The sequence below is a fragment of the Rhodamnia argentea genome, chromosome 9, assembly GCF_020921035.1.
Source record: "Rhodamnia argentea isolate NSW1041297 chromosome 9, ASM2092103v1, whole genome shotgun sequence".
Taxonomy (NCBI): Eukaryota; Viridiplantae; Streptophyta; class Magnoliopsida; order Myrtales; family Myrtaceae; genus Rhodamnia; species Rhodamnia argentea.
The window spans coordinates 25,257,140-25,397,547 of record NC_063158.1 but is presented as its reverse complement, the minus strand read 5'-3'; the positions used below and the strand labels follow the sequence as shown (position 1 = coordinate 25,397,547).

At 39.3% G+C, this 140,408-nt stretch overlaps 7 protein-coding genes, 2 long non-coding RNA genes and 1 pseudogene across 20 annotated transcripts; 6 read left to right on the top strand and 4 right to left on the bottom strand.

Annotated features, from left to right (window-relative positions):
• Positions 1–15,408: 15,408 nt before the first annotated feature.
• Positions 15,409–16,011, bottom strand: LOC115734050 (tubulin beta-1 chain-like). Its single transcript, XM_030664637.2, has one exon. The coding sequence runs from the start codon at positions 15,991–15,993 to the stop codon at positions 15,409–15,411; it is 585 nt and encodes a 194-aa protein (XP_030520497.1). The 5' UTR covers positions 15,994–16,011.
• Positions 16,012–20,380: 4,369 nt separating this feature from the next.
• Positions 20,381–27,857, top strand: LOC115742853 (homeobox protein SBH1). Its single transcript, XM_030677359.2, has 4 exons — positions 20,381–21,770; positions 22,354–22,612; positions 26,484–26,725; positions 27,394–27,857. The coding sequence occupies exons 1-4, from the start codon at positions 21,345–21,347 to the stop codon at positions 27,595–27,597; spliced, it is 1,131 nt and encodes a 376-aa protein (XP_030533219.1). The 5' UTR covers positions 20,381–21,344; the 3' UTR covers positions 27,598–27,857.
• A 7,190-nt stretch (positions 27,858–35,047) lies between these two features.
• On the top strand, positions 35,048–40,871 carry LOC115742854 (chromatin remodeling protein EBS). 3 transcript variants are annotated; one of them, XR_004015613.2, is made up of 6 exons: positions 35,049–35,393; positions 35,550–35,892; positions 36,027–36,095; positions 36,518–36,653; positions 39,087–39,172; positions 40,504–40,871. XR_004015613.2 is itself a non-coding variant. In XM_048285327.1 (5 exons), the coding sequence occupies exons 1-5, from the start codon at positions 35,297–35,299 to the stop codon at positions 40,269–40,271; spliced, it is 759 nt and encodes a 252-aa protein (XP_048141284.1). In that variant the 5' UTR covers positions 35,048–35,296; the 3' UTR covers positions 40,272–40,471. The 3 variants fall into 3 exon arrangements, 2 of the variants coding, with proteins under 2 accessions (XP_048141284.1, XP_030533221.1); XM_048285327.1 differs by lacking the exons at positions 39,087–39,172; positions 40,504–40,871 and adding an exon at positions 40,158–40,471 and having other exon boundaries at positions 35,048–35,393; XM_030677361.2 differs by lacking the exon at positions 39,087–39,172 and having other exon boundaries at positions 35,050–35,393.
• Positions 40,872–42,019: 1,148 nt separating this feature from the next.
• Positions 42,020–46,660, top strand: LOC115742894 (subtilisin-like protease SBT2.4). 3 transcript variants are annotated; one of them, XM_048285151.1, is made up of 10 exons: positions 42,020–42,345; positions 42,538–42,682; positions 42,960–43,357; positions 43,494–43,586; positions 43,954–44,023; positions 44,460–44,742; positions 44,815–45,498; positions 45,575–45,847; positions 45,978–46,449; positions 46,546–46,660. In XM_048285151.1, the coding sequence occupies exons 1-9, from the start codon at positions 42,074–42,076 to the stop codon at positions 46,415–46,417; spliced, it is 2,658 nt and encodes an 885-aa protein (XP_048141108.1). In that variant the 5' UTR covers positions 42,020–42,073; the 3' UTR covers positions 46,418–46,449; positions 46,546–46,660. The 3 variants fall into 3 exon arrangements, with proteins under 3 accessions (XP_048141108.1, XP_048141107.1, XP_030533277.2); XM_030677417.2 differs by having other exon boundaries at positions 42,023–42,345; positions 44,815–45,155; positions 45,231–45,498; positions 45,978–46,660; XM_048285150.1 differs by having other exon boundaries at positions 42,021–42,345; positions 45,978–46,660.
• LOC115742928 (protein STRUBBELIG-RECEPTOR FAMILY 8) lies at positions 46,511–52,543 on the bottom strand. 3 transcript variants are annotated; one of them, XM_030677474.2, is made up of 16 exons: positions 52,030–52,541; positions 51,342–51,474; positions 51,180–51,251; positions 51,013–51,078; positions 50,836–50,907; positions 50,655–50,726; positions 50,237–50,308; positions 50,062–50,127; positions 49,923–49,988; positions 49,509–49,819; positions 48,987–49,243; positions 48,528–48,799; positions 48,204–48,339; positions 47,911–48,053; positions 47,664–47,820; positions 46,511–46,934 (listed from the first exon to the last, which is right to left on the bottom strand). In XM_030677474.2, the coding sequence occupies exons 1-16, from the start codon at positions 52,145–52,147 to the stop codon at positions 46,782–46,784; spliced, it is 2,166 nt and encodes a 721-aa protein (XP_030533334.1). In that variant the 5' UTR covers positions 52,148–52,541; the 3' UTR covers positions 46,511–46,781. The 3 variants fall into 3 exon arrangements, with proteins under 3 accessions (XP_030533334.1, XP_030533335.1, XP_030533336.1); XM_030677475.2 differs by having other exon boundaries at positions 47,911–48,050; positions 52,030–52,538; XM_030677476.2 differs by lacking the exon at positions 50,655–50,726 and having other exon boundaries at positions 52,030–52,543.
• Positions 52,544–63,180: 10,637 nt separating this feature from the next.
• LOC115742860 (calcium permeable stress-gated cation channel 1-like) lies at positions 63,181–72,915 on the top strand. Of its 4 annotated transcripts, XM_030677374.2 has the most exons (13): positions 63,181–63,502; positions 63,794–63,875; positions 64,440–64,793; positions 65,882–66,037; positions 66,900–67,035; positions 67,200–67,301; positions 67,923–68,042; positions 68,161–68,241; positions 68,332–68,672; positions 68,788–69,033; positions 69,531–69,855; positions 71,733–71,966; positions 72,409–72,915. In XM_030677374.2, the coding sequence occupies exons 3-13, from the start codon at positions 64,480–64,482 to the stop codon at positions 72,673–72,675; spliced, it is 2,322 nt and encodes a 773-aa protein (XP_030533234.1). In that variant the 5' UTR covers positions 63,181–63,502; positions 63,794–63,875; positions 64,440–64,479; the 3' UTR covers positions 72,676–72,915. The 4 variants fall into 4 exon arrangements, with proteins under 4 accessions (XP_030533234.1, XP_030533231.1, XP_030533232.1 ...); XM_030677371.2 differs by lacking the exon at positions 63,794–63,875; XM_030677372.2 differs by lacking the exon at positions 63,794–63,875 and having other exon boundaries at positions 63,181–63,506; positions 64,446–64,793.
• LOC115742863 lies at positions 70,347–70,830 on the bottom strand. The gene is made up of 2 exons (XR_004015616.2): positions 70,603–70,830; positions 70,347–70,561 (listed from the first exon to the last, which is right to left on the bottom strand). It is a non-coding gene; the product is annotated as an uncharacterized LOC115742863 (long non-coding RNA).
• Positions 72,916–76,532: 3,617 nt separating the features above from the next.
• On the top strand, positions 76,533–117,072 carry LOC115742861 (annotated as a pseudogene).
• A 2,085-nt stretch (positions 117,073–119,157) lies between these two features.
• Positions 119,158–125,477, top strand: LOC115742929 (lysine-specific demethylase JMJ25). Of its 2 annotated transcripts, XM_048285000.1 has the most exons (14): positions 119,158–119,401; positions 120,401–120,802; positions 120,833–121,110; positions 121,190–121,305; positions 121,397–121,496; positions 122,030–122,162; positions 122,234–122,297; positions 122,392–123,106; positions 123,474–123,803; positions 124,132–124,497; positions 124,589–124,661; positions 124,742–124,827; positions 124,921–125,040; positions 125,139–125,477. In XM_048285000.1, exons 2-14 carry the CDS (start codon positions 120,406–120,408, stop codon positions 125,229–125,231), a joined length of 2,871 nt encoding a protein of 956 aa, XP_048140957.1. In that variant the 5' UTR covers positions 119,158–119,401; positions 120,401–120,405; the 3' UTR covers positions 125,232–125,477. The 2 variants fall into 2 exon arrangements, with proteins under 2 accessions (XP_048140957.1, XP_030533337.1); XM_030677477.2 differs by having other exon boundaries at positions 120,401–121,110.
• On the bottom strand, positions 123,815–125,418 carry LOC115742930. 2 transcript variants are annotated; one of them, XR_007199665.1, is made up of 3 exons: positions 125,278–125,418; positions 124,858–125,127; positions 123,815–124,196 (listed from the first exon to the last, which is right to left on the bottom strand). It is a non-coding gene; the product is annotated as an uncharacterized LOC115742930 (long non-coding RNA). The 2 variants fall into 2 exon arrangements; XR_004015619.2 differs by having other exon boundaries at positions 123,815–124,140.
• Positions 125,478–140,408: the final 14,931 nt, after the last annotated feature.

Here is a 140,408-nt window from a genome sequence, read left to right as displayed (position 1 = left end):
CGCTTCTACTGGAAAACATGGCCTAACAACTGCTGTGGTCCAATTTGTGAACGGGGGTGATCTTGATCCCTTCAGGACACTTGAGCCAAAATTGGGGTCGAGGAGCGAATCAAGTCCAACCCTAGTTTTTAAGAAAAATGTCTGTTTTCATCAGCAAGTTACTTCAGTTTGAAGTTACACAGGCCGTTCGAGTCGAACAATTATATCATACTTACTGGGGACTAATGACGATTATCATTGGGTAATCATTGGCTTCTTTAAAGCAATTAAAGAAAAAGCGAAGAGCTCAATGGCATGAAGGCCAAAAAGAGAATCAACCGGGTCTCACTCCTCCAAATATTTCTTTTCTGGGAAAATTCTCTTGTATGTTCTATAGTTTTCCAACAGATCCCAGAAAATGGCATCAAGCTTAAGGATAGAGAAAAATGATAACTGAATATACATACTAGGGCCAACGGTTTCAAGTTTCTTTCAGGTTCCAACTGGAATCTAAAATCTACCCGTCGCATCCGATTCTTCAGTTTTTAGAACATAAAACCTTCCTCGGATATCTTGGAATCTGAAACCTATTCAGTTTCTACTAGTTCAGTTCTCCGATTATTGATTTTACTTTGGAATCATGCTCACCCCTAATTCATAGAGTAAATTGTCCAAACAACCATGTGCAATGGGTAGTGAGAGTTATAATCAAATCAAGATGGTAAGGGATTATGTCATGCAACGGCATTGCTTCTTCCTTGCCTTTCTCAAGCGCATGAAAAGCTCAGCATTGAAACATCTCTTGCCTGAAATATCAGGCTCTACAACCATCACGAGTCATATACTACGAAAGATCAACAAGCTTCTACGACTGAACGCATGTTCATCTCATGCAAAACGACGAGGATAACATCACACAAACACACACACACACACACACACACACAGAAACCCTAGAGAGGAGAGAGAGAGAGAGAGAGAACCTCGAACATGTCGAGAGATAAATTCTAGCGACAAGTCGCGCCTTGCAACAGTAGATCTCCATTTGTGGCGGCATGGATTGGGCAATACAAAGCGAGATATTGTCGGCCAAAAAAAGCATCATAAATTCGACAAATTGGAACCCCCCAAAAGACTATCCATGTGCATGCCACAAACCCCCTTTGCGTATTTACCCTCAAGTAAAAGATATCCTATAAATATAAATGTAAGCGTGTGTTCTTCTTGTTTGATCAAGATGTGTCTAAATTAGGGTTTCATGTTTTGGCTTTGTGATCAGTTAACAATTTGCAAGCGTAAACTCCTGTTCAGTATGTTGTTCTGCAAGTTATCTTGTTAGTTTACAGCATCTTCCTGTGGCTAAACGCCAAATAAGGTTTATCTGACCACCCAATTAAGAAAAATCTATCCTTATCGCGCCACATCTTGCCTCTCATCTTCGTTCCACATATTGATCCGTCTCTGAAATAATCTTGCTCTAAATAATAAAGTTTTGGTTTTCCCACTAGGTTGATTCGTTTTGCTCAGTGAACAATCGACCATGTCAATGAGGGAATCGTGTGGAGAGAACAGTGCAAATTGCCACCAATGGCATAGAAGATAAAGCTCTCTGATCCCATGCAAGAAAAGCAAAACCCTCCTTTTATTTGTCCCAAAAAAAAAAGAGAGAGAATTGTGATCAAAGCGGATCGACAAACATCAATTCTTGTCTATGGCTAAGTGATAGTGGTGTCATGTTTTGGTGAAAGAATTCGAGGGGGCAGAAATTCTATAATTTGAAAGAGGAATATATGAGGAGTTTTCAGCTTTGATTTGATGGAATATATATATTTAGATGTTGCTTGCCTTCGTTTATGTGGTGCAAAGACGACCCAAGGGGGGAAAAGAGTATATACCCTAAGCCCCACCATCTTGAAATATTCGTTGCTAGGGGACAATGAAGTGGTGTAAAGTTTGCCAAGTTGGGGTCACTCTTAGAAATAGGATCATTAGCATTATTATTGATGGAAGAGATAAACATGGTGACAAGTCGAATGAGGGATAACATCGATACATAGATTATGAGCACACAGATTGACAAGCGCCATCTCAAGCTTATTGACAAGCGTCATCTCAAGATTGGGCTAAATTTATATTCGTGTTTTCTCTTTAGTATGTATCGTGAGAATGTTCCTACATAAGTTTGCCCTAGGTAATAGGGTAAGATCAGTATAAAACTGGTAAACAAGTTATGTGAGATGTAAATAGAGGAAGAACTACGAGAAATACGAGAGGGAAGAGACGTGCAAATGGGAAGATGTAAATAGAGGAAGGGCTTGAATCCATTCACTTTTTCATCAATCATATCTTTTTGATAAGTAATTAAAATATCATAATGAAGTCGATTAAAGCATATAAGGTTCAATATATTAGATATATCCCAGTCATATGTTTATTTGAAAGATGAGTAATTACGTGACATCGATAATTCAACCTTGATAATTAAAATTTACAAACATCAATAGGAATGTGCTGGGATGTCAATTCTCCGATAATCTCCATCAATTGACATCAATGAAATGGAGACGAAAAATCGGGTTAAGATGTCAATTTGAAGCCTGAGGCCCGAAAATGAGCTGAAAATTTTGGTTATGCATGCTCTTTTTTGTGAAGACTACCTTAATTTTGCTTTTGACGAAGCTAGAGAGAGAGAGGATTGTGTGCCCTCTGAAGATGATGAAGACAAGTGGGGATCATCAAACAAAAGAGGTAACGGGAGAGGGGAGAGGGAGAGAGAGAGAGAGGAAGGAGGGGACTTTGAAATCTCTTGAAAAGTGGCCCCCATCGGCCACGTGGCGAGAAAAGAGTGGAACGGCCATTCGCTGATGGGAGTGTCGGGCCTACCCAAAATGGGCCACGTGCCGAGGTCCGCAAGTTCCAGCCTAAACGAGCCTGTGTAGTGTGCACTACCACTAAAGATTTGTGCCCGAGCATGTCCAGACTTACCTATTTAATAGGTCTAATGCTAATTTTAAAAAGATTAAACTTGACGAAAAATCAAGGTGCTTAATTTTGTGAACATTACTTTCATGTTTGGCATAATTTTATTGTCCCATTTGAATTATATGATTGAAGTCACTTGTTTCTTTCTTCTACTGGCCGTTCAATCACTTTAACTCGAGTTTGATAATTATAATTTGCTCAAAACGACATTGCTTCTTCAAGAAAGACACAAGGAGAGAGGTTCGCATTTGTCTCTCAATATCTCTAAATCGCTAATGGAACCTGTTAAAGAGTGCCATCGATACATTTACTTAATTTGGAATAATCTAATCTAAAAGCATTATCGTGAATAATACGAGGACAATCGGCACTTAAAAACTACAAAATCTTCTTTGTCGGTTGCTCATAAATTGTCTTCAGAGCACTCGTTAACTTGCAAGAAAAAATTTACATTACGTAAACGTGAGATGCTATAATTAGCCAGTATAGGGATAGAGGTACGTGTTCCAATTTTGGTAACTATTTCATTCACACACGACAATCCACCCACTTGTTGGGGTGTGATTCATACTTCCCTATGATAGGAAAGCACGTGGATCTTGCTTAGCGAGCGGGGATCCGGGAGAGTAGCCCCGGCGAGGGTCTTGAGGGGGCGGCGCCTCTTGACCCTAAAAGATTTTTACAATTTAAGCCCCGTAATTTTTCATTAGTAGTTTAGGTTTGGTCTCATGAATAACTACTGTTATATATATTATTTTTTAAAGAGGTTTCGGAATTGTCAAAACGCAACAGAATATATTTATAAATCGAAACCCTAAACAGGGTCCATGCGTATATTGAAATCAATAAGAGTTGAAGACGTACATTTTGTGGATCGAAAATAAATTGACAATCGGTTGTGTCTGGATTAGCACCCCAAGTGTTGCGCCTCTATCGGTATCCACACACACGAACCGAAGTCTCCAACTATCCAAGTGTTAGCTTGCGGATCTTGGAGCTCATCCGGCTTGAATGCCTTTGACCTTTGAAACTCTCTCAAAAATCTAAAAATAGAGAACGATTCTCTATTTTTTTTCTCCTTCAGAATAAAACCTTCTTAATACTATGAGGCGTCTCCGGGGTTTTTTCCACTGTATCAAAGGGTTATAATTGGCTATATATACCCTTAATATTTACATGTAACAAAAGAAGCAGGGCGGGCGATTCGAGCCTCGCCAAATCGTCTATCTCCAATTGTGCGTTTAATCGTTATCTCATAACATGCACAATCGCGTAAATATTTAGAATATGAGAATAAATTAAAATCTAATTCTTAAGTAGATCAAGGCGTAGAGAAAATATGAATTCAGTTCGCTATTGTATACGACCACGTAGGTTTACTAAATATTAGCAGTGTGCTCAAAATCCTTTTTGACTCACAAGTCATAAGCGGTCTCTAGTAACACATTATGACTACCAAAATATAGTGAATATCGTTTTTCGACACAACTTAAATCACAACTAATGTTATAGTTCCTAGGGCAGATCGCTTACATTTTTCGCTTGTAATTGAATGATGCGACGAAAAGTGCGAGATACTAATTATAATAGGATTTTTTGTTGGACGTAACCCTAATTTAAGGGTGAATCAAGATAACATTTCGTGTCTTGATTTCTTTTTTTCGCTATATTTTTCTACGTTGCGATCGTACGCTGAATCCTAACACCACTTGACTGATTAACTATTTACTTTATGGGAAACCTCTTATTATAATTAAGGATTTTAGATCAGCCAAATAGAACTACCGTCAAAAGGGAGTGGCCCCTCTTTCAGAGAACAAGAAGTTGCATGTCGTTATGATCACCATCACGTTTCCAACCCCACTAATAAAGAAGTAATTGCCTCCTTGAACCCCAAAGAAAGCACAAATGAACAGTTCCCCCCATATTGCTTTTCCAACTGTCAATGACATCATATGGCTTCCAGTAGTTTATCATCATCATCATAATGTAATGATAATCAAACCCAAGATTCGTCTGACAAAAGCTACATAGTCTTATCTGACTCTTAATCTCACTGTCACTTTCAATTAAGTGATGTTATGCAGAACTACTAAAGCATTTTTATAATTTATATTTATATTTTATTGACACTTTAAATTTGGATTCATGAACAATATTATCATATATTATCTCTTTTACCGGTAATTGGAATGAGTAACGGAGAGGCGTGAGGTGTTAATCATAGTAAAATCATCTACTGAATGTAACTCAAATTTAAAGATGAATCAGAATAAGCCTTATGTCTCGATTTGTCTTTCTCGATTTTAAGCTCTATTTTATTATAGTTGTCCGCCAAATCCTAACAATTCATTCTCCCAATCATTCGTCATTTTTCATAAAACTTACATTCTATATGGATGGCCATTCCCTACCCAACGCATTTGAATAATGGAGCATTAATGAAGAGGGGTTGTTCCAAATAGATCTTTTACTTTTAGTGATTAGCTTGCTATTATTAGTGATCTCAATCGAATGTTTTTCCTTATCAGGTAATCTTTTTTGCCACGCTTCGATTAATCATGATTGACCATCTTCCTAACATGATGGCTGTCTTCCACGTTCTTAGGAACGCTAAAAAAGGGTTCTTGATCAGTTGATTCTCTAATCTCTGTGATAAACAAAGCAATCTCAGCTGAGGGCTCAAGGCAGGTCTCCGTGACTCAGAGGTGACTCATCTTCTCTATGCAGGCGACATCGTTCTATTTGACAAAGCTCCGCATTTGGCGTGCACTGCCTAATGCAACCATGTATGGAGGGGTTTTGTAACCAGTCTGAGCAGTGCGGCAACTCAACCAAGTCGGTGACTTCTGCTCGAGTAATGTTGACCAAGTGGGTCGGGGGCTTTCTTATTAAACTTGATGTGGAAGTGGACTTGCTACCGTTCTCCGATGCTCATGGATTCCTATCAAGTGTTGAGAGAGATGAGTTTCATTCGACAACAAACACCGTATGTTGCAGACTTGGGGAGTATCGCAACAGTTTGGCGTACGATCCAGCCGCACCCTATCTTGAACAAGTTCAGAACAAAGCTCCGACCATTTTGTATTTCCTTTTGGCCTTCGATTTCATATGTTCATTTTGTGGACCAACGTTAATACACTTTCCTTACAACAGACTATGATTACGTCCTAGTGTTTCTCGTGTAAGGCTCAACCTACGCACAAGCAAGCGAGCTTAGGTATATTGAATAGGACTCAATTTGTCTGATAGTATTGTTAGTTATTTCTGATCACACGATTTTTCAATCAATGATGATGATGCGTGGATCTATGGTTGATATTGCAACTTTCCCGACAGATCTGTTAGGAAAGCATTTTTGTATTACATATACACGTTATTGCAAGTTTAAATTTGGCAACCATTGTCTTTTTTTTACAAGGCAAAGGAGAGACGAGATAAATCAAGGGTCGAGAAAGACTAATGTCTATGGATATGTTTAAGGATGATCGATTTTGATTATTAACCCCTCCCTACCAGATTCGTCCTTTGCCACCACCAGCCTCTTTCTTTCTGTCAGTCATTTTTTGGACAAAGAACAATGCCAGACACGTTAGGTTCCACAAATTACTTATACGCAGATCACATCCCTATATATACCCGTGTTTGTAAGTCTTTCCTGTTTGCAGTGTCCTCCTTCTTTGTCCCCAGTCCAGTTGGACACTTGGAGCGTTGTAATCACTAAAGTTGCTAATGCCAACCCCGTTTAATTATGCCACGCACTCACGATTATGTTTTTTTTTTTTTTTGCATAGAACCACTCGTGATTATGCTAATTATTACTTAGTGATCACCTTTTTGATGGACCCTTATCCGCCTAAGTTTTTTTACTTTTTGTGATAAACAGGGCAAACCCACAACTGCATACATCACATATTCAAACAAGAACTAACTAACAAGCCATTGAAAAAGTGGATTAACTTTACAAATTGACAATAGATGAACTGAAGATTTGAAAATAATCCAGTTTAACCATGCAAAAGTACCACCAAAGAGTGGGATTGACATGATGGGGGGTCATAGTTATTATTATTATTATTATTGTTCTTGTAAATTTCTTTTTGGAGCTTCAACTTTATTGGATTTCATGAAAAACTGTTGATGGAAATGACGTAAAGTTAGGTCAGAGAAGAAAAAAAGCCTCTAGCTTCTTGATAGAAGAGTTGCAGTAGCCGTAGCTCCCTGTCCCTCTACAATTATACCCGTTTCCCAGCATATCAGTGACGTCTCTCTCTCTTGCTTTTCTCTGTGCTTTTGTTCTTGATGGATTCGCGTACTATCTTCCACAAAGACGAACCCTAGCAGCTAACCCTAGCGCGAAAAGAGGTCTGAAAAAGAGGAGGGGAAACCCTAACCTGGAACCCTGCATGTATCAGCGGTTCCTTAATGAAACAGATCGTTTTTCTTTCATAGATCAGTGCGATTTTCAGTCGGATGCGGTGTTGATTACGTGTGGATCTTTTTATCGTGCGCCGTGACGTTGATCATTTTATCAGGGTCCAGGAATGTGACGCGGAAGTAAAGTATGGGCGAGGAAGGAAAGAAAAAGGAAAAGGTAAAGTCATCATTTGCCAAGACTTTTCTAAATAAAAAATATTAATCTTACGTAAGATGATTGACATTAATATAAGTAATTTTTCATCAAAAGCAATCAAATAAACTCAATTGACATAAATACAAAAAATTTAGAATTAAATTAACATGATTAAAATATTTATGACTTTTTGGACATTTTTTCCTAAACCAAATACTTACCCATACCTTACAAGTACACATTTGCTTTGATAATTGCAAATATTTTCATTACAATGATAAGGTTACTGTAGGTAATATCAACTTGGAATTAATTCCTGATTATTGAAAAAGTTATGCATGGTGCTGATAAATGAATTCTAAATAAACGAATGCAGTATTCAAAAGTACATATTATAAAGAGAACAAAATCTGAATTAGCAAAGGCAACTTTCTTACAGAGTAATCTATTTACGCAATATTATTCTGAAATATGTTCAAAGGGGAGTCATTCGTAACTTTTAAAACTTAAAATGTTATCTCCATTTCCAACTGCTTTTGAAAAAAAAATTGCCTTTTCCAAACAGGTGTAGTCCTAGGGCAATCTATAGAGCTGTATGAAAATGAGTATTTTACTCTTAAGATAAAATGAAAAAAACACTAAGACGATCCATAAACACTGATGACATTATGCGAGACATTCAACATGCCAATAGTAAACGTTTAAGAGCCAAGGCTACATTTTGTGGTTGGGATAAAATTCAGAAATTCTGTGTTTGGTTCCCACCCAAGATATGATAAAGTAGGATAAAAGGGTAATATAGTATAGATAAAATTATCCCATGCGAGAAGGTGGGATAAAGGTGGGATAAAGGTGGATAAGATTTCTTTTATTTATGATTTAAATATTATTTTTTAAATAGTAAAATTCGTAAATAATAAAATTCTAGAATAATAACTTTAAAATTAAATTAAATTATATTGGTATTCAAATGCTAAAAAGAAAACTCAAAATAAAAAAAAAACATTAATAATTTTCGTTTTATTTAATTATATATATTTAATTTCTTTCTACTTTATAACATATAGTTTATATATACGACTAGTATCTATATCATTACATAGTTTTAGTATGATAATACAGTGGATTATAATAAAATATTTACTACGAAATGATGGAACAGCCTAAAAGTAATGTCAAAAGGTGATTCGACATTAAAAAATAAGTAAAAAAATGAAATGGAAGAAACCGGATTTTAAGTGACTGTATTCAAACTTGAAAATAATCTTTCTAATTCTTGAAAAATGAGGGACAACGAAATTTAAAAAAAATAACTAGCATCTCTATCTCCTTCTCCTTTATATCTATAGTTCATGTTGAAATTTAATGACTCGTGTATAGTTTTTTAGTTCACGATAAAATTATACGAAAACTACGAGAGAGTCGAAACTTCTTCTCCTTCTTAGCTTTTTGGTTCATATCAAAAGTTATGAAAGCAGAAAGTGAATCAAAAATTATTTTCCTCAATGACTTTGTGATTTATGTTGAAGTTTAACGAAAGTAAAACATTTCACGGTTGCAAAGATAAATGACTATATTTTCTCAATATTATTAGATTTGGCAGTGAGTCGTGAGAGATTTTTATAGTCTCCATTTGTACATTTCAGAGTCATTTACATCGATGTCTTAAATACAAAATAGCGAACATGATAGGATATGAACATATCATGCTTTAATGTTATGATTTATCAAACAGTGGATAAAATATGACAAAATCTCTAAATTTCATTTCCTATTCTATCCGATTTTATCCTATCTAAATGTAGCCTAAAAATTATCTCAGTTGCCAAAAACTTTATTGATGCTTTTCGGGTACTTTTCTTTCTTCAAATATATAATAACTAAGATAAGGTGAGATAAATACTCACGATAATTTTTCAAGTGTCACACAACTTCCATTCTTGAAAAATTAGGGTTCACAGCATTTTCTGAATCTGTCCCCTGACGAAGCGGCAAATTGTTTTAGACTGGACAGAAGCCTGTTAGAAGAAGATAAGTGCCAAAAATAAACTCTCTCCCTCTCTATATGTGTGTGTGTATATATATATATGTATATATAAAGAAAAAGAAAAATCTGCGACAGAACCAATGACAGTAGTTTCCTTTTAACTTGCGGAATTTCAGGGTCTTATACATACTGCCATAATTGTTTGCATGCAATGATGATCAGTATGTGTACGTGTAGAGCTGTACAGATGATTGCGCACACCCCCACCACATAAATATTTTAATAGGAAATAAAATATCAAAAAAACCAAAAACAAAATCAGAAAAAATTATTCAGGAGTAACTGGAGTCTGTCAGATTGATATAAAACCCTCGTCAACCTCTTGGTGACAACTGATCCAAAATGTCCAGTCCTAGCTCTACTTTTCTGAGCAAAAATTAATTACTCCATGTTGTTACCGCAGGTTCTAGCTGCATATTCTCTTTGTCTATCTACTCTCTTAAACGATACAGACTAAGGACCGAACCCTACAAGGAAAAAAGAAAAAATTTCACAATATATACACCACTCAGTAATTCCCCAAAATGAGACTATACTAATAACCCTATGTTTAGATTAAAATTTGAGGATTAGGCTCTATCCCCGTTAAGTTTATTGAAAGCTTTATTCGGCCGAAAATTAATAAACGTTCATCAATATATAAAATCTATCAACGTTTTGAAAAAATTAATGACGCTACATATCGGTGACGCATCACTTTCATATTGTTGAGTACAAACACATGAATATGATACACTCTTATCCAAAAGATTAAAGATAATGTCATATATTGAAAAATAATGTTTCACTTTCAAAAAAGACTTATTTTTCTGAGTTTAAACATAAATTTTTCCTTCATGTCTAAGCAAAATTTTAAACTGCTTCATTCGAGACATCGTCCGGACCTTAAAATTTCTCGGACATAAAATACTAAGAGACTATTCCCTGCCATTAAGAAAGAAAAAGATATGATTGGCAATTGAGGATGCAGATCGTGCATGTATTGACACGTTAAAATTAGGAACACATCTATGGAGCCCGTTATCCCTGTATAATAAATGGATAGAGAGGCTTGTAGGAGAGAAATCTTGCCTATTTATAAAAAATTTCCGTCAATTCATTGTGAGTGATCCAAATATAAAAAAAATCCCGAAAATGTTTTGAGGACCGTAAACTTTCCGTGAAATAAACGACCCTTGATTCTGCAAAGATTTTTTGTTTTTATTTTTGGTTGGTGAACAAATGACATAGAGATCGTGGAAGCAATAAATATCAACAACAAATACATAGGGGGAAAGAATCCGACATAAAATGAGAACGTGGCTAGTCGTAGGCGTGACATAGGGTCTTTGGCATAGGGACAGCGTGGGGATGGTTTTATTATGCTGCTTCCCATAGTGGACTTTCCATCTTCCCAATTTCACCAAATCCTCAATTATCGAATCAATTAAGAATGAGTACAACGCAACAGAAATTTTTTACTTTTTACTTATGATTTATCATGCGTTTTCCGAATTTATCGTTTAACTTGAAAGAGCTTAAGAAGGTTTCACAACATTTGTAATCACATAAAATTTTAAATAGCGTGAACTCGCATTAAGATTTGAAGAAAAAGTGATGAGTAAAAGTATAATATAATTAATCTGAACTTGTCGGAAACTAGCACTTGGGCCTGCTTGATGCGCGAAAATAGTTTAGAAGTACTGGCATAGATGATATAGGAGATAATCTCCAGAATTACTTTAGTTAATGTCCTTATTCCTTCGAAGGTGCATTCTCTTTTCTTTTTTTTCCTTTTTGCAGCATCATCCTCTATATTCACTCCAATATTAGTAGATCACCTCAAAATTGGGGATGAAGTCAAATATAGAAGAAAAGGTCATTGTTATGTATGTTAAAAAAGAGACAATTTTAATGAGGGAAATGCTTACATGACCGTCCATTGTCCAATGACAGTGTGATGCTGCTATGCAAATATAAAAATCACAAAGAAAAAAGAATTGGGAAAATAGCATTGTCCCATTGTCGTTGGGCAGCAGATGATTATGCTAGCAGCTTTCTTTTAATGATGGTTCAAAACCTTGATGTTTCTCGTTTGCAGATAAAGAAATAAGTGGAACTCATTATGACTCTTTAGTTCAATTTGTAGACCACTTTCATTAGATAATCTATTGCGTTCTTATATATTGTTTTTCATATTTGCTTATGCCATGCCCTTGTTTATAATAGAAGAAATTTTTTAAAGAGAAATAAAAAATAAATAACTTAAAGCTACCCAAATAACTGCTCTACTCTACCAACAAAAAAAAAATGAATAAGAAAGATAACGAAAGGAATTTTTGTTGTTTGTCACAAAAAATTAGCAACACAAATTTTTTAACGTTAGATATAGTTAGTACTGAGGATATGACTTTTTCTACATGACCCATTAAGAAAAAGTATAATGTAGCCCGTGAACTATTAATAAATATTCAATCTAGCCTTAAACGTCCATATGTTAATCCAAAGTTAACGAAATCTGCTAAGATGACTTTCAATATCTTAAATTTGAACGATGGACAAAAAAAAAAAAAAATACACTTGACTTATCCAAATAAGATATTAATCTCAAATCAATATGTAATGATCCACATTACTATTACGTTAATGTCCTAATTTTCTTTTTACTTTGATAAAGTAAATTGAGACAATGATAGACGTATTGATTTGTCATTTCAAAATTTCAACTCAACGTATAATAATCAATGTCATCAAATACGGAAAGATTACATGAACATTTGCTAATATTTTAGGACCACGTTGAACATATTAAAAATTCAATGACGACAGTGCACATTGAGTCAAAATGCAGAAATTATTTGTGTCATTTTCTCATATTTATAAAACTGAAGGGTTATAATATTTGTCTCCTGGGAATCGGAACCCTAGAGTGAGAAACAGCATATATCCAGGGACATTATTGTAATCGCAAATTTTAGAATTCGTAGAACTCGAGGATTTACTTAGTTGGGACGCATGATTACTTTAACTTGTAAGTACGAATATTTTCTCATTCTTGTAGAGTTGATTTTACTACTCATCACTTGAAACGTTATTATATAAATGTGATATTTATCACTATATTAATATTTTAATATGGTTCTCTGGAAGTTCTCGTCCATCTATTTGATTGTCGCAAAAGGCCAAATGAATTGGGATTTCCCTGTTAGGGCATATCCTTTTTAGGGTAAATGGATCGTTAATGATGAAAACGACGAGCTTCAAAAGAATAACTTGGAGCTCTTGTCGAGTAGTAGAAAAGAAAAACACTTCTCTATTAATTAGCATTCACGTTGCATGCGCTTGTGCAAAAACGAGCTTTACTAGTAGTATAAATGTGAGAGGACTTCGCATAATAACATGATTTAAGGCAGGATCAATTTCGATGACACTCTGGATTATTCTCTTTTTACTTTGATCAGTCACGGATTATCCATCACGATCAATTTAGATGTTTGTAATCAATTTTTGCAAAAATAACATTCTATATACAGAAAAGAAAGAGGACATATTAGTTACACTCAACGAGCAAAAGTCAGTTTTACTATATGTGTTACAGATTATATTCAAATCCAAAAACAGCATTAGACGATTTCTATTAAAACATCCCACAACACTTGCATATGTAATTTGGTTGAAGTTTATACAAATGTAGTCCCTCTCTATCAATAATTCAATTTTTCACGTACTCGGCATTATTCCCATTAATTTCTAAAGGATCCTAAGTACAGGTGAAATATCAGCTTACGTATAACAAAAAGTGTCGCATGTTTAAACATTAAACCACACCATGAAAACTTTTTGAACTAGTTTGTAGGGATCCTATAAGATCTTTTATTTCTAATTTATGTGTCACTCTTAGTTTGATTTGCACGTGATGTCGTCTATGAAATTCAGAGATGATAAAACCTGATATTTACTCTGTCACGGTTCTAGGATCAATTTTAGGATATACCTGGATTCCACATGTATTCTTAATTGAACGATTGCGGTGTGACCACGGTTTACTGTTATAATCCACTTACCACAGCTCATATTTAACTCATGAATAATACGAAACATTAAAAAATTAAAAGTTTTAGTGATGGATATCGCCTAAAATGGAAGCTTAGACTAATCGTTTCAAATTATACACTCATAATTGGATGTCATGGTATATTGTAGGATCGTCCAAAAACATTAGACAAGAAAAACACAAAGATAGGTTCCGGGCTGCCCGTCGGATTTAGTTCCTCAAATTTTTAAACCTAAAACATACCATGCACATTCTAAAACCTGGAATCGGACGTATTCCCACCGATGATATTCTTCAGCTCTCGATTTTACTCTGAAATCATGCCAAGCCCTAAATTTTATTAATATGTAGTCTCTCTTCTCGTTGAGCAATCTTCTTCAGTTACTATTTTCCATCAAGCTGGATGACATTTTTTCGGGTAGTTGCATCAAGAACTTTCCCAACTTACCAAATGACCATTTCGTCATACAAGACAGAAAAATGAATTAATAATAAAAAAGAAATGGGGAAAAGGAGGGACAGGCTATAACTAGAAGGAGTGTGGAAGGATAGGTAGATTGAAGAGACATTCGGAGTGTCCCACTTGCTTTACCAGCTTTTTACCTTTAGCTGAAACCCCACCCTTTTCTTTTCCCTTGGTAAATAATTGCAAAGATTGGATGCCATGGGAAGAGACGACTAATAATGAGTGTGATCCATCTCTTTTCAAATCTCAGGTGAAGATGGTGTCAGTAATCTTGTATTTTTATTTTATTTTTTGGTAGCACGTGAAATTTTGTTTTGTTTTTTTATTGGACGCCTATAATTAAATATCCAGGTAGATCTCAGAAGCTTTGAAAGAAGCTGCAAGTAATAAAAGTTTTTTTTTTTTTTGAAAGACGTTGCAAACTTGTCAGTGCAGTGCAATGTTTAACATGCGATTCTTCTTATTCAAAAACTGATTAGCCATTGCATTTGTCCCTCCGTAAATCTTCTTTCCGAATACGAGGTTATTTAAGGCACATGGAAAAGCACCCTTACAAATAGGAGTATATTTCTTTATGGACCAGAAGTCATATCTGCCATGATACCACGGTAGAGTTTAGGATTTAACACCAAACATGGCACGTTTGAGATATTTTTACTCCTATATAAACATGTAAATGTACTTATGATTCGACCTAAAAAAAATTCGTACTTGCACAAGTAAAAATATATCCAAACGTATCTAAATGTGTCTGGTTATATATATTATTATCGATTAGCTAGGTTTGGCGTCCGTCGGCTAATCCAATCTTTAAGTCTCGGGCAGTTTAAGTGTGTCATGTAAATAAGTTGGAAGGATCAAGTTGCGTATAGCACATTTATTCAGCTGGAATCTTCTTCTTCCTCCCTCCCTTTCTTTACCCCTAAAAGACTTGAGTTCAGATTCTGGATAAGAGACCTAATTCTAATGCCACCAGTCTCGAACGCATTGCAGAAAGGGCGAGAACGAGGGAGCCTAACGAAAGGGGACAACGGATATTCTCTTTACACAGCGCCTAGATAAAGAAACGATCTTTAATGATGGTGATTACTGGTTGTGTATTGTCTAATTGGACAAGAGATCGCCCAGAAGTTTCTCCCACTACTTCGTGATTATCACGAAATCATGGCTCGTGGCCACTTTTCTATGTTTGAAGATAAAGGCGTGCATACCATTTGTGGCCTCCCAATATTAATCAATGATCTAAGTTGGACAGTGGCTGGTGGTCTCCAACTTTTTTTCTAATTAGAACACCAATCCCTTTTCCCCACTTTCCACCTTACAATTGGTCAAAGCAACTGCTGGTACTCCGACACCAGGTCGTTCATGTTGCTCTCGGCCTCCGTGAACTCCATCTCATCCATCCCCTCTCCCGTGTACCAGTGGAGGAAGGCCTTGCGCCGGAACATCACCGTGAACTGCTCCGACACGCGCCGGAACATCTCCTGGATCGACGTCGAGTTCCCCATGAACGTCGACGACATGCGCAGCCCCGTCGGCGGGATGTCGCACACGCTCGACTTCACGTTGTTCGGGATCCACTCCACGAAGTAGGACGAGTTCTTGTTCTGGACATTGAGCATCTGCTCGTCCACTTCTTTGGTGCTCATCTTGCCCCGGAACATGGCGGAGGCAGTCAGGTACCGGCCGTGCCTTGGGTCGGCAGCGCACATCATGTTCTTGGAATCCCACATCTGCTGCGTGAGCTCGGGGATCGTGAGGGCGCGGTACTGCTGCGACCCCCGGGAGGTCAGCGGGGCGAAACCCACCATGAAGAAGTGGAGGCGCGGGAATGGGATCAGGTTCACGGCGAGCTTGCGGAGGTCAGAGTTGAGCTGGCCGGGGAACCGGAGGCAGCAAGTGACTCCACTCATGGTGGTTGAGATCAAATGGTTCAAAACCTTGATGTTTCTCGTTTGCAGATAAAGAAATAAGTGGAACTCATTATGACTCTTTAGTTCAATTTGTAGACCACTTTCATTAGATAATCTATTGCGTTCTTATATATTGTTTTTCATATTTGCTTATGCCATGCCCTTGTTTATAATAGAAGAAATTTTTTAAAGAGAAATAAAAAATAAATAACTTAAAGCTACCCAAATAACTGCTCTACTCTACCAACAAAAAAAAAATGAATAAGAAAGATAACGAAAGGAATTTTTGTTGTTTGTCACAAAAAATTAGCAACACAAATTTTTTAACGTTAGATATAGTTAGTACTGAGGATATGACTTTTTCTACATGACCCATTAAGAAAAAGTATAATGTAGCCCGTGAACTATTAATAAATATTCAATCTAGCCTTAAACGTCCATATGTTAATCCAAAGTTAACGAAATCTGCTAAGATGACTTTCAATATCTTAAATTTGAACGATGGACAAAAAAAAAAAAAAAACACTTGACTTATCCAAATAAGATATTAATCTCAAATCAATATGTAATGATCCACATTACTATTACGTTAATGTCCTAATTTTCTTTTTACTTTGATAAAGTAAATTGAGACAATGATAGACGTATTGATTTGTCATTTCAAAATTTCAACTCAACGTATAATAATCAATGTCATCAAATACGGAAAGATTACATGAACATTTGCTAATATTTTAGGACCACGTTGAACATATTAAAAATTCAATGACGACAAGTGCACATTGAGTCAAAATGCAGAAATTATTTGTGTCATTTTCTCATATTTATAAAACTGAAGGGTTATAATATTTGTCTCCTGGGAATCGGAACCCTAGAGTGAGAAACAGCATATATCCAGGGACATTATTGTAATCGCAAATTTTAGAATTCGTAGAACTCGAGGATTTACTTAGTTGGGACGCATGATTACTTTAACTTGTAAGTACGAATATTTTCTCATTCTTGTAGAGTTGATTTTACTACTCATCACTTGAAACGTTATTATATAAATGTGATATTTATCACTATATTAATATTTTAATATGGTTCTCTGGAAGTTCTCGTCCATCTATTTGATTGTCGCAAAAGGCCAAATGAATTGGGATTTCCCTGTTAGGGCATATCCTTTTTAGGGTAAATGGATCGTTAATGATGAAAACGACGAGCTTCAAAAGAATAACTTGGAGCTCTTGTCGAGTAGTAGAAAAGAAAAACACTTCTCTATTAATTAGCATTCACGTTGCATGCGCTTGTGCAAAAACGAGCTTTACTAGTAGTATAAATGTGAGAGGACTTCGCATAATAACATGATTTAAGGCAGGATCAATTTCGATGACACTCTGGATTATTCTCTTTTTACTTTGATCAGTCACGGATTATCCATCACGATCAATTTAGATGTTTGTAATCAATTTTTGCAAAAATAACATTCTATATACAGAAAAGAAAGAGGACATATTAGTTACACTCAACGAGCAAAAGTCAGTTTTACTATATGTGTTACAGATTATATTCAAATCCAAAAACAGCATTAGACGATTTCTATTAAAACATCCCACAACACTTGCATATGTAATTTGGTTGAAGTTTATACAAATGTAGTCCCTCTCTATCAATAATTCAATTTTTCACGTACTCGGCATTATTCCCATTAATTTCTAAAGGATCCTAAGTACAGGTGAAATATCAGCTTACGTATAACAAAAAGTGTCGCATGTTTAAACATTAAACCACACCATGAAAACTTTTTGAACTAGTTTGTAGGGATCCTATAAGATCTTTTATTTCTAATTTATGTGTCACTCTTAGTTTGATTTGCACGTGATGTCGTCTATGAAATTCAGAGATGATAAAACCTGATATTTACTCTGTCACGGTTCTAGGATCAATTTTAGGATATACCTGGATTCCACATGTATTCTTAATTGAACGATTGCAAGTGTGACCACGGTTTACTGTTATAATCCACTTACCACAGCTCATATTTAACTCATGAATAATACGAAACATTAAAAAATTAAAAGTTTTAGTGATGGATATCGCCTAAAATGGAAGCTTAGACTAATCGTTTCAAATTATACACTCATAATTGGATGTCATGGTATATTGTAGGATCGTCCAAAAACATTAGACAAGAAAAACACAAAGATAGGTTCCGGGCTGCCCGTCGGATTTAGTTCCTCAAATTTTTAAACCTAAAACATACCATGCACATTCTAAAACCTGGAATCGACGTATTCCCACCGATGATATTCTTCAGCTCTCGATTTTACTCTGAAATCATGCCAAGCCCTAAATTTTATTAATATGTAGTCTCTCTTCTCGTTGAGCAATCTTCTTCAGTTACTATTTTCCATCAAGCTGGATGACATTTTTTCGGGTAGTTGCATCAAGAACTTTCCCAACTTACCAAATGACCATTTCGTCATACAAGACAGAAAAATGAATTAATAATAAAAAGAAATGGGGAAAAGGAGGGACAGGCTATAACTAGAAGGAGTGTGGAAGGATAGGTAGATTGAAGAGACATTCGGAGTGTCCCACTTGCTTTACCAGCTTTTTACCTTTAGCTGAAACCCCACCCTTTTCTTTTCCCTTGGTAAATAATTGCAAAGATTGGATGCCATGGGAAGAGACGACTAATAATGAGTGTGATCCATCTCTTTTCAAATCTCAGGTGAAGATGGTGTCAGTAATCTTGTATTTTTATTTTATTTTTTGGTAGCACGTGAAATTTTGTTTTGTTTTTTTATTGGACGCCTATAATTAAATATCCAGGTAGATCTCAGAAGCTTTGAAAGAAGCTGCAAGTAATAAAAGTTTTTTTTTTTTTGTGAAAGACGTTGCAAACTTGTCAGTGCAGTGCAATGTTTAACATGCGATTCTTCTTATTCAAAAACTGATTAGCCATTGCATTTGTCCCTCCGTAAATCTTCTTTCCGAATACGAGGTTATTTAAGGCACATGGAAAAGCACCCTTACAAATAGGAGTATATTTCTTTATGGACCAGAAGTCATATCTGCCATGATACCACGGTAGAGTTTAGGATTTAACACCAAACATGGCACGTTTGAGATATTTTTACTCCTATATAAACATGTAAATGTACTTATGATTCGACCTAAAAAAAATTCGTACTTGCACAAGTAAAAATATATCCAAACGTATCTAAATGTGTCTGGTTATATATATTATTATCGATTAGCTAGGTTTGGCGTCCGTCGGCTAATCCAATCTTTAAGTCTCGAGCAGTTTAAGTGTGTCATGTAAATAAGTTGGAAGGATCAAGTTGCGTATAGCACATTTATTCTTCGTATATGAACGGCTTGACTTTGAATAACAACTACGATTAGGCTTGACAAATATACATTTAATTGTTACGAATATTATATATTTCTTAAGATTGCTTAAAGTTAGAAATATGCAATAGGAAAGGAATTGTATGTCTTCGATGTCACAACTTGTCATAGGCCCATATGAAATCAGAAAAGAATGTACATACGACAACCGATAGTATTATACGAAACCCACCAAGAACCCTAGACTATGAGCTAACACCACTCTTCAAACTCAAAATAGCTTTAAGGTGTTGGAGTTTGGACAAGAAACTGAAAAGTGTACAAACGGAGGAGCCATCGTAGTACCGTCCACGGTTTTGATTAGGATCAGTAAAGGAGACGTGAACATGATCAATTGTTTCTCCAATATAAGTGGAGTCAAAAGAAGCGGCAGTCATTCTATCACATTTGTTATTTAACTCGAGATTTTTAATGGAAAATACTTTTTAGACAATACTGTCAAAAATATTACAATCTTAACTGTATCATATATTATCACTGCGCATTTTACATAAATCACTTATTGATTGGGATATCGTACGGTCAGAAATAACTAATACTACTATTCGATTGTCAGGCCAATAGATTTCATTTTCAAATAGCCATAAGGCCATAACAAAGACTCCTCTAAAATTCCATAGGAGACTACTGGTAAGATAACCAGTTCAAACTTTATCTATCACATTGTATCAAGATTTTATTCGACAGCCCTCAAAACCTTTCAAACAATGGGTTGCATCCTTAACCAAAAAACCAGGTTGCTGGATGTGGAGAGAAACCCCCCAAGTACACAGCTGCTGCTACAACTCAGGAGATATTCACATGACAAGAGGAAGGGCCATCTCAAAAGGAAAAGAAAGACGAAGAGGATGCAAATCTCGTGGGGATAGAAGAAGACAACATCTATCAGTGACAAGGAATATTGAAAGAGTGGACAGCAGATTGCAAAAATCAAAACCCCAGGTTGTAAGAAACACCACTGGGACAAACAAGAACAGAGTGAGAGAGAGAGAGTTTCGGTGTGTGATTCTTCCGTGCCCAAGGCAAGAACCTTTCCCCTCCATCATCCATGAATAGTTAATTCCTGTTTCTTCTTTGGCTCTTCCCTCGATTTGATCGTTCCTTTCTCTCTCTCTCTCTCTCTCTCTCCCTGGCGCAATTTGCTTTTATTTATGTCCAGAAAGAAAAGAATTCTCTCTCTCGCTCTCGCTCGCCCTCTTTTCTTGCACTGCCACTGATACACTGCCATTTTCAACTGGCAAACATAGAGAGAGAGAAGGAGAGAGTTTTCATCGGGAAGGTAATAAAAAGCCCCTCAAGATAAGTAACCTTCCTCCTTCCGCTTATTACCCAAGACGCGTGCATTTTCATCTCTATACTTCTCTCTCTCTCTCTCTCTCTGTGTCTGTATCAAGAACTACCCACGCAGAGATAGAGAGAGAAAGAAAGCAAAAGACAGATATGAGACAGAGGGAGAGAGATTGATGCTGTGAACGAGCAGAGAGAGAGAGAGAGAGAGACGATGATACAGTGAAAGAAAGGATAAAGAACACTTTCCCCCCATTCTCGAAAGACAAATGTTTTGAGCAGGCTATGCCCTCAGAGAGAGAGAGAGAGAGAGAGAGAGAGAGAGGTGTTTATGGTGATATTAGTGCCTGTTATAAAACTGACGACCCACTTCAAAGGAAAGGAGGGCCACTGTTTCATGGAATTTTGTTTCTTTTTTCGCCCTTCTCTCTTTCTTCTGCGAAAAGGCCTGAACTTTGTGTAAGCACAAAACTCGGGAGACCAAACTGGGTGTTGTTTGTTCGTTTCACTCCCCACTTGCAGTCTTTTTAAAGGGGCTGAAACTCACCCACATAAAGGATCTCGTCATCACTCTTTACTTCTCTAGAGTTTAGAGAGAGAAGACAAGGGTTTCTGCGTTTGGCCATACACTATTGAACAAGGTTAGGAACAAGATAGACAGAGCAATGGAGGGTGGTTCAAACAGCACTAACTCGTCTTCCTGTATGATGGCTTTTGGAGAAAACAGTCACCACAGTGGTGGTGGTGATGGGCTATGCCCGATGATGATGATGATGATGCCCATCAACACCATCACCTCTTCATCCCATCCCCATCTCCATCATCACCATCACCATCATCAAAACCTAAACACCAGCACCCACCAGTACTTTCTCGACCAAACAGCTCGTAACAGCAGCAGCGGTTCTTCTCCGATTCTCGACGACCGCAACAACAACAACAACAACAACAGCAACAACAACAACAACGCAGGGGGCTCAGGTTCAGGCTCAGGCTCAGGCTGTTTCTTCATGGACAACGATGTCAAGGCCAAGATCATGGCTCATCCTCACTACCACCGCCTTCTCTCAGCTTATGTCAATTGTCAAAAGGTGAAAGAACCGCCAAAAAAAAAACCCTACTTTCTCTCGCTCGCTCTCTGGCTATGCTCCTTTGTTCAGATGTTCATACCAGTGAGAAAAGAAGCTAATTGTCTCCTCAAAAACGAAGTAGAAGAGAAAAGATAAAGACCCGAGGAGGGGAAAAAAAGAGTTCTTTCTGTCACACTCAAGCTTGGCTTTTCCTTTTCTTATTTCTTTTATGGGTGTTAATTTAGTCAAACTGGGACGACCATGACTTGATAGGGTTAGTAGTTGTTGTTTCTTTCGCATTTTTTCCCTTCTTTGAAGAATTTATTTGTGAAAGCAGACGGACGGCAGTCATATCTCGAAGAACGGAGTTCATTATTTTCCCTGATAAACAATTTCTTTCCCTTCTCTTTCTGGTATAATATATGGTCGTAGTAACAATACCTGCGGGTTGGTTGTTCAGCAAAATGAAAGAAAACCCTTTTAAGTTCGAAGTTGAATTTGCCTTTTCCCTTGGACCCTTTTGGGTGATCTTGCCAAGAAAATCTCCACAGTTCCTATCGGAGGTGTTTTACTAGTATGTCGTTAAATTATAACCTACATATAGGTGGGAGCTCCGCCTGGGGTGGTGGCGAAGCTAGAGGAAGCCTGTGCATCGGCGGCGATAATGGCCGGGAACACCGGCATGAGCAACACAGGATGCATCGGTGAAGACCCAGCTCTTGACCAGTTCATGGAAGCCTACTGCGAGATGCTGACCAAGTATGAGCAGGAACTCTCCAAACCCTTCAAGGAGGCCATGCTCTTCCTCCAGAGGATCGAGTGCCAATTCAAAGCGCTCACTCTAGGCGTTCCTTCTGATTCTGGTGCGAATTTTACCTATCTTCTTCTCTGCAAATTGTCGCTCTAACTCGTACTTTAAAGGGGTTTGGGACATAATCCTAACTCAAGCTTTCACTTTGGAAACAGTCGCGAGCTCGATATGGGGATGTCAATCTTTTTTTCTTTCCCCATTTTGATTTGGTTTTCATGTTTAACCCCCATGCACGTCAACTGTGAAGAGCTCGGATTTCAAAAATGGTGGTTTCTTTGTTCTTCTTCTTACAATGTGCTTTTGCTCTCTGGTTAATATGCTTCTCTGAATTGGCCTTTTGTTCTCGGTTATATAACTTTGCTTTTGTGCGTGTGCTAGGCTTTTTCCAGTTTAATGTACGATGTTTCTCTTCATGGAATGAAGAGGAATGGCACAACAACTGTTAACTGCTGTTTCTCTCTTCTTGGAATTTGTGTGTATAATGTGGTTTTTTTCTTTGTTCTCGTGCATTCTCCTATATACTATTATTTGACTATTTAGTAGTTCTATGTTGGCCTTTCGTATTGCACTTTTGTAGTTGTCTTGGGAATAGGAAATATTTTGCTCGTCCTCTAGTTTCACATGAGCGATAAATCATTGGTTAATTCAAAATGGCGAAAACTTAGGGGATATTTCCATGTCAACGTTGTCAAGTTTCTAGAAATAACACTTGGTTCGCTGACGTGCAAGAATAAAATATGTGAACTAAACAAAGATTCTTTGTATGCGTTCATTGATATTGCAGTTAGTAGATATGAGTTGGCACTAGTTGATTTGATCTAGGGTTTCCGTCTATTTAGGGTTTGGATCAATTGAGAGTGAATGTTTTCCCTGACTTTATTTGACAGATTCCGTTTAAATTGCTTCCTGTTATTCTACTCTTGAATGCCTTCATATGCGTAGCTTTTGCTTATTTTTTGAGCCCTGGTGTGGACCTTTTTCTCTTCTCACACTCTTAGGAACTGTTCAATTATACCTATGGCATCTCATTCATAGTTTGATATATGTAGATACGCATGTATATGTGAGTAGAAAAAGGATTGTTCAAATGTTTCTTCTACATGTACGTTGCGCATCCAATAGCTTCCAGTACATACAAATTAGGATGATGTGCGACATCTGAATATTGGATGATCTACAGCCAGGGATTCTCCCAATTGCCAGCACAATTGTTAAATTTCAAAATGCGCTATTTTGGTTCATCATCAATGGTCTACCATTGTGTGCTCGGGAGAATCTTTTGAATGTTTGGCTTGTGCTTTGTTGGGCATGTGTGTCAACCGTGAGACAGCCTAGAGGTCCATTTATAAGTCAGCAGCTTCATATAGGCCATCTGTTTATATCCGATTTTATACTCAGTTTCAAGATCGGTTCAGTTGATGAATTTACATGTGCCGGGACAATTTTTGCACTTTTGCTGACTCACTCATTGCCGCGTCAATTGACATATTAATCTTTGGCACAAAGATATGCTTCGTTTACTTAGTTTATTTCGCATTTGATGCAAATGGCATAGAAGATTCTATAGAGGATCATTGGTTATTGTCCTGCCCTTTGGTGTGTCCTTCCCATACTCTCTTCAATGCGATTGATGCAAATCTGTAATCTCATCGAGTTCATTCTTCAGATAAGTGAGATTTTTTTGAATTTTTAACTTTTTCTTAATGCAGGGTCTTCTCAGTGTTTGTATGTACCGTGGAGTTTTTCGACTTAGTTTCTGTCAAATATTGCAACCTCATTGATGGCTTGTTTTATTCTATGCTACTTACGGTTTTATTTCACAAGTCTCATCTTTGCAGGTTGAGCCTTGAAACGAAGATGTGTCTGAAAGCTGAATATAAAATTATTAAACATTGTTGAGCATACACAATAACAGATTCGATCTTGATGACAAGGTCTTTCTGCATGGTTGTCGTAATTTTCTAATAGAGTAATTCTAGACAGGCAAAATGTAAGTAAAACTGGTACATACTCCTAACAGGTCACACGATTATTTGTCATTTCTACACTAACGACCACAAAAAGTCATTATCTAGCACATAAGATTTGTATTATGTTGTCCAAGGGTTGTGCAAATAGAAGCATGATTTTTTGACTCAAAAACCAAAAGCTAAAGCTGACACCGGTAACCACCCTCTTACTGGGTTTTGAGCGTTGCTTTTGCTTTTAAGTATTTACTTTTATTCAATGTTGAACGTCCTGAATACTAAAAAAGGATACATATATGTAATTCGCCTAAAAAATCTTTCATAGTTCTTGACAATCTATTTTAATTATGATGGAAAATCATAAGGACCTTTTTGTTTAGCTTAACTCCAAACCAAACATGCTGTAGCTTTGGCTTTAGCATTAGATTTTGATTTTCAAAACCAAGACACTTTTTAATTCTTGTATGTGGTGCAAAGGACATTTGAGTAGGGTCTCTAAGCCACTCGAGCAGACTTTAATAAGGGTTTAAGCACAACTAGCAGGAAAGTATTTGCACCACAACAGTTTTGGACTTTCACTTTGTTTCCAACGGTGGAAAAAGGATTTCCGTAAGCATTTTTAAGGTTTTAGATGGAGACACATACCTTTTAGTTTTATTACTTGCATTCTTCCCCCTTCATAGAAGAATTATTCCTTTGTGGTCTGGTTGTGGGACAAATTTATTGCAAAGCCGGTGTTTTAGATTAGATCCTAAGATACAGTAGCTTGCAGATTAAACATCCAAAGGAAAATAAGGCAAGTTCGATAGCAACAATGTCACTTAGGTAATTTACATTCCTGGGAACAGCCTTCCAGCTACGGATATGCATTGTGTAACCTTTTTTGACAATAAAAATTTATAAGTGTAACAACCATTTGGCCAACCCTTGTACTAGAAATCACTTGCTTGATGCTAAAAGCAAAATGAATATATGATGTTGGATTTTTGTCGTGCATAATGATTGCCTTACTTTCTGTGAAGGACTCTCTCTCTCTCTCTCTCTCTCTCTCTCTCGTGACATTAATTACCCATGGCATAATCGCTGAACACGTGATCGATGATAATTGATAACCGAATTAGCATTTCTCATTGTCATATCCAAAGGGAAATATCTGACTGCATAGGGTTAGAAGCCTTGTATTGGACTATGACGCATTTGATTGTAGTTATTTAGAGAGGAAGTTACTTCCTATTTCCTTTTTATATAAGTATTTGTGTAATACTTTTGCATCACTTGCTCGGGCTTGCCACTATGTTGCGTGAGGCATACCATCACTATCTATATAACGTTTACATTATGTACTGTAATTTGATCTTATATGCATATGATGATTAATATGGTTTCCTGAGCTGTTGGTAGCAATGGAACTTTTTGTATGATTTAGCGGGATCTTTTATTCATATCTTAATTGGTGGCAGAGTTCAATCTTGTAAGCTTGTACTACCTGATGCATGACAAAATAAAATGCTTGGAAGATCCTAGTTCCTAGAAATGGAAATAAAAAATTATTAATGTTTGCCTGTATATGATACTGACATGAATTTTCTTATAGAAGGAAAAGCGTAACTAATGATGAAATGGAGTTTTGAACTCCAGAAGATTTTCCCATTCGGTTGCTAAATAACTTTATTGGACATTTCATTTGACAAGTCGATTTAAATCTAAACCTTAGTAACCAATTTGGACTAATTTTGTTGGCCCATTGAAGATCTTTTTCCAGAGAAACCCTATGAAAGGTCAAGATACCGAATAAACACCGAGTGCGATGCGATGTATTCTTGACCTTGTGCAATGTGCTATTATATTTTAGTTACCCAGTGACAAATCTATTGTTACCAATGGATGTCTGTGATTTGATTCATTTCGCAACGTAGACTTCACAAAATGCTTACTGCACTCATTCATGTTTGCCAGTGGCTTTGAGTGAGGCTTTTGATAGGAATGGCTCTTCTGAAGAAGATGATGTGAACAACTTCATTGACCCCCAAGCAGAGGATAGAGAGCTCAAGACTCAGCTCTTGCGGAAGTACAGCGGATATCTGGGTAGCCTCAAGCAGGAGTTCATGAAAAAGAGGAAGAAGGGGAAGCTCCCAAAAGAGGCCCGGCAACAATTGCTTGATTGGTGGAGTCGACACTACAAGTGGCCTTACCCATCGGTATTCATCTATAATCTTCAACTCCACCATTCTTTTTCATGACCCAGATCGAAAGAAAGTTCTCCCAAATGGATTTTTATATGATAAAACAGGCATAATGGTTGTCATATTGACTAATTTATGTATGGTTTGGGATGAACTGTGCTGCTTTGATTAATCAGTTGCTTATGGCTCTCAGAAAATATTGTTTTCCTTGTCCATGTGACATCCTTACTAGTAATTCTTTGTACTTGCTGTGTACTTTACAATAGTTCTTTGAATATATTCTTTAGTAATGTTCTAATGTTTCAATTTGTGTGACTGCACTACTTTGGTGCAAATACCCTGATAATGTAGTCCTTAAATGTAGACTGGAGATGTTGCCTTCGATGAAAACTGTCACCTTGAATTATTGAGATAACGCTGCCACTTAGTGTAATTTATAAGTTAAAGCTATGGATTGTAAACGATCTCATTTCACCGGAAGAATTTTTGCCCTGCTGCTATATGACTAATAAAAGATACCCTGCTTGACATGTGTGAATCACATGTCCTGCCTCACTCTGATATTGTGTCTATGCATAATTTGCTTGCCAATGCCAATGGCTCTAGACTCTGAGCACCTAAGTTACCTCATTTTGCATCACTAGGTATTTGAAATTTTTCTTGGGTCTTGTTCGAAATGGCAGGAATCACAGAAACTAGCTCTAGCGGAATCAACGGGTCTAGATCAGAAGCAAATCAACAACTGGTTCATCAACCAAAGGAAGAGGCACTGGAAGCCATCGGAGGACATGCAATTCGTGGTGATGGATGCCGCTCACCCTCATTACTACATGGACAACGTGTTCGGCAATCCCTTCCCCATGGACATCTCTCCGACCTCACTTTGAAGTTGATGGTTAATATGTGCTAATATTATTCGACCCTAATGTCCTTATGAGCTCTAAATGCGCTCTTTCCTGAGTGTTGTAGACCGCCTAATGATTTGATGGCGAGTGTTGAAGCTTATAACTATACTATGGAATGTGCCGGTTTGTGGCACATGGAAATACTTGATAACATCGGATAAGATTATATAACCTGTTAGCTATATTTGGTGTTTATGCATGAGTATGGTTGGTTTCGCGGCTTTGGCAAGGATGAATTTTTTGGAAACCAAAACACGGCTTGCTTCTTTGACACAAGTCAATCGCAAGTGTCACAGTAATACCATTTGATCCCTGACTTGCGGAGGATGGGACGATGATTAATGATCCTGATCCGAGGAGGCGTGTTCCTTTTAGGCTCAGTTTACCAGTGCTCTGCGTGCTTCACCGATCGATATGCAGATGATTCGGGACTCCATTGGGAGCACTTTATCCGTTGAGCATGTTGATCTTCTCTCCACCCCGGTTACTGTGGAGTAGGTGAAATCAGTGATGTTCGATCTGGTTAGCCATAAGGCGCTGGGACCTGATGGCCATTGTGTAAGACAGACCGAAGGAGAATCCAAGTAAGCTTTACTGATATTCTGTCCCATCTCTTGTTGCAATACTACTTATAAGTGCGGATCTAAGATTATGGCTTCTCCTGTATTCCCCGGTTTCGTTGGCCATGAGCAGTCCGCTTTTTTTCCTGGGAGGAGAATTGGAGACAACACATTTTACTTGCTCGTGAGTTGCTTCAGTGTATTCACATTGATTAGAGGGCGCAGGCGGCATTCGATGAAGGTGGACATCGTGAAGGCTTGTGATATCGATCGAGCCGGGTCTCCTAAGGGCTGCCTCGGATGTTGCGGTTTGCCCCGAGAAGAATGGTTCACCTCATCACGCAGCGCTTTGCTTACAGCCGAGTTTCTCAGTGTTTCTCAATGGGGGAGCTCGTGGGTTTCTTCCCCAAAGCTCTTGGGGACTCGTCAGGGAGATCCATCGTCTCTCTGGAATTACCCTGCAAGACTTGTTTGTGAGAGCTCGTCTGCTGTTCTTGTTCTAGTTACAGATTGAAAACTCAGCAGCACTTGTTAGGGTCGTCTCCTCGTGAGGGTTGACAGTTTGCTAGCTTTCGACTTTCATGGAAAGATTATCTCAAGGTCAATGCAGCCACGTGATATGTCATATTCCGGGATGGAAGCTGCTAATCCAATAGTCCGACAATAGCGTTAATTATTTCTTATCATACGATTTTCTAATCAATAAGTGTTTTATACAAGATACGTGATGATGGTGTGTGAATCTATATTGAGATTGTACCATCTTTGATAGTATTGTCGAGACAGCATTTCACTTGCGGAACATTGACATTGTACAAAATGTTAATGCATACATGGTCAAAACATGTGGAAAAATTACTAAAAAAGTCCTAAACCGATTGCAATTGTGCCAATTCAGTTCTAAAGATTTTACAATTGTGCTAATTTAGTTCTTCCAACCAATTTTGATTGGCCGGCGTTGACATTGATGCTGGTCGGCACCAGCTATCCGGTGACATAATAATTTAATATTTATTTACAAATATTTATTTCTTTTTTTTAAAACATTTTTTCCTTCTTTTTTTTTTCCTTCCATCTTCTTCTCCGGTCGGTCACCGGCGACCAGCCAGAGTTGACGCTCGGCCAAGTGAGGGCGGCCTCGCCTTGAGATGGCAAGGCACGACCTCGCTAGATTTGGGCGGTAGAGGCGAGCCTCGCTCGGCGATGGCAAGGTTATGCCTCGCCTTGGCCGGGCGAGGTTGGCCTCTCCAGGCTAAGCGTCCGATTCCGGCCATTTGTCGGCTAGAGAAAGGAGATGAAAGAAAAAAAATATATATTAAAATATTATGTTGCCGGACGGCAAGTGTATACGTTAGCGTCTAATGGTCAAAATTGACCGGATTGACCGAATTGGCACAATCGCAAAAATTTTAGGACTGAAACGGAAAAAAAAAAGATTTAGGATTAAATTGATACAATTATAATATGTTTAGGACTTTTTCGATAATTCGCGAGAACTTGTTGTTGATATATCTTGGATGCTTGGTGGTTTACTTGGCAATATGAATTCGTGACGTCTGACGGGCGGCGCCTCGCTTACGCTGATCTCTCAATGCATCGCGCGTGATGGGATTTATACACTTCTCCTCCTCGATCTCCTACAATGCATGTTCGAAAGCATCATGGTGCCGAGGAGAAAGTAAAGAAGAGGCTCCCTTTTTGTAAAAATCATCCCTCTTTCCTTGCTCACGAAATTTCTCCGAATATCACTACAAAATTTCTCCAATTTACCCGGAAAATGTCACGGTCGAATGTCCTCCTATAAGTGACAGATCGATTGAGGCGAAAGATATAAATCTAAAGTCGAACTTATTGCGAAGAGGTCGAGCTACTCGGGGAAGGAGAGTTGTTATTGAACTTACAGAGCCCGGCATGCCAATTCCAAGATGACATCCCCATCTCTTAGTGTTGTGATCTCGTTGAGTCTCTACCGGATGATTTTTTTTTATCAAAATAATCTATTACAGTTGTGCCAATTCAATCTATTTCGCTGGCTAATGTTGACGAGGCAAAATGTTAATATTTTTTTATTTTTTGATTTTTTTTTAACTTTGACCAAAAAAATTTATTTTTTGAAAATTTTTTATGTCTTTTTTCTTTTATTTTCTTTTTGTGTTTAGGGTTTAGGGCCAGCAAGAGGCCACCGGCCACTGGGAGAAGGCTCGCGGCCTGCTACCGGCCCTAAACCCTAAACCAAAAAAAAAAAAAAAATAAAGAAAAGAAAAGACAAAAAATTAATAAAAATAAAATAAAAAATAATTTAAATTTTGCCACATCAGCGTCGGCTGGCCGAATGAAGTGAATTGGTACAGTTGCAAAAGATTTAGGACTTAATTGAAAAAAAAAGGTTTAGAAAGAATTGAAATAATTGTAATAGATTTAGAATTTTCTTCGATAATTTTTTCATTGAACTAGAATATATATGAATTGATGTGAACGAGCCTGCACGTGAAGCTGGTGAGGTCTCATTTGGTGTTTTTTGGTTGGGCTGTGTTCTGTGGAGTTATGTTAATGGGTTTTTGTACGAGTGCTTTTGGATCTGAGCCCACTACGACCATGAATCACTCTGCATATCCAGTCCACTCATGCATTGCTCTAACCACTTCTTCTTCTTCTTCTTCTTCTTCTTCTGATGAATTGATGTAATTCTATGATCAAGAATGCCTCCATTAGAATTCTTTTATGGAGTTCAAAGACAGTAGTCTGGACTCTGGAGCATCTTTCATCCTTTAATTTCGGTATGAAAGGTGGAATATACAAATCCCGAAATCGCACAAGCTATTTTGCATTTCCTTCGGTCGAAAAACTATTTTATGTTTACCTCAACAAAATTTCACTTTTTCTCGCGGAACAGCATGTTTAAACAAGTGAAATGGCACCAATTTTCGTGTGGTCTTGATATCAGCATATCTTCTTCGAAATTATTCAACTTTCAAGGCGCTGATTGTGCGTGACGCGAGGACAATCAATGCATTGGAAGCTATAAAGTTTACTTAATTGGTTGCTCAACGAGTGCCACTGGGCGTTTATTTGCAAGAATAAGCTTTTCATTCGGCATTACTATATATTCATTCCACATATACGCAGATTTTTCCTCGGATTACACGTATTATTTCATCAAAGTACAAAAAGCAATGCTAAACTTACTAAGTCTAGTTTATGAATTCGGTTTTTACGAAGTAATGTGTCCGTGATTGGTTCATTGAATATGACCCACTTGTTTAAAAGGCCACTTGCAATTTGACACATGACTTAATAGATCAATTTCATAAACCAATCCTAGTAAGTCCAACATGATGAGACATGCGAAAATCGAGAGATACATGAACGTCGATTAAGATCCTAGCTAGTCCCCGATGTGTTCTCTTCAAGCCGCATAGACTCATAGCATTCATGACATGTATAGTCTATGTTCCAATTCAATATGACCGCATTAACATATAATAAAAAGGGAAAGAGACATTAGAAGTGTCAAAATTTTCGTATGACACTCGCTTTAGTACCAAGACTTTGCACCGGAGTGTCACATTGAAGAAAAATGATCATTTAAGTGCATTCTGCGACAAATTTCGGCAAAAAATCCTATTTAGCTTTTTCTCATAAAATGTTAATTTGTACATGACTTTGCATTTTAAATAAAAACCAAGTCTAGCGTGGACAATGAGGTGGATTTTCAGCATCTTTAGGATCTCGACTCCTTCATCTTCATCTTCATCTTCCGCACCTGGATTCTCGATTTTCCTTTAATGTTGATAGCCAGCAACTCTATCCAGATTCTCATTCTTCCTCCGTCAACCGAGCTCATCTTTGACAATTGGAACTTGAGTGATATTTTGCTTTTTAAAATATTGCCACGTTTGATTTTCGACATCCCAAATTCCAAATTGGAGATATAACTCAAGTGATATATATATAACCCAAGTGGCACTTAAGTTATCGGTTGAAAAGTTTTGGCACTAAAGTTTTTGTTGTTGGAGTTTTGACACTAGTGTGAATGTCATATCAATGTCACTTTAATGTCTTTCTCATATAATAAAAATGTCTTCCATAAGAGTTGCCTCTAAATTGTTAGGATAAGGCTCATAAACACAAGGAAATAAAGAGTATATGCGAGAAAGAGTGATCGAGATATAAACTTTATCTTGGTTTGCCCTTAAACTAAGACTACATTCAGTATATGACTCCACTATAATTAGCACGTCCCATTTATTTACTACAACTCTCAATTACAAAAGAAATCGATTACATGTAGATGTCACAAGAAAATCCTAAGAGCTAAAAAAGACATAGGCCATTCCGTAGCTGTTTATAGGTCTAAATCCAAACTACCAATAAAATATGAACCAAAATTGTAAAAGCTCTCTAGTGGGTGCTGCCCCTTGCATCCCTTGCTAGAGTGCCCCCCTATCCTCGACCCTTGCCGAAGTGCCCCCCTTGGATCCTCGCCCGCTCACCTAGGAGCGAGCCTCCCGTGCTTTTTCGTCGTTAAGGAGTATGAACCACACCCCAATATAAAGTTGACAAATAAGACTTTACTTTCAAGAGACTGATTTTCCCCTTGCAATGACTATTATTCTTGCACTCTCAAGTGATTTTTGCTATCCACTAAGATTTGTGCTTGCTTCATTCATTACCATGAGTTTTGTTAAAAAAATATAAGCTTTGATGAACTCTAAAGTTGCAAATTAGCAATTTGAAAATGCATAATTTTGTCCTTTCATATTTATGAAAAACCAATATAAAACATCCTAAATGGACACGAATAGCTTAGTTTAAAGTATACTACAAGTGCCAAAACTTGTGTGCGGCGTTTACTTTAGTGCCAAAACTTTCAAAACGATCATTTAAGCGTCAAATTTTTTTATAAAAAAAATACTCACGTCAATGCCAAATCTGATTTGAACTCGTCGAAGTTGGCACTGCACTTAAGTGATTGTTTTAAAAGTTTTGACATTAAAATGAGCGTCGCACATAAATTTTGATACTTATAATCTACTTAAGCCGAATAACTTAGGATCTTATCATCCATCCCAATTCATTCTTGCCTTGGTGCACTTGGAGCAGGGGCTGTTAGGAATGGCACGGCCTATTCCCTAACCATTTTAGTAGGCTTAACGACAGATCGTGTCCTCTCAACATGCAATAATCTATGGTTAGCCCTTGTCCTCTTAATACGTGATAGCCAACTTACCGCCGGTTCACTACAATAACCAATTCACACCATCTTGGTTGATTGCGCCTAATCCTTTATATCCTTAACTACTTATGCAATCAAATCGTTGGTTGTCATTGGTGAACAATGTCAAAAATTGCTTACGTAACATTGCTGATGCGGCAAAACACGAGCATCGACTCCGTGTCGTGCTCAGGCAAGGATTATCGAAACCGCTTGCCTGCCCCCCCTTCGACAAGTGGCGAGGCTTGCTTGGCCCTCGCCGGTGGCAGGCAAGTGTCACGAGAAGCTCGTAATTTCTAGTGTGTAGCGGCGAGGGTTTTTCGATACTAGCTAGAGCGTCTCTCGTCCCTAGTCGGGGTCACGGCACTTTCGCCGGTGCTTGAAGAGTGCACCTTCCCCTCGCGTCTCCTTGTAAAGTTGGGTTCGGCAATCCTCGCTTAAGCATGATGAATGTTGTGAAGCCCCCGTCTATCTACGGACAATGCGGGTCATTGAACCCTCGTAAGCTTCGGAGTGGACTTGATTACACAAAAATTGTGCTAAACAAAAAATGATTAAATGGTCAAAACTGTACTTAATCCTCAAAATTGGTGATTTTTTATAAAACCAAAAAGAGTTCAGGGCAAAATTCGAGTTGGACCAAAAGTTGATTTCTTTACTAAACAACAAGAGATTATAGTAGAATTCAAACCGCAGCTAAAATTGGGATTTTTTAGAGTACTAGGCCGAAAAGGTAATCATTTTTTATGTGATTCTTTTATCTGTCCCCGCTAACCCTCTATTCAAAATTGCCCTTAGTGACATCATTTCCCCATCATTGCTGTAGTTTTTTTTTTCCTCAAAATTCCATATATAAAAATATGTCGTAAGAGTAAGACCCATGAGCATATTGGAAGAAAGACTCTCTTAAGAGTAAGAGCAACCGAAGAAAATCAACCCTAATAAAAAGTCTTCTATCTCTTGCGATCGAAGGGCTCGCGCTCAGAAAACTTCACTTGGGATGCTCGCATAGCTCACACTCGGGAGTTTTTCATCTCTCGTTGTCAAGAGGGCTTAATTGGGCAGATTAGGACCTCAAGTAAAATTTGATTTTTTTTAAATAAAAAAGAGAGTTTATGATAGTTTAGGACCGCTGTTAAAATTAAGTGTTTTTTTTAGGGGATTAAAAAAGTTTAGAATAGAATTGAGGAGTCGCATAGTATTTTTGAACCGGGAGTACGTCGCCGACAAGTCGGTTCAAAAATACCGTGCGAAGCACAGGTCGACGATGCGAGAGCCGAAGCTCTGATAATCACTTTAGGCGCGGGACGCTACTATACGACCCTACCCTGAAGCAACCATTCGAAAATGACATGGAATCTACTTTTCCTACCATCATCCCTCCTAAGTTGAGAAGAAATATTTTTATTCCATTCATCCAAGAGAATACTCCCGAATTTTACGTTTCAAAGTTCGGACGAAGCGGTTTAAGGACTTTGCTTAGGTCCAAAAAATTTTAGAATAGAATTGAGGAGTTTTTTAAGGTGTTTTTTTTTTGGTCGGGGTTGTTTAAGGCATTAGGCCATACTTTTTCAGGTGCAATGTTTGCATATTAGAAGAAATAAAATAGCAATATTAGGGAAAGATAATATGATTTAATTAAACTAATCGCCGGACTGACTTTGCACAGTGACTCGGTTGATGAGTCTCTTTCTCTCTCTCTCTTCTCCGATTTCCATGAATACCAGCGAGCACCAACGCTGGTCTCTTCTCCTTCTCCCTCTCCCTCTCCCCAAAATCTAGGGTTCCTGGATCATCGCCGAGCTCACTCACATTCCCCCCCTTCAATCCATCTCCGCCACCCCAAACCCTTCCAATCCCTCGGCGAACGCTCCGGCGAGCCATTTGAGCCCTACCCCCTCGACTCATGGCGAAGACCCGACCGGGCCTCATGGCCAAGCCTAAGCCGGCGAAGAAGGACCTCGACTCCTACACCATCAGAGGCACCACCAAGGTGGTTCGCGGTGCGTTTCCCCCAACTCGCTTGCGTTAATTGCAGCACAGCATGTAGCTTCGTGCCTCGGAAAATGTGGGGGTGTTGTTCCTGTTTTCCTCCGTGTGCGCGTGTGGGTTCGGTTTTAAAAGCTAATGCGGCGGGTCCTTTTGGTTGTTTTGTGAAGCTGGCGATTGCGTGCTGATGCGTCCGTCGGACACCGGGAAGCCCCCGTACGTGGCCCGAATCGAGAAGATCGAGTCCGATGCCCGTAACAACGTGAAAGTGAGGGTGCGATGGTATTACAGGCCGGAGGAGTCGATTGGAGGAAGGAGGCAGTTTCATGGTGCTAAAGAATTGTTCTTGTCTGATCACTTTGATGTGCAAAGCGCGCATACTATTGAAGGCAAATGCATTGTGCACTCGTTTAAGAACTATACGAAGCTTGAGAATGTTGGAGCGGAGGATTACTACTGTAGATTTGAGTATAAGGCAGCTACTGGGGCGTTTATACCTGACCGTGTTGCTGTGTGAGTATTTTCATTTGCTTTCTTTTTGTATCATTATGGGGTTTGCGTATCAAGGTGGAGTATCTTTTTTGTGTAGTGTTTGAGATTTTTATGATTAGCTGATGGGTTTTGTTGGATATGTCTTTATTTGATAGGTACTGCAAGTGTGAGATGCCGTATAACCCGGATGACCTTATGGTGCAGTGTGAAGGATGCAAGGACTGGTATACATTTAGTCTTTGCCTCCCATCAATGATATTAATTGGTTGTTCAAGTATATTTTGACAATGTTGAGAAACTTGCATCTGATGTTGCTTTGATTTTTTTTGTTGAAGATTATGGAAAGATCAGGTCTTGGGAGGTAATAAGAAAGTTCAATGGCATGATAATTAGTGGAGCTTATTCTAGAAGAGTTAGGAACTGGGTCTAAGGTTGTTCATCTACAGGCAAATCAGCTACTAATTTTAGATAGAATTACTCGAAGATAAAAAAGTTTTAAGCTTGGCATGAGTATGTAGGGCAGGTTTGAAGAATTTCCTCGTACTTGTCTGCCATGGATTGTGCAACATATTGATTGTTAATGGAAGAGTTGGCGGTACCCTCATGTAATTCAGAGTGCATTGTGCTCCCTCTTCATTTTTCTCAGGTACCATCCAGCATGCGTTGGTATGACTATTGAAGAAGCCAAAAAGCTTGAGCACTTTGTCTGCTCCGAATGTTCGGATGATGAGGTCAAGCGAGCAGAAAATGGATTTTCTTCATCACCAGCAGCGGAAGTAAAGGTAATAGTCCTTGATGCTAAAATCTGATGATTATGTTTTCCCTCTGTTTTCCCATTTCATTGGCTGGCAGTGACCTTGAAATCTGCTTGGATAGTTGTGATGTAAGATCTGTGTGTGGTGAGGATCAAAAGTTCTTACATCCGATTATTTAGTTTACACGTCAAAGCTAACCAAAATTCGTGGAGAAGTCAATGACACACATTTTTTGATTTAGTTTACTGCTTGTAGCTTTGGATGGAAGATTAGTTAAATTGGCTCTATTTAGAAAGAAAAAAGGATTGACATTGTTTATTTGCTAGTTAAAGAAAACAGATTTTAATTGCATTATAGAATGCTATAGAAGTAGTGAAATTTTAATTGAGGCAACAAGATTTAATGTATTGATTATTGAGAAAAAGGGAAATCAAGACTAGTAGTGTACCTGGAAAATTTCCAATCTTTTTCTAGTTCAAAGTCTTTTATTTTAAAATGTGAGGGTAATCTGTTGATCTTTGTGGCACCTAATGGGTACTAAATGTTTCATTCAGGATGTATGGCTTCCTATTTTTTTGAAGATTGATTGTCCATCTGTTGTCCAGAAGACTCTAATGTCTTTACCTCTATAGTACATGCTTAATTTTTGTATACTTTTTACATTGTTCGAATAATAGGGAACTGAAGAATATATTGCTTTTGCAATTAATTAGATCATGGTGGTCAAGATCAGGAAATATGAGACACGATTATTCGTGAGATCTCTTTATTTTGTTTCCTACTCCTGTATTACACGATTCTTTCTAGTGAAGATATCTAGGAAGGTGTTTGGGTTACTTATAGTATCATCAGTTGTATTTTCATTGTACTTGTTTTTTACCAAAAGGCAGGTGTTTCTAAATAACTGACTATTATCTTGTCCAGTTAGACCAGGAGATGCTTCATCATAACCTTAACATAAGAAAGTCAGCTCCTCAGTTTTTAAGATGATTCCTTTCCTTGTTTTTTTTTGCTCATTTGGACTGAGAGGAAGAAATGGGCATTTTTCGAGGTGCTGAATCCTCTTGGGAACTTTTTAGAGATAATTGGTTCTACAGTCTTCACTTTTGGTTTTGTAGGATCAATCTCATATTAGAAATGTTAGAAACAGTTATTGTGTCTTTTACCTGATGCCATTTTGTATAGGGGCGGTATCTTCTTAATGAAATCTTGTTTAACATTCCATTGAAAAAAAAGTCAGAAAAGCTTCAGCGAGCTTTTCTCTTCAACAAGTCTTAGATAATAGTTTTGGCATCTTGTCCTTTTTGTTTCCCCTTCTCTCTTTTTGTTGTCTTTGAATGGTCAGGCTCACGTGAAGGATATTCCAGCATAATTAACCAGGTTGAGTATTGTTTAGGACTGTGTGATGTTGCTAGAACATGGGAAACTGATGATTGGTACATTGGTACTGTTTCTCTTTCATCCTGATTTTCAAATATTGTTTTTGTGAAGGTAACTTTTTGGCACATAATGTGCATCATTTTTGAGTTGATTGAACTCAAGAACTACTTTTGATTTTGAAGAAGAATGAGGAGGACTAGTGTAACTACCATTTATGATCTCAGTGTTTGAGGGTGATCATTCTTTTACCCCTCCATCCATGAAGACGCCCTCAAATGGGGGATCATTGCGTAAATTCAGATATTTTATAGCAAATGTTAATTCCAAAAGCAATTTCTCTTGCTTCCACCTCCTTTTTGCTTTCCTTCTCAAGATTCCCAAGCATAACTTTAACTTGACAGAAATCTGCACCTGATGTTTCTGAATTGGTGTTTAATGAGATATTGAAGACAATATGAGCCCCTACGTACAGCATCTCTCTTGGCATGTTTATGGCAGCATTGGCTTATGATTCTTTGCCAAGTAATCTATCTGCTTTCGCTTATCAATCCCTTTCCCCTCTGCTTCTTAAGGTTCCCAATCATAACTTTAACATCTTACATTGCACCTGATGCTTCTGAAAATATGTTTGCTGAGATATTGACGACATTGAGAGCCCTTGTTTATTGGACCTATCTTGTCCACATAATCTTAATTAAGAACTTAAGAGAGACTTTTTTGTGGCAGAATTTGCCTATGATTCATTACAAGTAATGCTTTCTGTAATGCTTAATTTGTCAGGTTGGGTTGTATACATGTCTTAGTTGGAACAGTTTCTTTGATAAAGTAGTACCCCCGAAAATGGCCAGTCATGTTTTGGATAGTTTTTGGGACAGTAAGTGAAGGGAGGGAAACCGTGATTGCAAAACATATTTACTTCTTATCAAAATTCAGAGTGTGATTATGCCCCTTTGAACTATAAGACATTTGTGTAACCTATCACTTACGTTGCATAATTCCTTCCATCATTCATGATAATTATATGCTGTTTTTCAATACTGTCGACTTTTGTTTATTTGCTGCATATATATCATAATGCAGAACATGGATTCTCCAAGTTAAAGAAGCAGGTGTACTTATTGTAAACTGACTACAAGGATGGATATCTTGGAAAGATTCAGGAAATGGCAAGAGTAATATTATAGCTAACATAGCACTAGCATTTAGTTCATTTTATCCCTTCATCTCTTTCTTTCCCCTTTTGAGTTGATCTTTTCTAAATAGTAGGGGGGATGACAGAGTTGATCATCTGAATATATGGTGAAGATACTTTTGCTATCCCCTTGTAGGGCTCATTCTGTTCTGGCCATTCTTAAAGAAATGACATGTAAATTCAGATTGGCAAGGGAGTTTGGGTGCTAGTTTGCCTTCAAAACCATCTTCCAGGCTGTGTGTTGCCCTGATTCGTATGCATTTCGCCTGAATTTAAGTCTGTGTGCCTTGACTCTTCTCTAATTTGACAACCAACCTTTAAATGCTTTTCCGTGATCTATAGCAGAATAATTCGAGATCAAAGTTCGCTTATTGGTCCTAGGCCTAACTGTATAGGCTTATGCAGATGGCTCAAGAGTGAAGATTCATGCACTGTTGGATGGGGGACAATTAATTAGATGCGTAGTTTGTAATACACAGCTCTAAACGCTTTAATGTCGATTGTGTAAAAACTTGCGAGTGTGACTTTGTCTGGATTTGAATTGAACAAGTGCGCTTCCTGCAAAATTTAAAGAATGTTTTTCCCGGTGCAGTTCAATATGATCCTTGATCCAGCTTTTGTAATAACAGAAAATATCTGCCCCATATTTTCATTTTTTTGATTTTACTTAGGGATTTCTTTACAACTTAAGGGCTACATACATGGTCTCACAAAATTCTCTCATGATATTGCGATGAGATAGCATAAGTGTTATGGTAAATGTAATTATGGAACTATGAAGTTGTGAGATAGAAGAGTAGAATTGTGTTCATGCTTATGCATATTTTCTTTTTTTTTTCTTTTTGGTCGAATGCATATTGCTGTTTCATATTTGATATTCCATAGCTACTTGATTAAGTCAATGTACAAGTACTGTGTTTTGCTGGACAGCCATTAAATCATTCTACTCCATATTGTAGACAGGAAGCTACTTGTGTTTAACCCATCATGAACCATTGTACACTGTATGCATAATTTCATCGAGATCCCCTACACCCCATTTCTGTTTGCTCCCCCGTGTATTTACTCATTGATTCCACATATCTTTTATCAGCATGAATGGTGGTCGTGGACCCTAATTCCTAGATATGAGGCTGGAAGATTTGCTTTGATGCATCATATAGATACAAGTAGTGTAGTTAGCATGTAATGTATTCTTGTATGCAAAAGGAATTATATACTCTTGCCAGCAGATCCTTACATAAAAATAACTTTTAGTTTATCTCAAAGATGGGTTGATTTATGAATGGGGCTAACTGTATACAGGTTGACTCCAAGCGTCGGAAGAGATGAAGGTGAGATTTCACCTGGATGTCGCAGTTGCTGCTGGATGACTGAGCCATCACTGTTATTATTTGCGGAATCAGTATCTAGTTGTTGTATGATGTGTACAGTGCTCCGTACGATGGTCTGACGGGACGATGTTAGTGACTTGCGTGTGTGTCGTAGGATACATGTATCTGCGCTAGTTTTAGGAGTCGTGATGTAATCCGTAGTGTGTCCAGGGAAAAAAAAAATTGGTTTTGGAGTTAACTCTACTTCGTTTGGAGTTGAACCGTGTGGAGTGGTAAAAACTCTGAATACCCGGTTTTCCTCAAAATGTTTATTAAGGTTATGTGAGACTCATGTCTTAATCATCTGGTCAGTTATTGCATGCTTTTGTGCTAACATTTACTCGGCCAACAAAGTGAAACAAATCGAGAAATTCTGTTGCTAATTTAGCACCATTCATGATCATCCAGATCACCAAGAAACTGTCATTCGATCAGTTTATGCAGTAGTAGTTGATTAGCATTAGTCCTCACTTCACATTTTTAATGTAATTGGTTTAAGCATCTTGTATTGTTCTCCTTATCTAGGACAGAGTTCTCGATGTCCAGTTCTTGGATTTTGGCAGAAGTTGGGTGTTTGATAGGTCGGAAAAACCAGAAATTATTAGGAAATACAGCTTTGTTTTTCTTTTTCCATTTTTAGTAAATATGGTTTTTTTTTTTTTTGCTGGTCAGATAGCAAATATGGTTGAGTCGATGATCATTCCTCCGGATATTGAATTCCACTAATTATTTTTGTTGTTGGGCCCTAACGCGCACATCTATTTAGTAGAATACGAGCGGTTTCATCCGAACATAGTTCTTATGTATGCGCAAATATAAATTATACCAATCTTCAAATAGATCGGACTCGATGGTGATGTATGGTCCACAGCGACAAAATGTAGGATTAGTGCCAAAAGTGAGAATTATGTGTAATGTGCCTTGCATACATCAATCTCTAGGAAAAGACCAATTTCTTGTTGCCACCTTTATTTTTTATTTTTTTAAGCTACGTACAGCCGTAATGAAATGTAAACGACGCTCTAACCGTAGCTCCATCACGTAGAATATAATCCATTGTAAGCACCATAGTGAGATCCCCCAGGCAAATATTAAAATACATGAATTTTCATCCACAGTGAATATAATCAAAAGTCACAGTCCATTTTTGGCTTAAATGTTTGGTGGTTAGAGATTGCCACGTCATCTGCAGACATGGCATGCATGTTTTAGTCCCGACCACTCATAAATTGACATATGTCTATTGAGGTGGAATTATTTCAAAAAAATGAAAATTTTCTAAGGAGAGAGAGAGAGAGAGAGAGAATGTTTTAGCAAATGCAGATGAGAACACATGAAAAAGACATGAATTCTACTTCGAACCTAGCAATCTGCGTACGTTAAACTGAAGTTTTCGAACCGTAACTGCCCTAACTTGTGTTATGCAGTTCACCAACTTTCTTCACATTGAGCTTGTGACTAAGCATTTAGTTTCCTACCTTATAATTTCTCTCCATATATGCATGGGTTCGTGTGTCCGTTTTTGCAATAATCAGTACCACCATTGTCACAAGCCTCACAATTCTCCTCTTTCCGCAAAACTATCAAACATGACTCTTCTGGGGTTCAATCCTGCTACCCGGATAGATGTCGCGCTTCTCGCTCTTGCGATTTTGGGGACTTGCTTCGCGGAAAAGCGAGAGATTTACTTAGCTCTGATGGAAGGAGACCCTGTTGCCTTCGCCGGCGTTTCTTCCTCGCATGAGCACGGGTTTAGCCGGCAGAATTTGAATAGGTAAGCAGGATAATCGAACTTTCTCGAGTTTCGCTCGGCCTAAAATGAACGGCAAAGGATCCAGGTTCATTAGATTTATATGCGTTTGCTTGCCTTTTAACCATAAGTCCTAACCCTAGATCAGTGAAATGATTTTCTTGTTTTTTTTTTTTTTGGATAAAGTATGTCGTTTGTTTCGTGAATGATCCTCAGGGAAGCGTCGAGGGCTCACGCAAAGCGCCTAGTGGATTCTCATGACCAGCTTCTGCAAAGCGTTTTGGAGACTGGAAGCTACAAGAAGCTGTACAGCTTCAATCATGTCATCAATGGCTTCTCCGTCCACATCACAGAATCTCAGGTCACGATGGGTTCCTTCATCTTTACCATCTGATAATTCTTCTTCATCATATGACTCCCGACATGAAAGTCGGTTAATCTAGAAAATTTTAGTCGATCTGGTCGAAGAAGACCATTGTTCGATTCCGTTACACGTGATTTGGCGAAAAAGACTGAATCCCATTTCCAAGATAATTTTTCTCCACATGCGGCTACTTTTCGGAGAAAGAAGAAGAAGAAACGAGAAAAGAATGAAACAGTACCGATTTCTGACTCTGTTCGGGATGATATCTCATCAGGCCAAGAGGCTCAAAGAAACTCCAGGAGTGAGGCTCGTGGAGAGAGACCGAGGAGCCAAGCTGATGACCACCTACACCCCTCAATTCCTGGGGTTGCGCCAAGGAGTCTGGAGGCAGCAAGGTGGGCCGAGGGACGCCGGCGAGGGCATCGTCCTCGGCTTCGTTGACACCGGGATCAACCCGGCGCACCCGAGCTTCGCGAACGTCGGTCTCCCGCCCTTGAATGGCACTTCTCGATTCTCTGGCGGCGCGTGCGAGACGGGTCCGCTGTTCCCTGCGATCTCGTGTAACGGGAAGATAATCTCCGCAAGGTTCTTCTCCGCCGGGGCTCAAGCCGCCGCTGCTCTCAACCCTTTGGTGGATATTCTGTCACCTTTTGATGCTGTTGGGCATGGAAGGTTCGTGGCTCTGTGATCTACTATTGACGTAGAACGATCATTTCATTGCATGAACTTTAACGTGCGGAACTCAGTTAGGGTTTTACTCTCGCTCACTCTCTCTCACTCTCTCTCTCTCTCTCTCACTACCACGAAGCCACGTGGCGTCAATAGCGGCCGGAAATCCAGATGTGGCGGTCGTCGCTAATGGATTGTACGGATGGGCCAGCGGGGTGGCGCCTGGGGCAAGGTACACCTCCATATGATGAGCTGTGATTAATGCGACCTATGTAGAAGTTTATTATTTAATTACCAAATCAACAGTTAAGGTAGAATTCAGATCCGGAGTCCGATTGGCCTGCCCATCGTTTCGACGAGCTTACAGAAACCGCATTTTGGACTCTGTGAAGCCCAATGCAATCGGATTCGTTTAAATGCATGACCTAACTTATATGAGTAATAAATTTTTATTAGTCGTTGAATATGCCTCATTTGTATTTCAAATATTGATTTGAAGATCGCGATCACTTTGTTAATCGATTTGATAGATTAAATCTAAGCATACCTAGCATTATTTCAAAATTAAGTTTTCCTTTTTCAATGGCGTGTTATTACGTAATAGCTGTCTATAAAGTCGTATACCCGACCGTGGGAACGTTGACGGACGTAGTTGCAGCAATCGACCAAGTAAGCTCATTTTTTTTTTTTTGAATTTCATATGACTCTTGGTGATATGCTCTTAATGTGAACCAGTTCTCTTTTGCACAAGGTATACTTATTAAAGGGTATTCACATAATTAGCAATTTGTATGGAAAATTTGATATGGTTTATCTCTGAGATTTGATCTGAGAATGCATTGGTATACTGAATGCAATCAAATTTACTGGTAACAAGGTTATCATCAAGAATTAAGCTAGCGTAAGACGTGAATCATAATCAACCTTAGTCGATAATTCGAAAGCGAGATCGTTCGAACCGATTAGTTGCACGAAAAATCAAATGTACGTTAAATTACTATACCACACATTTAGGATTCGTTTGTTTCATGAAAAATGAATGATTTGGAAAATATTTTTATTTTTTAGACTCATGGATTGGGCAAAACCAAAATGGATTGAACAGGCGGTGCATGATGGAGTGGATGCACTGGCGCTGTCGGTAGGGCCAGATGAAGCGCCGGAGGACACACCCACGTTGCTGAGCGTGTTCGACATGGCGATGTTGTCCGCGAGAAGAGCAGGCGTGTTCGTGGCACAGGCAGTGGGCAACAAGGGGCCTTCCCCCTCCACCGTGCTGTCCTACAGCCCCTGGGCCGTGGGCGTCGCCGCCGCCTCCACTGACCGGACTTACCCTGCCTCTCTCCTCCTCGGCAGCGGCCAAAGAATCGCAGGGGTCGGCTTGTCAGGTCTCCCCTCCCTCTCTCAACATTGCCTGGAAGATATCCTAGTTCTTGACATTGAGTTGTTTCGTGAATTAGGACCAACTCTAGGAAACGGCATGGTTCATTACAAGCTTGTATTAGCCAAGGATGCGATCTTCCCCTATGGGGCTTTCCCCAGAACGCCGCCGTACACGGAGGAGTGTCAATACCCACAAGCCTTGGACCCTGCTCTAGTGCTGGGCAGCATAGTCATCTGCACTTTCTCTGCTGGCTTCTTCAACCAGACCTCCTCCCTCACCGCGATCCTCAACACTGCAAGATCTCGCGGATTTGCGGGTTTCGTCCTTGTCGCGAACCCGGCGTACGGCGACTTCATTGCTGAACCGATTCCCTTTTATGTTCCTGGGATAATGATCCCGAGAGTCGCCGATGCACAGGTCATATTATTGTCTATCTCTTCGCTTTACATTCGGTTCTTTTTGCTGACGAAACTGCCGAATGCTTTTGTGCAGATCCTGTCACAGTACTATGAGCAAGAGACAGGAAGAGATCAAGGAGGAGCGTCGACCAGGTTTGGCGCGAGAGCCGCCATTGGGGAAGGAAGAGTGGCTTCATTTGGTGGGAGGGCACCTACTGTGAGCAGATTCTCTTCCAGAGGACCAGATTATATTGATGTCGACAGGACTCCCGTTGATGTGTTGAAGCCGGATATTCTCGCCCCTGGACACCAAGTGTGGGCGGCATGGAGCCCGATGAGCGCCTCGGAACCTATTCTCGTCGGTGAGTAACATGATACTGCCGTTTCGTGTTCGCATATCAAGTTCCGAGTTAAAAATTTCGTTTCTTTCAACTGCAGGACAGAGTTTCGCATTGCTGTCAGGGACGAGCATGGCGACGCCCCATGTCATCGGAGCAGCAGCACTCATCAAGCAAATCAATCCATCATGGACACCTTCTATGATCGCATCGGCAATGTTGACGACCGCCACCAAGCACGACAACTATGGAGACCTGATAATGGCCGAAGGTTCGGATATCAGCAGCCTTAGTCCCGCGACTCCTTTCGATATCGGCTCTGGTCTTCTCAATCCAACATCTGCCCTTAATCCTGGCCTTGTCTTCCCTTCAGGTAATCTTAAATTCCACTGGTAGCATTTTATCTTGTGATTCGAATCCAAATTATTGTATCCATGGTAAACTTTCTAGTTTCTACATTTGCTTCCGTGTTTCGATGCGTAACCATTTTGGTCATGAAACAGATCATGAAGACGACATCAGCTTCCTGTGCTCTTTACCTAAAATGGACCCGTTGATGGTGAAAGCAGCCACCGGAGAATCTTGCACTCGCTCGCTCACCTACCCATCTGATTTGAACCTTCCCTCTGTGACAATATCCGCACTTACTGGAGTTCGAACAGTGCGCAGGAGGGTGAAGAATGTGAGCGCCAGGCAGCTGACGTTTACGGTCTCGATGCGACCACCGAATGGAACGGCAATAAGCGTGAACCCACCTTGGTTCACAATAGATCCCCAAGGAGTTCAAGACCTCGATATGGAAATTAGCGTTACACAAGCATCGAATGAGCTTAGCGGGTTCCGCCACGGCGAAGTTGTCCTGACAGGACCCGAGGATCCAAGCAGCCAGATCCAGTTGGTGGTGCCCATTACTTTTTCAGTAAGAGTTCAGCCAGACGGCTGATTTCGTGTCGAGTAGAGCATGATCCGAAAGATGTAAAGTCAGATAAATGCACACTAAACGTGAGTATAAATAAACGAGAACTTTCAGTAGGCGATTTGAACCGAACAACGCTTATTTTTTGCCAGGAGACCGGGCATGAAGATGTACAGCGATGCAATACTTGGGCTATAAGCAAAGTGGCAATACTGAACTTTTAGCTTTGTACCGTCCTAAATGTGAAGTGATAATACAGGTTCATAATTACACCATCTCTCCAGTAAAGGTCTCGTGCTTATCTGTGGATCTTAGTCATCAACTGACGGTTGCAAAGTCCATACAAAACGGCGAACATCAGAAGAAACTTTGGGGGGCTGACCGAGACCGCTCAAAAAGACATGTCGATTGCCTCGTGATCTGGTGTCCTGTATGCAAAACCCATTTCATCGCTGGAACGCCTTTTGGAAACGCCCGCCCTTTGCACCAACCGAACCAGCTGTTGCACGACTTCAGACATTGGAGGGCGAAACTCAGGCTCGGGCTGCACGATAGAGAATACTTGTGATTATACAAAATTGATACGGTCAAACAACACGAGTATCATTTATTAAGTCAAGATACGGGTTATAAGGCAATATACCACCAGCTTTCCAAAATAATCAAAAGGGTTGGTTCATCTTCACAACATAAACAATGTTTTAAAACCCAAAATGTTATAGATCAGAGGGATGATAAGACACGGAAAATTCGATTATACTGGTACCATGATGTTGATGAAAACTTCTGCCCTACAAGCCAGTTGGCAGTCTAACTAATACTTATATGAACATCAAATGTCAAGTAAATGAGCAGGTAGAGCTAATATATAAATGAAAAACAGGATACATCCACAAACACCTGGACAAATGGAAAAAATCTGATAGACAGTCATCTGGCAAAGATGCAGGGTAGTTTTTGCTAGGTGAACTTCTTAGTATACTCCAATTGATATTTTGATGGGGCTGGTGCTACCATTATTCTCTCTCGGCATTAATTATGAAAGTTGTTTCTGAATCTACTAAATCAAGAAACTATGTAGCCTGAGCAAGCTCTAAGCAGGGAATGTGCTGAAAAGGCTCGGATCACCAGCTTTAAGTTCTTTAGATGGTCTCAAGACGTAAATTCCAATCAAATCGACAGAAGGAACAAAGTCAAGCTGCTTTCCCACTTGCAGACTGATGGTGAACCCAAAAGCAAATACTGGCATGGTTACCGGTGGAATGAAACTTACCTGAACACAGAGTGCAATAATGTCGGCAAAACGTGAAAGGGACTTTGCAGGATACATGCCATTTAAAGCAGGATCAACCATTTTGGCCAACGCATCTATATCATGCAACTGAGGGGTAGCCCATCTAACAAGTGATTGCTCTGATCTGACCCTTGAGCTGAAGATGCAAAAGCAAACAGATATTTCATCAGGAGACATAGATAACAAGTGTTGGCTAAATATTACGAGATCATTTTAGTAGGCATGCCTATCGAGTGGCTTCCGACCAGTCAAGAGCTCCAACATCACAACTCCAAAACTGTAAACATCACTTTGGACAGTGTATACTCCAGACAAAGCAAATTCAGGAGCGCTGTAACCAAATTGACCAACCATCTGAGAAGAGACCTGCTAAGTGTATGAAAAAGACGACATTACAAGCCAATACATAAGCTGCTACTGGGCCACGGGCTAATTCATCATGCTGCTAAATTGGAGAGACGAACAATAAAAGAAACGAGTCATTCATTAACCAGCAAAACTTAGTTCAAACTAGTTTACCTGTCTCTCAGTGTTTGGTGTCAAAGCAGCTAAACCACAATCTGACAAATGGGGATTAAGCTCTTCATCGAGTAAAATATTAGCTGATTTGAAGTTTCTATGGACAACTGAAGGCAGGCACACTTCATGCAAGTACCTGATAGGACAGAAAAAAAGAAAAAGAAAAAAAAAAGGGTTTCATAAGGAATTTCAAGCGCTGGCATACCAAGGTTGTAGGCTTGCTCGACTGAGCACACTTGTCATGTAGGAAGTGATACATAGGATCACATTCAAGCAATGGCCAAAACAAGCACAGGGTTGAGACATCGTAAGCATATAACATACTCAAGGGCTCGAGCAGTCCCCAAGGCTACTCGAACACGTGCGTTCCAATTCAGTGTTTTGCTCCTATCTTCAGCAAAATGCAGCAGATCATGCAAATTCCCACTCCCAACATACTCATAAACTAGAAGACGTTGCCCATGCTCAGCACAGTATCCAACCATTGTAACAATGTTCGGATGCCTTAAGCGTGACATATTAGAGACAGCTTCAAGAAAGTTATCTTCTTCCTGTAATGACAGTGCTGCGTTGTCGATCTTTTTCACTGCCATTATCTACAGATAGAGGGGGAAAGAAGAGTATAATGAGTTTGCCATGTAATAGGCCAGATATTTAGCCAGATCAACTTGTGTCGATCAACACTGAAGAACAACCCTTTGACAAAGAAAGAGCATTGAAGTGTCAACTAGCTTTTAACTGCCAAAGATGACATGAAGACAGTTCATATAAACATAGGCTTACCTTCCCAATGGGAAAGTCTGCCCTGTAAACCCGACCAAGGGAACCTTCACCTATTAGATTTTCTTGACCGAAGCTATTTGTTGCAGTTTGAAGCGAAGCAACGGTATATGATGTAGCAGTTATAGGTGATTTAATCCTCCTTATGGAACCATTCTTCGAGGGAACCCTTTCAGCCACAGATACATCCGCAGGAGGAGGTTTCAGGTCTATAACAGCAGCAGTGGTTATAACCCTCTGCTCTCGCATCTCAGGATTTACTGCAACCAGAATGCAATTAAATGATCAAAGTGGTCCGAACACAATCTCACCATATTTCAGCACCAAAGTTAAAGCGGTTATGCTTCCATCTGAAATAAAAGATTGATGGTTATTTACTTGCTATTAGTTAATAAGCACAGGTCTAAATCAATTACCCTAGGAAGTAATTACATTGTTTGATTAGATATACTTAATGCAAGGGACATTTGATGACATATCTAAAGTAAACAAAGACAATTAAAAAAGAACAAAAATGAAACACACCATTACTCTTGACAGATTGACTTCCCCTGGTGGATGCTCTTGCAACACTCTCTTTTCTGTTGCTTTTCCGACAGCAGCAATAAATAGCAAGTAGGAGAACCAACAGCAACAGAACAGATCCCGCAATAATGCCGACAATAGCTGCAGTTGATAGTCCATTATTTGAACCTGATGTCTGGCCAATAGCCCCATCTGGTGTGCTTGTGCCTGATGCAGAATGAGTTCGATTGTTTCTTGACCTCGCAGGGGGAGGTGCGGTAAAGGGGGGCGGAGGAGGTGCAGGACCGTTAGCAAAAGAGTTTCCATCATATCTGTTTCATTTTGAAGAGCAAAATCAAATTTTCGGCAGAAGTAGAATCACAAATATGCAGCTTTGGAATATCAGAGACGATGCAAACATATGAATTAGCTTACATAAACGTCTGTAGTGAACTAAGCTCTTTGGGTATCCATCCACTAAAATGATTGTTGGCAACATTTCTGCCATAAATAGAGAACTCTTAGTACATGGTAACAGATGATAGGACATTGCTGCATAAGTAACGGGACTCACAGGGTAGTCAATGGTAATCCCACAAGAACAATAAGTGAGCCGGTCAATTGATTATTTTGCACGTAACTGCAGCACATTGTTTGTATGAGGACGTAATTCAGTTGAATAAAGAATATCAACCATTGAAAATTTAAAAACAAAAATAAAAAATAATTGCCAATATTTAAGCACTCACAGAAAAGAAAGATTTGTCAATGAGCTGAAGGAAGTAGGAAGATCCCCAGAGAAGTTGTTGTAAGAGAGATCCCTAGAAGGAATATGGCAATGCATTGTTTTGGGAAACATGAAAGACAATCCATAAACAAGGAGCAATATCAGTTAGCTTAATGTAAAACTTTTGGCATTAAAGAGGACTAAAACCAACAACTTTAAATGACGATGGAATATCGAAGATTGCTTCAACATGGTTGGACCACCGTTTACATAACTGCCTAAGGATCATGAGCCAATGTCAAATAGCAGCAAGACTTTCTATATCGATGTTTCCCTGAAATTGAAATTATCGACAAAAACGATGCTGTACGCAAAAAAAAAAAATGGAAAAAGAAAAAAAAGGAGAATAACAGCAATCCATGCTTCTAAAATATACTTACGCTGTAGTGAGGTTGGTAAGATTGGAAAAAATGTCTCCAATTGACAGGGATAGAGAATTGCGGCTAAAGTTCCTAGAAGCATCAATTTTACATTATGAATTAGAAGGCACAGATGCTCCAAATGAACTCTACATTAAGAGAACAATCCGACGCCATGAAGCAACTCCAGCAAGCTACTCACATATAATTGAGATTAACCATGCTGCTGATGGAATAGGGAAGATTCCCACTAAGGTTGTTGCCAGCAAGATTTCTGCAATGTGGTTAATCCAATAATTACATTAGCCACCAGTAGAATACATGATAACTGCAATTCTGTGACACAGGAGAAACCAATAAGGCGATGCTCAATTCTTACAAGCTTGTGAGATTTGGTGGTAGTTGATAAGGGATTCCATCATGAATGTTGTTGTTACTCAAATCACTGACGAGTGCAAGATCAACAGAGAGGTCAGCGCGGTTTCAAGAAAGCTAAATTACTATAACAGGGGATGAAGGAAAGAGAGATCATCAGAGGCATCTCACAATTTCTTCAATGACATAAGATTTGTGAGCAAGTATCCCAATGTTCCACTGAGTCCCAAACCAGACACCTCACTGGTCAACACAAAATAAAAGACCTATCAGCTGAATTTCAAACTTAAGCAATCAAACATCCCAAGATTTAACTGTGCAAGACATACATACATGGAGACTACAGCAGAGCCCTCACAAGTTACCCCTTTCCATGACTCTGCGCAGGGATCGCCACCACTGCTCTTCCAGTTGGTTAACTGGGAAGGACTATTCAATGAAGTGTACAAGACCTGAAGACCTTGAACTGCCATCGAACAAGAACATTAGAAAATTCAGAATCAACCTTCTTCCACTCATTGGAGATGTGCTTCATTCAGATAATGCACCAATCCCCCATGGAAGAGGTACATTACAACACTTTCGTGCCCAACATACGCACAACTCATGTACTTCATTATCAACAGGTTTAGCTCAATTTGTTTTTGTGTGTGTGTGTGTGTGTGTTGGGGGGGTGGGGGGGGAAGAGGGGGGTTGGGGGTGTGTGGCGGTTGTTTTAGAATGAAACGTTTTAGCTAAGTTTCTCCAAACAAAGGAATTATGAAGGGTCGGCTCAGCTAGGTAAATCGTCAGTCCACAGAGTCAAAAGCCCATTCTCGGACTGAATCTCACTTAAACCAGGATCCCCAACCCAAAAGTTAGTAGCTTTAAAGGTCATTAATCCGATCAAACTCAAAAAAAAAAAAACAACCATAAAGAAAACTCAGAGAAAGAGAAAAAAAAGTTTGATCAGAAGCTAAAGATCAAAGACCAACACAACGACAGAATGAACACATTCAAGAAAAGAGTCAACATATCTTACCATCATTGGGATCAGTCGTCCCCTGAGCCCCGCGTAGAGCAGAGATCACAGCAAGAACCAAAAACCCAGTTCGGAAATGAATAGCAAACAAGGAAAAACCCGCACTTGGGTCAGCCATTTCGAGGTTCTCGCTATTGACACATCACAAGACGTACGTAAGAGGCCAAAGCTTCAAACTTTCACGAAGCAGAGAAACAAAAAGATGGAGCAGGAGGAGGAGCTGGTGGGGCTGAAGTGGAGATCATAAGGAGTGGCCAGACACATCGCCATTAAGGAAAATGACAGAGAGAGAGAGAGAGATGGAGAGATTCGAAGCTTATTAGAGTAATGAGAAGAGAGAGAGAGATTTGAGAGGAAGAGTGTGTATGTGACTGTGTGTCGGCGAGAAAGGAAAACCGAGAAATAGAAACAAAATTCGAAGGGAAGAAAAGTTGAAAATAATGTAAACAGAGAAAGGGTAGGTTTTGGATTGTAGTTGGCAAGCAAAGTATGAAGCTTTTCCGGTGGGTGGGTTCCTTGCTCTCTTCTTTTCCTTTCCTTTTTGGCCTCGAGAAACTTGGTTTCTTGCACAAAAGCACATGCTGTCTTTTCTCGTTCACCTTGGTACACGCTTTTGCTCTGTTTTGCACTGTTTCTTCGTGAAGCTTTAGGTGTCTAGATCTCCCCAGCGGATCCGATTAACCTCGGAGGGCTGCCCAACCACGCTTTTGCGATCAAGTAATTATCAGGACAACAATGCCTTCCTATGATCTTAAGAAAGGTATTTTCGATGGGATCTCAGAACGTACGATCGTGTTTCGTGCTGTTCAATGCATTTAGCTTCTCTCACTTCGATCTTTTTCCAGTACTCTATGAATGCTTAATTTTTCGGCCAATGACCGCGCACACCGAGCTCCTCGGTCACTGGACTAATCCCAATGCGGTGTGCATGCTAAGTAATTATTCAAGCTTAAACAAATTTTGCTCTCTTAGGATGATTGTTTATTTTCTTAGGCAATGATCCTTAATGTCGGCGATGGAATTATTATTCGTTACGACAATTAATCTCTTAGAACAATGGAAAATCCGCCAACAATAAATAACATTTCTCATTTCAACAATTATACTAGTATATTATTTTGACAAATAAAGAAACATGATTACCCAGATAAATCAATTAATCCGGAAGCATCTGAAATCATAAAACTCAACGGCTCTCGTGAGAGCTTTGACCGCACCCACATACCTGCCCCGTTGACTCTGTCGGCGTTACGGTGAAACTGACCGTGGAAAAGCGGGCGCACAGGAACTGCGGTGGCAAGTCGCGCGCAGGGGATCCGGATCCATTCCCCAGCGCGAGGGCTAAAAAGGAGGGAAAGGACAGGGGAAATGACTCTTTTACCCTCCGAGATGAGCCCTTAATTGCAAGTGATGCCACTGGCGAACGACACCCATTAAAAGGGGCCTCTGACCCGGTCAGGCGAGATTTGGCAGACAATCTGGAGCTACCGCTTTTATGGTGGATCTGATTGAAAATGACTAAAGTGTCCCTTTGTGCCGACGCGGCATGCCGGCCTCCACGTGTGCGTTCTTCGCTCTTCTGTGGGGGCGCTGACGTGGAATTTGGAAGTCAAATTCTGCTTTTTCTTTTGTCCTTTTCGATTTTGTGGTGGGTAAGAGTAAGGGCCTGTTTGGTTCAGCATTGCAAATGAGCATTGGGGCTCTAAAGTCCCTTGGCCAAATGCAAATGGTGTTTGGTTCATTTTTTGACTCACTTTGGGAATATGCAATTGCATCTCAAATGCTTCCTAAAAAGTCCTTAGCCCAAAGTACTATCGAGGTACTTTGGGCTAAGGGACTTTAACGAAATGCAACTAATTTTTTTATTATTTTAATTTTTTCACCTTTGCTTGCCGCCATCGCCGCCGCCGTCGCCGCCGGTTCTGGCGGCCGGCCGCCGCCAGCCGCCGGTCGTCGCCGCCGCCCGGTCGTCGTCGCCATCGGCACGCCACCGCCGCCGCCGCCGCCGCCGCCGTCGCCCGCCGCCGGCATAGCCGGGCCGCCGCTGGCCCGCCGCCGGCCGCCGCCGCCGCCGCCGCCGGCCGCCGCCGCCGCCCGGCCGCGCCGCCGCCGCCCGGTCGCCGCCGGCCGCCGCCGCCCGCCGGTCGCCGCTGGCCGCCGCCGGTCGCCGCCGGGCGCCGCCGGTCGCCGCCGGCCGCCAGCCGCCGCCGCGCCGCTGCCGCCGCCGATCGCCGCCCGGCCGCCGCCGCCGTCCCGCCGGCCCGCCGCCTTGTCGCCGCCCGGCCGCCGCGCCGCCAGCCGGTCGCCGCCCGGCCGCCGCCGGTCGCCGCCGGCCGCCGCCGGCCCGCCGCCGCCGCCGGTCGCCGCCGGCCGCCGCCGCCGCCGGTCGCCCGGTCGCCGCCGGCCGCGCCCGCCGCCCGGTCGCCGCCGGCCGCCGCCGCCGCCAGTCGCCGCCCGGCCCCGCCGCCGCCGCCGGTCGCCGCCGGCCGCCGCCGCCCCCGCCGCCGCCGGTCGCCGCCCGGTCGCCGCCGGCCGCCGCCGCCGCCGCCGGTCGCCGCCGGTCGCCGCCCGGCCGCCCGCCGCCGCCGCCGGTCGCCGCCGGTCGCCGCCAGTCGCCGCCGGCCGCCGCCGCCGCCGGTCGCCGCCGGCGCCGCCGCCCGGTCGCCGCCGGTCGCCGCCGGTCGCCGCCGGTCGCCGCGCCGCCGCCCGCCAGCCGCCGCCGCCGCCGCCGCCGCTGCCGGCCGGGCTCGCCGGCTGGCCGCCGCTGCCGGCCGCCGCCGCTGGCTGCCGCCGCTGCCGCTGCCGCCGCTGCCCGCTGCCGGTCGCCGCCGCTGCCGGCCGCCGCTGCCGCCGCCGGCCATCGCCGCTGCAGCATGTGGTCGCCGCCGCCGCCGGCCGCCGCGGTCGCCGCCGCCGCTTTTTTTTCAAAAAGAAAAAATATTTTACAAAGTTCATTTTTCACCAAACAACATTTTCATCAAAGTTGCTTTTTAAATGTGTTTTTAAAATACAATTTACCAAACACTACTTGCATTTTGAAAAAGGCCTTTAGCCCAAAGGTATTTGCATTTTCTCAAAGTCCCTTGGCCAAATGCTGAACCAAACAGGGCCTAAGACGATCTTTCGCTTGAACTTAAAATAAAGATGGGAAATGAGATAAAAGGAAGAGGCGCGCTTTTCAACGGTAACCATCTTTTGCCCACTAAAATTGAAACGTTAATTTGGTCAATTCCATTGTTAAATTTTCTCTTTTGGCTTTTTGATCCTAACGTTCGGATTTGAGGTTTTATTTACAAATCGAACATGTCAAATGTTTTTAAGCATATAATTCATCAGAAAAGACGGGGTAGGTACAGAGTCGGGATCGAATGCCTTAGGCTATTCTAATTTACACAACCAAGTGGTTGGCTCGATGATAAAGAGGTCGCATATGTTTCACGAAATCGCAAATTTCAAGTCACGCCGTGAATAAACATTTGAACGGCTTGTGTTACGTTGCCTAGCTATGATATAACTCGTGAAGAAAGGACTTTCATACTGCTAACATTTTGATGCGGGTTGTCGTCGCGGGTTCGCCAATCTCGAACCCTCGAATTACGAGTAGTTATGAATTAAATCAAACATGCCACATCAGGTTGATGGCTGCCGCTTCAGGCCAAATTATTAATGGTGACACGTAGGATGACTGGCGATAACTATACCACCACATCATTAATATACATGCAATCTTTTTCGTCATATATCTTATAGTTTCAAAAGCTCTTCAATAGACATGGCAAGGATGGAAATATTATTTGATGTCAACATATGTACGCTTGTATTAATACCTCTTAGGACTGCATTGCCAATGGGGACTCAGAAGGTTCCACTCCTGCGATGCCCATCGTTGACTATTAACTTTCCAAGTCAAAATAAAGTCGGTACTAATCTTGCATTTTTTTTTAATTAAGAAAAAATTGTCCGGTAGACAAGGGAGTAGTTGGTACTCAAAATTCCTTAAATTAACGGTTTGAATTTGTAATTTAATCCTTCCTCAAGCTAATTTTGAAAAGACGGTGTAATTCTGATTTTAGTCCCCGTTTGTTTTCATAAAATAAATGATTTGAAAAATATTTTTTTTTAAAATAACCTTTTGAATCACTTACAAAAATAAATTTATAGAAATAAATTTTTATCATTAGTATAAATTGTTATTTATAAATTACTATCGATGAAAAAAGTATTTTAAACAAGGAAAAATTCACATTCTTTTTCCTGAAAATTCCATATGAGGTCATGAAATACCATACTTTTCTCAAATAAGGGCTTGAAGTGGACATTATTTTAAAGAAGAGCCATCATTATTGTAAAAAAGAGCTTGACCAAGGGTTTCGTCATTTACATTTTCTTACTTTTTTTATTTTCTTTCTTTTTTTTCCATTTTTTCCCTTCAAGAAAGGAAACAACCATCGGTGAGGGCCGGGCGAGGTCGCCCTCAATGGTCATAGGTGAGGAACGGCCTTGCCTGTGGCCGATGAGGGCGGCCCTCTGCAGATCGAGCGAGAGCTCGCCTCGCCCGGGTGATCATTGAGGGCGGCCTTACCCGACCCGGTGAGGTCGTCCAACACTCGCTCGTAGCCGGCCATCGCTTGAGACCGGCCACCAAAGAAAATGAAGGAGGAAAAAGAGAAAAAAAGAAAATAAACAAAAATAAAAATAAAACTCAAAAAATGTAAATGAAGAAAATACTATTGGTTAGACCATTCTTTGAAATAATGAGGGCACTTTAGGCCTTTAATTAAAATTTTTCCTTTTTTTTTTCTCTCACAAATGTCTAGTAAACGTGGGTATCCTTCGTACGTATTAAATTACATGTGCCGACGTAAAAAAAAAAATCCATAGCCAAACACAATCCTATTTATATTTTTATTTATGTACTTATTCTTTTTTAGTATCTGTTAGTAAGGAAAAAGACAGGCTGATGCTTGTGATCTGCCTTAGATTCCTTGATACCTAACTATTTGTCAATGCGATGGTGAACGATCGTATTCATTGCGCATTCACGGAAAGTATCTTACCTAACGAATAAGTGTATACGATAAATGTAACAATAAATAGGCTCATGACCTAACTTTTAATTTGGGAAACCATGTACGGTTCAGGTGTTTCTCTAGCTAAACGATAAAAATGAGAATTAAGCCAACGCCACAAGCTCAAATCAAGAGGATGAGTTTGGCGAAACAAGTGAAAAGGAACAAAAACTTGGATAAAATAGGTAAGATCTTGAGGTTAGGTTGAGTGTCCACGTGATCACCTAGTTCGGAGCTTGCATTTATGCCTTTTCAATCCTTGCTCGTCTCGCGGGAGGTGATTACTACGGTCATTAGTCCTTGCCAAACGAGCTTGATCGTCTTCCTTCTTCCTTAATCATCGGAGTTGTCATTGGCCCTTTTCGTGATTATGGAGCCGGCATCGGATCGACTAAGACCCGCATCGTCCTTCTTCCGCCTTAATATTAAAGTCACGAAGCCTTCTAAGGCTTGTTTTCACGCGTTCTACATGTCGGGGGTGTCAAAAAAGCCCGCATTAGATGGGCCGGCACGGCGCGGCCCGAAAATTCACTTAATTTTCGGGTCTTTTCGGGTTAGATTTGGTACTTAGGCCGGGTCGGGCCAAGCCGGCCCGCCACCTAAATTTTTTTACAACCAATATTTTCTTTTTTAATTTAATTTAATTTTATATTCTTTCATTTGATAGGTTTGTTAATTGATTTTGATTCCAAAAAAAGAAGAAAAAAAGGAACCGGACTAGAATCCGGCGTGACCCAACCAGGCCCTATCCGAGTCGGGCCGGGTTGAGCTCGATCGTTGTACATTTCGGGCCGGCTCGGGCCGGGTCTCAAGTTTTGGAAATGTTCACCGTGCTGCGAAAGTGTTTCATGAAGTAGAAAGTGGCTTGCATCGATTTCTAGTAGTAGGGGCGGTACCATGCCAATTGCTTCTCCACGCATGCAAATCGCCTCTGCCACGTCTGGCTATGATCTTTACCATTTCTATATTTAAACAATGACGTCAAACCAAACAAGCGAGTGTTCCTACACTTTTCTCGGACATTTAACCTATTTGTCGGTCTATATAAGAAAATCGACTGACACACATTGTCATTCAAATAGACATGTCAAAATGGATCATAGACTCTTTCTCATGGGCCGAGTTGTTATATGAGTTAGTTATATTCACTATTTAGGTCGTAAATGAATTAGAATTGTTAAATAGGTTTACAGCTTACATACACTTAAATCACATTTATGATTCTCTCTTTACTCTTTCGATCTCGTGCTTACTCACTTAATACTCTCATATTACTTTGGGTTCGATTTTTCCTAAATTGAATTATGTACGCATGTGTTTTAGCAATATGAATCGGGTTGGACACGAGTCACTAGATTTGAATTGCATAAGAATTGATCAAAATATGTTAGATTGATCAATTTGGGCATGGCTACTTTCAACATGACTAGATTCGACTCATTCATTTGATGGATTTAGCGATTTACCTCCGAGTAAGATTACTAGTAAGTCTCTTGAGGCATCGAATCCGCTTTCGATCAAAGCACATTGCCACCAAAAAGAGCATGCGATTATGGTGTTTTAAAACATGGAATAATCATTGCAGCAAAAGTAAAACAGATCCTCTTGATCAGATAAAAAGGGCTCTCGAAACATTCGCAAGGTCATGCGCCTTCATCATTAGTCGCTTTCAGTTAAGTTATTGGTGACCAAACCAGTGCTGGTAGGTCCCACGTGTTTTTGCTGGCATGCATTATTATTGTTTTTTTTCTAATAAATCCGTTAAAGGTTCTAGAACTTATTACAAAAATGTAATTAAATTCTAAAACTTTCAAAGAGTATAATTAAATTTTAAAACTTATCATGAAAATGCATTTGAATTCTCAATTTTTCACAAAACGTAATCAAGTCTTAAAATTTATCGTATCGATCCAATCATTATATGCTCGTTTTGAAAATTTTAAAATTTTATTGTATTTTTTTGATAAGTTTTAGGATTTGATTGCACATTTTAAAAAGTTTAAGACTCTATTACATTCTCGATAAATTATAGGACTTGATTACAATTTTTTTTATAAATTTTAAGATTCATTGATGTTTTGGTAATAAATTTTAAGACTTTTTGTTAACTTATATTTTTTGTTTAAACCTAGGTCCAATGTCGTCCAATGCTTGTTCGGGGGAGATTTTTCCTTCTTCGGTTATATTTGTGGTCCAAATGGGCCGTACATTGCACGGTCCAGGTCGTGTACATTGATAGCTGTCCTCATCACATAGACAAGACAGCCACCAACCATGACATTGGCAAGTGCAACGTCGATTCTATCCCGTGAATTATGCAACCACAGAAAAGCAACGAAAACTGAGTTTTCTAAGGTAACCTTTGAATAGTACCGACCCAAAAAAAAAGTCAACTTTGAATAGTACATTCAAGATTGAACTCGTTGACCCATTATTTCCCCCTTCCTTTGGCCTTCATATCTTCTTACTTTGATTGCGAACTTATGAGGTCGAAACCTTTTTCTCTTAAAGGATACCTATTGTTGGCACCTAATAACGGGAAAACAAGCACGGACCATTCCGAAGTAGCATGTCAAACAAGTTATAAGATGTCATGCAAATTATGCGAATCATATTGTGATCGGCATAGGTTTGATCAACGGGAGGATTGATGTTCAGGAGACTGGTATCGGTCGATGTGAGCACCGAAATTTGACAGGTCCGGTGTGGATAACTAGTGTCGAAGAGGGGAACAAAGATCGGTACGTTGAAGCGGTTGATACACACGCGAGATAAGTCATTGGCATACATGTTGCGCACAAAGCGGTTAGCAGATATGGAACAAATGCCGCTGATGTACACGTGGCAAAAGTGGGTAACTTGACGTCAAACCGGTTAAAAGTCCAGATAAAGTGTGGGAACAATTATCATCTCGTCAAATTTAGTCATAAATTTAGGAGCGGTGGAGGTCGATGCCAAACACGTGGCATAAGTAGATTGGCATACGTGACAAATCGACTAGCATGAATACCGCATGTGTTACCGTAAATTGACACTAGCCACGTCCAAAAATGGTCTCCAAACTTTTAAGTTGTTCAGTGTGATTCAAAGACTTTTGATACATGTTCAATTTATTCCCTGAAGTATGTAAAAATACTTAATATTGTCTCCGAACTTAAATTAATGAAAGGACAAAACTGAATATTTGTTATATAGTTTAGGGATTATATCGAAAAAATATATCAAAAATTTGAGGACTACATTGAATAAATTAAAAATTTAGTAATCATATTACATATTAAGCCAACGTTCAAGATGATTCGTATAGTCATTCCATGAGTGAGTCCAGAAGGAAACAGCAACAAAACAAATCAGCGCGTTGTGGGATTTGAGAAGCTTGCGGCTGGACTGTAGCGAAGAGGAGGGCGACGGGTAGATTCATCGAGCCAAGTGTAAATTCGCACGAATCCTAAGTAAGATATGGGTCAAGGGAAGGATCCACATGAGCTGGTTTTTGCATATCACATTTTTTTAGGGTGAGCAAAGAGCTGGCAATCTACTCTGGTCGATCACGAGGGAATCCCAGAATCAAAAACAGCTTGGCCCGCATCACCAAACCCTTTATCAACATTTTTCTTTTTTATTTATTAATTCTCCAACTCTTGGTTTGATGAGACGGCCCGCCATGAATCAGGTCCATCGCAGTCGTTTCGCAGGATGATAACATGTTCGGCACATCTTTGTGGAGGTTGATTTTACGTTTAGGCCTTTGTAAGCCTTCGAATGGCTCTAGATGAAAGCAAGCTAGAAAACGTGTCACCAGTGTACTCATATCGTAATCTTGAATACCGATCCCTCGCTTGTAAGGCGGGTACCTCACACAAGCAAGAGAGGATGCGAACTTAGTCACATTGATGAGACAAAGAAGAAGAACGAAAATCAGCAAGATAAAACGTAAAAAAAAATTGAGATTGTGTGTTTAGATTTGAACTCTCGACACGCGCTCTCGTGCCATGTTACAAAGTACGGGGGAGAACCTAGTACTTAGCACGTTAGATTCTGATACTTTGGCAACTGACTAGACTTTGTCTTTGATTCCATTCTAATCCATGAATTACCTGAGACGAACTTTACTTGTCCCAGGAGAGAAAATGAGAGTAGATTCTTGAGATAACTCAAGCCTAAGGAAGAAGTAGAAGTGATTGTTGGAGCAACAGAGGATGTGGGCCTCTCTCTCTCTCCACCATGATGGCCCAAGGCCCAAGGCCCAAGGCCCAAATGAAGTTGCATGCAACAACAATTCAAGCCCAATAAGAAAAAAGCAATGTCTTGAAGGACATCTTCACGGTTGGAGGACATCACATGTTCTTCGGATTCGAGATAATCGAGGATTTTTTTTTTTTATGGTAAGTTGGTTATTAAGGGCGCACATGGTAACGCCTCTCTGCTTTAGAAATCAATATGTGGCCGGAAATTGATTTTTCTAATTCTGCTTTCGAGTGGAAGTTGATTTTTTTACTTCTGAAGGGAAATAATTTCTTTCACTTTTTTAAATGGCTCCAAAACTACTTTTGAATTAAAAAAAAATGCTTAAAAGGTAAAAAATAAAATTACATAATTAAACGGATTTTTACTTTAGAAACACTTTTGAAGTAAAAATTCTATTTCAAAAGTGTTGTCATACGCACCCAGCAGACCTAAAGTTGACTTCCTTCTATGCTCAAATTGAGCATTAAAATTCAATCTTGTGGTAAGATTCAGATGCCAGGCATAGTTTTGGGGATCTGATCTCTCGGATACTTTTCTACCGTTCGTTGAACTAACGATGAACTCACCGGCTACCTTTTTCTGCGCAGCCAACTTTGGGAGCGGAAAGTCAAACCGCACTGAATCTGATAAAATTGACCGACATCAACGTTAAGAGCTCTCCGACGGTTCAGATTCAGATCTTAGCCCGAGAACCCCCACGCGCGGCCGACACGATTCCCCCACGCGGCAGCCACGTCGCTCCTCCCTCGCCGCAAATCTTTTCTTTATCGATCTTTTTTCCCCGGGCCCACCCGCTGATTTTTGTACACCGACAGTAACCATCGTGCTGACGTGGACAGCACCTCCCGCCAATTGCCGTCGGCCGCGGCACGGGCCGCTCCCTCCTGCTGGCGCGTGGCGATTGCCAGCGAAGATGGGCCCCAAGTAGAGAAAAATAGCCGTTACGGTTTCAACGCGGCGGCTTGCCGACATGGCCGAGCTCTTCTCTCTCTCTCTCTCTCACACACACACATTTCCGGTCTTCTTCATGTAATTAATGAAGAAAGTCACCGTACTTGAATTAAATCACATTAATTACGCCACAATTACAATTATTCAGTGCACATGCTTTTGGCAACGTACCTTTGTGCATGCGTGAGTTATACGCCCTTTGATTAAGGAAATTGCCATCGAGGAAAAAAAATGAATTTCAATCATCTAAACATGTAAAGGGCAAAAAGATAAACATATTATCGGAATAGCAATTATTTTGATCGCATGGCCATAATCAATGAATTCACCTTTTTTCGGTTACACATGAGTGTTGTCATTTTCGGGATTTTGCTGACAAGCATGAGGGTACTCATTAAATTGATCAAATTAAATGACACGAAAAAATTTCATGTTAAAAGGCGATTGGCAAAATTGTTACTGTCTGGCCACGCTGTGAATGAGAGACGGGCCGAAAAGGGAGACTTCAATTATCTCAACTACTCAGACCTTATCACATCCGCAATCACATGTTTGCTTATTAATAACGGTAACTCAATCAATTTTTTCTCGTGTTTTCGCCATAGATCATGCTGGACACTAAAATAATATAAAAAATAAAAGGAAAAAAAAAGAAAATAAAAAGCAAAGAAAAGCGTCTAAAAATACCTTTCTCCTCCCCACTCACTAATCACCACTAATTTGACTTTAATCAGATTTGCTTAAGGCATTAAAAGGAAAAACAGTCATAATCTCCCCCACCCCACCACGAAACGTGAACAGCACACCTAACGCACTCCAGAAACAGACGCGTCAGCACGCGCTCCTTCTACACTGTCCGTTGCTCGTCTTCTGCAAGTACAAAAAATCGCAAATGCGGAGAGAGAGAAGGCGACGTTTATCCACAAAAAATCTACTTCTCTATCTCGTGCGATGAAGCTTCAGCCTGTGCAGACGATACCCTGCTTCTTCTTCTTCTTCCTTGTGCTCTGAAGCGCTGGATTGTGCTTTGCCTGCGAAGGGAGGTGACGAATGTTCTTGGTGTGAGCCGCGGACTCCAAGCGATTCGAACTTCCAGCTCTATCCGATTCGGCTTTGGATCTGCTGATCGCAACCTCTATCTCCCTCGCTCCTGTCGCTTCGTCTCGCGGCTGGTCTAGTCTGGGAAGCATTGGCCCGGTGAAACAGTGAGTTGATAGTTTTCCTGATTTTTGTGCCTTTTTTTTGTTGCTTGGTTGGAGTTTTAGTTTCTTTTATTGATGGGTACTTGCACGAGCGCGGCAATTCAGTCGACAGTTTTTGATTTTTCGGAGGTTTGGTTTTGTCTAGGACGGCACTGAGGTTCTGTCCGAGGTGAAACGAATGGTTGGAAAGTTAGCGCAAAACTAGGGAGATCAGCCGAAAGATTGGAGAGAGTTTCGCATTTTAGGCAAGGAACTGTAAAAAAAATGCTGAAATAGTTGCTTTGTGGCGTACAGCATGCGGGATGTGTGCGTGCAAAGCCTGTTCAGTGATGAAGCTTGGTGCTTTGAAACGATCATAAGAGAGATTTGCATAGAGGTATACCTCCTACCCAGCAAAAAAAAGAAAAAAAGAAAAAAAGAAAAAGAAAAAAAAGAAAAGTAAAGAATTTTTGTTTGGCTTGTCCAGGAACTTGTGAGTAATTCCTCAGCTTTTGAGATTTATGGAAACTTGAGCGAAAGGACTGATCTTGCCACTTAAGGTTTGAGTGGAGAGCAAGCTGTAAGTAAATTTTGTCAGTTGGCTATATCGATGATCATATCACTGTTGTGTAGTACGGGATCACTCTTGTGTGTCGTTAGGAGAAATGCTGTTTCACTGTAGTCGCAGAAGGGATACGGTTAAGTGTCCCTTATTTTTCCCTTATTGGTTGATTTTTTGATGAAAATGCCCAAAATCAACCGAGGTATGAGAGCATGGGATGGTTAATAGTGAATATGCTAGGGATTGAACACTTTATTGCAATTAGAACTTGTTTGCTTGTCTCCTTTATTTTCTGTCGTTTTTGGTTATGATGGAACTTCATGGGGAATCAAATTTCTCATTTTCTTTTCAAACGTAGGACATGAAAGCTTGTGCCGACATTCTTTTTCTTTTCTGCAGGTGGAGCTTTTTTTTTTCCTTTTTGTAAAGGAGTGGACATATGGCTACTCTTGCGGATATAGGACTTGCTGCAGGAATCAATATTCTCAGTGCATTTGTGTTTTTCGTGGCATTTGCCATTTTAAGGCTTCAACCTTTCAATGATAGAGTATATTTCCCCAAATGGTATCTCAAGGGCTTACGAAGCAGTCCGACTCATTCTGGGGCATTTGTTCGCAAGTTTGTCAACTTGGATTGCTGGTCATACATTAGGTTTTTAAATTGGATGCCAGATGCGCTCAAAATGCCGGAATCAGAACTTATCGACCATGCGGGATTGGATTCTGCTGTTTATTTAAGAATCTATCTGATGGGGTAAGCCGAATTAGATTTTGACCTCTCTTCCTGCTGCATGGATGTGTCATGCCGCATCTGATTAATGTTGTTATCTCTTGTTAATTCAGCCTAGATTGGGGCAAATGGATGCAGGTCAATAGTGCCTTCATATGTGCCTTCGTCTGCTTCTGCTTTGACATTTTTCAGTTGCATTTGTGGATTAAAGGCATTGTCAGATGCTCCCTTAACTCCGTCTGAAGCAATATCTTACTCAAGATTGAAATGATACCGTTCTCGAGTTGTGGCCTTTAGTTAACTAAATATTCTTATGCTTCGACCAAAAAAACTAAATATTCTTATGCTACTGGTTGTCATACAAGAATGAGAACACCAGTATGCCGATTGTCTTAAAAGAAGCAGCTTAGGGGTAGATTATATGGTGTTTAGTATATTTGCAGGGCAAAAGCTACAGCTTTTAAAAGAGCGCTTCGTCTTAAATAAGGTGTTTGGTAAATGTTTGTGGCATTGAGTATATGGTGTTTAGACATTGTGAAGCTTCCCAAGTTGCAGAATCTCTAAGGTGCTTTTCCAGGAGCCGCTCCACTTTGTTCGAAGATGTTGCTCCGGAGGGGGCAACTCTAAAGCATGCAGCGCCAAAAGTCTTTAATATGTGTGGTCACTTCATGTCACAACTCAGCTACGACAACGTCACCACAGCACCTTTATAGAATACCGAATGGGCCCTTAGATCCAGTAAAAACAGGACCTGCGTCATTTGTATTCTTTGTTGTGTTACATGTAGTATTGGTGCGTCTAAGAATTGTAAATATGGAAGAGGTTGCATGACGTGAAAACGAGGGAAAGAACAAATAAGGTAACATTGGCTACTTGTACGTATGCAGGTTAACTTAATTACAGCCAAGTAAGCTCTTTTGACACTAAGCATGTTGCACTGTTTGTTTTGCTTTGTTATGAGGATTGTGGAGTGCAATCTGTTCATATAGCAAACACGTCGGGATATATTCTCTAAAACCGTCCTGTATAACTAAAAATCAGTTCAGCTGGAAATGCACAACTGTAGATGCATTACAAACTGTTCTTCTAATTTCTCCATGCTATTGACCCAGACTGAAGATTTTTGTTCCTGTGGCATTCCTGGCGTGGACTATTTTGGTACCAGTAAATTGGACGAATAGCACTCTGGAGCTGGCCAAACTTAAGAATGTAACTTCTAGTGATATTGACAAACTTTCGATTTCAAATGTCCCACAAGCATCAAATAGGTATGGGACCTTTTCCTATTTTGATCTGGCTTTCTTTACCTTTGTCTGTATTGCGAAGATCAGTCTGTGTTCCAGTGGTTGATAAGCCGCTAGTTGATATACAATCTGAGGCCTGATTGCAATTGTAGTGGACCTATTGCTTATTTTCCTCGGACTTGCTCTATAGGCTTTAAGTTTAATCTTCTGTAGTCTTTTAGTTGCATTGAGACAATTGAGCCAGGGATAAAAAGATTTATTCAAGAGCTTCTCACTAAGAAATTTAATTAGTTCGTTCGCCATATTTTTAACCTTGGACGGCTCCTTTCCAGAGGTTCCATAGTAGCTGTTCGTCCAGGCAACATATGAGAAATTATGCTACGGATACAGACATTTACACTTTTAGGGTTTTGACCAATTATTTGAGGAGGACTAGTTTTGGCTTTATATGGTGTTGGGAATTGTTGGTGTGATGTACTCTACTTTATTGGAATGTGGTGGTCTTAAATTGGAGTAAATTCATTATGATAGTCACGATTTCTGACTCCGCTTGAACCCAAACACAAATAGGACCCTTTTCCATGATTGTTGGAAATACAATTTGTGTTTGGGTTCAAGCGGAGTCAGAAATCGTGACTATCATAATGAATGTACTCCAATTTAAGACCACATTCCAATAAAGTAGAGTACATGTTAAGCAAAAGCGTTATTGCCATCTAGACTACTAAGGAAATAAAAGCAGGAGGTCCAACTTACCTTCAATAAATGTGAGAAAGTAATGTTATCTTCATTTGCTTGCATAACATGAAGTCAATGTCTAATAAGCTCTGGTTACATTTTTTATTGGCTTATTATTAAACTATTCATTTAATGCATCACTTGGCAGGTTTTGGGCTCATATTATAATGGCTTATGTCTTTACCTTTTGGACATGCTATGTGTTGCTTAAGGAGTATGAGATAGTTGCTTCGATGCGGCTGCAGTTTCTTGCATCTGAACAGCGACGTGCTGATCAATTTTCGGTAGGGTGGACTGCATGTATTGCTGGTGCCAATTAAACTAGATTAATGAATGTTTATAAATCTTGATTTGGTTATAATCTTTAATTTTGGAACTAGGACGCTTGGAATTCCAATGGTTTCTCCGTAACATGCTACATTTTTCGTGGAACTGAATTTTTTTACAGGTACTTGTCAGAAATGTTCCCCCAGATCCAGATGAGTCTGTTAGTGAGCTTGTGGAGCACTTTTTCTTGGTTAATCACCCGGATCATTATCTGACCCATCAGGTTGGCTTGATGAAACTGAATGTCTTTTGTAGAATAAATATGGTTATACTTTCTATGGAAATCTATTAGCTCATCGTGCTGCTTCCTAGGATCTGTGAGAGCTTCTGTCTCTGTGACTATTCCGTTTTGGTATTCATAATCTCGTTCCGCGCTTTATACCATTAATTGCGCCAAAGTTAATGCTTCGACACCATAGACTTTAAGTAATACCATATCTACTATCTATGCTGGCGTGGTACACGAGCAAGAAAACATTCGCTTCTCCCCCTTCTTTTTGACCCTTTGCTGCCTCACCCTGTCAACTAGGAAGATTTACTGGCTGTTGCTGCTGGCCGCTTCTTGGATAGCATCAGGCCAGTTATTTGTGCTTTTGATCTTACCATTGGCCTTCTGTTAACCTGTGAGAAAGTTTTGGCCAATTGAAGAATTCGAAGTTTTGATCTTACTATCGGCCTTCTGTTAACCTGTGAGACAGTTTTTTTTTTTTTTTCCAACTTCGTTCGACAGATCATTTTCATATTTTAATGTGTCATATGCATTGCCATCCTTGGAAATGTCACTGCATGCTTTCATTCAGACATAATACTATGTCTTCAATTCCTTACTTTGAAATTTCTGCAGGTGGTGTATGACGCAAACAAGCTTGCTCAGTTGGTCAAGAAGAAGAAAAAAATGCAGAATTGGCTAGACTATTACCAGCTTAAGTATGATAGAAATAATTCAAAAAGATTCTTTACAAAGGTAATATAGAGTATCAGAGATTTGTAGGAGACTGCATCTTCAACTGATAGTTTAATGGTTCTTTTTCCTTGATGCGTTGGGTCACTTACATTACTTCATGATATCTTCCTTTTACCAGACTGGTTTTCTTGGGCTCTGTGGGGAAAAGGTTGATGCTCTCGATTATTATACTTCGGAAATTGAGAAACTATCAAAAGAAGTAAGCAACTGATACCTATGTTCGTTTCTGTGAGAACTGAACGATCTTAATTGAGGATCGAATTAATGTTATGCATAATCTCCTATTCAGGTAGTTGCAGAAAGAGAGAGAGTTGCAAGTGATCCAAAGTCTATAGTGCCTGCTGCATTTGTTTCCTTCAAAACTAGATGGGGTGCTGCTGTCTGTGCACAGACTCAACAGTGCAGAAATCCAACTCTATGGCTCACTGATTGGGCTCCAGAGCCACGTGATGTGTATTGGCAAAACCTTGCCATCCCATATGTCTCTCTCACAATCAGAAGACTAATTATGGCTGTCGCTTTCTTTTTCCTCACCTTCTTTTTCATGATACCTATTGCTTTTGTGCAATCTCTGGCAAGCATTGAGGGAATCGAGAAAGTAGCTCCTTTTATAAAGCCCATTATTGACGTGTAAGTCAGGTTCTTCTTTCTTTATCTCTCAACTTATTAGTTTCTAATTGCATCAAACTGACATAGCGACATATGTTGATGGAAATTAACTTTATTGTGATTATTTAAATTGCAGCGGTTTCATTAAGTCGTTTATCCAGGGTTTTCTGCCTGGGATTGCATTGAAGCTTTTCCTCATTTTCCTGCCTACAATATTGATGATCATGTCTAAATTTGAAGGCTTCATATCTCTGTCATCTCTTGAAAGGAGATCAGCAACTAGATATTATCTTTTCAATCTCGTGAATGTATTCCTCGGGAGCATAGTTGCTGGTTCTGCCTTCCAGCAACTGAACTCGTTCATTCATCAGTCGCCCAGCGAGTATGTCAACCCTATCTTCTTCTTTCATGTCTCCTTTATATTTCCAAATCAATTGCAATTTGGTACCTGCTGTCCTTCTGTCCTGGGATAGATAGGAGGCCAAAAGTGCATTGCACACACGTAAGTATGCGAACGTATATAAAATAGACATATCTACACATTCATGTGTACACAATGATAAACAGATAGTTGCACTCATGTTTATACTGTGTTTCTGTTTGATTGTGCATGCCCTGCTCGTGCATGCGCGTGAGAGAGGGAGGGAGGGAGGGAGGGAGGAAGGGGGATATTGTTTCGGCTACTATACTGGGCCTTGACTTAAGATTAGAATATGATGAGTGCACTAAAGTTAGTCGATCTTTGCGTGACTTTGTTCTGGATCACAGTATTCGCCTTTTAAGCAGTTGCACTTTAGGCAGCAGATCTTTCTCTAATTTTATGTACTTGCTAGCTGTTCTTCTGCAGAAGAATGTTATATATGTTCCATTTTTTGGCAGCATTCCTAAAACAATTGGGATGGCCATTCCCCAAAGAGCAACTTTCTTCATTTCTTATATTATGGTCGATGGTTGGGCTGGAATAGCGGGAGAGATTTTAATGCTGAAGCCTTTAATAATCTACCACTTGAAGAATTTTCTCTTGGTGAAAACTGAAAAGGATAGGGAGGAGGCAATGGATCCTGGAAGCATTGGTTTCAACACTGGAGAACCTCAAATTCAGTTGTACTTCTTACTGGGCCTTGTATATGCTACAGTGACACCTGCCTTGCTTCCCTTCATACTCGTTTTCTTTAGCCTGGCTTATGTGGTGTTTCGTCATCAGGTATTGTGAAGATAATCATTGGGAATATCTTCTTCTAAGTTTCATCTGCTCATATGCCCAAAATGTAGGAACAGCTAGAGGACTTTCACTCATGATTAATCTCAGTTATAATGACATTACATGTGGTGGTTCCAGTTGATGTCTCTTGGGTATCATTTAACTTTGTGGAGTGGTAGAAATTTATATCGCTTGGGAGTGCTGTAGAAGAGGAGAAGTGGGCTTATAGAGGACTTAATAATTGGGATTAATGATACAGGATTGGAATGTCAATCAGTGGTATAAACTCGGAGTTCCTGCCTGCTGAATTGTGTGAAAAACTTTCATGCCTACTTTATACTTTTATTATGGGTTGAAGTCAAGCAAAATCCTTATAGCATTTTCTCGTAAGAGTTAAATCTTGGAGTTCATACCCATTGAATTGAGTTAAAAGACTTCCACACTGCCATTGTACTGTTATTGGCTGGCTTGAGGTCAAGGCAAACTCTTTTTTGATCACATTTTCATAAACATTAAAATGCTTTAATGCCCCAATGATGTTTGCATATTCTCATTAGTTATGTATTTAGTACGTCTCTGCATGCCCAACAACCCAATATACCCATAAGTAGACGACGTACTGTTATAGGAAAGTATTTATGAGTTATTGGGGATCACTAGGGAGTTGTAATAATAAGTAAGATTCACGAACAATTGAATATAGGTGGTTCTTATGTTGTGCACTATCATTTTTCAAGAACTGTATTTCACTTGAATTCTTTACCTAAAAACCCAGGTTGGTGAGAATCTAGAGGAGGTCATGGTATTGAAATTTTTGTTGTTTCTTGATCGATGGCGTTATAGAATTTCTGCAGCACATGATGCATTAAAAGACTTGAAAGTAAAGCTTATAGCAAAATATAACCAGAGTTACTAAACATTGAATTCATGTCACTCATACAAATGAAAACGATATTACTTTCTCATGTTATTGAAGGTAAGTTGGACCTCCTGCTTTTATTTCCTCTAGATGGCGATAACTTTTCTGCTTAACACATAAAGAGAATGACATTTCCTCTTCACAAGAAACATCTAAATCATGTACCAATTATGTGGTGCAAGATTTATCTATATCAAGGATAGCTAGCTGAACTGTATTTCCGACAAACGTGGAAATAGGTCATACTTATGTTTCAGTTGAAGTGGAGTCAGAAATCATGACTATCATAATGACTGTACTCCAATTTAAGACCACCACATTCTAATACAGGAGACAAAATAACGCCAGCAATTTTCAACACCATATAAAGCCAAAGCTAGTCCTTTTCAAATAATTGGTCAAATTCGACCAAAAAAAAAAAAAGGTCAAAAATAAAAAAAATGGAGGTTAAAAAATAAGAGTCTCTTGACATTCTAAAAATGTAAATGTCATTACATGTAGCATAACTTCTCAGGTCACGGTGTTGAGAATTTTGTGTTTTATTGATAAATGGTGTTGGAGAATTTCTACAGCAGCCTATAGGGATCGACTTTGTATTTGGGATTGTTGAGAGTATTTGGCCGATGGGGCATATTTGTCTATTTTCGTTATTATTTTATGAATAGCAGCAATAAGGGCGATATTATAATTCTTGGCCTTTTGGCTTTATTATAAATAGATAGCTTGGGGTCACATTGACCTAACCAAGTATTCAGTTCAGTTTTTTCTCTCAACAGGGATTCACATGGGGATATCCTCCGGGCTCTTATAAAATCATATATACATAATTTCTTGTTCTTTTAGTAAGCCCATGTTTGAAGCATTTTTCTTCTTCTTTCTTCTATGATTCCATTGTGTTAATCTAACATCTTTTGAATATATGATTCCATTGTGTTAATCTAACATCTTTTGAATATTTCAGATAATAAACGTCTACAATCAGGAATACGAAAGTGCTGCAGCATTCTGGCCTGATGTGCATGGTCGCGTTATTGTTGCATTGGTTATATCACAGTTGCTTCTTTTTGGACTGATGGCTACAAAGGAAGCTGCCACTTCAACTCCATTTCTGATTGCTCTTCCAGTTCTCACCATCTCTTTCCATAGTTTCTGCAAAGGCCGTTATGAACCTGCATTTGTTAGATATCCATTACAGGTCCGGAATTTGCTTTGCAAATGCAGGCGTTTTTATGTCCATAGAAGTAATTTAACTGTTCTGCTGGAGATTCTTTAATTTTGCTAACCTGCTCGATATCTTTTCACTTTGCTGGATCCCAGCACCTAAACAGAAGTTGATTGTTGCTTTTAGTTTTGGCTAATCATTCAGCGAAGGCCATTAGCATTAAACATCCTGATGAGATCTTTTTCTGGTACCACTAATAGGGCCAGTCCATCGGAATAAGAGCTAACTAGTAATGAGGAGACAGGCCAGAAAGAGGTTTCTGGATTTGTGTAACTGTGCTGTACGGTTGTATCTTTTTGATCTTGATAATTTGGATAATCTAAATAGGTCTGTGCTGCTGATCATTGGGGAAAAGTAAAAATCAAAACAAAACAAAACAAAGCTGAATTTTTTTTGATTTGGCTATTGTTTCCAGGAGGCGATGATGAAGGACACTCTAGAGCGTGCGAGGGAACCGAACCTGAACCTGAAGAGCTTCCTTCAAAATGCATATCTCCACCCAGTATTCAAAAGTGCTGACGATGATGATGAAGACGATGACTACGATGGTGAGAAGTGGGAAAAAGATAGTGTCCTAGTTCCGACAAAGAGGTCGTCCCGTAGGAACACTCCGCTGCCTAGCAGAATCAGTGCAACGTCATCACCCTCTCTGCCTGAGGTTCATGAAGATTCCCGGCCTTAAGTTTCAGGCAGGGGACTTGTGCTTTAGCTGTAAATTAAGCCCTTAGACCGAAGGGTTTCTTGTGAATTAGATGATACTATCAACCAAAAAACACTCGGTGAGTATTTTGTTGTACAGATGATAGGTGGGTCGTTGAGCGGGTTATACTTGCATCTGAGACAAATCCTGGTATACAATGTAAGCCCCCGTGACTCTGATGTTTTCTTATGAGAGGATTGGATGTCTAGAAATATTTCAGTTAGGAGGAGGATTGACTAGTTATGAGAGAGGTAAGTTTACTCTGTTTGGTAGCTTAACAAGAAACGGCTGCATTGGTAATTTATGAACTATGAGAGACTCGAGATCATTGTTCAGCCCGTCTCCCTGGACTTGTACACGCTACACGGGATTGTGATGGACCTCGATGGCTCGACAGAAAAGAAGGCACAAGCTATGTAATTTCTAGTGGCCAAAGGTTGGGAAGTTGCAAGGGCTTGCCATGTTGCTCCCCCTACCGTCCTCTTCCCATTTCCAGCGATGAGCTTGGATGTCGAAAAAGCCAGTATATCCCTTATCTATGCTACTGGGCGATAGGCTCATATATAAGCCAGAAGTTCTTTCAGCTGAAGAAGACACTTTTCGAGTGCCCGATCATTCATCTTACCTAGATGCTCCCTACAATGTGTCTAGCTACCGAATCGATGGCTTCGTACTTTCTAGCCCAGTTCTCCCTCTTCTTAGAGATGAAGAAGCTGCCTGACCGATCTAAGACCAGGGTGACTCGAAGTAATTCGCCTTTTGAACTCGACATGGGCTGTTTGTTATTCCCGTTGTGCGCTCTCTTCTCTCTATGCATTCTGTTCTTTACGTGTCATCCAGTGATTGCAATTCACGTACTCTGATGAATGTGGCAAAAAGGGAAAACTCTGAAAACGCAATTGTCGAGTCCAGAAAGAAAGAAATAAATCTTCTAAACGCAATCGGGTTATCAAATCTCTAACTCTGTCGGCTCGATGACAACCAGAGAAAAAGAGCCAAGACTCGGTTTGTTGACTCAAATATGAATTGTTTGCGCCGGGTAGCGTGAGAAACCGAACCAATGTCGCGCATACAGCCCGCGAACATATATCCGTTCCTTAACCATTTAGTCAATTACGTGGAGTTTATGTAGTATAAGCATCATTCATTTTCGTAATTTGGCTTGCCAGTCACCTGAATATAGTCCTACAACATTTGATCTTGCACAAGATCCACATCCTGGCACCAAGCTGATCGACTCCGCTCCACCAGTTGGGCTAACGCGCCTTTTGAGTTATTTAATGGCTTGTCATCTTGAAGATTTATTTACCGAGTTTCAACGGCTCTCGGCGTGTCACGACACTCCTGAGACGATGAGTTCGACAAGTTGCTATGCGGGCGTGAATAATCATTTTGTGAGGTGGCGCATACGCTAAACACGGGCTCTCTCCCAAGTGCTAACTAAGTTTTCATGTTAATTACGCCAATTGGTTTTGCCACCATTCTGTTATGGGCGGGTCAGAGGCCAAGTAGAACAAGAGAGCCTGCCTTGCTTTTCCGAACCAGAGATTTGTGAGCCTGCGACTTGGCTGCGAGAATCGTCTTGAGCCCATTCTCGGTAGACTCTCTCTTCGTTTAAATCAATATGTCGTGCAATCTTTTAGCCTTTTGTTTCCCAATATTTTCCCAAAGTGTCCATGCATTAGTTGCATGAACGCTGAAAACTAAATCAATCAATATCAAAAACCCGAGACGTGTTTATTTTTGAATCAATAAAATTGCCAAATTATTGCTGAAGATTGTTCTTTAATCAGCCGTGATTTGCCCTTGAAACGGCGAGATTCCAACTTGCTAATCTTGGCTCCCTCTTTTCCTAATTGATTTTTGTTGCTTTGTTTCTGATTTGGACAATGACCCAAATGATTTCCGAACTTTGTTTTGATGTGTAACGTCATGCATGAACTTTTAATTTGTTCAATATGATTTCTGAACTTTTTATAACTGTTCAATTTAGTACTGTACTATATAAAAATATCAAATGTTAGCCTTCCATTAATTTAAGTTCAGGACAACATTAAATAACTTCATATAGTTCAATGACTATTTGAACATGTACCAAAGTTTGGCGACTACGTTAAATAAATTGAAAGTTCGGGGACGAAGCTGCAAATTAGGCCAAAGTATAGGAGACTATCTGGGTCATCTTCCCTTTCACATTCTCTCTTGTGCAGCTGAGATGAGCATCAACGTCAATGGAAAACTTTAGCTAGGCCATCTTCAAAAACCTCTCTGAAGCAAACTATCAAACATATGAAGAGCACGCGATGGAATGGGTTGATTAAAACCTTATTTAATCGTTAACAAGGATGAATGAATCAACGAATCGAAAACCCGGCGATTGACAGTTAGTGTATCGAAGTATGTTCAGCTGAAGCTAAAACAGGGCAAGGAGAGGGATAACTCGACAAGGAAGGATTTCTGGTTCCAATCGGTTGATCAACTGGCAAGATGAGGCCTTGGATGCTTCGTCGCTGGGGGTTGGCGCCGGCGACGAAGCCTCAAACGAGGTTCAAGATCCTGGAGCTTCGCGGCCAGAAAAGCGAGAGACAAGCAGAGTCGGAGCCAGGCGGGGCGGCGTTATCAGCCAGAGGAATCAAAGAGACCAGCGAGTGAACTTCCTCTGCACTCTCTGCAACTTCTCAAACTGATTCTCTGCTTTTTGATTTGGGTCGACGCTTGGAAAAGAGCAGGGAACGCCTTCCTCTGCACTCTCTGCAACTTCTCAAACTAACATTTTTTGCCGGATTTTGTCGTCGGAGAGGCACTTGAAAGATTGTTTTTTCTCCAAAGCAGCAGTAAAGTGGTATGGCGAAAAGTTTTGGAGCGTAAAGGCATCATTTTTCCAATTTTTTTTCGATTGGATGTGATGTATGAAGAACCTTTCGCTTTCACCCTTTTTTTACCCGTGAATCTTTGTCGGCCATTTAGCAATTTGGTCTTCCACGGAGTCACAGTAATTTGGAACTTTTCAGGAAGAAAGAGAAACATTATTCATCACTTTTCAATAGTTTAACAAAAATTTATTTGGGAAGCTTGGTTACCAACCCTTATGCCATTCTGTCTTTTTCAAGCATTATATTTATAACCATTCTCTCCTTTTCTTGAGGCGACCCTCCACACAAACGTGAACCTGTCTAGCAAAAGCTGAAATTGTTGCTCTGTGGCCTGCTCACTGATGAAGCTTGGCGCTTCAAAACGATCATAAGAGGGACTTGCACGGAGGTATGCTTACCACCTAGCAAAAGAGAAAAATCTGTTTGCTTTTTCCAGGAACTTGTGAGTGATTCCTCAACTTTTGATGTTTAAGGAAACTTGAGCATGTGGACTGGTCTTGTTTGCTTTTTGTCCAGGAATTTGTGAGTGATTCCTCAGCTTTTGAAATTTATGCAAACTTGAGCGTGGGGACTGGTCTTGCCACTTAAGGTTTGAGAGGAGAGCAAGTTGTAAGTTAAGTGGTCGGTTGGCTGATGACTGTGGGGTACTGTGGGGTCACTCTTGTGTGTAGTCAGGGGGAATGCGGTTTTGATGCAGTCGCACAGCGAATGCTTGAAGCGTGCCTCGTTTTTTTTTTTCCTTACTGGTTGACTCTATGAGGAAAATCGATACACCTGGAACATGGGATGGCGAATCATGGTTGCCTGGGATTAAGTGCTTCTCATTTCATTATAACTTGCTTGCTTCTTGTCTTAGTTTTATTTTCACTCGTTGTTCCTTCTGATGGAATGGAACTACGTGATGATATTACTTTTCAATGTCTCTCAAATTTATGAATTGACAGATTGTGCTGATGTTCTTTTTCTTTTTCTGCAGGGGGGCTAATTTTTTTTTTTCCTTCTTTTTTCTTAAAGGGAACGGACAAATGGCTACTTTTTCGGATATAGGACTTGCTGGAGCAATCAGTATTCTCAGTGCATTTGTGTTTTTTGTGGCATTTCCCATTTTAAGGCTTCAACCTTTTGGTGATAGAGTATATTACCCCAAATGGTATTTCAGGGACTTACGAAGTAGTCCGTGTCTCATTCGGAGGCTTATGTTAACAAGTTTGTCAACTTAGACTACCAGTCATACAGTAAATTTCTTAAAATGGATGCCAGATACGCTCCAAATGCCTGAACCAGAACTTATTGACCATGCGGGGATTGGATTCTGCTGTCTATTTAAGAATCTATCTGATGGGGTATGCTGAAGTAGATTTTGACCTCTCTTCCTTTTGTATGGATGTGCCATTCCTCAATTGATTGACGCCGTTGTCTCTTGTTAATTCATCTTGGGTTTACGCAGCTGGATTCAGGACGATAGTGCCATCATATGTTTTATATTACAATTGCAGGATCAGCTTTGTTTGCTTTTGTTTGTTGCATTTTGTGGATTACAGGCATGTCAAGATGCACCCATAATTCCATTTGAAGCGACATCTTACTCAAGTTTAAAATGATATCACACTCAAGTTCTGGCCTTCAGTTAAGTTAAACTTGGGATGCTACTGGTTGTGGTACAGGACTGAGAACCTCTATGCCAATTATCATAAAAGAGGCACCTCAGGTTAGACTCAGATGGTGTTTTGTATATTTGCAGGCAAAAGCTATAGCTTCAAAAAGATAGCTTCAGCTTCAATAAATTGTTCGGTACACGTTAAGATATTGGCGCTTCACAAGTTTCAGCACCATCACAACTCAGCTATGACAACGCCACTGCAGCACCTCCATTGAAAGGACCTCCATCATTTTTGTAGCTTTTGTTGTGTGATATGCAATTTTGGTGCGTTTGTGAATTGTAGACATTGATGAAGTTTCACGAATTCAAAATGGGGGAAAGAACAAATATGGTAACATTGGCTACTTGTTCAATTGTAGGTTGATATAAGCACAGCCAAGTTAGCTCTTTTTACACTAAGCATGTTGCACTGTTGTTTTTCTCTGTTATGAGGATGCTGGAGTGCAATTTATTCATACACCAAACAAGTCAGGAAATATTCTATAAAACCATCTTGTATAGCTAAGAATCTGTTCAGTTGTCAATGCAAAACTGTAGATGCATTAGAAACTGCACTTCTAATTTCTCCATTTCATTGATGCAGACTGAAGATCTTTGTTCCTCTTAACATTCCTGGCGTGGACTATATTGGTAGCTGTAAATTGGCGAATAGCACTCTAGAGCTGGCCAAACTTAAGAATGTAACTTCTAGCTATATTGACATACTCTCAATTTCAAATGTCCCACTTTGATCAAGTAGGTATGGATCTTATGCTTATTGTGATCTGGCTTTCTTGTTAATGTGGTTGATAAGCTGATAGTTGGTATTCAGTTTGGGGGTTGACTCCAATTATAGTGGACCTGTTGCTTATTTTCATCAGGCATGCTTTATGGGCTTTACCTTTAATCTTCTGTAGTCTTTAGTTGGATTGAAGCAATTAAGCCCAGGATGAAAGGGAATATTCAAGAGTTTCATTGAAAATTTGGAAAACAATTATTCTGTAATTAGCGGGTTCACCAAATCTGTAACCATGGACGGTTACCTTTGCCAAGGTTCCACAGTGGCCGTTAATCCAGTCAACATATGAGACGTCATGCTACGTGTGCTGACATTTACATGATTGAATGTTATGAAACCATCATTTAATATTTGTTTTTTCCTTTCTGACCAATTATTTGATAAGGACTAGTGGTGGAAATTGTCGATGTAACCTTATGTACTTTATTGGAATATGGTTGTATTAAACTGAGTACATTCATTATGATAGTCATGATTTCTGACTTCACTTGAACCCAACTACAAATATGACCCTTTTCCATGTTGGTCGGAAATACAGTTCAGCTAGCTGTCATGGATATAGATAAATCTTGCATTACTTGGTTGTTACTGGATTTATTATGCAGAAAGTTATTGCCATCTAGATTGCTAAGGAAATCAAAGCAGGAGATCCAACTTACCTTCAATAAACTTGAGAAAAGAAAATGCTATCTTCATTTATATGGGTACCATCAACTCAATGTTTACTAAACTCTGGTAATATTTTGGTATTGGCTTATTATCAACCTATTCTTTTGACACGTCATGTGGCAGGTTTTGGGCTCATATTATGATGGCTTACGTCTTCACCTTTGGGACATGCTGTGTTGCTTAACGAGTAGGGGCCAGTTGCTTCAATGCGGCTGCAGTTTCTTGCATCAGAACAGCGATGCCCTGATCAATTTTCGGTAGGGTGGACTGCCTATGTATCTTTGGTGCCAATTAAACTAGATAAATGATTGTTTAGTAACCTTGATTTGGTTGTAATCTTTAACTTTGGAACTTGGAGGATAGGAATTGCAAGGGTTTCTCCATAACAAGCTATGTTTTTCCGTGGGACCAACTTTCAACAGGTGCTTGTCAGAAATGTTCCTCAGGATCCAGATGAGTCTGTTAGTGAACTTGTGGAGCACTTTTTCTTGGTTAATCATCCGGATCAGTATATGAACCATCAGGTTTGCTTAATGAAACTGAATGTGTTTCTGGAGTAAATATTGGTTGATACTTCCTATGGGAACGGTCACGTCATGGCTTCATGGTTCTTGTTCAAGATTCAGACATGACGCTATGTAAAACCCATTTGGTCATTGTGCTGCTAACTAGGATCTGCGATAGCTTCTGTCTGTGTGACCATTCCCTTTTGGTATAGTTGAATCTTGCTCTGCGCTTTGTACACCATTCATTGCTGCAAAAGTTTGTTCTTTTGATACCAGAGATTAGGTAATAAAATGTCCACTATCCACGGTGGCATGGTACATGAACCAGAAAGCATTCCCTTCTCCCCATCCTTTTCGAGGCTGCCTCACCCCGTCCATTAGGAAATGTACCAGCTGTTGCTGTTGGCCATTTCCTAGATAGTTTCAGGGCTAGTCATTTGTTCTCTTGTCCTTACTATTGGCCTTCTGTTAACCTGTGAGAAAGTTTTGGCCCATTCTTCAATTTAAATTGCTTCAGGTTTTTGTCAACGTTGTTGGCTATAGGATTATCATCTTCTAATGTATCAAGTTCATTTCCATCCATGGAATCGTTAGTGCATAGTTTTATTCGGATATAATACTTTGTCTTCAATTCCTTACTTTTAAATTTTCTGCAGATGGTGTATAACGCTAACAAACTTGCTCAGTTGGTCAAGAAGAGGAAGAAAATGCAGAACTGGCAAGACTATTACCAGCTTAAATATACTAGAAATAGTTCAAAAAGACCCTTTACAAAGGTACTTAAGAGTATCGGAGATTTCTACGAGACTTCATGTTCAGCTGATAGTTTCAATGGTTCTTTTCCCTTGGTACTTTGGGTCCCTTACCCCATTTCGTGACTGTCCTCCTTTTACCAGACTGGTTTTCTTGGGCTCTGTGGGGATAAGGTTGATGCTTTTGATTATTATACTTTGGAAAATGATAAACTAAGCAAGCAACTGATACCTAGGTTCGTCTCTGTGAAAACTAGACAATTAATAGAGGATCAAACTAATGTAATGAATCATCCTCTGTTCAGATAGTTGCAGAAAGAGAGAAAGTTGCAAGTGATCCAGAGGCTATAATGCCTGCTGCATTTGTTTTCCTCAAAACTAAATGGGGTGCCGCTATCTGTGCAGACTCAACAAAGCGGAGATCCCACTCTATGGCTCACTGATTGGGCTCCAGAGCCAGGTGATGTTTTTGGCAAAACCTTGCCATCCCATATTCTTCTCTCAACATTAGAAAACTGATTATGGCCGGTGTGTTCTTTTTCCTCACCTTCTTTTCCATGATACCCATTGCTTTTGTGCACTCTCTGGCAAGCGTTGACGGAATCGAGAGAGTAGCTCCTTTTCTCAAGCCCATTACTGAAATGTAAGTCAGGTTCTTCTCTTCTTATCTCTCAACTTATAAGTTTCTAATTGCATCGAATTGATTTGGTGATTCGTGTCGATGGAAATTAACTTCATTTTGATGATTTAACTTGCCGTGGTTTTGTTAATTCGTTCATCCGGGGTTGTCTGCCTGGGATTGTATTGAAGCTTTTTCTCCTTTTCCTGCCTACAAGTACTGACGATCATGTCTAAATTTTAAGGCTTCATATTTCTATCATCTCTTGAAATCGGGAGTGTAATTGCTGGTTCTGCCTTTGAGCAACTGAACTCCGTCATTCATCATCCAGCCAGCGAGTATGTTGAGGCTATCTCTTCGTTCATGTTTCCTATATATTTCCTATGTTAGTTGCAATTCGGTGCCTGTCGCCCTTCCGTTCTGGGATAGATACGACATCAAAAGTGCATTACACACATATACGTACCCATGTATGTAGGTACGTACGATCATACATAATTGACACCCACATACATTTAAGTATATACAGATAGTTGTACTCATAATTCTTCTATGTGCTTCTGTTTGGTTGCACATGCACTGTGTTCCGAAATGGTGTAGAAGCTAACCTGATCATGCAATTGAAGTCAAGTGTGAGAGAACGAACTTATCAGAGAGATCAACGGGGAATGATGTCCTAATTTACATCCAAATCCACAATGCTTAGTCTCACGTAATTGCTTGATATATATATATATATATATATATATATATATATATATATATATATATATATATATATATATATATATAACCATAGGTCTCTTGGATCGATGGACACATACATAAAATACAAATTAAGATTGAAGATTGATGAAAAGAATGATGAAAGTATGCAGAAGAAAACAAGATATGGAAGTCAATAACGTCTGAAATATAAAGAATGTATTAAATAGCTTCTAAAGTCCGAAGAATGGATTAAGTCACAAATAACAGTAACAAGTTCCCGGATCAAAGTTATACAAGTCAAAATTATAACAATATGTAAGCAGATAGAATATATAAATAAAAATAGAAGATAATGCATGTGAGGGGTCGGGGGATCTGACTTTCTCATTGGTCGAGTTATTAAGAACAAATCCCGCCGAAGTTAATCAAGACGAGGGGAGGGCTCCCGAAGGACTCCGCAGTTTGTTCACTTAATAACTAGATCAATTTAAGTCAGAAGTATGTTAAGGGGCATGAGACAGACCACCGGTAGGAGGCACGGCCTTCCGATTACGGGGAATGATATGAAATGCAGAAAATAAACTGCAGAATGTAAGAAACACAGCTTTAAACACCACAAGTAGGAGGCAGAGCCTTCCGCGATCCGTGGGTATCGAGCTATAAGTGTCAAAACTTCACAATGTATATCATAGAATCAAAAGACTACATCAAAAGATCCGTAGATCCGTGTCTAAAAGCTCCAAAAACAGAAAGATCCGGAGTAGATCCGAGAAGAAAAGAAATAGATCGGGGAAAGATCTAGGTACTTACTGGAAAATCTCCGGGAAGTAAGAGAGAGGGTCTTCAAGGTAACGGGGTTAGCTCTTCACTAGGGTCGGCTAGGGAAGATGGTCGTCAAAAGGGTTAGAAGGGAGAGAGAAGGGATCTGAACTCTCAAAGTGTGAAGGAGGTCCTTGGAAGGGTTACGGAGAAGAGAGGAAAACGTTCTCCTTCCCAACGTCCTCCGCCTATCTATTTAAACACAAAAAGTTACCGTAGCTACAATGCTACGGTTAAAAATTAAAAGCCGCTACGATGTACATTGTACGGTGAGAGTCTACAATACATCGTACATTATACGGTATTTTAAGAATCTGATGCCAAGTCTTCTGCATCTTCATCTTCATCTTCGTCTGCAATGTACGCCCAGTTGATACCAGGTAGTATCCCATAGCAATCGTCTTCATTAGTGTTTCCACTATGGTGTGAATCTGCTTGGGAATTCCCGGTGTCCTCATAGTCTTCAACGGCTTGCTTCATCATTTTCCAAAAATCGTCTTCAGTAGAAGCTCCCGCTAGTTTGGACACGGCTATCGATCGGTCATGTAAGAAAGTTGTATTTGAGACCGCCATGTTGGATTTAACTTGTCTTGATTGAATCCATTTTTGCACACTGTCTATGGAACATTTGTCCCGGAAGGTAAAGCCATCCCACCATTTAACCTTAAACCTTCTAGATAAGATCACAAAAGTAGATCCAGGGGTGCCTACTTGGTATTCAAAATCCCAGGCAAGTACCCGGGAGATACGAAAAGTGGCCGAGAAAAGTAGAAAAGCTGGATAAGTCTTTTCTACTGGGGTCGGGGTATAGGATGATTTAAAAATTCGGTAGGATTCAAAAACGTTTTGGGGTTTTTGAGGAAGTATGTCGGTAAATGGTCCAAAATGATCCCACCACCATATGAACCAATATGGTAGGTTTGAAATGTCAAAATTATCTTCAAAATAGAACAACCAAGTATGTGTTCTATTAAGATTTTGTCTAAAAAATGCATTCCACCAGGCTTGTTGGTAGTCAAAATATGTGAAGGTGGGTCTGTGGGAAATTATTTCGGTAAGCCTGGTATTGAATTTGATGGGAGCTCGGGGAGAAAGGTCCCGATCGGAAGGGTGAATGACCCTTGTAATTTTTGCGGTTGAATAGTTTACAATGTCTGGATTTTTATTATCGGCAAAATGTCTAAATTTCTCTGATTCGATCAATGTCAAAATCCTTTCATAAAATTCAACTGTCTTTAAAATGTCATGTGGAGTATAGAATTGGTTTTCACCAAACATTTTTCTTGCAGAAACAAAAGGGTCATTGTGATAAAAACCTTTTTCAACTGTCATAATTTTTTCTAAATGTCCGGGAAACCATTTGGATTTATTCTTAATATTTTTCCGAGGGGCCGACGATGCCGGAATGAGCACCTCATTCAAAATATTTTTTGGTCTTAAAGGGGAAGGGGACCGTACCTCTTACGTAGTCAAAATTTCGTAACCCATTGCTGTTAAAAGTTACGGCGGTATCATGGCCATTTTGTCATAGGGTAGAAGGACGGATTTGGAGTCCGAAGGTCCGAGAAGTTTGGTCGAAGAAGATTGACCCGGTCCCGAGGTCAATTTTGGTTGAGGCTGTTGGGTCAAGGATTTGTCCGAGGCTTTGGTTGCCTCAAGCCAACTTCGGATGGGAGTCGGTTTGGCCGGAACTATTTGGGTTTCTGGCTTGGCCGGGGCCTTGCCTTTGTCTTTCCGAGGGGGCATGGGGAAGGATTTTTCCCCTGTAAGAATTCACGAGTGAGGAAATCGGGAAGAGAGTTTGAATCCCCTTGTATGAATTCAATGTCAAAATCAAAAACAGATAGGATGGCTTGCCATCGTGCAAAAATCTGTTTAGAAGCAATGTTTAAAATGTCTTTACGCAAAATGTCATTTGCAGATTTACAATCAATTCTCAAAAGGAATTTTTGGTTTAAAAGATCACCTTGGAATTTAGAAATGGAAAGAACAATGGCAAGAATTTCTTTTTTGATTGTGGAATAATTCTTACGTGTATCATTCCAATGCTTAGAAATAAACCGCACAATTTGTTCTTTTCCGAAGTCATTTTTTTGTTTTAAAATTCCTCCATAGCCTACGTTAGAGGCATCGGTTTCTACAATTTTAAAAGTAGAAGGATCAGCAAGATGTAAACAAGGTATTTCTTTAACCAAGGTTTTAATCTTGCGGATCGTGTCAGAATGTAAATCAGTCCAAGGGACCGGATTTTTCTTTAGTCTCAAATGTAATGGTTTGCAAATAATATTGATATTTGGGATAAAGTCAATAACATAATTCAAAGATCCAAGAAATCTTTGCAATTGAGTCTTGTCTTTAATTTCGTTTGGAAATTTCTTAGCAAACTGGATAGATCGTTCAATTGGTATGATAGTGCCATGTTCAATGTAATGTCCAAGAAATCTGATTTTTGTGCGAAATAGCAAGATCTTTGTCGGAGATAAAACTAATCCACTTTGTTTGGTAATCTTCAAAAATTGGTTGACATGTTTAAAATGAGAATCAATATCGGGAGAGAAAATCAAAACATCATCAACATAAACAATGATGTAATTGGAATAAGGATTAAAAATGTCATTCATAATTCTCCGGAATTCGGAGGGTGCATTTTTCAGTCCAAAAGGCATAACATTCCATTCAAATTGGTCAAAAGGAACAGTGAAGGCCGTCTTATAACGGTCCTTTTCAGAAATTTGAATTTGCCAAAATCCAGATTTCATGTCAAATTTAGAAAATATCTTAGAACGGCACAATCTGTTCAAAAGGTCTTTTTTGTTAGGGATTGGTTATCGAATCCATTTCAAAGCAGAATTCAAAGGTTTGTAATTCATAACAAGTCCGGGGACTCCACGTTCTAATTCTGCATTCTTATTGACGTAAAAAGCAGAACAACTCCATGGAGATTTGCTTTTTCGAATTAGTCCTTTCTGCAAAAGATCTTCAATTTCTTTTTTGCATAAAGTCAAAAGTTCGAAATTCATTTGTGAAGGTCTTGCCTTAGTCGGAATATCCTTTTCGGAAAAATCAGGTTTATAAGGCAAATCAACAATATGTCGCTTCCTATTCCGAAAAGCATTTGGAAGATAATTGGTCCATTACACAAAGAAGTCTCAATTGTTGCCAAAATTGAATCTTCATAACGCAAAAGTCCGGAATCACGCAAAACAAGCAAAATCGAGGTGTTCAAGCCTTCCTTTAAAAGTGGCTTAATGCCAACCTGAACCATTCCAAAATGAAGATAATTGTATTTTTGGGCATGTCTTTTAACGTAGTCTTTATTCAAAAGGGGAATCAAAGAATATGCGTAATTAAGAGGAATGTCGCGTTCCTCGGTTGTAATCACATAGTCAGAAGATTTAAAGATCTTTCGGAACGAGGATTGTTCATAAATCTGGTCATAACGAACTTTGGGTATTTTCCAATTTTTAATGGATTTGTTAAAGTCTTCAATAGTAATTTGTTCTCTATGTAAGGGTCCTTTAGTCCGAGAAACCTCGGATATCGAACCCGAAGAGGAAGAATTAGTACGTCTTAAAAGATTCATCTTATATAAATAATGCTTTCCAAATACTTGATTAGTTCCTCAAAGCCCCGCCGACCAACGGTCTTACGCACCTCTGCTGGGACCACAGTGGCATACCGGAGGTATCCCCTTTCAAGTACTTTTTCCACAAAACTTATATAAAACTTCACTCAAAAACATACTAATTACTCCTCTCCCCTGGCTCTGATACCATAAGGGGACTTTTGTAGACAGTATGAACCTTCTTATGACTTTTCTTCAAAAAAGACCTCGAAGTGCAAAGGAAATTGCCCTCCCGAGAAAACCGAACAAAAGAAAAAGAAAAATTTTACTAGAAAACCTAATAAGTTTTCTAAAAAGGAAATTTTTGACTCCAAAAAACAAGTTGTGAGAAAGGATTTCTCAAATTTCACTTGCTTTAATTGCGGGAAAAAGGGACATACCCGCAAATTTTGCAAAGTTTTCAAAAGGATTAATGAGTTGGAATTAGACGAGGAAACCCTTGGCCGATTAAACCAACTCATGATTGATTCAGAAAGTGAGACCTCCGATTTCTCCGAACCAGAGGATAATGACGATGGTCTCCAGTTTGATGAACTTGCAAATCTTTTTGATTCTGATATTGATGAACCTAAGGACCCCGAGAATGATTCAAAGGTTATTTGCGTTTTGACTAAGGATGAAGAAGAAATTTTAGATAAAATTGATAATCTTTCTGATTCCGAGATTGCCATGAACAGTTTTCAAAAAACAAAAATTTCCACTTTAAAACCTTTTGACAATCCTTACAATCTGACCGATATTTTGAATAGAGGAAAGAAACAGTTTTCTCGACCAACAAATTCTAATGATCTGCAGTTTGAGATAAATGAATTCAAAAAGGAAATTCGTTTTCTCAAAATAAATCAAATTGAGCAGCATCAAGAATTTTTAAAATTCAAGAGACAGCTTTTAAAGAAAAAGGAAACTGAAACAGGAAAACCTGAAGAAACAGACCATTCATCTTTTCTTCACTTACTTTCCGAAGTTACCTTAAAGAAATGGATAATTAATATTTCTACTAAAATCCATGATTTTGAATTAAACACTACTGCCCTTTTTGACACCGGTGCGGACTTAAACTGCATTCGTGAAGGTCTAATCCCAACTAAATATTTTGACAAAACTACTGAAGTATTGAAAACTGCTTCAGGAGGACATTTGAACATTCGCTATAAACTCCCGGAAGTTTTGATTATCAAAGACAATATTTCCTTAAAGACTTCATTTTTATTGGCTAAGGACTTAAGACAAAATGTTATTCTGGGAACCCCATTTATTAATTTAATTCAACCCTTCATGGTAACTCGGGAAGGAATTGAGATCGACATTTTGGGAAATAAAATTACTTTTCATTTCATTTCTAAACCTCGGACGAGGAATTTAAATATTTTGCGGGAACAATCTATCAAAGAGATTAATTGTCTTATTAAAGATAAGGAATCTCACCTTTTATTTTTAAAAGAAGAACTGGTAAAAGGATTGAACAAAGGATAGTTCATCCCGATATGAAACAAAAAATCCTTCTTTTAGAAAATAAATTGAAAAGAGAAGTCATTTCCACTCTTCCAAATGCTTTCCGGAATAGGAAGCGACATATTGTTGATTTACCTTATGAACCTGATTTTTTTGAAAAAAATATCCCTACGAAGGCAAGACCTTCACAGATGAATTCAGAACTTTTGACTTTATGCAAAAAAGAAATTGAAGATCTTTTACAAAAAGGTTTAATTCGAAAAAGCAAGTCTCCATGGAGTTGTTTTGCTTTTTACGTCAATAAAAATGCAGAATTAGAACGTGGAGTCCCCGGACTTGTTGTGAATTATAAACCCTTAAATTCTGCTTTAAAATGGATTCGATACCCGATCCCCAACAAAAAGGACCTTTTGAGCAGATTGTGTCGTTCTAAGATATTTTCTAAATTTGACATGAAATCTGGATTTTGGCAGATTCAAATTTCTAAAAAGGACCGTTATAAGACGGCCTTCACTGTGCCTTTTGACCAATTTGAATGGAATGTTATGCCCTTCGGATTAAAGAATGCCCCTTCCGAATTTCAAAGAATTATGAATGATATCTTTAATCCTTATTCCGATTATATCATTGTTTACATTGATGACGTTTTGATATTCTCTTCTGATATTGATTCCCATTTTAAACATGTTAATCAATTTTTGAAAATTACCAAACAAAGTGGATTAGCTTTGTCTCCAACAAAGATTTTGTTATTTCGGACAAAGATTAGATTTCTTGGACATTATATTGAACGTGGTACCATCATACCCATCGAACGTTCTATTCAATTTTCTGACAAATTCCCAGGCGATATTAAAGACAAGACTCATTTGCAAAGATTTCTTGGATCTTTGAATTATGTTATTGACTTTATCCCAAATATTAATATTATTTGCAAACCTTTACACCAAAGGTTAAAGAAAAATCTAGTCCCTTGGACTAATTTACATTCTGACACTGTTCGCAAGATTAAAACGTTGGTCAAAGAAATACCTTGTTTACATCTTGCCGACCCCTTTGCCTTTAAAATTGTAGAAACCGATGCCTACGATATAGGATATGGAGGTATTTTGAAACAAAAGAATGACCTTGGAAAAGAACAAATTGTGCAATTTATTTCTAAACATTGGAATGATACCCGGAAGAATTATTCCACTATTTAAAAAGAAATCCTTGCTATTGTTCTTTCCATTTCTAAATTTCAAGGTGACCTTTTAAACCAAAAATTTCTTTTAAGAATTGATTGTAAATCTGCAAAGGACATTTTGCAAAAAGATATTTTAAATATTGCCTCTAAACAGATTTTTGCACGATGGCAAGCCATCCTCTCCGTTTTTGACTTTGACATTGAATTCATACACGGGGATTCAAACTCTCTTCCTGATTTGCTCACTCGCGAATTTTTACAGGGAAAGAATCCTCAACCATGCCCCCTAGAAAAGACAAAGGCAAGAGCAAAGCTCCTGCCCGATAGAAAACCAAATAATTCCTGCGAAAATGACCCCCATTCGGAGCTGGCTTGAAGCCACCCGGTCTTCGGAAAAGATTGTGACACAACCACAAACAAAATTACCTTACGGACCAGGACAATCATCCTCGAATTTTTTTAAAACCAACGAGGCTCGGGAGAATCATCTTCAGCCCTTATCCCTTTTGACAAACTTGCCATGCTTCCTCCAGAATTTTTGAAGCAACTGGGATACGAAGTAGCAATACCGGAAGAGGTACGGTCTCCCTCACCTTTAAAACCAAAAAATATTTTAAGTGAGGTGGTTCTTCCGGCATCGCCAATCCCTCAAAAAACTGTTAAGACTAAATCTAAATGGTTCCCCAAAGACTTGGAGAAAATTTTGACAGTTGAAAAGGGTTTTTACCACAAGGACCCTTATATTTTTGCAAAAAATATGTTTGGAGAAAACCATTTTTATACCCCTTATGACAATCTGAAGACAATTGATTTTTATGAAAGAATTTTGACGCAAACAGAGTCGATAAAATTTAGACATTTTGCTGATAATCGGAATTCAGACATTATAAACTACTCTCTTGCGAAGATTACAAGGGTCATTCACCCTTCCGATCGGGATCTTTCCCCCCGTACCTCTATTAAATTTAACACCAAGTTGACTGAAATTCTTTCTCATAGACCTACTTTTACCTATTTTTACTATCAACAAGTTTGGTGGAATGGCTTTTTCAGACAAAATCCCAATAGAACACACACATGGTTGTTCTATTTTGAAGACAATTTTGACATTACAAAACTGCCATCTTGGTTTGTACGGTGATAGGATCGTTTTGGACCACTTCATGACATACTCCCCTAAACCATTTTTGAATCATACCGCATTTTTAAATCTTCCTATACACCGACTCCCGTAGAAAAGACGTATCCAGCTTTTCTACTTTTCTCGATCACTTTCCGGATCTCACGGGTGCTGGCTTGGGATTTTAAATATCAAGTAGGCACACCTGGGTCTACCTTTGTGATTCTGTCCAAAAGGTTTAAAATCAAATGGTGGGATGGTTTTACCTTACGGGATAAATGTTCTATAGCCGATGTACGGGGATGGATTCAATCGCGACAGGTTAAATCCAATACATCGGCTCCAAATACGACTTTTCTACATGACCGATCGATCGCAGTCTCAAAATTAGCGGGGGCATCTATCGAAACAGACTTACGGCAAATGATGAGACAAGCGGTCGAAGACTATGAAGATTCCAGAAATTCCCAAGCAGAATCCCATCACAACGGTAATACCAATGAAGATGACTGCTATGGAATTTTACCCGGGCTTAATTGGGCAAATGTTGCGGACGAAGAGGAAGATGCTGAAGACTTGGCGTCAGACTCATAAAATTTTGATGTTTCTTAATACCGTATAATGTACAATGTACACTGTACAATGTAGCGGTTTTTTAATTTTTGTAGCACTGTAGCTACGGTAACTTTTTGTGTTTAAATAGACAGACGGAGGACGTCGTAGGCAGAACGTTTTTCTCTCCCATCCAGCAACCCTTCCGAAGATTTCCCCACTCCTTGAGAGCTCGAAACCCTCCTCTCTTCCCTTCTAACCTTTTGAGATCTTCCCTAGCCGACTCTAGAGAAGAGCTAACCCTTACGCCTTGAAGACACCCTTTTCGACTTCCCGGAGATTTTTCCGGTAAGTACCCGGATCTATCCCCGATCCGTTTTTACGATCTTCTTTTTTTCTCGGATCTACTCCAGATCTTTCTGTTTTTGGAGTTTTTATGCACAGATATACGGATCTTTCTTTGTAATCTTTTGACTTCGTGTTATACATTGTGAAGTTTTCTCATTTCCAGCTTCATACCCACAGACTGCGGTAGGCTCTGCCTCCTACTTGTGGCGTTTCAAGCTTTGCCTTTTATATTCTGTAGTTTATTTTCTGCATTTTAATTTTTGTACTTTATATTGCTATACCCCATATCGGAAGGCCGTGCCTTCTACTTGGTGGTTTTACTTATGATTATCCAACTCGTTATAATATTACTGACAAGTATCGACATTTTGATAACTATAATCTGTAATCTTTGTGAACTTTTAAACATTTATAACGAATACAGTCCTTCGTTTAGACGGTTCAATAAACAACGACGTTCGTAAGCCCCGGAATTGGTAGTGCCGTGCCTCCTACTGGTGGCCTAAAATTCTGATTTTGATCGATCTGAATATTAAGTGAATAGAGTGCAGAGTCCGCTGGGAGCTCTTCCCTCGCTTTGATTAACTTCGGCGAGATTTGTTCTTAATATTTCGACCACTCATTTCAGACTTACTTTTCATATCTTGTTTTCTTACGCATACTTTCATCATTCTCCTCATCTATTTTGATTTTATGCAAGTGTCTATCGATATAAGTCCCCTTATGGTATATATATATATATATATATATATATATATATATATATATATATATATATATATATATATATATAGACCGGTGCATAAAACACAAATTGAAGATTGAAGAGGAGAATGCTGAAAGTATGTAGAAGAAAACAAGATAAAAGTCCGAAAAGAGTCTGATTAAAAAGGTCGGGATATTAAGAACAAATCTTGCCGAAGTTAATCAAAGCGAGGGGAGGGCTCCCAAATGACTCCACACTCTGTTCACTTAATATCTAGATCTCAAAATCAAAACTAAAGGCCACCAGCATGAGGCACGGCACTTCCAATTCTGGGGCTTACAAACGTCGTCGTTTATGGAACCTTCTAAACGATGGACTATATTCGTTATAAATATTCAAAAGTTCACAAAGGTTACAGATTATAGTTATCAAAATGTCAACACTTGTCAATAATATTATAACGAGTTGGATAATCATAAATAAAAACCACCAATTAGAAGGCTCGGCCTTCCGTTCCGGGGTATAAGCACAATATAAAAATTTTAGAAATTTAAAATACGGGAATCAAAATGTAGAAAGTAGACTGTAGAATAAAAAGGCAGAGCTTGAAATGCCACAAGTGGGAGGCAGAGCCTACCGCGATCTGTGGGTATGAAGCTAGAGATGAGAAAACTTCACAATGTATTTCACAAAATCAAAAGGTTACAAGAGAAGATCCGTAGATCAGTACATAAAAACTCCAAAAATAGAAAGATCCGGAGTAGATCTAGGAAGAAAGGAAGAATATCAAAACAGATCGGGGATAGATCTGGGTACTTACTGGATGAACTCCGGGAAGTGCGAGAAAGCCTCGTTAGAAGTTAGAAAGGATAGAGGCGGATCTCTCCTTTTAGGTTTTGCTCGTGAGGAGCGGTCGGAAGGAGAGAAGATCTAGAGAAGGTTCACCGAGAAGGGAAGTCGCTCTCGGTTGCTCTCTCTTGGTGTTTTAAACGTTACGTCTTGTAACGTTCAGAATGCGAGTATTTAAAAACAAAAATTACTGTTGCTACGGTAAAAGTCGCTACAGTGTACAGTGTATAGTGAAAGTCTATAGTGTACAGTGTTATACGATGTCAAAATACATTAAAATACATCAAATTTTTTCTAGGAATCTGATGCTAGGTCTTGAGCATCTTCTTCTTCTTTGTCTGCAACATCCGCCCGATTGATTCCCGGCGGTATTCCATAACAGTCGTCTTCATTTGTGTTTCCACCGTGATGAGACTCTGCTTGGGAATTTCTGGAGCCTTCATAATCTTCAACGACTTGTTTCATCATTTGCCAGAAGTTCTTTTCCGTAGAAGCTCATGCTAGTTTTGAGACAACTATTGATCGATCATGCAAAAAAGTCGTATTTGGAGTCGGTATACTGAATTTAACTTGTCTTGATTGAATCCAACTTTGTACGCTGGCTATTGAGCATTTGTCCCAGAAATTAAAACCGTCCCACCATTTTACTTTAAATCTTCCGGACAAAATCACAAAAGTAGATCCTGGAGCACCTACTTGATATTCAAAATTTCAGGCTAAGACCCGGGAGATACGGAAAGTGACCGAGAAAAATGGAAAGGTCGGATACGTCTTTTCAACGGGAGTTGGTGTGTAGGAAGATTTGAAAATATGGTATAATTCAGAAATGGTATGGGGAAGTATGTCGATAAGTGGTCCAAAATGATCCCACCAACGTATAAACCAAGAAGGTAGGTTTGAAATGTCAAAACTTTCTTCAAAATAGAACAACTAGGTGTGTGTTTTATTGGGGTTTTGTCTGAAGAAGGTATTCCACCAGGCCCGTTAATAGTCAAAATACGTAAAAGTAGGCCTATGAGAAAGGATTTCAGTCAATTTGGTATCAAATTTGATGGGTGTCCGAGGGGATATGTCGCGATCGGAAGGGTGAATGACCCTAATAATTTTTGCAGTAGAGTAATTTATAATGTCTTGTTTCCGATTATCCGCAAAATGTCTAAATTTTATTGATCCTGTTTGTGTCAAATTTTTTTCATAAAAATCAATTGTCTTTAGATTGTCATAAGGAGTAAAAAATTGGTTTTCTCCGAACATGTTTTTTGCAAAAATACAAGGGTCTTTGTGGTAAAAGCCCTTTTCAACTGTCAAAATTTTTTCCAAGTGTTTGGGGAACCACTTGGATTTGGTTTTAGCAGTCTTTTGAGAGGTTGGCAAAGTCGGAAGAACCATCTCACTTAAAATATTTTTTGGTTTCAAAGGTGAAGGAGACTGTACCTCTTCTGGGATTACTACTTCATATCCGAGTTGCTTCAAAAATTCCGGGGGAATCATAGCAAATTTGTCAAAAGGGATAAGGGCCGAGGGTGAATCTCCCGAGCCCGTTGGTTTCAGAAATTTGGTCGAGGATGATTGTCCTGGTCTAGAAGGTATCTTTGGTTGTGGGTGGGTCACAAGTTTTTCCGAAGACCGGGTGGCTTCAAGCCGGTTCCGAATGGGAGTCATTTTTGCGGGAATTATTTGGTTTTTCAAGGGCGGGAGCTTTGCTCATGCCTTTGTCTTTTCCGGGGGGCATGGTTGAGAATTCTTTCCCCGTAAAAATTCGCGAGTGAGAAAATCGGGAAGAGAGTTTGAATTCCCGTGTATAAATTCAATGTCAAAATAAAAAACGGAGAGGATGGCTTGCCATCGTGCAAAAATCTGTTTAGAGGCGATATTTAAAATATCTTTCTGTAAAATGTCATTTGCAGATTTACAATCAATTCTTAAAAGAAATTTTTGGTTTAGAAGATCACCTTGAAATTTAGAGATGGAAAGAACAATAGCAAGAATTTCTTTTTTAATGGTGGAATAATTCTTCCGTGTATCATTCCAATGTTTAGAAATAAAATGCACAATTTGTTCTTTTCCAAGGTCATTCTTCTGTTTCAAAATACCTCCGTAACCTATATCGTAGGCATCGGTTTCCACAATTTTAAAAGCGGAGGGGTCGGCAAGACGTAAACAAGGTATTTCTTTGACTAAAGTCTTAATCTTGCGAACGGTGTCAGAATGTGAATCAGTCCAAGGGTCTGGATTTTTCTTTAATCTTTGATGTAATGGTTTGCAAATGATATTGATGTTTGGGATAAAGTCAATAACATAATTCAAAGATCCAAGGAATCTTTGCAATTGAGTTTTGTCTTTGAATTCGCCTGGAAATTTTTCAAAAAACTGGATAGAACGTTCAATGGGTATGATAGTACCATGCTCAATGTAATGACCAAGAAACCTAATCTTTGTCTGAAATAACAAAATCTTTGTTGGGGACAAAGCTAATCCACTTTGTTTGGTAATTTTCAAAAATTGATTAACATGTTTAAAATGAGAATCAATGTCAGAAGAGAATACCAAAACATCATCAATGTAGACTATGCTATAATCAGAATAAGGATTAAAGATATCATTCATAATCCTTTGAAATTCAGAAGGAACATTCTTTAAACCGAAGGGCATAACATTCCATTCAAATTGGTCAAAGGGAACGGTGAAGGCTGTCTTATAACGGTCTTTTTCAGCAATTTGAATATGCCAAAATCCAGATTTCATGTCAAATTTAGAAAATATCTTAGAACGACATAATCTATTCAAAAGATCCTTTTTGTTAGGGGATCGGATATCGAATCCATTTTAAAGCGAAATTCAATGGCTTGTAATTTACTACAAGTCCGGGGACTCCACGTTCTAATTCTGCATTCTTATTGACGTAAAAAAGCGAACAACTCCAAGGAGACTTGCTTTTCCGAATTAAACCTTTTTGCAAAAGATCTTCGATTTCTTTTTTGCATAAAATCAAAAGTTCAGAATTCATTTGCGAAGGTCTTGCCTTCGTTGGGATATCTTTTTCCGAGAAATCAGATTCATAAGGTAAATCAACAATATGACACTTCCTATTCCGGAAAGCATTTGGAAGAGTAGAACAGACTTCTTTATCAATTTATTTTCAAAAAGAAGGATTTTTTGTCTTATATCGGGATGAACTATCCTTTGTTCAATCCTTTTATAATCCCGTTCTTCTTTTAAAAATAAAAGGTGAGATTCCTTATCTCCGATGAGACAATTAATCTCTTTGATAGACTGTTCTCGCAAAATATTTAAATTGCTTGTTCGAGGTTTAGAAATAAAATGAAAAGTAATTTTATTTCCCAAAATGTTAGTCTCAATTCCTTCCCGAGTCACCATGAAAGGTTGAATTAGATTAATAAAAGGGGTTCCCGTAATAATATTTTGTTTTAGATCTTTAGCAAGTAGAAATGATGTCTTTAAAGAAATATTGTCTTTAATAATCAAAACTTCTGGGAGTTTATAACTAATGTTCAAATATCCACCTGAGGCGCTTTTCAATGCTTCGGTGGTTTTGTCAAAATATTTAGTTGGGATTAAACCTTCACGAATGCGGTTTAAGTCCGCACCTGTGTCAAAAAGAGCTGTAGTGTTTAATTCAAAATCATGGATTTTAATAGAAATGTTAATTATCCATTTTTTAGAGGTAACTTTAGAAAGCAAGTGAAGAAAAGATGAAGGATCTGTTTCCTCGGTATCCCCGATTTCGGTTTTTCTTTTTGTAAAAAATTGTTTTTTGAATTCCAAAAATTCCCGATGTTGTTCGATTTGATTGATTTTGAGAAAACGAATTTCCTTTTTTAATTCATTTATCTCAAACTGCTGATCATTAGAATTCGTTGGTCGGGAAAATTGTTTCTTTCCTCTATTCAAAATATCGATCGGATTGTAAGGATTATCAAAAGGTTTCGAAGTGGAAATTTTTGTTCTTTGAAGACGATTCATGGCAATCTCCGAATCAGAAAGGTTTTCAATTTTATCTAAAATTTCTTCTTCATCCTTAGTTAAAACACAAATGTCCTTTGAATCCATTTCGGGGTTCTTAGGTTCATCAATCTCGAAATTAAAAAGATTTGCTAATTCATCAATCTGGAGACCATCGTCATTATCCTCTTGTTCAGAAAAATCAGAGGTCTCACACTTAGAATCAATCATGAGTTGGTTTAATTGGTCAAGGGTTTCTTCATCCAATTCTAACTCATTAATCTTTTTGAAAACTTTGCAAAATTTGCGAGTATGTCCCTTTTTCCCGCAATTAAAACAAGTAAACTTAGAAAAGTCTCTTTTTGTTTCTTGTTTTTTAGAGCCAAAATTTCTCTTTTTAGAAAATGTCTTAGGTCTTTTGGTAAAATTTTTCTTTTTCTTTTGTTCGGTTTTCTTTGGTGGGCAATTACCTTTGCACTTTGAGTTTCTTTTGGAAGAAAAGTCATAAGAAGGGTCATACAGTCTGCAAAAATCTCCTAGTCCTTTGTTACCGAGAGATTTTTCTTTTTTAAGTTGTTTTTGCAACTTAATGTTATTACACATTTCAAAACCAGTCTTAAAAACATAAGAAACAAGTTCACCATAAGAAAGGATGTTAAAAGGTATTTCTTCGCCGAACTGCTCTTGTATACGTTTTCGGACTTGGTTTCCGATAAGGATAAGGAGACCGGCAAGGAATTTCTCTTTCTAGAATGGTTGGTTGCAATCCGGTCGGAGCAAAACACGTTGGAAAAATTCATGTTTGTATTGTCGGAATTCACCTAAGGATCTATATTTTAAATTTGAAAGAAGATCCTGGTTGTGATCTCGAACAACGTAAGGGTCACCAATGAAATGTTGAGAAATAGAATAGATCAAAGTTGAAACGGCGTCTTGGACCATTTGTCCTTGGTCATTGAAAACAGTTTGACCGTTTTCTTCAGTTTTGACAGCATTCAAAATCTGGTTTCGTTGGTCTTCGGGGAGATAATTATCCCACCATCCTTTCAAAGTACCCGAAAAACCGGCTATAATCATAAAAGCAATTTGCTGGTCTGTTGTGTCCGGAATGGTTTCGTAAGTTGTCGCAAGCATAACCATTTGATTCAAAACTTGAATTAAGTTTGCTTCAGAAACGCCATCAATGTTCCATTCATAAATCGCATCAACAGAATATTTATTCTGGAATCTAGTATGATATTCTTCCTTGACGAGATCCGGAGGAGTGGCGCGAGAATAGTAAAGTTTCCGTGGTTCTTTCCAAGATATCCTGTTGATCCGAGGAGTATCTTCAGAGTCTAACGTAGAAATCTTTGGAGTGTCAGAAATTTCAGAAACTTGATCACAATCTAAAACGGCAACTTCTTTGGGAGTAGAAATTTTCTATAGCCTTTTGCTTTCTTTCCTTTTCTCTTAAAAAGAAATTTCTTTTTTCTTGAAGGGCTTCATAAAATTCTTTGCCGAATTTCTTTGGCATTTCAAAATTCTTAAAAAGGGGTTGTTTTAAATTGAAAGAAGAAGATGAAGGAGTAGAAACGATCTGGATAGGATTGGAAAATGAACAAGAAGAAGTGGTAGAATCGAGAGTCGTTTCAATCCTATTCAATTGTTCAGCTATCGTGTAAATATGTTGGTTTGTAAAATTATTTTGTTCAATAATTTTTTTGAATTCTTTTTCTTGTTTGAAATCTTTGTCATCATCACAAGGTTTTTGAAAGGTGCTGCTGGAATTGTCTGAGTCCTATAATCAATATTAATTTTTCTCAAAGGAGGATGATTTGATTCAATCTTGTGGCCATCATCTAATCTCCATTTAAAAATTTTGTTAATGTTAAAAACCTCTCTCTGTTCAAGAAAATGGTTTTCAAACCATTCAAAGAAAAACATATGCTCTCCTAATTGTCCTAAGAATTCATAATATTGTTCTTTGATTTGTTTGATTTGTTTCTTAAACTTGTCTAAAAACCAGTTTCTAATTTCAGTATTAAAATCAGAATTAAACTCTTTGTTTAAAAGAATTCGGTCCGGTTCAAATTCCTTTTCTAAAACGAGAAATTCGGGGTCTTCGTCTTGCTCCATTTGCGAAGGAGTGGGTTACGGAGATCCTGGATCCTGTTGTTGATAAACAGGTCTTGCAATTCCTGCGCTTGTGTCGAGACCGCTAATATTTAAATCAGAATTTAAAGGAGGAGCACTTGGAGTTGCATGTCCTTGTGCTTGAGAAATGGAATCACCTTGGCTGCTTACCGGAATAGCAATAACAGGAGGTAGATTGGGTCTTAAATCAATAGACCGGCGGGAAGAAGAACTAGAAAAAGAAGGTCTTGAAGAGATAAGAGATGAGAAGTCAAAAGATCGTCGAGGAAATTGGATAGTCACTCTTCCTTCGGGATGTTGAACAATGTTTGTTGGATTTTCGTTTCGGATAATGGGACGTGGTATCGGGTTTTCAATTTCCCATTGTTCCGGCAAAACAACATCATTCCAAGAAATGGATTTCGGAATTATGCAATTTGATTTTTTAACATCAGTTGTCAAAAGAAGGGTTTCGCCTTTCGGTGCCGAGTTTAAAGAGTGAACGTCAAAAGCATAACTCATCGCTTTGTAGTGAACTTTGTAGATGAGAGAAAGAGGAATAGAACCATCATCTATCGCATAGTTATGAGTCTTAATTTGCAAAACAAGTGACTTCAAAATGTTCTTATCTCGTAAAGAAACAGAAAAATTAGGAAAACAGTCAAAATGTATAGGTCCATTACACAATGAAGTCTCAATAGTAGCTAAAATCGAATCTTCATAACGCAAAAGTCTAGAATCACGTAAAACAAGCAAAATAGAAGTGTTTAAACCTTCCTTTAGAAGTGGCTTGATGCCAACTTGAACCATTCCAAAATGTAAATAATTATACTTTTGGGCATGTTTTTTAATAGAGTTTTTATTCAAAAGCGGAATCAAAGAATAGGCTGAATTAAGAGGAATGTCACGTTCCTCGGTTGTAATCACATAGTCAAAAGATTTAAAAAAATTTCGAAATGAGGATTGTTCATAAATCTGGTCATAATGGACTTTAGGTATTTTCCAATTTTTTATTGATTTGTTAAAGTCTTCAATAGTAATTTGTTCTCTATGCAACGGTCATTCGATCCGAGATACCTCAGATATCGAACCCGAAGAGGAAGAATTAGTACGTCTTAAAAGATTCATTTTATATAAATAATGCTTTCCAAACACTTGATCGGTTCCTCAAAGCCCCGTTGACCAACGGCCTTACGCACCTCTGCCGGGACCACAGTGGCATACCGTAGGTATCCCCTTTCAAGTGTTTTTTCCACAAAACATATATAAAATTTCACTCAAAAGATATACTAATTACTCCTCTCCCCTAGCTCTGATACCATAGGCTCGGGAGATTCACCCTCAACCCTTATCCCTTTTGACAGATTTGCTATGATTCCTTCGGAATTTTTGAAGCAAACTCAGATACGAAGTAGTAATCCCGAAGAGGTACAAGCATCCTTCACCTTTGAAACCCAAAAATATTTTAAGTGAGGTGGTTCTTTCGGCTTCGCCAACCCCTCAAAAGACTACTAAAACCAAATCCAAGTGGTTCCCCAAACACTTGGAAAAATTTTTGACAGTTGAAAACGGCTTTTACCACAAAGACCCTTGTATTTTTGCAAAAAACATGTTTGGAGAAAACCAATTTTTTACTCCTTATGACAATTTAAAAACAATTGATTTTTATGAAAATTTTTTGACACAAACAGGATCAATAAAATTTAGACATTTTGCTGATAATCGGAAACAAGACATTATAAATTACTCTATTGCAAAAATTATGAGGGTCATTCACCCTTCCGATCGCGACATATCCCCTTGGACACCCATCAAATTTGATACCAAATTGATCGAAATCCTTTCTCACAGTGCCGCTTTTACGTATTTTGACTATCAACGGGCCTGGTGGAATACCTTCTTCAGACAAAACCCCAATAAAACACACACCCGGTTGTTTTATTTTGAAGAAAGTTTTGACATTTCAAACCTCCCTTATTGGTTTATACATTGGTGGGATCATTTTGGACCACTTACTGACATACTTCCCCATACCATTTCTGAATCATACCGTATTTTCAAACCTTCGCACACACCAACTCCCGTTGAAAAGACGTATCCAGCCTTCCTATTTTTCTCGGTCACTTTCCGTATCTCCCGGGTCTTAGCCTGTGATTTTGAATATCAAGTATGTGCTCCAGGATCTACTTTTGTGATTTTGTCCAGAAGATTTAAAGTAAAATGGTGGGACGGTTTTAATTTCTGGGACAAATTCTCAATAGCCGCCGCACAAAGTTGGATTCGATCAAGACAAGTTAAATCCAGTACACCGGCTCCAAATACGACTTTTTTGCATGATCGATCAATAGTTGTCTCAAAACTAGCAGGAGCTTCTATGGAAAAGGACTTCTGGCAAATGATGAAACAAGTCGTTGAAGATTATGAAGGCTCCGAGAATTCCCAAGCGTAGTCTCATCATAGTGGAAACACAAATGAAGACTACTGTTATGGAATACTGCTAGTAATCAACCGGGCAGATGTTGCGGACGAAGAAGAAGATGCTCAAGACCTAGCATCAGATTCCTAGAAAAAATTTGATGTATTTCAATGTATTTTGACATCGTATAACACTGTACATTGTACACTATAGACTTTCACTGTACAATGTAGCGACTTTTACCGTAGTAACAGTAATTTTTGTTTTTAAATACTCGCATTCCGAACGTTACAAGACAGAACGTTCGTAATACCAAGAGAGAGCAACCGAGAGCGACTTCCCTCTTAGTGAACCTTCTCCGGATCTTCTCTCCTTTCGACCGCTCCTCACGAGCAAAACCCAAAAAAGAGAGATCTGCCTCTATCCTTTCTAACTTCCGACAAGGCTTTCCCGCACTTCCCGGAGTTCATCCAAGAAGTACCTAGATCTATCCCCGATTTGTTTTGATATTCTTGCTTTCTTCCCGGATCTACTCTAGATCTTTCTGTTTTTGGAGTTTTTATGCACGGATCTACGGATCTTCTCTTGTAACCTTTTGATTTTGTGAAATACATTGTGAAGTTTTCTCATCTCTAGCTTCATACCCATAGATTGCGGTAGGCTCTGCCTCCCACTTGTGGCGTTTCAAGCTCTGCTTTTTTATTCTACAGTCTACTTTCTGCATTTTGATTCCTGTATTTTAAATTTCTGCAATTTTTATATTGTTCTTATACCCCACAACGGAAGGCCGAGCCTCCTAATTGATGGTTTTTTTTTTTTTGATTATCCAACTTGTTATAATATTATTGACAAGTGTTGACATTTTGATAGCTATAATCTGTAATCTTTGTGAACTTTTGAATATTTATAACGAATATAGTCCATCGTTTAGAAGGTTCCATAAACGACGACGTTTGTAAGCCTCATAATTGGAAGTGCCGTGCCTCCCGCTGGTGGCCTTTACTTTTGATTTTGAGATCCGGATATTAAGTGAACAGAGTGTGGAGTTCGCTAGGAGCCTTCGCTCGCTTTGATTAAGTTCATCGAGATTTGTTCTTAATATCTCAACCAGTGAGAACGTTAGATCCCCCGACTCCCTCTCAAATGCGTTTTATGATATTTCTTTTTATATTTACTATCTGTCTACATACTTCCATCATTCTCCTTTTGATATCTTGTGTACATTCTTTAATTTCTTTTATTTGTGAGTTTGGTGAGTGGTTTAACTTGGACATTCCAAGAGACCTCCTTTATGATATTTACTTTCATCGTTTTGAGTAGTCTTCAATTATAATTTCAATTTCATGCTTTGGTTTATCGATCCCAGTCCCCTTATGGTATGTATATATAGGTATATCCATGAGGGAACCGAGATCGATAAATCGATGCATAAAATTGAAATTAAAATTGAAGAGGAGAATGCTGAAAGTATGTAAAAGAAAACAAGATAGAAAGCGCAAAAGGTCCAAAAAAGGTCCGATTAAATAATGGTCGGGATATTAAGAACAAATATCGCCGAAGTTAATCAAAGCGAGGGGAGGGCTCCCGGCGGACTCCGCACTATGTTCACTTAATATCAAGATCACTAAAAATCAGAACTAAAGGCCACCAGGAGGAGGCACGGCACTTCCAATTCTAAGGCTTAGAAACATCGTCGTTTGTGGAACCATTTAAACGATGGACTAAATTCGTTATTGTTGACACCTGATTTTTAATCAATCTTTTTTTGATTTATTTTTGAAAATTCATAAAAAATTCACAAAAAATTAGAAAATTGCAAAATCAACTTTGGAAGCCTTGGCCAAGCTTAAGGAACCATTTTTGACCAAAAAATAATTTTTCATATTTTTCGCATTTTTTGATATTTTTCAGAAAATAGGAAAATTCCCAATAAATCAAGAAAAATATCAGTCGAGGTCACAAAAATACAGAAAAATAGTCAATATTTTTCTTTTATTTTTATTTTCATTTTGACCTCTTAAAATTTGAAGATTTCAATTTGAATTTGTACGTTCCTTCACAAATGCACCCCACAAATTAGACATAAAAATACCATTTGGGGTCATTTTATTTTTCTTTCTTCATTATTGAGGGTTGTGACATGATTCTTTGGTATTCCACTTCACATTCTGATCCAATTGCACGTTAATTTGTTCAATTTCGGCATTAGGGACTTGATTGCACATAAAATTCTTTCATTTTAGTCCCTAGAAGGCCAAATTCAAAAATTAAATCTTACTAAAAGGCACCCATGGAACCCTATGACCCCTAGCCTATAGTTTTGACCTTTTGAATCTAATGACAGGCTCAATTGATGCTAATTCTTTCATTAAGGACTCCAATTTTACAAAAATCATTTTCGGATCCTACCCAACATTTGGGGTTTTCACTCAATTCATAGGGTATTTTTTACGAAAATCTCATTTTCAGAGGTAATCCATGATGGGAAAGCAATTTTTGGCATCAATTTTATGAAAAAAAAATGCTAATTGCTAGCTCAATTTGGCACTTTATAGCATGAACCGGCCCTGCTGAGTCGGGTGGATCCGACCCGGCGACCCGGCAATGTTCATCGTCTCCCCCAAAGTCTCACCGGCGCAAATTAGAAAGGAGGAGGCCATTTTTCGGGCGAGAACCTTCAACAAAAAGGAAGCTTCGGGAAGCTTCTGGGGAGGGGAGACGGTTAGAGGAAGATTTAACAAAAAAGACTCGTGCTCGCAAGAAGAAAAAAAAAGGGGGAGGAAGGTCCGAGGAGGTTCATTTTTTTTTTCTACCATTGGAGCTCTGCAGCTCGAGAGCGAGGAGCTCCGAATCCAAGCGATCTAAACGACGCTAGACCACGCCATCACCTTTGCGAGCTCCATCTCGACCCTAGGCGCGGACTGATTCCGGCCAACATTTCTGCAACTTTTGAGACAAGTGAGTCCCGTCACTCATTCCCAAACTCGTTCTTCGGTATAGCTTTGATTGAATCATGTTTTCTAGGCTACTTCAAGTTTAGATGGCTGCCGAGCTCCTTCTAAGCATATTCTCTTCTCCTGTTTGCACTTTCTTTGCATAAAAACCGAGTCCGTACCCTCGCGTTTCCAAACCTATTCTAAGCTCGCGAGATCTGTTCGTGATATCTTCGACTCGTTTCGGTAATCAGGTAAGTTTCCTCAACTTTTGTTACTGATGAATAATCGATTGGATGATCCGAGGCATGTTAGAATAGGCTAAGATGAAGCTTCGTCGGGAGTCCATTTCTTTCACCGAGCTGGATGCATGGGTGTAGGTTCGTTTGAGTATGTTCCTGGTGCAAAGATGAAGATATGTCAATGCAAAAGGAATGAGGAATCGATTCGTATCAAAATAACCGAGTTTAACAAGCGTTTGCATTGATTTCCCGAGCTCGCCGGAAATTACAGGTTTTTACCGGACGGCGGAAGTTGATTTAGGTTAGTTCGAGTCTGTTTTTGGGGCTAAACTCGGGATATTTTGATGTAGGATAGTTGGAGAGTTGAATGAGTAATGAATCGAGGGGTTTCGGATGAGTTTTCCCGTCGGAATCGGGTTCCGACGAGGCGCCGGCGAGAATCGCCGGCGCCGATCGTCTTCTCGAGCGAACGGGTTGACCGGTCAATTAAAGTTGACCGAGTCAACGTCCACGTGTCGCCGACGTGGCAGCCACGTCGGCGAATTTGTTACAACAGAAAAAATGATCCGACGGCCTAAAATAGGCCACGTGTCGAGATCTCGTATTTTCGAAAAATAAAAAACATTTTTTTCAAATATATTCCATTTTTTCGAAAAATAAAAAATATTTTGTGATCGCGTGGCCCAGGTTTGGCCACGCGTCACCATTCCGATCGTTGGATCGAATTTTCGAATTTTCAAATAATAAATAAAAAATAATTTTCGGAAATTAAAAAAATACTTAGATCGAACGGCCACTTTTGGTCGCGCCATTCAATCTTAACCGTTAATCTTGGTATTCGGTTTGAACGGTAGGGATTAAGTCTTCTTTTAATCTGAGCCGTTGGTTCCAGTCGTGTGATCCGGCCGTCGTCGTCGCGCCACGTGGCGCAATCCGGACCATCACTCGGCTTTGAGCGGGAATTTTCAATATTCCGCGCGCGTCTAACGTGGGACGGCGTCGTTTTGGAGGAATCCCGGTCCGGGCACGGGTCCGGACCGGGCGGACCGATCTGTGGACCGGGTTGACTGGTCCGTTGACCGTGTTGACCCGGTCCGATTAATAAATTAATAATAAAAAATATAAAAAATCGAAAAAATCATTAAAAAATCCAAAAAATCATTAAAAAAATTAGGAAAAATTGTAGAAAATTCCTAAAAAATTCCAAAAATTCTCAAAAATTGAAGGATGGCCACAGTCAACTGGCCAATCCTATTTTTGAGATTTCTTTCCCCCCATCTTTCCAAAAATGACAATTTTACCCCTCGAGGGCAAATTGTCCCCAAAAATTTCATAAAAAATTCCAGAAAATTCCAAAAAAATGTCGGAAATTAGGAAATGGGTCAGTTTAGGTGGCCAATCCTATTTTCAACATTTCTCACTCCAAATCTCTTCCGAAATGACGGTTTTGCCCTTTTTGGCAAATCGCCCCCAGATCTTCTCAAAATTACGATTTTGCCCTTCATGGGCGAATCGCTTCCAAATCACTCCCGATCCCCTCATATGCTTTGAATACCCTTTCTCTAAGCTAATAAGGCTATATTAGGAATTCAATGCCGATTTGCTGTGATTTATCCGCATGTTATGGATTCTTTGATTTGCACATTTACTTTGATTGATTGTGATTGCTAGGATAGTCACTCCCATCCGCATGAACTCCTAGATTAGGATCCGTACCCCACTCGTCTGCATGAAATCTGAGATTAGAAAAATCCATTCAACTTAGGTACCGAAAAGGCGTCAATTAAGATAATTGACGTAACTAAGTCCCCGAACCCACTTCTTTGGTTCTCGCAGAATCGAATAGAAACTCCCGACTATTCGATAGGGTTTCCAATCGTACCTTCCACGAAACGATTGGTGGAGACTCCGAGGCATGCACACGTAGCACATGTCACTAGACCACACCGAAGGTCGACTACGATTTTATCCTCCGCCGCGATTTGGGTAATGGGCCTTGGGAGAGGCCCGCGTGCGAAGGTCCACACGCAATCGGGGCGGAAGGGCGACCCATTAGCCCTCGATCGTCCGAGAGAGGGTCGCGACGATTATAAATGTTAAAAGATTCACAAAGATTACAGATTATAGTTATCAAAATATCAACACTTGTCAATAATATCAAAACGAGCCGAATAATCATAAATGATAAACACCAACTAGGAGGCTCGGCCTTCCGTTCTAGGGTATGAGAAAATAAATAAACTACAAGAAGTAAAAATGCAGAAGTTAAAGTACACAGCTCGTAACACCACAAGTATGAGGCGAGCCTTCCACGATCCGGGGGGTATAAAGCTAGAAATAAGGAAACTTCACAATGTGTTTCATAATATTGAAAGATTACAAGAAAAGATCTGTAGATCTGTGCATAAAAACTCCAAAAACGAAAAGATCCGGAGTAGATATGAGAAGAAGATAGAAAGATCCGGGAAGATCCGGGTTAAAATGGTTTCTTACCGAAGATCTTTCAGGAAATGGAGAACGGCTTAGTCAGAAGAATAGAAAGGATAGACAGATCTCTTTGGGTCTTTGCCCTTGAGGAGCGGTAGAAAGGGGAGAGAAGATTTGGAGAAGTTCGAGAGGAGAGGGTAAGAGGTCGCTCTGTGTTTCTCTCTCTACGTTACGAACGTTCGGCTGAATAACGTTCAGCTCTGGATATTTAAGCACAAAAAGTTACTGTTGCTACGGTTCTACGGTTTTAAAAATAAAAAGCCGCTACGGTGTATAGTGAAGTCTACAGTGTACGGTGTTATACGGTACAAAATACATCAAAAACTTTAGGAGTCTAATGCTAAGTCTTCAACATCTTCTTCCTCTTCGTCAGCAACGTCCGCCCATTTTATACCAGGAAGAATACCGTAGCAATCATCCTCATTAGTGTTTCCACTATGTTGTGAGGCTGCATGGGAATTCCCGGTACCTTCGTAGTCTTCAACAGACTGCTTCATTATTTGCCAGAAGTCATCTTCCGTAGAAGCTCCTGCTAATTTTGAAACGGCTATCGATCGGTCATGCAAAAATGAAGTATTTGTGAGTACCGGGTTCTTGAAGATCTATAGATTTGAGACCAAATCTACCTCCCGTCATTACTATCCCGATAAGCAATCAAGGTGATTCTATTTCTCGTGCACAAGGACATCCAACTCCAAGTGCCCCTCCTTTAAAGTCCGATTTATACCTCGGCGGTCTAGACATCAGCTCGGGGATTGCAAGACCTGTTTATCAACAACGGGAACTAGGATCTCCCGAACCCACTCCTTCGCAAATGGAGCAAGACGAAGACCCCGAATGTCACGTTTTAGAAAAAGATTTTGTGCCGGATCGAATTCTTTTAAACAAAGAATTTAATTCTGAATCCAATACTAAAATCGGAAACTGGTTTTTTTGATAATTTTAAACAACAAGCCAAACAAATCAAAGAACAATATTATGAATTCCTAGGACAACCCGGAAAGAGTATGTTCTTCTTTGATTGGTTTCAAAACCATTTTCTTGAACAACGAGAAGTTTTTTAACACTAATAAAATTTTTAAATGGAGATTGGATGATGTTCATGAGATTGAATCCAACTATCCACCTTTGAGAAAAATTAACATTGATTTTAGAACTTTAATAATTCCTGCTACACCTTTTAAAAAACCTTGTGACGATGATAAACATTTTAAAGCAGAAAAGGAATTCAAAAAAGTTATTGAACAAAACAATTTTGCAAATCAACACATCCATACGATAGGCGAACAGTTGAATAGGATCGAAACGACTCTCGATTCAACAATTTCTTCTCGTTCATTTTGCAATCCTATCCAGCCTGTTTCTACCCCTTCATCTTCAAATTTAAAACAACCTCTTTTTAAATTTTGACATTACTACCCTACCATAGTGGTTCATACGGTGGTGGGACCACTTTGGCCCTCTTATTGATATACTCTCCCATACCATTTTTGAATCCTATCATACTTTTAAAACATCTTATACACCTACAACCATTGAAAAGATGTATCCGGCCTTTCTGATGTTCTCAGCCACTTTTCGTATCTCCTGGGTCTCAACCTAGGATTTTGAATACCAAGTGGGAGCACAAGGTTCCACTTTTGTGATATTATCAAGACGATTCAAGACCAAATGGTGGGATGGCTTCAACTTTTGGGATAAATGCTCAATTGCAGCTATCCAAGCCTAGATCCAATCAAGAAAGACCAAATCCAAAACGACACTCACAAATACTTCATTTTTGCATAACCGATCGATAGCCGTTTCAAAATTAGCAGGAGCTTCTACAGAAGATGACTGCGGGCAAATGATGAAGCGGGCTGTTGAAGACTATGAAGGTACCGGGAATTCCCAGGCAGCCTCACAACATAGTGGAAACACTAATGAGGATGATTGCTATGGTATTCTTCTCGGTATAAAATGGGCGACGCTTCTTGACGAAGAGGAAGAAGATGTTGAAGACTTAGCATCGGACTAACAATTGGAAATTGGATGGTTACCCTACCTTCGGGATGTTGAACGATGTTGGTTGGACTATAGTTATGAACAACGGGACGGGGTATTGGATTTTCGATTTCCCACTGTTCGGGCAAAACAACGTCATTCCAACTAATCACCTTTGAAACTATGCAGTTTGATTTTTTAATTTATGTTGTTAAAAGAAGGGTCTCTCCCTTCGGAGCCGAATTTAAATAGTGAATGTCAAAAGCAAAACTCATCGCTTTGTAATGGATTTTATAGATGAGGGAAAGCGGAATGGAATCGTCATCAATCGCGTAATTATGCGCTTTTATTTGCAAAACGAGAGACTTCATAATATTTTTGTCTCTTAGAGAAACAAAAAAATTTGGATAGCAATCAAAATGAATAGGTCCATTATAGAGAGAGGTCTCCATAGTTGCGAGTATAGAATCCTCATACCGTAATAACCTGAAATCTCTTAAAACCAACAAAATCGAAGTATTCAAACCTTCTTTCAAAAGTGGTTTAATTCCAATTTGAACCATACCAAAATGAAGGTAATTATACTTCTGAGCATGTTTTTTAATAGATTCTTTGTTCAAAAGTGAAATCAAAGAATCAAAAGAATTAAAAGGAATGTCGTGTTCCTCAATAGTAATAATATAATCAAAAGATTTAAAAATCTTGCGAAAAGAAGATTGCTCATAAATTTGATCATAATGAACCTTTGCAATTTTCCAATTTTTAAAATTGGATGGTTACCGTACCTTCGGGATGTTGAACGATGTTGGTTGGACTATAGTTATGAACAACATGACGGGGTAACGGATTTTCGATTTCCTACTGTTCGGGCAAAACAACGCCATTCCAACTAATCGCCTTTGGAACTATGCAGTTTGATTTTTTAATATCTGTCGTTAAAAGAAGGGTCTCTCCCTTCGGAGCCGAATTTAAAGAGTGACTTATTAAATCAAAAATTTCTATTGAGAATTGATTGTAAGTCTGTAAAAGACATTTTACAAAAAGATATTTTGAATATTGCTTCTAAACAGATTTTTGCACGATGGCAAGCCATCCTTTCTCTTTTTGATTTTGATATTGAATTTATTAATGGAAATTTAATTTCCCTTCCGGATTTTCTTACGAGAGAATTTTTACAGGGAAAAAATCCACCTTCTGAGTTGTGCCTCCCGGGAAAGATAAAGGTAAGGGCAAAGCCGCCCAACCTTCAACCCAAATAGTTCCGGCAAAACTCACCCCAATCCGAAGCTAGCTTGAGGCAACCCAGTCTTTGGAAAAATCCAAAACTTAGCCTCAACCAAAAATACCTTCTAGTCCAGGACAATCTTCTTTGGCCAAACTTTTGATACCCCCAGGTCGGGAAGAATCTTCCTCGACTATCATACCTTTTGAAAAATTTGCTATGATTCCCCTAGAAATTTTGAAGGCAATGGGTTATGAAATTGTGATCAAGGAAGAGGTATATTCCCCTTCTCCCTCAAAACCTAAAAATCTTTTGAGTGAGGTGGTTCTTCCGGCTTCGCCGACCCCTCAAAAAACTTTTAAAAACAAATCCAAGTTTTTCCCAAAACACTTGGAAAATTTTTTTACCGTTGAAAAGGGTTTTTATCACGAAGTCCCTTATGTTTTTGCAAAAAACATGTTTGGCCAAAAACAATTTTATACGCTACATGACATTTTGAAGACAGTTGAGTACTATGAAAGAATTTTAGTATCGACTCGATTCTATAAAATTTAAACATTTTGCAGATAACCGTAATCCGGATATCATTAATTATTCCACTACAAAAATAATGAGAGTCATTCACCCTTCTGAGTGGGATATTTCCCCAAAAACTCCAGTTAAATTCACTACTTGTTTAACTGAAGTTCTTTCTATACGACCTTCCTTTACATATTTTGACTGCCAACAAGCTTAGTGGAATACTTTCTTTAGGCAAAATCCTAATAGAACCCATACTTAGTTGTTCTATTTTGAAGAAAATTTTGATATTTCTACCCTACCATATTGGTTCATCGGATGGTGGGACCATTTTGGCCCTCTTATGAATATACTCCCTCGAGTATTTTTTGAATTTTACCGAATTTTTAAATCATCTTATACACCTACACCTATTGAAAAGGTGCATCCAACTTTTTTTGATGTTCTCGGCTACGTTCCGTATCTCCCGGGTTTCAGCTTGTGATTTTGAATACCAAGTCGGAGTACTCGGCTCGACAGTTGTGATCCTATCCCGACGGTTCAAGACCAAGTGGTGGAACGGTTTTAACTTTTGGGACAAGTGCTTAATAGCAAATGTCCAAGCTTGGATCCAATCAAGACAAGGCACATCCAAGACAACTCCTTTTAAACACATCATTTTTACATGATCGTTCGATAGCAGTATCAAGACCGGCGGGAGCTTCTATAGAAGAAGATTTCTGCCGGCTGATGAAGAAAGCTATTGAAGATTATGAAGATACTAGGAACTCCCAAGCGGAATCACATCATAGTGGAAATACAAATGAGGATGGCTGCTATGGAATACTCCATGGTATAAAGTGGGTAGATGTTGCTAAAGCTGAAGATGCTAAAGGCTTGGCATCCGATTAAAAAAATTTTTGATACCGTATAACATTATACACTGTAGCAACTTCACTGTAGCATTGTACACTATAGCGGCTTTTAAATTTTTAAGCGTACACTGTAGCACCGCATTGTAACCATAGTACCTTTTGTTTTTAAATACCCGAATTCTGAACGTTATTGGCGGGATTCATTTTGAGCGAAACCAATTACGGAACCCAGAGAACTTCAAACCATTTCGCTCTCTCCCTCTAACTTTTCTAATCTTCTCTATCCTATAGCTCCTCACGAGCACCCCTAGAGAAGAGCTAACCCTTTCTATCTTCCGAAACCCGGATCCCGTTTTAACGAAACCTTTCTACACTTCCCGGAAGACTTCCGGTAAGTACCCACTTCTACCCGGATCTTCTCCGATCTCTTTTGATTCTCTCATCTTCTACTCGGATCTGTTCTAGATCTTTCTATTTTTGGAGCTTTTTGCACAGATCCACGGATCTTTTGTACATTTTGCTATAAACTTTCAATTTTATGAATAATATTGTTAAGTTTTAATATTTCTAGCTTAATACCCACAGATTGTGGAAGGCTCTGCCTCCTACATGTGGTGTTGTGAGTTGTATTCTTTACATTCCGTATTTTAATTCCTGTACTTTTAATTCTTGCAATTTATTTACTTTCTTATACCCCTGAGTGTGAAGGCCGTGCCTCCTAGCTGGTGGTTTATGATTGTGCATTTCATTTTACTATTAACGATAAGTGTTGATATTTTGATAACAATACTTTATAATTTCTGCGATCTTTTGAATATTTATCGCGAATTTAGTCCATCGTTTAAACGTTTCTACAAACGACGACGTTTCTAATCCTCAGAATTGGAAGTGTTGTGCCTCCCGCTGGTGGCCATACAATTTTCCAATTTTAACCGACTCGGATGTTCGGTGAGCAAAGTGCGGAGTCTGGTGGGAGCCCTCCCTTCACTTTGATTAAGTTCGGTGATATTTGTTCTTAATATCCCGACCAGTAATAAGTCAGAACTTTTGAGTAAAATTTAATTGCATACATTCATCATTCTCCTCTTTAATCTTAAATTTCTATTTTATGCTTTAGTTTACCCGGAGGCACGGCACTTCCAATTCTGGCACTTCCAAGCCTAATGTTGAAATCATAAATTATTCCATTGTAAAAATAGTAAGGATTATCCATCCATTTGAGTGGAGTCCCAATCCCATAGCCTCCGTTAAATTCAATATCAGACTCACTCAATCCATCCCATACAGACCCAGTTACACTAATTTCGATTACCAACAAGTCCGGTGGAATGTCTTTTTCAAACATAACATTAACTTTCGCCATACTTGGCTTTTCTATTCTAGCGAGAATTTTGATATCTACCAAATCCCTTATTGGTTTAATAGATGGTGGTAGTGATGGCCACGGGCCGGAATCGGCCGTCGTGAACCGGTGGTTCTGGTTCGTAGCCACGAGTGAACCGGAATCGGAACCTTAAGGGGCGGTTCGGGTTCCGATTTTGAACCGGTGGTTCCGGGATGGTTCAAGGCTTGGTTCTAATTCAAAATCGAAAATAGAACCGCCGATTCCAGTTAAGGTTACGGTTTTTAAATTTAATTTTTAAATAATGAATTATGAAATAAAAAATCAATAAATTATGAAATTAAGAAATAATAAATTATCAAATACAAATTGTAATCAAATTTGGGGGAGAAAGGGAAGGGGAAGGGGCTTGTAATCAAATTGTAATCAATGCCCTTCTAGTTTTTTAATTTTTTTTTTATAAACGGCTATAAAGCCGGTTCATCTATATATGGACCCGTAACCGGCCCATATGGGACGAGCCGGTTCCGATTTGGAACCGGCGGGCCTGGTCAATGGGCCTGTTAGGGGTTTGACCCGGGCCAATTCCGAGCCCAAACCGGCCTGTGGCCATCTCTAGATGGTGGGAAAACTTTGGTCCCCTTCCTGAAATATTACCTTCAGCACTACTTGGCTACAAAAATTTCTTGACAAGATATAAACCACTACTTGTTGAGGAAGCCTTTCCTCATTATTGATGTATTTCATAAATTTCAGAGTTTCCCGAGTCACTACCCGAGAATTTGATTATACAAAATCCACATATGATCCCAATATTTTGGTCCTAGTATGCAAATACAAGACCATATGGTGGGATGGTTTTAAAATCTTTGATAGAATTTCTGAACAGTCAGTCATAAACTAGCTGAACTAGAGAAACACTTCCAAAACCGTCCCATTCTTACACAACAAATCTTTTACTGCCTCGAAATTGGCCTCTGTATAGAATGAACAGCAATTTTATCAAATGCTGAAGCAGGCTCTTTTTGAATGTGAAGAATCAAAATGCTCCTCTCATCATAGTGGCAATACCAATGAAGATGACTGCTACGGTATTGATTTAGCTGACAATGAAGACCCCCAACAGTGATCAACAGATTGATTTCTTAATATCATTATACACTGTAGCTAACCACTGTACAGTATAGCAGCTTTTTGATGTCACCGTACACTGTAGAGATTTTTTTATATCATTGTACACTGTAGATACAGTAGAAACCTCAATCTTTTATACTTCATTGAGACTCAAGAGTGGGTTAGAGTTTTTCGGAGGAAGAGATAGGAAAGCAGCCTCTGGCATATTCACCCATTTTCATGTTCACCCATCCTCTCTTCTTTAGAAAGAATCTCCTTCTACTTCTCTTCTTTACCTTTTCATACACTAAAACTTCTTTCATCTCCTTCCACCCGGGCACAGATCCGCCCATCCACCAGAGATCAAACTTTCCATACCATACCAAATCCAGTAAGAAATTTTCTATATCATCCGCGATACATCTTTTATTACAGATCTATTCGTGATCTAAGGATACAAAGGTTTTAAATTTGCACTTGTACATTTTGCACTTGTAGTTTTAATTTTCTACTCATAATCTTTCAATATTCTGCAATATTAGTAATTCTTTCATATCTTTACCAGCATTTTCGTAATTTAATTTACATACCCCACAATCGGCAGGTTTTACCACCTATGGTTGGTTTGTTTTTCCATTTATCGTAAAGAATTTGAAACAGGTATGCTATCCCCACCTTACCAGGCTCTCATGGCAAATTTTAGGGGATGGCCTTTTAGTTTCCATATTCATTCTTGAATCTTAACCTTCACGGTTCCAGATATTTCTAATCCACAAGTTCCACTAAGTGGCGAGCATATTGAATCACACCATACTATTGAACTGACAAGATGATTCTAGTACCCTATCTAGACGAGAAGAAGAGATGAATTTAGGGAGCCATGAGGACTATAACTGCAAACGATGTTATAGGAGAAGGCCAACTTTGCCTCTCATTACATGATACAAGGGGCGTTATATAAGCAACACAATTGAATAAAACAAACATATTGGATTCGTAGATTCGACAGACAGTAACTGATGAGTAGTAACCTGCCTACCGCTACAGTGAATAGTGAATACTGTTGACCGGTGAACGGTACACAACAGGACAACTTTTGACCTCCATGGGCCAATTATTAGAGGAAAAGATACACATGTGACCTAACAAGACAAAAGGCCTCATATTTTATTTCGGAATCCTTCTTTTGTGTTACCTGTTGAGCTATCTGAGCTGTCACCTCCATCCTTTTGTTTCTTGAAAGCTTGCTAAAGATCCACGATTTCCCATATGGTAAGGTCAGGATGTTGGGTCCGAATAGAATTCAGTAGAAAAGATGAACAGGAGGAAATATCTTCAAGTGGAATGTATGGCGCCTCAGCATTATTGTTCTAAGAGCTTTCTACATTGGGGTCCTGGGCGAGGGGTCCTCCCCATGGATCCTGGGAATCTATTTCCATGGATGATTGGTTCTACCGTTGAAAAATCTGCAGGGCTTCTTGGATGGTAGCTCTTGTACTGTCAACTGCTTCAGAATAATCCCAAGACATATCATCTTCATCTGAAGGCCATGCTTCCGGGGGAATGGTTCAGTTTTCTTGGCAAAGAATCCTCTGAAGCTCCCTATATTCTCAAGCAATGGATGGAATACAACTTGGAAAAGTCCCCGTAGACACGGCAATTTCCAAATTATACACAAGCAACCTTCTTCATTACTTACATTATTGTTGGTGGTCGGGCTGGAACAACAGCAGAGATTTAATGCTGAAGCCTTTGATTATTTACAACTTGAAGAATTGTTTCTTGGTAAAAACTGAAAAGGATAGGGCGGAGGCGATGGATCCTGGAAGCATTGGTTTCAACACTGGAGAACCTCAAATTCAGTTATACTTTTTGCTTGGTCTTGTATACGATCCAGTGACACCTGCCTTACTTCCATTCATACTCAGTTTTCTTTGGCCTGGCTTATATTGTGTTTCGCAATCAGGTATTATGAAGATAATCTTTGGGAATATCTTCTTTCATCTGCTCATATGCCTGAAATGTAGGAACAGCTAGCAGACTTCTGATCATGATCAACCTCAGTTATGATGATATTACATGTGGTGGTTCTAGTTTATGTCTCTTGGGTACGATTTATAGTTTGTAGAGTGGCCATATCGCTTGTGAGTACCGTAGAGGAGGAGAAGTGGGTGTTATAGACGACTTTATAATTGGGATTTAGTGATACTGGATGAGATTGTGCATGAGTATTATAAAACCTTGGAGTTCATGCCTGCTGAATTGAGTGAAATTCTTTCATGCCAACTTCATATTTTTATTGTGGGTTGAAGTCGGGCAAAATCCTTTTATCAGAATTCTCATTAATGTTTGAAGTATTGGAGTCCATGCCTGCTGAATCGAGTGCAAGAACTTCCATGCCAACATCGTACTGCTATTGGCTTTTGGGTTGAAGTCAAGCAAACTCTCTTGATCACATTCTCACGAACATTAAATAGCTTTAATTTCCCAGGGATGTTTGCATATATTCTCGTTAGTTGTGCAAATAGCACGTCCCTGCATGCCCAAGAACCAAATATATCCATAAGTAGACAACGTGATTTTGTTTTTATAGGAAAAGGTCTTCGGGTTATTGCTATCCTTGAGGGCGATAACAAGCATATCAACGGAAAACAGCAAATGGTGGCCCACAAGCTGCAAATACACGGTCCTTATGATGTTCGCCCACATTTGTGCAATATCATTGTTGAAGATCTGTCTTTTTCTCAGATTCTTTATGTAAAAATTTGGTTGGGGAGACTGTACAGGTCAGGTATTGATGTTGAGATTTCCTTGTTTCTAGATCAGTGGTGTCGTGGAATTTCTGCAGCTCCTATAGCGATGGATTCGACCGATACTTAGGGTTTACATTGGGATAAACTAAGTTTTTCTTTGGTTATATGTGCTTTCTTGTTCTTTTAGTAGCCCATGTTCGAAGCATTAAGTTCTTCTTCTTCTTCTTCTTCTTCTATGATTCTGCCATATTAATCCTAACATCTTTCTAATAGTCCAGATAATAAACGTCTACAATCAGGAGTATGAAAGTGGTGCAGCATTCTGGCCTGATGTGCATCTTCGCGTTATTGTCGCATTGCTTATATCGCAGCCGCTTCTATTCAGACTGTTGGCGACAAAGCAAGCTGCCATTCCAACTCCATTTCTCATTGCTCTTCCAGTTCTTACCATCTATTTCCATAGATTCTGCCAAGGCCGTTATGAACCTGCCTTTGCAAGATGTCCGTTACAGTTCCGTAACTCCAGGCTTTTGCAAACACCGGTGCTTATGTCCATAGAAGTAATCGAAGCCTTGTGCTCGAGCTTCTTTAATTTGCTAACTTGCTTGGTATCTTTTCACTTTGCTGGATCCCGGCATCTAATTAGAAGATGGCTGTTGCCTTTAATTTTGACTAAATCATTCAGTGAAGGCATTAGCAAAGAACATCCTAGGTTAGCCCCGGATGAGATTCGTTTCTGGTATCCCCAACATAGCCAGTCCATACGATAAGATATAACTACTCTGAGGAGACAGGCTGGAAAGAGGTAGAGTTGAACAGTACGGTTGTATCTTTCTTATCTTCGATCATTTGGATAATGTTCTCAGGTGTTTGATGCGGATAATTCGGGAAAAGTAACTAAAAGAAATCGAAAGAATGCTGAAAGCTTGTGCTCCTAATGCTTGGTTTGGCCATTGTTTTCAGGAAGCACGGATGGACCCTCTAGAACGTGCTAGGGAACCCAACCTGAACCTCAAGACCTTGCTTCGACATGCATGTCTACCCCCTGTACTCGCAGACCACGAGGATGATGATGATGTTTGTGAGAATTGGGAAGACGAGAGCGTCCTTGTTCCGGCAAAGCGGTCATCCCGTAGGAACACTCCGCTGCCTAGCGGAATCAGTGCCACGTCATCACCGCCTCTGCCCGAGGTTCATGAAGATTTAAGGCCTTAAGTTTCTGCGGGGGACTTGTATTTTAGCTGCAAATTAAGCCCTTAAGAGAGAAGGGTTTCTTGTGAATTTGATGAGCTTATGAACATCATGAACACAGCGAGTCTTCCATTTATAGAGGATAGGAGGGACGTTTGAGCGGGTTATGTGCCGAACACCGAAGTAGTTCGCAAGATGTACTTAGTTTTAATACCTTCAAAATAACGCGCATCTGAGACTTCTTCGTTGCATACAATCTAAGCTCTCATGTCGTGACTCCGATGTTTTCACAGGAGGATTGAATGTCCTGGAAACTTTTCGTTTGAAGGGCTTTACAAGTCATGAGAGTGGTGAGTTTATTCTATTTGGTAGCTTAAGAACTAGAGAGACTTGAGATCATTGTTCAGGCTATCTCCGGGTAGTTTTCCACAGGATCGCGATGGACGTCAGTGGCTGGACAGGGAAAAACTTCAAGCTATGCAATTTCTATGGCCATGTCGAGCTTTGTTTCGGCCGAGGGTTTGGAAGTGGCAGGGGGGTCATCGAGATGTTGCTTCCCCCACCACCCTCTTCCCTTTCGGGCGAAGCTCGGAAGAAGTATGTTGCTTATCCAAACACGAAGTTCTTTACCCCGATGAAGCTCCGTTTCGAGTGGCCGGCGAGTCATCTACTTAGACGCTCCCTATAATGCGTTTTGCTATCAAGAAAGAAATCATTTCTACCTCTACCGATCGATGGCGCCGTATTTTCCCTAGTCATATGGGTGTATAATCAAGCCCGGTTCTCCCTTCTTCTTCTTTTTTCCAGAGATAGAGTAGCTGTCCGATCGGACAAAACTAGGGGCGACTCAGAAGTATTTGCCTTTCCAACTCAGGTCATTCACAACTACTGAAGAAGGATTCGTCGAAAAGGACTTAGGCTGCTCCGTGCCTTTGACAGACAGGACTGGTCCTGTCTTGTGATCCTCCGGTTCGAGTCTGGCTTCTTGATCCGATTGATACCAAACCCCAACTCCCCCTTGGCCATGTCTACCATTTCATTAAGTCGGTGGCTATCTAGCGGAGCTTGGACCAACTATCATCAATCGTTCCTTGCTTAGTCTAGCCAATTAGATCACTCCGTAGATCCAGAACTCGGATGCTCTTTCATGCCCAAGGATTGCTCACTGCTGCCGTAGCTATTACGTTGCTTGCAGTTTCTGAAATATTCGTCCGTCAGACAGTCGAAAGAAATCGGACATGTACATGTCGGATGAAGGAAAAATGAATGTTCCATTAGGATAAAGATGGCAACTCATGATTGAAATAGATGCCGCCTTAAAACCTACAACGCCTAACCATTAAAGCATTTCTATCAATACACTGCCTTAAAAGTATTTGGGAGGTGGGGAATTTGAATCCCCACCCTCGGGGAGAGCGGGGTGGGGACATGTGAGGAGAGTTTCGCAATCTGCACACGGCACATAACACACATAATGTGACTTGCAAAGTAAGGATAGAATAGAACCAAACTTCAAAAAAAAAAAAAAAAGCTACAACGCCTGCCACTGTTTGTTCCAGCATAATTGTTTTTTCCCCTCTAGATCCATTAGGGTGAATTTGGACCACGAACCGACCGGTTCGGTTCCCAATTAGAATCTTTTGAAATTGAGAGTCACAAGATCGGTTCCCGGTTCCACGTCGGAAACCAACCTTCCCCGAGCCAATCGTCCCTACACGCGCATCAAAAAGGCTGAAATCCATAAGTCGACGAAATACAAAATCAAAGTTCCGACCAAAAAAAAAAAAAAAAAAATACAAAATCAAAGCACTCTGATCAAACGGAAGAAACCTCGACGTTCGCCCCAAAAAAAAACAAAAAAAAAAGAATTGTTCTTACGGGTCGTTCGATACTCTCTTAGGATCCGACCACGCCCCGAGACCTCATGTCGGGTCCCGACCACGTGAGACATATTGAAGGCCATCTAATAATTTTAAACAATTTTCCTCGTCGATTTTAAAACAAAAAAGAAAAGGAAAAAAAGAATAAATAAAAGGAATCCGACGTGGACCGCAAAGGCAGCACGTGCGATTCGAAATCTGCAACGAGACAACAACAATCGGAGCCCGATAACGAGAAGATTCGGTCACCTGATTCTTATTTCCTTTCTCAGCTTCTTCCTCCTCCATTTAAGACTCACCTGCTCGATCCGATCCGTCCAAATCCCTTTTTGATCGCGATCGCGTTCCCGATTCGATTGCATGCGGTTCCGCGATCTGTTGTTGATCCGCCGGCGACGATACCAGCGTTTGGCGGGAACCGGCGTCGTCACCGCGCATCGCCGCCGTTGAGCGCCTCCTCCGATCGGGTCGGGGTGAGTACATTGATGGCGCGGGCCCTCTTCTCGCGCAATTGGGTTCGCGCCCCGTCGCCGTTCTCTCCTTTCTCTTTTGTGATTGGTTTTGATGGTTTTCCCCCGGCCGGGGGGGGAGGGGTTGGTGGGTGTGCGTGGATGTTTGGATTGAATTTCTCCGGTTTCGTCCGCGGTCTCGCGGCGATTGTTTTGAGTTGTTGGACGCGCGTGCGCTCTTTCTTTTGTCTGGAAGCTGTCGTTGGTTGTTTTTCATTTTTTCTGGATTGGTTTTCGATACGTGTGACATTCGAGTTGACTCGAGTCAACGTGGCTGTGCTTTTCTTTTCTCCCCGGTGTGTACGAATTGGTGTCTTTGGGCTTTATTGCGTTCGCGATTGTTGTCTCCCGTTTGTGCAATGCCCAACTTTTGAGTTCAACGATCGCGAGCAATGTGCAAGCACTTGTGGTCTCTGTTCTGGTATTTTTATGGTTTTCTCTTCTTGGCCCCTGCTAGTGTTGTATTTACTTACCAGTTCCATACTTCATTGTTTCTGGAGTTTAGTGCTCTGCTGGGGAGAAAAACAGAAGCTTTGTATGTCTCGATGGCCTGTCCTTATTACACATGCAATGTAGTGTTCTTGCAGCTCCTCGATGGATTGCCAGATTTGAATAAACATGAAGCGGTTTTCTTTTTCATTTTTTGGGTTAGAATTTTGTTAATAATTCTCATTTGAATTGGCTCGTCGTTCTGTTCTTTGAAGGTTCTGCTTATTAGTCGTGGTGTCTTTTAAGCTTTGGAATTAGAAATCATCTGTAGTAATTATATTTCATACCCCCTACGAGCTACCCGTTCGTTTCTCTTGATCGCACTCCTCTTTATGTGTAAATTTTTTGTTACAAGAGTGTTGTTTTGTGAAGATCATGAATGGTGCAATCACAAAGTCATCAATTTAAAGTGAATATGTTAATATGATTGACTGTTCTGAATCCGTAAATTGAAGGATGTCTTAATTCCTGCAGTGAGAATGGCAGCTGTCATGTTCCCAAAGCATCGGCAGCTCAGTCATTATGCTGATAGTTCAGACCTGAACGTCCCAAGATCATCAAAGGTTGAAAAGCTTGTACCAAGCAGAAAATTGCCGAGGAGCTCACTGGATGGAATTGATAGTAGGACATCGCAAGATGAGGGGAAGCCTAATGTGGTGGTGACACATGCAAAGAAAACTGAAGTTGTGTCAAAGAATAAAGGAGTGCAGAAGAGAAAGTTAGCCGATAGAATTGATGAGTGTTTGGATAGTAAAAATATTGTAAAGAAGCGTAGAAGTGCGACCAGAAAGAGAAGTTCAGTGGTTGGGTTGTCCCAGACGAAATGGGAAAGCATTGACAAAGTAAATTCATCGTTCAAGATGGAGACGTTGACAACATTGAGCAAGTCCAAAAAGCCACTAACAGGCAGCAGAACCAGAAAGTTCCAAACTGAAAAGCCACGAAGTGACTGTAGCAAGGGACTTTCTGATGTTGAGTACATGAACGATGGATCTAGTGAAGATGCGGAAGAAGTATGTCTCGTCAAGATGAGAAGCCGCAGAAGAAGAGAAAACAATTTTGACCTGATGAATGATTCACTACATCCTTCATCTCTGGCATCGCCATCCACCTCTGGCTCCTTTCATTCGACTCTGAAAAGTGACAACACTGGTGATACTGGCTGCTCGAAGGGGAAGTATGAGGTAACCTTTTTGCTTTCTATTTCAAGACAAAGGTTTCTGGGCTTCTTATTCACTTCTAACTGTCACTTGCTTTGAGCAGGCTAAAGTTAAAGCGCCTGTGAGGTGTCATCAATGCATGAAGAAAGAAAGGAGAATCGTTGTCCCATGTACCAACTGTAAGCAGAAGATGTATTGTATCCAATGCATCAAGCAATGGTACGCTTTTAATTGCTAAATTCAATACTTTTATCTTTCTAATAATTGAACACTGCATACTTACTGAGGCAGTCTGATTTTTGCTTTAAAGGTACCCTCAAATGTCAGAAGTAGACATCGCAGAACTTTGCCCATTTTGCCATGGAAATTGCAATTGCAGCTGTTGCTTGCACACTGGAGGCATCATAAAGGTGTGTTATCTTATTTCACATGAGTGAAGAAAAATTTACTGAAATGCACAGTGTATAGTATTTGAGAGGGAAACCAATCCTGTGACATAACAGTGGAGTTCTCAGATGACTGTCTACATTTCTTCTCAGTACTAATCTTCTGCTTCTTCATCTCTCATCAATTAGGAATAAGGCCTTGGTCAAGTGATGGTGGTATCAAAAAGGTCTTGGGCTAGATGTTTTATCTTCCTTTCCCCTTGGTAACTACCAAAGGACAAAAACAAAAACAGTCGACAATCCATAAGTCTAATGAGCTCACAATTTACAGGGGAGTTTCCATGGTCTTCCCTCATGGTTTAGTTACCTGTTAGGTTCTATAGCTTCCTGCTGTGATGCTAAAAACTGAACTTGAACCACCGGCATTCTTTTTGTTGAAGTGCTTAATGGGTTGGAGCAAACTATCGAAACTCTAGGATGCTTAATACCATTACTAATGCCCCTTCAGAACTGTCAAACTTCATTTCTGACTAATTCACGGTGTTATGCAATTTCAGGCGTCAAAAGTGAGCATGTCTGATGATAAAACAGTTGAGCACCTGAAGTACATAATGAGAGCACTGCTTCCATTTTTAAGGCAAATTTGTGAAGAGCAAATTCAGGAGACACAAATTGAAGCTAACATACAAGGTATACATGTTAAAACTTGCTTAGCCTTTTATCTTATGTTTGTACGTGACTTATATGATTGGTATATTCAGGAACACCAGCTGATGAGGTTGAAGTACCAATGTCTCTTTGTCACAACTGGGAGCGTGTCTACTGGTAAGAGGTTCAGCATGCATATGGAGAGTACAAAACACATACTTCTGCGTGTTTTCATTCTTATGTGACCAACAATATATTTTTTTTGGAGCAGCGACAATTGTGCTACTTCAATTGTAGACTTCCATAGAAGGTGTCCAGAGTGCTTCTTTGAACTTTGTCTCAATTGCTGCCGAGAAATTCGCCAGGGGAAAGTTCATTCCCGCGCTGAGGTGAAGCTTCAGTATGAGGACAGAGGCAACGATTATACTCATGGTGGAGAGCCTGCGGCAATTCATGACATAGATCTTTTGCCACACACAGAAAATTCTCAAAGTCATGTTGCTCAATCCATTGAATGGAAAGCTAACGCTGATCGGAGCATCAACTGTGCTCCAAGTGAGATGGGTGGATGTGGCAATCATAAATTAGAGCTTAAGCGCATACATGATAAAGACTGGATAAGCAGGCTTGAGTTGCGAGCAAGATTCTTGCTGGAAATTGGCAAAACTGAACATACCACTCAGAACCATAATTGCTCTGAAATTGGGGATAAGATGCTACGGAAAGCCGCATCCAGAGAAGGCTCCGCTGACAATTGCTTGTATTGTCCGGCATCAAGTGCAATTTTGGACGAAGAGGAGCTTCTATGCTTCCGAAGTCACTGGATTAAAGGTGAACCTGTCATAGTTCGAAATGTTCTAGAGCGGACCCCTGGTTTGAGCTGGGAACCCATGGTAATGTGGCGTGCACTATGTGAAAATATGGATTCAGCATCTGGTTCAAAATTTTCTGAAGTCAGAGCCATTGACTGCCTAGCTGGTTGCGAAGTAAATACCATTATCCCACCTTCAATTTTTTGTAAATAACATGTAAAGACATAATACTGCTTGTCAATAATGTACTCAGGATACTTATAATTGTAAGAGATATAAGTTGTTTTAGGAACATTTAGTAAGTATTCGTAATGGTAAGAGATATTTGGAGACATTGTTTTAGGAGAATCTAGTAAGTACACACAATATATGAGCAAACTGCAACTATTGACAATAATATCATCCTTTTCTGCTCTCATTTTTTTCTAGATCTATTTGGAAGCTTCAAGATCAAGTGTATCTCATTTTCTTTTTCGTGCATTTAAGATCATCTTTTATCATACGTAGAATGTTTTGTTTATGACACTCATTCGACTTTCAGGTGGCCATTAGCACACGCCAATTTTTCAAAGGCTACTCAGAGGGGCGAAGATATGCTAACTTTTGGCCTGAAATGCTAAAGCTAAAGGACTGGCCTCCTTCAGACAAGTTTGAGGATCTTTTACCGCGCCACTGTGATGAGTTCATAGCTGCACTGCCATTTCATGCCTATACTGACCCTCGATCTGGCTTCCTCAACCTGGCTGTGAAGTTACCACCAAGTGTCATGAAGCCAGACATGGGACCGAAGACCTATATTGCCTATGGTTTTGCAGAAGAGCTAGGACGAGGCGACTCTGTGACCAAGCTTCACTGCGATATGTCAGATGCGGTGCGCCTTCCTCAAAAAATGTTGCATGAATCACTGATTTTTCATTATCATTATGATTACGTACATGCAACATTTTTTAAAAAAGCTGGAACGAAAGTGTTTGACAAAACAGTAGAGAAAATGTGTGCATAATAAGCCCGATTTAGAGGTGAAAGTTGCTGATATTGTCCAGAACAGTAATTGCTTCTTTCCATATGACTGAAAATTCCAGCCACTGTGTCCACCAAAATTTGACATCGGTTAGGCAGTAGATGGCACAGCTCAGTTTTGAAGATGCATTGCATTCATACACTCGCATGCGTTGTGTTGACATGCCACCGCCTGGCAGGTGAATATCCTGACACACACAGTAGAGGTGCCCTTAAGTGAAGAGCAGCAATCTGCAGTGAAAATCTTGAAAGAGAAGCACAAAGCACAGGATGTGAAGGAACTTCTATGTCAAGCACATGAAGAGCTTAATCTAGATGCAACAGGATGCCAAGATGGGAATCTTGAAGGCCTCGATGGCCACAAGGGATGCTTAGAAAAAGAAAAGGAGAAATGCAGAAACGATCTCTGTTCTGACCAAGAAACCAAGCAAAGAGGCGGTGCATTGTGGGACATTTTCCGGAGAGAGGACGTCCCCAAGCTGGAGGCATATCTTAGCAAGCACCATAACGAGTTCAGGCATACATTCTGCGCTCCAGTTAAAGAGGTGAATTTCCCAGCACAATTATGCTGCCCTTGTTGTTTGCATATACATATGTAAACTATGTTCCTGGATCTGATACTCCCTATATGATCAGGTCATTCATCCTATCCATGACCAGTCGTTCTATCTTACTTTGGAGCACAAGAGGAAGTTGAAGGAGGAATTTGGTTAGTATATGCTGAAACTGATGAATTTTTTTCTCTAATACTGTATCGAATGGTGAACATTTATTTTCAAAACTTCGTAGGAATTGAACCATGGACATTCGAACAACACTTAGGCGAAGCAGTTTTTATTCCTGCCGGATGCCCCCACCAAGTTAGAAATCTGAAGGTAAATAAACTGCTTCTTTAAATCTTTTACCTGTACCGTTACTTTGAATTGAAGTCCTCTGACTTGTGGGCACTATCATCATTCTTCATGTAGTCATGCACAAAAGTTGCCGCTGACTTTGTCTCTCCTGAGAATATCGATCAGTGCCTCCGTTTGACTGAGGAGTTCAGACAACTTCCGAGGAATCATAGAGCCAGAGAGGACAAACTTGAGGTAACACATAATATCACCTTATATGTTTGGCCACGGCAATCTTTTGCTTTTTCATGATTCGGCTGTTCTTACCCTTCTCTGATCTCTCTGTGAAACAGATTAAAAAGATGATAGTTTATGCAGTCGATCAAGCAACGAAAGATTTAGAGGACTTGTTACAGATGAGAAGGAGATCTACAGTAGTACGATAATTTAATCGACATTGGACCGGTTCAAAGCAGGGAAGAGGATACTAACACCAAGAGTAGCATCTGCGGCAACAGCAACCTTTTTGGTTCTTTGGTCTTGTTATAGCATTTTTTTGTACATAGTCATCTTTGTCTCCATTTAATTGTTGACAAATTGGCAAGAACTTTTGCCAACTCTCTCGACAGTGAGTCAATTTTGCCTGCAACATATTGTGTCGACTATTGATTTTGAAATTAAATTTGCATAAACCTACCCACCAGGGAAAGTGCCAATTGGCAATAATCATGTATAGTTAAGAATACAGATGGTGCCAAGACTGTTTTTTTGTGTTTTTTTTTGGGGTTCGAAGATGGTGCCAAGGATTAACACACTAACATATAATGGGAATACCATCATAAAAAAACAATTATCTTAACCAAAAAAATCATGATAAAATTCAATATGTTTGCAATATATAGGTATAGAGATTATTTATGAAAATTTGCTTGATAAATAGAAAGAGGAAGTGAAGAGAATAAGGGATACTAAAGTGTCACATTTTTCATGATTAAACCTTCACCTACATAATGGTTATCGGATTGACTCAGGAGGAGGGTTAGGGGGTTTGAAGGAGGGATTGTGGATCAGTTATTTGCCTAGAGGAGGAAAACCAGAGCTAAGGGTTAGGGCTTTAGATTAGTGGGAGCATTAAAAAAAGAAGGAGAAATCAAATTCAATGTATAGAGGTACGATTCTTAAAACTGATAATTATTTCAAGATAAAAAACTTGGCCCTTAAATTTATATTAGATTTCAGCTAATTATCACGTTTAAGTCGAACATGGATCACAATTCTTACACCTAATTTAGCTAGGTTAGCAAGTATGTGTATTTGTACTCTTAGACCTGTCAAATGAGTGGGTCTGGTAAAAAATAACCCGACCCATATGAACTCTTTTACCATGTTTTGACTCATTTTCATCCAATACAAATCTAATTGACTCATATCCGACTCGACCTATATTAATAAAATATTTTTATATTAAATCTAATTTTGAAAAAGAAAAAATTCATTTGGCGTAAATCACCTTATTTTCTTCTTCCTCCGCTAGCAGCACCACGTTGCCCGACGTAGGGCCAGATTTTGTAGAAGAAAAAAACAGAAAATAAAAAATTCTAAAACATCATAAAATAAAATAAAAATAATAAAACTTATTTGTGGCTTGCTTAAATAATTAGATAATCATATATGATTAAGTTGTTAAGTAACTCATTTATGACGCTCTTAAACTTGTTTTTTAGCTTGTTTTTAAAACTAAATGTAACTAATTTATGACTCATACTACTAAATATGAGTTAAAATATGGCTCTTACACCCGGTTTGCCACCTCTACCATACTTCCAAAATCAACTCAAGAAATGGATTAAGATTATACATATGTCGAAGTAATGATCCAAATTATAATGAAATAAGCATCATCAAGCAACAACAGCAGAACAATATACATCATAATTTGTGTACATGATAGAGCTAAGTCACAGAGATTTCATCATCTACATATCCACAGTTCATATACTTGAAAGTAGCTGTAAAATTAGGTAGAAAGAAACTGACTCAAAAGCAATGTAAATGAAATAAATGATTCAGATAGTATTTTCTAAAAAATAATCATTTGTAAGTATCATATAAATTAGTCAATGAAAAATATTTCATTATTATAATATATTTTTTTTGGTATCCGAGGATCCGCACGGCTTACGCCCGCGACTTTACCTCTGGGGAGACTAGCCCAGCAACCCATCGCCGGGGCCCCCCACTTAAATCACGAAATGCGGTCAGAAGTTTCGAACCCTCGACGTGGACGAAGAAGGGCACGCTCTCAACCAACCACGCCATGCGTGGGTATTATGTCTAAATATTGCCGTATTTTTGTAAGCAATACAAGCGATTATTTTTAGAATTTTTTTTTTCAAATCACTCATTTTTTGGGAAACAACCAAGAATGATGTCTTATTCCGTCTTATTCCACTCTGCCTTTTCTCTTTCTATCAGAATTGCTATGTGAAAGAATTAGTTGTGGGGTAAAATTAACATATTTAATTAATGGAAAAAAATTACAAAAAAAAAAAAAGAGTATGGCAATTTTGATGCATTTACTCTAATTTATTCGTCACACCAAAAACTTAAACTTTCCCAAACTTATATTTGTACATATGTGACATATTTACCCTCTGTTAATGTTTTCTTTTCTTTTTCCTCATTCTCTTTTTTTATTTTTTATTTTTTATCAGTCCTCCTTTTGTCTTCCTTGATTCATTGCAATTCAAGGTTACTAGTTCTTTGATTCAAGTTACCAGCTCAAGTTTACTACTCTCCATCCGTCGGAGTAGGACTGATCGGTTCCCGATCCGATCCAATTCCAATTGGAAAATTGAGAATTGAATGATTCCTCTCAGAATCGAGAAACGAATTGAAGGTGCATGAAATCGGTTACGAATTGAAGGTGCATGAAATCGGTTACATGTACTTGAAACACATTCACATTTTAAGCGTGCAAAAGTATTCATAATTAAGAGTTTTAATATTTTTTAATATTTTTTAAAAATAAATTAAAAAATTACTTTAAATAGTTTATGGGTGGTTCCACCACTAGAAGAATTGGTCTGACAATTACCAATTCCAATTTTATGAAATCCAAGTACAACCAAGGAAGGAGAGGAAGGAAGAAGCAAAAATAAAAAGTAAATAATAATATATTTTAAGCACACACAAACCTGCCCTATTTCACCAAAGACTTGTTCAATCATGAGTTCTCAAAAAGAGTTCAAACAAATACTTAAAATCCAACAAGCAAAAAAAACCAATTGAGGAGTTGTGTCGATCTCTCACTCTCTCCTTTTCAACGAGTCTCCAGAAAGGGTTTCCAAAACCTAATCTTTTGAGTCTCTTCCTTCTTTAAAAATATTGAACTCAAGAATAAAGCAATACAGGATCATGAAGAACTTCACACCCCTTACCTGGATTTTGGCAAAATCTTCCAATTTTTGACACAATAGGGCTCTCTTCCATCTTCCTCATTCCACCATGTCTCATGATTATGGATCATGACTGGCTGATTTCTTCATCATCTCCTCCTCCTTCATATTCTGCCATGGATCAGCTTTAATGAGAGCTTTATGATGAGGGGCTCTTTGATCTTCTTGGATATGAGATGATTGCAAGTCTGTGAAGCAATCTCTCCTCTTGGGCCCTTCTTAAATACTCTTTAGAGATTCCTTTGAGGGTTTCATTGGCCACTTGAAATGACCATCTTGCCCTTACTCTCCTATTTTAGCTGCTTGACAGCTAAGGAGATCAGGAAATCGCCGTGGTTATCGGGATTTGTCCAAGATGCACTTTCCACGCGGTTTGTTACGTCCAAATTCAGACGCGTGGCAGAGCGATAGGTATCCTTATCCACACGAATGCAATTTTGTGTTTCTGGTCAAAACACGCGAATGCACATCGGACGTGAAAAGAATCCAGCAAGTTCAGCATCCAGTTTGGTCCATCATCTCGCATTCCCACCACAACCGATCAGCATTTCTTCCGACCCTTACCGGTCATCATCGCCTCCAACCACGGCCAATCGTCATCGCCATTCATCCGATAGTACTTGCGACGACTGAGGGCGTAGAGGAGAAGTTATACAGCACACCATCACCATAGAAGAATTCGAATCTCATTCTTTGCGTCATCATTCACAACAAAGACATATCCGCCCTCTTTACTGGCTGCTCTAGTGTTGTCCACCTGTGGATCTCCGTCCACCTCCTCTCCGCCTCTCGCTACCCCTGGTCGTCCGATTCAACGTCAAGTGGCACCTGAGCTTTGCGCATGGCATTAACCATCCTTACATTGGCCAGGTCGTCGCAGCCGCTACCTTCTTCAATCGCTCAGCAACACCCTCGACGACTCAAGGTATGCCTTTGTCGTTGTCCGAATCGCCTCTGACACAGTGAAACTGCGGAAGGACAATGGTGAAGGAGACGAACCAGAGGAAGTTGAAAAGAACGTGTTTGAGAGCCTGGTTCGAGAGCTCAAGTGGTGATGCAGGAGAAAGCGTTCGCCAAGTGAGATCTTCAAAATATTTTCACAGATTTTTTATCCTATCTTGGATGGCACAAATATGTAATCGGATTTTATGAATTTCGAAGGATATTTAGAAGATTTCTAATCCTACCATATTCTATCATATCTCAAGTTAAATTCGATCGATCAAACCCAGCCTAAAAGATTATTCATTATAAAAAGATATCTAGATAAGGGTTATAACTTTACTTTTTTTTTTTTACTAATTAGCTATCATTTTGAGTGTCATAACTTTTAATTGATCGACATTTACAAAACATTCATCCAAGTTTCGAAAATCCAACATGACATGAAACGTTTTGTGAACGTTTTTAAAAACTTTTGCACTCAAGTTGTAAGAAAAAAAAAGTTATAGTACTTAAGTGAACGGCATTATGAAACTTGAGAGATAGGAAAAAAGTTATGTCGTTCAAGTGAGCTTTGTACAAAAGTTATGGCACTTGTGATTAGAGGTGTCAAATGGAGTCGAGTCGAATTTGGGTCTAGTCGAATATTGTCCGACTCATATTGATCCGTCTAACCGGTTTTAACCCATATTTTATGACCTATACCCGACCCAACCCGCAACCGACACAAACCCGACCCGACCCATTTTGACCCATATTACTAGAACATACTCATTTTCTAAGAAAACATATACAACTTATTTGACCTTTTTTTTTGTCCAATATTTGACCTATTTTAAGTTGTTCAAATGTATATGTTACGGTACCTAGATAAAAATTTTACATCAAATAAGAAAAACAAATTAAACAATAAAAACATTAGTAAATACAATAAAAAATGATATTACTAAAATACTTTCACGCAATAAATATATTTTTTAATTTTTATAAAAAAAATTATTTTATTTTGCTTTTATTTTTTCTATCATTTTTCTCCAACGGCGGGCGGCAAAAACCCACGGACGATTAGCAGTGAAATGTACAGGACTCACCTCTTCGGATCGCCTTACATCATTGCATGAGAGGAATGGGGCAAGAGACAAAAACCTCATTGAGATAGCATTGGTGAACGTACAAATTGTCGAGGTAAACCTCTCGTCAACGGGGTCTCTATTGCATTTTTCACTCGACAATGCTGTCACGGCGTCGACATTGAGGTCGACGGAGAAGTTGAGTTTGCATTGTTCGAGCTCGAAATCCTGTCTTCTTCTAGAAATTTATCTTGCTCAATCGATGCACATGGATGAACAAGTAGAATCTGGCTTTCTTCGAGCAAAAGTGGTGGAAATGCTGCGATGTCCGGTTGAATTCCTTCGTGCCTGGACGACATTGGAGATGAAAGAGATGTGACTGTAAAGAGACATTATGTGGTCAAGTGGGATGTTCCTCTACGTCGCCTCCCTATTTCCCGTCGGGCGGTGACGGCGGCGGCGGGCGGGCGGGCAAAAAATGAGTCAAAAATGGGAAGTTGCAAGCCACGGGTAAAAAATGGGTCAAAATGGGTTGAAAATGGGTTGAGGTAAAACCTACATTTGAATAGACTTTATAAGCCTAGACCCATATTTGACCCATTTTTTAAATCTACTAAACCCCTATGTGACCCAAGTGAATAAAAGTGGGTCAATGATCCATATTGACACCTCTGCTTGTGATGTCCTTATTCTAAATATATATGCACGTTCACCTTTGGATGAGGGAATAATTACTAAAAAAAAGTCTTGAACATATTGTACCGATGCCAATTCTGTCCTATACTTTTCAATTTGACGATTTATCAGTATAGTCATTTCGGTCAATTTTGACTAGAAATCATTGACGTGAATATTGGCCGTCCCACGAGAGACATTCGTTAATTTATGTAATATGATCGGTGCTAATATAAATAATTTTTGCAATTTTACTAAAATTTTATAGATTTATTAATGTTTTTCTTTGACCATCGCCGGGCTTAGTAGGAAGAAAAAAAAGGAAAAGATAGATAGAAAAAGAAATAAATCATAAAAATCATCCTACATGACACGATCGATCCTGATGTGAATATTTTTTAATATTTTTTCCTTTCTTTTGTTCTTCCCATTTCCTTTTTGTTGATGGTCGGTGAGGTTGTCCGCGCCTAAGCATGGGTGAGTGCTTGCAAGGCCCTCCTTGCCATATCTAGGGAGGCTGACCCTCACCAGGTCGAGGTGCCCTCACCTAGGCAAGGGTTGGCCTCACTAGGATTGTTGTTGCCCAAGCGACTCTTAGCAAGACTACCTTGGTTTGGGCGGGGGGCCCTCGCCGGCCATGTTCAATGGCTAGTGGTCACACGACTGGCCACCGACAAAAGGAAAAGGAGAAAAAAAAAAGGAAGAAAAGGAAAAAACATATAAAATATAGAATTGTGCTTTTTTCATTCCTTATTTGGCTCATACACTCCCTTTTATAGTGTTTTGATCATTTTACCCTTTGCATTTTCCACCCTTCACATGCTTGTACCACATTTACTCAAATGTGGGTCCATTTGTTCTATTTTTTTTCTCTTTTTCCTTCCTCTACTCCATCTGATGCTCTGTTTCTGTGCTTGTTATCCTCTTCTTCGTTCATTGCGCATACAAATCTGAAATTTCTTCACGACCTCTGGTCCTCGATCCTATTTTCATGCTTATAGACGAGTTCCGCGGTTCTTAATGCTTCAAGGCTCACGACATCTCCGTTGCTGAACGAAGTCCTCCACTTGGGTTTTGTGATCGACTCCACTCTCCGTCGTAGGACCCACCTTGTTCAACCCTTCTTCGTCGTCTTCCTCTGACCTGCTTTTGTGCCGATCAAGTGCTCGACAAAATACCCCTTGAACTCTTGAAGTCTTTCCTGCGTGCTTTTTCCTGGTTTCTAAGCTGCAATTTTTTTCTTTTCTTTTCTGGTTGCTAGTGTTGTGCTATTTGTATTGGAGTCATTCTTCTAGTACAAGAACATCCCTTCGCGCTCCAAAACTCGCGCTCCAAGGGCTGTCCACCTGAGCAGAAACAGATCCAGTAAAAGTGGAAGAGGATGATCGCGAACCGCGAGTCAGCCCATTGCTCGTGGATGCAAAAGTATAAGCACATGGACAACCTGATGGTCATCCTGTTCGTCTTCAGGTTATTGGAATAAAAAAATATTAAACCACTCATTCTTCTAATAGCTTAAGTTTTTAGAACAGGTGGCTGTAGTCCCACAAAATCTTTCATGGGATCGGAAGCGAAATCCACGAGTTCAAATCTTTCTAGCCCTTATTTGTCTCTACAATGAATATTTCCACGCTCAGCACAAGTCTAGACTAAGCCATGCCTTCCACACTTAGTACTAGGCAAAAGATGATTGTGGTCCCACAAAATCTTTCACTTAAAACAGATGGCTGTGGTTTCACAAAATCTTTCATAAGTCCCTTGCTATTAGAGGAGAACAGATAGCTATGGGACATAGGAGATCCTATCCAAACAAGGGTCATCCGAAACCGAGCTTCATATTAAGCCTCAATAATTAAACGTCAATAATTTGCCCCTTTACTCTTTGGTACCGGAACATTAGAAACTTGAATCTCCCTATCCTCTTCGAGGGCCGAACTGATTTTTTTTCTTCCTTGTAAAGGTCCCAATTGGGAGGCAGCTTCGATTTCGCCGTAGTTGAGTTTTCTCGGGGAACTTGCTTTCCCACACCTTGTTTGGTCTCGCCGAGTAGCGCGTACTTCCCAATGGGGCTTAGTTTTGGACTGGGATAACTCTTCTTATTGTAGTGCAGAGAATAAAAAAGCCAGGAGGTGCAAACCAAAACTCCCTAGTTGGTGTTGTGCATGGAGGAGGTCTCTCAAAAAAAAAAGATGAAGAAGCACCGGTGAAACTCTTCCTACATATGAGTAGAGCAAGAAGGAAAGTCAAGGAATGAGAAGAAAAACTAAAAAAAGAGGGACATTGAATGGGCCTCACATTTGAGTCAGTGTGGCACAATGTGAAAGGTAAAAAAATAAGCAAGGGATAAAATGATCAGAATACCGTAGAAAGGATTGTGGAAGCCAAACGAGAAGTGCGAATAGCGCGACCCAAAATATATAATTAAAAAAAAATAAGTTACAACACTTTGTGGTCATCAGTTAAGTTGATTTGGAAAATGTTGTGTGACTACGTATGATATACAAAGTATAAAATGGAATGGCATCTACAAACTGGATGGAACCCGATAGAAGGTACACAATCTATTATGCACACAAGTGGTGCCATGTCATTTTTATACAAATTCATAAGTGAACAACACGTGTCATATTTGAGCCTACACGTCAAAAATTTTGACTCTCTCTCTCTCTTCTTTCCATTTGGCCTATGGCTGGTGAGGACGCCGCAGCGCTAGTCAGCCACAGGCAAGGGTCGCTTTAGCCGGATTCAACAAGGGTGCGGCCTTGTCAAATTTGGAAGCTGTGGAGGGAGGCGACTACATTGGAGCCACAGAGGACCTCAAGGATGCAAGGGATGTGGGAGGGCTCAGGATCGCAAGTGATGAAGACGGCAGGCTTGGGCTTGTTCTTGGACTGAGAATGGGGCAGCGTAGGACTTGTGGAGGGAGGCGACAACATCGGAGCCGCAAGGCACCTCGAGGATGAAGGGGCTAAGGGAGGACTAGGGGTTGCAGGCGATGACAAAGGGGGGCTTGGGCTTGTTCTTGGACCCAGGGGGCGGTGGATGACCACAATGTTGGAGTGGATGGCAGACGGGGGATTGGCAGAAAAAGCGAAGGCGGAGGCAACGGGTGAGGCGGCGGCGAGATTCGCGCGAGAGGGAGAGAGCATAGCAAAGTCATGGAGAGAGAGGGGGGAGAGAAAGACTTTCAAAATTTCTAATATGTTGATTCAAACATGACACATATTGCTCACTTAGGCTGCGCATAGTAACCATTATGTTCCGGAAAACTGATTATGATTAAAATAACTTTTTCGATTCTCGTTCCTGGATGAGTTTTAGAGAATTAGAACGCGTTTGATAAATGTCCAAAATTTCTGTTCTTTCAATAAAAACGCGTTTGATAATCGCACAAAATTTCTGTTTCAAAAAACTGTTTCTCTTCCTAATTTTTTTCATTTAAGTCAAATAACTATGTAGTTACTTTGTAAAATTTCATCATAAATAAAAAACTAATTTTCAATGCACACTAAAATAATTTAAAATACATTATCTTTTTTAGCATGTCATAAATGAAACACAAATTTTAATATATTACGTTTGAAGTTCGATTGAAGTATGTGACAGTTCCCATATTAAGAACTCATTTTTTTCTTTAAATATTGTGTTATCCAAAATACATACAAACATAGTAGCCGAATAATCAAATTATCCACCGACAAAAAAAAAATTATCCTCCTTGATATGAAGTACAAGTCTTTCACTATCATTTTACAGCTTTTATCATAAATCCAAGTGAATGTTTAGCTTTAGTTCCACGTGCAGATATTTACATTTTGTGACGCACGGCTACGAGTATATATATTATCATCCATATGTTGGATGCTATTTCTTCTGTAATATTTTTTACGGAAGAGTGGAATTTATGAAATCTAGAAAATTTAGGCCCAAATTTATGAAAATGAGGTCAAACTAGCATAATATAAGCTTATTCTATTTTTAGGGATTTTCTAAATTTTTTGTGATTTTTTTTTTAATTTTTTTAATTTTATTTTATTTTTATTAGGTTGAGGGAAAGTAACGACAGAATTGAAAGAGAAAAGTGAGAGATGTAAGACTACATTTTGTTTTGTGACTCTCAAAAGTGATTTTTTTTTTCGGAACCAACTTTTTTTTTGTTCTTGATTTTGCTATAAAACTGATTCTGAATCTTTAAAGCCGATTCCGAGAATATAATCAGAGTCAAATTTATTTGCATTATCAAATGCGATTTTCATTTATTTTTTATTTTTAGAATCGAATCAGCATATCCTTAGTGGATTTGTATAAAAATGATGTGGCACAGCTTTTTGTGCGCAATAATTTCTTGGATAAGAAACATAGCAACTTGATTTGAAACTCATGTCAGAAGATCTGGAATTGAATCAAATCATTTCTTGCCTATTTTGTTCGAGCAGCTAGCGGAACGGATAATGACAAAGATAGCTGACTCTGTTTAGGGGGGACCTCACTGTGGCTAGGAATATTATACCGCATAGGCGTCCAGATTTTCAGCGATCATGTCTATCAACTCCAAGTCTAACTGATCCTCTCGAAAATTCTCCGATGATTAATTTGGAGATTGAAGAGAGATTCAAAACGATAAGAAAGATCCGGTCAAAATAGTAAGAAAGCTAATCTGCTAAAGTTGTGGCGTTCTCTCTCTATGTGGCACACTAACTGTTGGATTTAATGGGTGCATGGCAGTATCATGATCCGCCGATGTAGGCTATCTCATCTCTTTATCAAAGACATAATTGCACTTGGCAGTTACTTGGAAGATAACGTTAAAAGAAATGTTACTTGGTAGTTTCTCACGTCGGTTCGATATGAGAAAAATGAACGACTTTTTCTTCTACTGTGGAAGACAGAAACCCAAAAAATTGTTTCTCTCCCAATCATTGTAAAAAAAATAAAAATTGGACGAACGATCTCTTGAGGGCTACAACGATAACATCTAATCTGTGAAAAAATGAGGTATGTCCATTCTGTGATATACTTCTCCAATCGGTGATTGAAAATGATTATAAGACTTGTTAATTCCGTATAATCCGCTGCGTATGTAATGAAATTGGTTCTCTTCACTTACCATTTCCTTGCTTATGCTTCATTGGCAAAATTTCACCTAATGGCATGAAATGCTCTCATTTTCTAAAAAAAAAAAAAACTAAAGTGAACTTATTCAAAGAAGGGAGCCCTCATTGTTTCATAAAAGGGCCTGCTTGAAAAGAATTTTCGTTTTTTATTTTGTAAATTTTTTTTTTCTGTTTTCATTTTTTATTTTTTCTTTTCCTTCTATTTTTTCTTTTTCTTCTTTCTCTCCTCTCCGGCCATTGCCAGTCTTGGGCAAGGGTCGCCCGACGCTGGCCTTGCCAGCCCAGGCGAGGGCAAGGGCTATTCTCTCTCTCTCTCTCTCAAGCTTTTGAGTTCGTTCTTGAAGAAGATGTCTCTGCTCTCAGATCTTCTGAATCTAAACCTCTCCGACACCATCGATAACATAGTCCCCGAGTACATATGGTATGTTCCCTCAGATTCGGGCTGGGTCTTCCGTCGCCTCAGGAGTCCTCTTCTCGTGATTCTTTGCGCACCCTTCTGGTGTTACTGTTAACTGCTAGATCTTCCGTTTCTTGGCTTTCTCTGTCTAAAGTAGAATCTGGATCTTGGTTTCCCATGAATCTTTCTTTCTTTTGGAGCGGGATCGGTGGATCTTGTATGGACTTGAGAAGCAAACCGGGGGTCTGGCAATTTCTTTACTCAGCCTTTGGGAAAAAAAAGATCTATTATCGGTTCACATGACGATGTTTCCTGTTTCAGTGGATCTTGACTTTAGTTTTTGGGAAATTTCTTGGTCTTCTAGATTGTTAGGGCATGTTTGACAACAATTCTGATTCAAAAAATTGATTTTGGTTAGAATCATAATTTATAATTCTATTCCATGAATGATTTTTAGAGAATCGAATACGTTTGGTAACCTGTTCAAAATTTCTTTTCCCAAATAAAAACACATTTAATAACTGCATAAAATTTCTATTCCGGAACAACGAGGTATCGAGAATTCTTTTTTTTTAAATTTTCATTTTTTTAAAATCTTTTCAAAATTCTTTATTTTATCTTTTTTTTAAAATTTTTTTAACTGTTTTAAAAAAATTAAATTTTTTAATTGCAACCATTTTTTATTTTTTTATTTTTATTTTTTGCATTTTTTAAATTTTATTATATTTTTAGTTTCCCCTCTTTTACTTTTTTTAAACTTTTTGTTAAAATTTTAAAGCTTATTTTTATTTAATTTAAAAAAAATGTTTACAAAATTACTTTGTAACAAATTTTTAAATCTAATTTTAATTTTTTTTAGCTTAGAAGTTGACATGGAAGCCTACACGGACTTAATATTTTTAAAAGAACTCAGAGTTTGGTCTTTTTTTTTTTTTTTGCGATTTTCAAAACAGCAATTCTTTTTTCTAGAATCAATTTTTTTATTCTTATTTTTGCTCCAAAACTGTTCCCGAGAACAGAATCAAAATCAAAATTATTTATATATTTTTTTTTATCCCTTTTTGTTTCGGAAAAAATAATCGGAGAATTAGAATCAAACAGACCCTTAATGGACAGATAAGCGGTCCGGCAAGCTTCCAAAGTGGAAATATGAGGGCTACCATCGCTAGGGGTGACCGGCTCAGAACCGGATCGGATCGGGCGGGTTGGTCCGGTTCTCGATTCCGGATGGATGGGACTGGCTCGAACTCCTGGACTGCACCACTCATAATATATATAATTATATATATACACAATTAAAAAAAATGAAGCTTTCATTTGTTTTCAATGTTCATTTCTCAAACCATTTCCATTATTAGGTCGTACATTCTTGAAACTCGGACAGCCCCTCAATGTTATGAATGCGGTATAACCTATTTATTATGGTCTTTTCCAGTGCATTATGTAATGAGTGTACGCTGGCATGTTCTTTAAAAAAAAAATGATTCAATCGGTTCATTTAATATAGTGGTAGCAATTTCTTACTGTTCATACGTTTCGGTTATTCATTTCAATGAATAATCCTGTATTTTGTTTTTGTACATTGCTTGGATGTAAAATCCATTTAGTGAACAACATCACTATTAATATGTCTTCGCCAGCTAAGTTTTGTCGATTTTGTCCTTTATATATCTCTATTGTGTCAGCGGTTAGACCAATGTTATTGTTAAACCTACCATTATGTGAAGACACGCCTTCATTATGAAGGTAAGCAAACTAGACCAACGTGTTTTTTTATTCAACCGGAGGTATAGATTGTAAATTAACATACAATTGAAGCACATTGCATTTTAAGGGTTAGATTTTAGCGATCCCACCGAGCCGGGATCGGGATCGAGATCGGGACCGGCCCGGACCATCCACAACCCTAACCCTCACCTAGGCAGGAGGCATGGGTGACTCTCACCCGAGGTGGACGATGGCCGACGGAGAGTAGAAAAAAAAGGAAAATGAAAAAAAAAAGGAAAAGAAAAAAAAAAAAAAAAAAATACGAAAATGCCCTTCACCTAGAATAAGGCACTTTAGGACCTTATTAAAAACAAGATCAACTTTAAGTCTTTATTTAAGAAAATAAAGGCTTGAGAAGCAAAGCGAGGGCATGGCAATTTCTTTACTCGGCCTTTGGAAAAAGAGATTGATTATCACTTCACATGACTGTTTCCTGTCCTAGTGGATCTTGACTTTAGTTTCGGGGAAATTTCTTGGTCGTGTAGACTCTTAATGGATTGGTGAGCGATCCGGCAGGCTTCGGAAGTGAAACTACGAGGGCTACCCTTGCCTGGGTCGACGGCACGGGTGGCCTCACTTGAGGCTGGCGATGGTCGGGGGAGAGTAGAAAAAAAATAAAAATAAAAATAAATAAAATATGAAAATGCCCTTTGCCCAGAATAGGACACTTCATGCCCTTATTTGAAACAAGATTCAATTTAGGCCCTTATTCTCTTCTTTGAAACAAAATCCACTGCAGATCCCTATTTGAGAAAATAAGAGCACTTTAAGCTCTTATTTAAAATTTTCCCTTCTATTGATGCCTCTTTTTGCTCATTGAATATGTGAATTGAGAAGTGTACAATGGTAACAACAATGCTAGTTTATTGACATTGGGATCATCAGTTTTCGGTAGAAACAACACTTGCTAAGTATAATGTCTCTTGATACTATTTGTGGATTTTAGCCCTATTCGTGAGTCTTAGTATGGAAAAGTGGATGTATATCGGGAGAAGTACACTAAAAGTGTCAAAATTTGTATGTGATATTCACTTTACGGACAAAAGTTTTCGTTGGATCACTCAAATATCAATTTTTTTGAAAAACGAATAGTTAAGTGCCAACTCGAACTTGCTTAGACGGAAATCCATCGGCCAACATGGCTTGCCGGAGATCCAATCAGCAATAAAAAAAAATTAAAAAAATTAAAAAATGCAAAATGAATAAGATTAAAGTAATAAAAAATTTCAAATTAAGCTAAAAAAAATGAAAACAACGGGCGGAGAGGGGCGAGGGCAGCCCTCGCCGCCGCCCCACCATCCCCGACAAAGGCCGGAGAGGGTGAGGGAATAGCCGGCGATCGACCTCGCTAGTAACGGCCCTCGCTTGAACCCCGGCTATTCCCCCCGGCTATTCGCCCACACTCACCTCTTGTGCAACCTGTCATTATCTTCTTTTTTTTAGCTTTTTTTCAAATTTAATTTTTTTTCAACTTTTTATTTTTTTAAATTTTGAAAATCCACGTCGACTGCATTCCACGCCGGATTAATTATAAATGCAATGTAATCGCCTATGAAGCACCAACACGCCAAACCCCTCGGCATGTCGGTGTCGGACACGTGTCAGACACGGACACGCGTCCGATACGGTCCGACACGCGGTCGACACGTAGTCAACGCCAGCGACACGCCGGGGGACACGCGAGTCGGTGAGGAAAGAGGGCGGGGAAAAGCAGATCCGAAGGGCGTAGAACGGTGGGGGAAGGGGGAGGAGCGTTTCGGGCCATGAGAGAGATGAGGGAGGGAGCTGGTGACGCGAGCGCCCAAGCAGAGAACGGCCTTCGTGTGCGCCGAGCAGAGAGAGCGAACGAGCCGGAGGACAGAGGCAGTAGCAAAAATCATGGTGGTCGATGCCGTAGTTGGCTTCGCGAGACAGAGAGGATTGATAGAGAGAAAGGGGGGGAGATTTTTTCAGGAAGTAAAGAGACAGGGGGTGCAGCGGAGAGGAGAGAGAGGTTTACGGTGAACAGAAAAGAAGGGGAGACAGAGAAGAGAGAGAGAGGAGGAGAAAGGTGTCGGAGATTTTTTAAAAAGTAAAGAGAGAAGGGGAGGAGACGTGAGAGATGAGGGGAAGTGTGCGGATAACAGGATTATTTATTTATTTATTTATTTTCTAGGTTGGTTGGGATCAAATTACAGGAGTATTCATGGTGTGAGCTTTC

Excerpts from the sequence above, each read along its gene's own strand:
- LOC115734050 (XM_030664637.2), bottom strand. The coding sequence starts at position 15,993 with ATGAGTGGAGTCACTTGCTGCCTCCGGTTCCCCGGCCAGCTCAACTCT.
- LOC115742853 (XM_030677359.2), top strand. The coding sequence starts at position 21,345 with ATGGAGGGTGGTTCAAACAGCACTAACTCGTCTTCCTGTATGATGGCT. Across the intron at positions 21,771-22,353 it reads CTTATGTCAATTGTCAAAAG|GTGGGAGCTCCGCCTGGGGT; the intron begins GTGAAAGAACCG and ends ACCTACATATAG. Across the intron at positions 26,726-27,393 it reads ACAAGTGGCCTTACCCATCG|GAATCACAGAAACTAGCTCT; the intron begins GTATTCATCTAT and ends TCGAAATGGCAG.
- LOC115742854 (XM_048285327.1), top strand. The coding sequence starts at position 35,297 with ATGGCGAAGACCCGACCGGGCCTCATGGCCAAGCCTAAGCCGGCGAAG. Across the intron at positions 35,394-35,549 it reads CACCACCAAGGTGGTTCGCG|CTGGCGATTGCGTGCTGATG; the intron begins GTGCGTTTCCCC and ends TGTTTTGTGAAG. Across the intron at positions 36,654-40,157 it reads CACCAGCAGCGGAAGTAAAG|ACAGGAAGCTACTTGTGTTT; the intron begins GTAATAGTCCTT and ends TCCATATTGTAG.
- LOC115742894 (XM_048285151.1), top strand. The coding sequence starts at position 42,074 with ATGGGTTCGTGTGTCCGTTTTTGCAATAATCAGTACCACCATTGTCAC. Across the intron at positions 42,683-42,959 it reads TCCACATCACAGAATCTCAG|GCCAAGAGGCTCAAAGAAAC; the intron begins GTCACGATGGGT and ends ATATCTCATCAG. Across the intron at positions 45,848-45,977 it reads TGGCCTTGTCTTCCCTTCAG|ATCATGAAGACGACATCAGC; the intron begins GTAATCTTAAAT and ends GTCATGAAACAG.
- LOC115742928 (XM_030677474.2), bottom strand. The coding sequence starts at position 52,147 with ATGGCTGACCCAAGTGCGGGTTTTTCCTTGTTTGCTATTCATTTCCGA. Across the intron at positions 48,800-48,986 it reads CAGACTTTCCCATTGGGAAG|ATAATGGCAGTGAAAAAGAT; the intron begins GTAAGCCTATGT and ends CTCTATCTGTAG. Across the intron at positions 47,821-47,910 it reads GGTCGGAAGCCACTCGATAG|CTCAAGGGTCAGATCAGAGC; the intron begins GCATGCCTACTA and ends TTGCATCTTCAG.
- LOC115742860 (XM_030677371.2), top strand. The coding sequence starts at position 64,480 with ATGGCTACTCTTGCGGATATAGGACTTGCTGCAGGAATCAATATTCTC. Across the intron at positions 67,036-67,199 it reads GACGTGCTGATCAATTTTCG|GTACTTGTCAGAAATGTTCC; the intron begins GTAGGGTGGACT and ends ATTTTTTTACAG. Across the intron at positions 68,242-68,331 it reads TTGAGAAACTATCAAAAGAA|GTAGTTGCAGAAAGAGAGAG; the intron begins GTAAGCAACTGA and ends TCTCCTATTCAG.
- LOC115742929 (XM_030677477.2), top strand. The coding sequence starts at position 120,406 with ATGGCAGCTGTCATGTTCCCAAAGCATCGGCAGCTCAGTCATTATGCT. Across the intron at positions 121,497-122,029 it reads ACACTGGAGGCATCATAAAG|GCGTCAAAAGTGAGCATGTC; the intron begins GTGTGTTATCTT and ends ATGCAATTTCAG. Across the intron at positions 124,498-124,588 it reads TCTGCGCTCCAGTTAAAGAG|GTCATTCATCCTATCCATGA; the intron begins GTGAATTTCCCA and ends CTATATGATCAG.